This window comes from Typopeltis vanoorti, chromosome 3, assembly GCF_054136105.1.
Source record: "Typopeltis vanoorti isolate ZY-2024b chromosome 3, IOZ_Tvanoo_1.0, whole genome shotgun sequence".
Lineage (NCBI taxonomy): Eukaryota > Metazoa > Arthropoda > Arachnida > Uropygi > Thelyphonidae > Typopeltis > Typopeltis vanoorti.
The window spans coordinates 28,582,258-28,726,436 of record NC_143551.1 but is presented as its reverse complement, the minus strand read 5'-3'; positions in this window follow the sequence as shown (position 1 = coordinate 28,726,436).

The window sequence follows — 144,179 nt, the reverse complement described above, 5'->3', positions numbered from 1 at the left end:
CTGTGATCGACAACATGTGAAAGATTTTAGGTAAAATACTTATTTATCTAAAAAATTTCTTTCTTGAATTGACGTAAATTTAATGCCATTATTCTAATAGCCTTTTACATTTTTTTTTTTACTTTTTAGTGTAAAGGTCTGATTCCAAGTTTGAAAATGAAAAAGATTTCCAATTACTTCTCAACCACCGGTCCCATTAATAAAAAGGCCAGAATAATAACAGACACGACGTCAAAAAAATATGGAAATAATGGTGCCAGTTGATGTTTTCGAATCATCTCAAGCTAATCTTGAGGAGCAAGGCCAAACTGAAAATGACTGGCCGAATTGCTGAACATTAGTTCCAAAAGATGATTTTAGCTGTAAAAATGAATATTTGCTAAAAGGAACTTGGCTGTACACCTTGCAGAAAAGTTAAAACTCTTGGAATCGAAACAAAGAGGGGAATGAAAATTTCCCAAGAATTGGCCAACAATGAGATTACATATTCTGGCAAAGATAAGAAGACTTATGATCTCACTTCAAAAAGAAATGTTCGATCACAGAGAATCTTCTGCACACAAAGGAGCGTTAAAAATTGTTTCTGAAGCAGAAAAAAAGACCCTTCAAAAGGTTTATTTAAAATCATTATCTCGTGAAACAGAAATAACCGCAAACATTTTTCGAACTACATATAAAGTAGCAAAGGAAAACCAATCAATCCATATCGATAGGCAAGAACTAAACGGATATGAATTGGGTCGTATTCTTCATTCAACAAATGCATGTATTAATACTGTGAATAATGTAAGCGATGAAATGAGAAAAAATGTGTTTAAAGAAATTGTTCAATCCAAAAAATGTAATTTAATTGATAATTGATGAATCAACAACAATAATTAGCAATAAAACCACTCTCATAGTGTATTTTCGATGTTGTATCGATGGTGTTGGAATAAATTCACCGATAAATTTATTTTTGGACTTGATCGAACATGAAAACATTACGGCAAAACGTTTATTTGATTTCTTACTCTAATGTCTTAACTATTATGGGATGACAGAAGGTTATTTAAAAAAAATATTTGGGTTCTCTAGCATGCAATGGCGCTTCTGTAATGTTAGGGTATAAAAGTGGAGTGAATAAATTACTGTCAGAAAAATTTCCTTCTATTATAGTTTAGCATTGTGCTAATCACAGACTAGAATTATCAGTAAGTGATGCTGTAAAGGAAATCTCAGGACTCAATAGATTCGAATAATTTATTGATAAACTTCATGTCCTATACCATGCTTCGCCAAAAAATAGTAGAGAGTTGCATTTAGTGCAGAATCACTAGAGGTTGGACTGCTGAAAATTGGAAGAATTTTAAGTACTCGATGGAGGTCATCTAGTTTCCGTTCGGTTTCGGCTGTGCGGAATAATTTTGAATCTCTAGTGCATCATTTTGAAGATGCGATGCACATGATCCGAGGAGAGATAAAAATGATAATTGTACCTTTGATGGCTTAAGAAGAAAAACAACATCTACTGACATTTTATTAGATCTAGGACTGATATGTGACGCCCTCGAAAAATTATCTGATTTAAGTGTGGACCTACAAAACAGTGACATGAACCTTTACAATGCAAATCAAAAATAAATGCACTTGTACAAGTTTTTGAAGAAGGAAGACAGAATTTTGGACCCAATTATAGGTGTGCTGCAGCTGCTCTGCGCGATCTTTGCTTTCGTGTAGATTTACTTCACGAAAAAGCTCCAAAAAATAATTCTCCAATTGACCCAAAAACATTTTATACCATATTGAAACAGTCAATTGAAAAAAGGTTGCTTGGTTGCGAAGATGTTCAGCTAGCACTTTGGGCTCGCGTGCTTGACCAAAAACATTGGTCTGAAGATATTGATGCTCAGCTAACGTTTGGAGAGGCGGAAATTAGAAATTTGTCAATCAGACTGCAACTAAATGAAAAAGAAATGATTCGTGGATTCCGTGAATACATTCCCCATAAGACATACCCAGAAAAACTGTTGCTTTTGATACATGCTCTGAATACCATTCCCATTACATCAAGTGAATATGAAAGCGGATTTTCACAGATGAATTTAATTGTCACCACAAAAAAGAGCTTAGTTAAAGACTAAAACAGTTTCGGCACTTTTATTCATCAAACTCGTTGGACACCTTTAAGACTTTTGGTTCCTTCAAAGTATGTTGATCTGTGGTTACTTAGGGGACGACATTCGGCCTTAGATACTAAGAGCAAAAAAAGGAGTCGAGACGATTTGTTCGACGAGAATTGGACAAAACTTACTATGAACTTATCTTAAATTATATAATGTTTTTGAAAATTTACTTTTGCGTTTATATTTGGTCTTTGGTTGTATATTTTAATTTGTTTGTTTAATATTACAATTGATCATGTTAAAAAAAAAAAAAAACAAACATTGAAGATAAATTAGATTTAGTTCATTTATGTGACTCCGTGAAAGCAAGAGCTGTTTTATATTTCATTTAAATTAAGATTAGAATATGATTTTCTTTAATAAAAAGCTTAATGAAATGTGAATTCCGTCACTTTTTTTCTACAAAAAAAAAAAAAAAAAAAAAAAAAAATATATATATATATATATATATATATATATATATATATATAAAGAATAAATATTTAATGACTTTAAGCCGAGATAAAATATTAAGTTTTAATGAAAATGATACAACTAGTTTCTGCCTTTTGTCAGCCTTCTCCAGGTATCCACTAAAGGTAGAACACATTAATCAAAATTGAAGTTACAAAATTCTGAGAATTACAGGCAAAAAATTCAATACATAATTGATACAGAAAACGTTGTATTTTTCAAGTTGTTCTATCTAACCCGCTTTTCTTTATTGCATGCTTGCTTGCAAGTTCTCGTGAACGCCAGTATTGAACAACTGTAGCATGGCTAGCAGGGATGTTGTAACTCAAATTGCTCTTCAAATGTTGCGGATTAAGTAGGATTTCCCTGGACTCCACGATTTTCCTTTCAAACTCATCACCGCAGTGAAAAATGTTTTCGGATTTATCCATTTCGTTATTCCCAGCAAACTGAGTGACTCTGTAGATCATCATGAGCATTGTTTGAGAAAATAACATAACTGGATAGCGCAGATGCATGTGATCTTTTATAGGAGATGTCGCTCTTATGCTCCTCTATACCTAATTCAATAGATTTGTTAGTCTGTCCAAAATAAAGAATATTACATTCGCGCCATAACTTATATACACCTGGATATTTCAGGTTGTGATGAATAGGCTTCGGATGGCTTATAAGAGAACGGACTTAAGGGAGTGTAGGGAAAAACGTTCTTATGTTGTATTTTTAAGGACTTTAGCCAATTTATTGGAGACTGAACTAATGTAAGGTATTGAGATGCTACCTTTAAAATCAGTAGTTTTCGTAGTACACTGCTTAGGAGGATTTAGAAGAAATTTCTTAATCGTTTTTTCAGAATATCCATTTTATTTAAAGATAAGAGAAAAGTGATAAATTTCTTTGTCGAGCTCATCTGGTTCATTTAAAAGACAGCGGGCTCTGTGTCCTATAGTTCCGACCTTTTGTGGTGGAAAGTGATGAGATTGACAGTGCAGATATCTGTTAGTATAGGACCATCAATTGCTTCCACAATTGGGCGAGGAGAGGTGTTTTCCTTGTGGATCTTCGGAACTCCATAAATGCGTGATATTAGAGGGTGTAGAGAGCGTAACGAAAGGCGAATATTGTGAGGAAGTTCAATTGTATCTTTAACAGATTGTTTCTTCGGTTTTTTAGTTCCCTTGTTGGATCATCCTGAAGAATGGAATATGTAATGTTGTCTTCAAGCAATTGAAGCATTTTATTGTGGTAATCTTCAGATTTGAAGACGACTTTGGCATTGCCTTTATCTGCAGGTAAAATAATGATGTTTTGTTGTTTTTAAGATTCTTTAAGGCCTATCTTTTAGCACGAGAAAAATTATCTCTTGGAGGTTTAGCATTATTGATAATAAATATGGATTCTATACGAAGAAGTTTTGCCAAATGATTAGGAATATGCGAATTGGCTTTTTCTATTTTGGTAAGTAGAGCCTCTCTTGGAATAAACTTAGGCGAGGGAATGAAATTTAGACCTTTTCTTAGAATATCTTTTTCTGCAACTGGTAAAACATGTGACGAATTGTAGACTAGATTTTTGTAGACTAGATGTGTTTTGTATTCTCTTAAGAATCTCAAACTTCTTGATAAGATTAAGCCTATTATTATTTTGCATCCCTGTTGCGTGCACTTCACTGTTAAACATAAAATCATGAAAATTATCATTATCCATAATTTCTCCTAGTTTTTGAGTAAAAGACCTTTGTACGTTGAACAAAAAGGCATGATAGCGTTTTGTATCTGAGATTCTTTCGCTGAGAAGATCTGACTTTGGTTTACGATAAATTCTTTTAGAAGGTTCTGTTGATATTGTTTCTTGAATCGACATGAAATTAGTAAATACTTGATTGAATTTACACTTTTTGAGGAAAACTAACCTGATGATTCTCAGTACTATTTTCTTCAATGTTTTTTTTTAATTTCTTTTCATGTCAGTTAGAGATGCATCGTCATTTAGGCAATAGATGTATTCCTGAGCTTTTACTCGGTTGTTATGGTACATTTTAAAGAATAAATATTTAATGACTTTAAACCGAGGTAAAATATTAAGTTTTTTTTAATCAATTTTTATTATTGTGTTCTACCTTTAGTGTATACTTGAAGAAGGCTGTAAAAGGCTAAAACTAGTTGGATCATTTTCATTAAAACTTAATATTTTATCTCGGTTTAAAGCCATTAAATATTTTTTCTTAAAAAAAATAATATATATATATATATATATATATACACGTTTTCAGAATATTAATTTCTGTGGAATAAAAAAACTTTGCTGTATGTATTAAAAACAAGGTGATAGATGGCGTATATGGGCTGATGTGCCAGAGTGTCACGTGACTAAACGCAAATGCTCATCGGCGCGCCAACGAGGTTCGACCAGTCTTCGAAATGGAAGAGTACTCGGAACAGCGTTATGCGATTAAATTTTGTGTGCGTTTGCAAAAATCGGCATCGGGCACTTTTAACATGTTACGCGAAGCTTTCCACAATGAAGCAATATCGAGAGCAAGGGTTTTTCGCTGGCATAAAACTTTTAAGGAAGGAAGGCAAAATGTGGAAGAGCTTGAACGTGAGGGAAGACCTTCAACGTCCATCATAGAGACAATGATCACCACAGCAGCGATTATCATCAAGCACGTCAAAAGGAAGCGTTCATTCCTGAAGAATGGCTTCTTATTGCACCACGATAATGCAAGGTCACATATTGCTGTTTGTGTAGTGGACGTTTTGCAGAAGAACAACACAGATATCCTACCACACCCTCCATACAGTCCTGATCTGGCACCGTGCGATTTCTCGCTGTTTCCTCAGCACAAGAAACCACTAAGAGGCCTCCATTTAGAAAGAAACAAAGCATGTGTAAAAGCTGAGGAGGCGGTTTTGAAAGAATTGTAAAAAAACGGTCTCTCACATGTGTTTAAAAAGTGGACGCAACGTTGGGACAAATGCATCGCGTCTCACAGTAGTTACTTCGAAAAAGACCATGTAAATGATGACGATTTAAGGTAATCTGTTTTCTGTATAAATATAGTCTTATTACTTTAAACAGCCTACGTATATATATATATATATATATATATATATATATATATATATATATATATATATATATATATATATATATATATATATATATATATATATATATATATATATATATATATATATATATATATATATATATATACATATATTTTTATATCTCATCTTCCTTTTACCCTCTTTTACCTTGCGGTGTCGAGGTTATATTTTATATATTATATTATACATAATAATATATGCTTGTCATATATATAATATATATAATATATGCTTGTCATATATATAATATATATATATATTAAGAGTTTCAATAATCCGAATGCCGAAACGATTTAACGCAAAAGGTTAGCCGTTTCGAGTTATGATGTCAAATATTTTGTTATAGTGGAAAGGAGATATTAACTATTCAAAATTTGATTATTGAATCTGAATTTCAATAAGCTCATTTAATTTTTTCTTTTATGTAATATACATACATGAAAAATAAATTTACTTCATTATCATGCAAAGAAGCTAAACCAAACGAGACTTAAAAATCTTCTTTAACTTTTCAGATCACTCAAGTTGCAACAATCAGGTATAATTATCAGGATAGTAGATGAAGTTCTATTTAAACAAGACCTGAAAGCAAGAAAAAAAAGTGATTATGTCCGTAAAGAAACGAAACAATTCCATGTCCTAAGTTTATATCATCTGCAAATGGCTTTCTCATTACTGATTGTGGGATATGCCATTTCCTTTACAGCGATCTTCTTTGAGAATATCTTTTTTGAGAGTAAATTTTGCTAGACAAAGAAAATCATAAACATGTCATATATTTAACTTTTCTTTTTATGATATTAGTTTTTTATTTAGTATAAAATATATTTATAATATCATTTTTATTATACTAAAGAAGTTCACGAAGACAAGAGAGCCTTCTCCATTAACAGAGTGAAGAGGTTTACCAATGAACATAGCGAAATTAGGTAAACTACTAACTAAATTATTTCACTGAACTTTTTTATTTCACAAATTCCACTGCGGAGTCAAGACAAAAATATTTGAAACCACCCTGAATGAAACGGAAATCAGAAAATTGAATTCACTGGAAAGATCAGTTGACTTTTTTTTTATTTGACAAAATTTCATCATTCTATATTTCAAGTGGACTTTTTTAAGGGGTGCTAAAATATTCCTATACCACACAACGTGCTCATCTTTATATCAACAACATTTCAGGAAAATTTTTTTCTAGCTTCTATTAAATTTGCACCAATTTTTGTTCAGCGTGGTTTACGGTAAACATCGAAAATTTCTTTTCTACTTTAAATACATGCAAGGTCACATAACCACATTTTTTTAATAATTATCAACATTTAAAATATATTTATGAACCTCATCAAAGAATTTTATTACAAAATCATTTTAAATGACGCGATTACTTTCATCATCGTAATTATGAATTTTTCATAAAATCTTTCGTTTTCTCTGATATCCTCTCAGCATGACTGTTTAGCTACCTTTCCTCAACCCATCCCCTTTAAGTGATCATGCTCTTTTAGATTAGCTCTGATTACAGATTATTGATTGAAATGCTATCATCAACATGTACACACTGCTATTAGGTATATCTATTTATATTATGATTTTGCTATTTTTTTATATTTTATTATACTAAATTGGACTTATATTTTATCCCCACACGATTTGTGTGTGGATAAAATATAAGTCCAATAGCAAAATCGCGCCGTGTGTGGGCAAGAGAAATAGAAGAAAAGTAGAATAACTTTCCATTTTGCTTGAAGAGCTGAAGATTAGTATTTTGGTAAACGTAGAGTGAGGAAGACTGTTCCATAGGACAGAAGTAGATGGAATAAAAGAGGAAGTAATGAACGTATTTCGGTGAATTTCAGTGTGGAATGTAAAAGGATGTTAGTTAGCAATGGCTCTTGTTTTAGTGATTTTGGTGGAGAATGGACGAACAGTATTGGCCAATTCAGCAGAGCACTTCTATGAAAGTATCTGAAGAAGGGCTCAAGGCAGTAAGCGACGTCTATGAGAGAGTGATTGAAGTGGATATGTGAAAGATAAATCATTAATTAGCTGATTTGTTCCTTTCTGGATAGAACAGAGCAATCTTAGAGAGGAGTTTGGCACACCACCACAAATATGGGAGCAATATTCCATGGCTAGCAGATTTTGGCTTGCTATACAGTTAGCAATTGTGAATGAAGTAGTGTCTATTGCGGAAACGAACACCGATTTGTGTCGGCTGCAGAAGTTATAGTTGAAATATGGTTGTGTCGGAAATGATCGGCAATACAAGTCAGTTCAAGGAAAGAAATATGATCATGTTTGTATATCTCAGTATTACAGAAGGTAAGAGAGGGATGCAAGCACTTTCTCGAGAGAGATCAGACAGAAATGAGTTTTCTTGGCATTCAAGTAATGAGGTTGTCCTTGCCTCACTCTGATATAACTAGGAGATATCAGTTCAGGTTGATTGCCATGGTAGATCCTCAGGATTATAATGCTTGAGCATCAAGATGTTTGTCGAATAAAAATAAGGAATGCATTTATAATGTCATCGGCTTTGCTACGGATACTATTGGAAGACTCTGAGAGAATGTCATATATATATAAGATAAAGGGAGTTGGTGAAAGAACAGAACCCCGGTGTATTCCTTGAAAGATAGTGAAATCTGAGGAGGCGGAATCGTTCATCATGACACGTTGGAACCGACTATAGAGAAAGTTGACAATCCAGTTACAGAGTGATGAAGACAGATCATAGCATTGCAGTTTTTTAAATAAGATTCTCTAAGAACCCTATCAAATGCCTTTGAAATATCAAGAGCAATCACGTCAGTTTCTTCAATTTTTTTCCACGATTTTAGTTTACAGACGTGTGGTGAAAGCAAGAAGATCAGCGATAGACCACATTTTCCAGCAGTATGCCAGAATCCATACTGTAGTAAATGAAGAATTGATATAGAGAAAAGATATAAATACAGAGAATCCATAATGCTGGTAAGTGATGAATTGATATATTTCTAGGTAGTTCAAAAGTTGGTTGTTAATTACTTCCATAACATTAGAGAAGACAGAAGTGAGAGCAATTGGGCGGTAGTTTTTTGATTGACTTTTATCATTATTCTTTGGGATGGGTTGGATATGGACCTATTTCTAGGTTGTCGGGTAAATGACAGTTCAGTAGAAATTGAAGAGGCGATACAGGACCGGTGTAAGTTCTGGGTCAATTGGTTTGTAATCTCAGCAGGTGAGATACTATCAGGACAAGTTGCCTCGTTTGTATTGTTATTTTGGATATCGTTTTGTCGGAAGACCTTGGGAGACATGAAGGGGATTAATCTTGATGGAATGGAGGGAATGTTTCCCAGATAATCAATGCAGGAATTGGAAGAGAAGCGTGATGACACTAAGTTGGCATTGTCATTAGGTGAGATATTCACAATACCATCCGTAAATGAGTGTGGGGAAAACTAGACTGAGCAGATGTTAGGTCCAGTGTCCTTGGTTTCGAATGGGAAGGAAGGGAGTTTGTAGCATTTGACATTTTCAAAGTCTGAATTGGGATTGGTGATGATTCGTTTCCAAATGTTGCGAGCTGCTTTTGGGGTTCCAAAGGAAACAGCACTGCTGGTTTAGATGACTGTAGGTGGTGGTGCACATAGCTAATATTGCTGTTTAGGCAACGGATGTTGTGAAGTGGATATGAAAAACTTTTTTTGTTGGCAATCAGTGTTTAGTAAGTTGTTTGGTTGCATTTTTGATGTTTTTTATGGTTCTATTGTTTTATTGTTGTTGTTGTTATAGGCTTATTAACTATGTTTCGTTGGAGTATCTTTGAGATCCGAAATAAAATTGCAATTTATTGGTTTGTCTTATTTATGTTTGATGAGGTAGATATAAACAGGAGGTGGGCATGCAGTGAACAGTGACTTGCAAACATAGCGCCACAGAGATGCGTTTGGGTTTCCTGTCCACAAGGGGCCTTGACAATTCCCATTGCAGCCAAAATATTTGTTTTCTTAAAAAAAAAAGAAAATATCAGCTAACGCCTTTTTGTTCCCGTATAGGAAGTAAGCGAGGCCGTTTTTTAGCTATATCTAACTTATGGAGACTGAGTGGGCAGTTCAATCTCCACTGGTAGCCAATCAGAGATAGCTGGCCCAAGGCTATCACTAATTAATCAGCACGCAGTGAAGAAGGCGGCTAGTAAGTGTCGCCATCTAGTGGTCCCTAAACCTAACACAATATATTTAATGTCAGAAAATAGTCTGGGTTGGACGGCCGATTTTTTTGAGTTTACGGGACGAAAAACCGGAGTGTCCAAGAAGAAAAACCCAATAGCCCGTGCCGGAGATCGACTAACGCTGGAACCGTCGAGAAAAGGCTTAGAAAAAGTTCCTCTAGTAGGCGACTAGATTCGAACGACTTTTTCGTCGTGCGGTCAAGCGCAGTGGAGTGAAACGCCACTTCTACTGAGCTACAGCGGCTTCTTTCCATTCACAAACTGGCAAAATATATGGTTACAGAATTTGATGATAGCTAATTGGGAAGCTTCTATATTCGTTACTAATTGGTTCGGTCCCGTGTACTAACTAGGAGACGCCTTGTGGAATCGTTTCACTGCTGTGCACACGAATTGAGGGGCGTATACTCACATACAGTGAGTTTTGGTTAACAGAAAAATAGAAATTGGGTAAGCGAAATACCTGCATCACTTCACTTGTCTAATAAGCAAGGTGCATGTGAAATTTCATGTGCTACCAGGTGATAAATATCTCCCACCTAGAGGTCTTGTTGGAATTTCTTCCAACTAAGGAAAATATACTTTTTTAGGCGGCAATGCTCGCCAGGTTAGCCAGAGCGCCGTATGTGGAAATATGCTATGCCGCTAGATGGTTGGGATGACCTGACAGCGAGAGGCTATATATTGCGCATCGACATCCCTTTAATAGCCCAGTAGACCATCTTTCTACTGGGTATTTCTTTTCCCTGCTATTCTTCCAAGAATTTTTATCTATTTGGACTTTAATATCTAATCAACTATTTCATGTCCAAAATAAAAATAAACCATTCTGAGGTCCATCATTTTATATTGATCTGAAAAATGGCATGCATTCTTATAATTTGGTATTTTTGGTTAATTTCTAATTCTTATTCATATTTCTATAAGTGCACTTAATGCAATTACACACACACACACACACACACACACACACACACACACACACACACACACACACACACACACACACACACACACACACACACACACACACACACACACACACACACCAGGGACGTATATTCCAGGCGCGTGGTCTTATCCTCCGAACACCGATATAAGGGGATAAAAATTTCTCATTGTTTTTCAGCCAGTAAGCGAAACTACGATCGAAAACTACGATCTGAACGTTTCATGCCGACGAACTGTCGGCGGATCCAAGCGTAAGTGACCACTTGGTAGTGCCACACCACGACAACTCGTTGCAAAGGTGGAGCAAGTTCCATCACTCTTCTTGATATTTTCTCATAATGTAAAAACACAGCTCCTAGGAGATGTAGTACTGCTTTACATTATGAGGTGAGGTCACTACCAAGACCGGTTTCAACCTTTTTTGAGGTCTCATCAGTGAGTAGCTAGACCTAGAATATCAGAATTTAAGTGAAAAGAACTTACATACTTTCGCTATACGAATGCCAGAAAGGTGTGCCACTATATATGTTAAAACATATTATAACTAAGATGAAAAGCCAAACGGATATTTTTTTCTGGCGAGGTTGATAAGTTATAAGGGGATAAAAATCCCTCATTGTTTTTCAGCCAGTAAGCGAATCTTACTGGCTGAAAAACAATGAGGGATTTTTATCCCCTTATAACTTATCAACCTTGCCAGAAAAAAATAGCAGTTTGGCTTTTCATCTTAGTTTTCTAACATCCATGTTTGCTATGATGAACTCCAGAGAAAGATTGTAGAATCTAGGGAAATTTCTCTTGATTCCTCTCATATCAGCAACAGCCTGAGTTTCAATCTCTCTGACGCACATGTTGCCTCTCTTCAGTACTGGCGCACTCGCGACAGCGCGCGGTATATGTTTGTTTGGAACTCAAGCTCGCTTTTTGTTTTCAAACACGCTATTGTCTTTTTATACTTGTTCTGTTATTACAATTTTAAGTCTTTGTAATTTTTTATATACTTCTTTGATTGTGATACCTGAAGATGTTGATCAATTCAACGGAACTAGTGTACTAGTAGTATCTTTTCAAATATATCATGTCATCTTTTTATCTCTCGGTATCAGTCATTAAAGCTTTTTCACACACACACACACACACACACACACACACACACACACACACACACACACACACACACACACACACACACACACACACACACACACACACACACACACACACACACACACACACACACATATATATTTTTTACTTTAAAACGTGTGGTTTTATGTAAATATAGGTAATATAATTTGGTAATTATGGAAACAATAAGTAATAAAATAAGTAAAATAAAGGAATTTATGAACTGAGTTGATTAAATAATGATATTAGGATTGGCAAAGTGAAGAGATAATAAGGCTGTCACTGAATAATGCTTATTTTTACATATTACTATTACAACTGTTGCCGTTTGTAACTGTGGGTTCTTTATTTTATATGATATAGATGTCATCTTTTGCTCTATTAATTCTGTTTTGATGAAATTTGCGCAGTTCATGTTTTAATATTCTGTAACTGGTTAAAGAATGTAGTAGACTGTGTAGCAAGTTGTTGATTAATATGGGTATGAAATACTCTCTGGCAATTGAGCGCATATGTTGTACAGCGCCAAACAGGGTTTATTGTTTGGTGAGTGCTGAGCTTCCAGTCCAATGATATAATAATTGCGCAGTATATATATTGTAAAAGCCACAACTTGTTCACAATTCCATGATTCGAACCCGCCTCTTTCAAACAAAAACGATCTTGTCATTTAAATTCTGCTATAGTGATGTCGTACGGCAATGCTTAATGCAACAATTTTCTTAGAAAGGATACTAGAGTATCTTAGATGAAGCAAAAAAAAAAAAAACGGCTGTGTATTCATAAGCTATACACAAACTCCAAAAATATAAAATAATTGAAATCTATTAATTTGAAAAATATTGAAACAATTTTTTACATCAAATGAAACTTGTGATCTGTCATAGTAAAAATAAATTTATTCCACTGTTATACTCTTTCGATCTTTTGTTTCATCAACTAAATCTTGACTTAAAGTATTTCAACTTGATGCTGTATAACCCAGATGCCATTAAACTGTGTTCTCAGCAATGAATATATTTAAATATTCATTTAAATAAAATGTGCGCAATTGAGGACATTTTAGCGTCGGTTAATACAAACTTAGTATTGTATCTGAAGAATGCCATATCAAAGGCATGCTAATTTTCAACAAGAACTGAACGTCTGTCCCATTTTCGATGTGATTAAAGTAATATTATAAACCTGCTTTTATAGAGACTGCTAATTTCATAAATTAAGAAGACAGGCATGATTGAAATATATTTGGGCCAAGAACAGAATAGAGTAGTGTAGTTATGAATATTCTCTCATTCTCAGGAGACGTACAATAGTTCTGTGTTCATTTCGCTTTGACTGGTGTATATTTCTGATTCTCATAGAATGTTCTTGCATATCTTGGATATTAAGGAGAACTTAATGATAATAAGCAAACTAATTAGTAATTTTACTTGTTTGATTGAAAAGAAGGCTTAATAAATTAAAGGTGATTAAAAATGATAATAGTTACTCGATGTAATTAATTTAAATTATTTATTAATTAAAACATTATTTTATTATTTAAAAGTATTTGTTCTTTAAAACTTTATTATTATTATTATTATGGGAAAAACTCACACTTATGGCAGCACGGACACAACACAAAATATTTAAGGTGAAACACTTATGCCACTACACAGTCATGTTAAAACACTACTACAGCCCAACCTATAGAGTAACCAGAAAAACATATCAGATAACAAGACCACAGTCAACAAACTGTATAACATATAAGTACAACAATCACAATAGCAAAGCCACCCAAAACTTCTATGTACCTGACATGATGAACAAACTGCCGTTCGACGACAGAAACCTTTGGACATACAGAGAGCTGAAACAGGCACTATATAAATATTATAGCGAGAAAGAAAATGAGAGACATTCCTTTCTCTCTCTCTCTCTCTCTCTCTCTCTCTCACACACACACACACACACACACAAAACCTATCACAAATCCCTCTCAAAGAACCACCACTACAAGGACACAAACAAACACATGCTGTGTTTGTTTGTGTCCACTTAAACATTTTTTAACATTTAAAATGTTAAAAAAAATATTTATTCACATAACTGATACACAGTCAAAACAAGATTTATACAACATTATTTAACATTAATGTTAAATAATTTATTTTAACATTAATGTTAAATAATTTATTTTAACATTAATGTTAAATAATTTATTTTAACATTAATGTTAAATAAAAACTTTATTTTGTTTGCATAGATAAAATAATTACATTATAAATTAGAGAAATTATAAAATTTAAAGATTATAAAAATTACACTGATTTCTGAAATTTTTTTTCCCATTAAAACAATCGTCTTTAATGACATTCCAGCTTGTAATTTTTACAAAATTCAGCAAAGAGTGCTGCATATGTGACTCCTTTTCTACATTTCATTTCAATTAAAATTTCGACAATAATACTTTATTCCATATATATTTACAACATGTATTCTTCTAATATTAAAATGAAGATTATATGAAAATTTTGAATAATTGTAATAATAATAATAATAGTATTATGATAATATCTCAAATAAATTACATACATATGATTATTACAGATATTTTTGCATGTTTAAAATTATATATAAAAATTCAATTTTTCTGTTTTTATCGACAGGGTATTTACATATTTACATTTAATGAATATTACACTTGATGCTCTGTAAATTATACTGTTTAAGTATAATTTACACAGTATTCTCAGTATTCTTTCTCTGGATTCAAATTCATGTACTTTTTATTTAATATCTTTATCTTCATTATTATTATACACCATACTGACTGTTTGGTAACATAATTTGCAGTCTTTGATTATGAGGATTACGTGTGGTTGAGTAAAGCGAGTTAATCCCACCTACTGCGAAGCTTGGGTTAGCTTTTATGAAGACAGTGGGATTAGCCTTCACTATTTATATTGTTGTTATTTTTTTATTTAACATTTTTTTGAACGCAACAACTGCTTTCTCGTACATAAAGTTTTTTAAATAATAATAATAACAATAACTGTTTATAACGTATATAATTATAATATTTATAATGATGATTATTACAGATGTTTCTTTGCAATTTTACACTCTATATATACAATATCAATGGATATAATCACTCTATATTGCATACTTTTGTTACAGTTATTACAGATATTACATGCATTTGGTTACATATGATACATTACTTACATTTGTTTACATATGATACTTACATTAAATAATTTGTTTACATATAATGCATACATTACATACATTGGTTTACATGTGATACGTACATTACATGCATTTGGTTACATATGATGTTACATACATCTTGGATGAGAACGAATTTCTCTGCTTTTATCCTCGAAGCTTATATTTAGGCTTATCTCAGGATGACACCAGTTGGTTATTATTTATTTTATTTTATTTTTGCTGTGTTGGAAAGCTACGAAATCTAAGATGGAGAAATTCGCGCGCGCGCACGCACGCACGCACGCACGCACGCACGCACACACACACACACACACACACACACACACACACACACACACACACACACACACACACACACACACACACACACACACACACACACACACACACACACACACACACACACACACACACACACACACACACACACACACACAGACACACACACACACACACACACACACAGACACACACACACACACACACACACACACACACACACACACACACACACACACACACACACACACACACACAATAACTTTGAATGTATTGATGCATCGCTGAACTGAATTAAGTTTGTATAGTATTATGGGTGCGTGTTTCTTGTTCATAGTATGTCCTTAGAGCTATTTCCAGGCTATTGTAGTTTGTAAGGTTTCTGTTTTCAAAAGGTAATTTGTTTATCATGTCTCGGATGTGGAAGTTTCGCGTGGCCTTTCCGTAGTGATTATAGTATTTATATGTGATATAATTAGTTGTCTTAGGTCTTGTTATATGGTATGTATTTCTGACTGTCCTCTAGTTGGCATCGAAATAATGTTTCAGCAAAGCTGCATAGTGACATAAATGTTTTGCAGTCAGTATTTTCTGTTCTGACATTGCAATGTATATAAGGTCGTTATTTTCACTTTGTTCCCAAAAGATCAGTTTTATCATTTTGTATTGTAGCGACATTAATCTATTTAATTTTTAGGGTACACAGAAAGCATACGTTGTTATTGCATATCTTAGTATATTTTGGCATAATGCTTTGTATATTAGCGTTTTTAGGCGTATAGGAACTATGTCCTTTAACCTGTAGAGTTTGCCACTGTGTGGCTATTTCAGTTCATATCTACATCGAAGTAAATTCCAAGGTATTGTATCGTTTCAACCTGGGTGATTGTATTGGTTTTGCTGTTCTGTGTGTTGTTTTATGTTGGAAAGTGAATGTTGGATGGTGATATATTTGTTATCAACTTGTCAAGTCAGTGGATTTCTGAATATCATTAATTTTGTCTTTTCTGAGTTTAGGTGTATGGAGATTTTTGTGAGCCAGTCTATGATCATTTTTATGTCATGTTGCATATTTGTTTGGGCTATGCTTGCGTTATTATGGATGGATATTATTCCTGTATCGTCTTTATATTGGAATATCTTACCTTTCAGTGGTAGCTGATTAACCTTCCTACCGGCTGAAGTGGATGAAATATCCAGCCCACCATAGCATTCTGCATGGATCAAAACTTCATCGGCATTGTACCTTTCATCATGCCATCATCTCCCTACGCCGTTAATCCCTTTACGGCTATTTAAAGCCATTCGTGGATTACTGTTAGTGCCTGACTAACAGTTTGTGTCACCTGTCTTTACACACACACACACTGTTTTACTTGGAATTTTCTTTACTGTCCTAAAATATTTGACTTTTTTGCCCCTAAAATTATTTATTGTGTTTCTTCCTAAAAACTGAAACGAATTTCACATATGCGAAAATAATCAATCTTGAAATGACCATCGATCAGCAATGAATCTATTTATTAGTAGCGAATTTGCTGTATTATAAATTTATTCTTCTAATCACTGCAACGGAACAGTTGCACGGGCTGCTCCAATATAGAAACAACTTTTTTCGCGAATTTTCAGATGTTTGCATTGAACATATTATGTCACATATTTATATTTTTGAATAATATTTATTGAAATAAATATGACCTTTTGCTTTGTTTCCTAGCAAAATACCGTTATATGGATTATCACATTTCAGTTTTAGAAACTTTTTATTATTTTTTTTATGAACAACAAACGATGTTATATTGCATAACTCGGTTTCCGATTGTGAATCTTTTTAGTATCGAAAATTTATATCTAATGATGTTTTATCAGGGATTCTTCGCCTTTTCTTTTCTTTCTTTGTAACTTTTCTTTTTTTTTTGTAGGATGCACATTTCTATAATATCCAGTGCGTAACCACCGTAGATATGTTGGAAATATAATATGAAGGCTATCATATACGGAATAATTCAAAATTCATGCTGACTTTGAAGATTTGCAAAGCTAACCCCCCCCATCCTTATCCTCTCCTGGAATTCAATTACATACCACTCTACAACTGTAAATTTCTACAGGTTCGAAAACGTTTCCAGACAGTATTCAAAATCTATTACTTCATTTTACCGTTTTGACAAAAGAAATAAGACAATAATATTGTACCTTGAAGATTCTGATTCTGAACTATTTCTTTGCAATCTAAAACCAGCTGTTCTACTGTCTGCTGAAATGATTTGAAATTTTAGAAATACTATGCTATGTTTTCACCACATAAAATTGTTTATATGCATACCACACAAAAGAAAGTTCAGTAGTATTATTTTATTTTCTTTTTCTTAAAATAATCTAAATATTTTTACTTCTACCTATGCTTCTGGTTGCTATTTCTGAAGTAATATACGTCTTAGAAATACTTGTAGTAATCGTCTTAGCTGGAGGGAAAGGTAAAGGTTAAGATTATTCTCAGCGCTATTAAGGAAGAAAATTGAGAACGTTTAGCTAGAAGGGACACTAAAGTGCCTCAAGCTATAGTGCGAGATACATCAAGAATGTCGTGTTTCGTTTTTAATTGTTGATTACTAGATATCCTAACATAGAAAAAATACAGACATTTCTTTTACAGGCTGATACAGTATTTATGCTGAAATAAGTTCTTAATTTATAATGATCAGTTTCATTTTTTATTATCAAAAAAGTATAAATTATTTCATATAATTATCTTGAAAAAGAGGACTTGAATTATTTTTGAAAGAAAAGGAGCATATACTTCACATAATCTTATTTTTTGGGGAGGGCAGGAAATTTATATTGAAGACTTATTCAATTTGCAGATATTTCAGAGAATTTATTTTATAAATCGTTCACAAGACAACTGCTATGAACGTAAATCACTTGGGGAACATGCCCATTCATTTTAGTGTAAATACTAGCAAAGGTTTAGCTACTTCAATAATGCCACGTATCTAAACTAGAAGAAAATATCGTTATATCTGCTGATGTTAGAACTCTTACATAAATAATTTTTCTGGCATAAATTTTCTCTCAGCTATAATGTAATCAATCTACAGACTTTTGCCCTCTTGTATTTTACCATCTTATGCACAGTGATTTCTTCTTTGTACTAGAGAAAAATCAGATAACACAAGAAAAATATGGAGTATTTTCTTTTTAATTGGGTGACTTTACAATGTTCTCTCTTTTTGTTTTGAAAATAAAGTACAAATGATTTTTTTTCTTACTCTTTTTGCCATTATAACATCTGATACATTTACAAGAGTGGCATTTTACCGTTTTCTTCCACGAGAAAAAGAAATATGACAATAATATTGTTGATTCTGTCGAACTTTTTTAGTGGAAATTTTTAATACAAAACTTTGTAATTTAAATATATAAGCAAAAGTATTTCTTATTATAAAATTGGAGCATAATATCTGAACTAACAGAAAATATATACATATCAATTTAAATCATAACTGTTCATTTTATTTTGTAATGACCAATTATACTGGATAACCAAGAATGTGAAGGTGTAAAGAACAGAAAGTCACTCAAGCATGTCCTTCAGGAAATCTGGGAAGTATTATACGAATCATGATTTTGAACAAAAATATAACATAATCTCGAACGTCGGCAGCTGGTTTTTTTTTAAATAATATTTCAAATAATTATTGTGAATTAATTTCTTCGAGAACAAAGAAAATGGTTTGTGGAGTAAGCGATTAGAAAAAAATTAGCAAAAAAATTAAAAATTAAATTGGTTCTGGAATGTAACGCAATATTTAAGTGAAGAAATTAAGCAAGGATCGTTTTTTGTCGAGCCATTAAAATGGTATTGTACAATAAAAAGAGAAAATAAAAATAATTTCTATATTTTTAGTTTATCCAATATAACTAAAATTCAGTTACCCAGCATAGAACAAGGAACTGCATTTCTTGTTCTGAGTCACAGCTATGAGCCTGAGATAATCTGATTAAATGCTCTCTTCAGCATGAGGAATTATCACACCTTCTAATGGACATGCTGGCTGAATTGTACTTCTTATCCATGTTCTTTCAACAGATAGCATGCAACATATCCAGATTTAGTTGGACATCTATAGACGTCCTAGCGGTTGGGAGGGTAATGTATTGGCAAGAGCTAAGATTCGTTTGTGGTAGTCTGACACACTTTCTTTGTCTTTTTGTACCATCTTCTGGAACTTCCATAAATTTCATCCCACATTCCTTACTTTAGAGACCTGATATATTAGGGCCTCCTTAAATTTACTGTAATCTCTAGTTTCTTTTAAGACAGGCGAGGAATAAATGTATGTCTTTGCCTTCCCAATAGGAGAGGCAAGGGCAGTAGGAAACAGCGTTAGGGAAGGATATAACAAATTTAGAGGGGTGCTTGACAGCAGTAAGACAAAGAGAGCAACTGCTTGGGGACATTTGTCCCGCAGCCTCAGTTGGGTCTGTTAATGTGATTAGAGAAGAGAGAAGCAATATTAGGGATCAGGACACTAAGTTAGGTCATACCGATAGGAAAGAAAAGCAGAGGGCACAGAAAGGATGTGAAGTTAGTAGACTTGAGACAGTCTACCAGGTTGCAAATAGCAGCACAAGTCTTATGAAGTACGTTCATTGATCCAACAAGAAGTAGGGAGATTACAATAGCCCATTCTGGAGCATCTTGATGCTGTACTAGGTCAACTGACAACAGCGTGAAAGGCAAATCACAAGAACTTCTCATTTTCAGAGTAAATAATTAATAACATGATCCAACAGGAAGTTGAGACGATGCAGGCCCAATTTCTTGATAAAATGGACACGATCATGAGTAAGTTATCAGAACTATCAGCTAAATGCAACGGGAATTCTCCTATGTCCTCGGGTGGCGATAATTGTAGAGGTTCCCCCCAAGATGCTATAGCTGCAATAAGTTGGGACATCTAGCCCATAATTGCTTCAGCAAACAAGGGAATTCAAAGAATTATCGTTTTGAGGCAAAGTCACATATGTGTGACAAACAGGAGGGAAGAAAAGGGGAATGAAATCAAAAGGCAAGCACAGAATTAACAGTTGAAAGAAGGATATGTGGGAGAAACTTTAGGGCACTAGTAGATACAGGCTCACAACCTTCTATTATCCCTGATAACTATTTCAGGGAGATTGAGCCATATATGAAGGGAAGAGTAAAACACCTAAGAAGACCCATCAATCTTCTGGGAATATCCTCCACTATTACCCAAGCTACTAAATCTGTGACACTGAGAGTGAACTTGCCAAAATTTGGAATATCCACTTGGCACAATTTTATAGTCCTGCTAAGGAACTCTCTTCTTCACCTAAGAGTAATCCTAGGAAGAGATTTCCTATTTAAGTTCGGATTTTCTTGTGATTTCACTAGAAGGGAAGTTTGTTTTCAGAGAAGAAATAAAGGGAGCACTGGGGCCGAAAGGGGATTGCAGGATAAAGGGGAGGGAGAAACAGAGTTTAAAATCCAAAACTCAAAAATCCAAAACAGGGTGAGGTCGCCACATCAAGGACTGTAAAACAACCTGAGATAATCCAACCAGAGAAAGAAAAGACACAGACTGAAGAAAAGTTTGCAATTCACCAAAAGAATGAGAACAGCAAGGACACTCTAGAAATTAACTATGTAGGAGTTAGGCAGACCATGATTAACCCTTTTAAGGAATTTGGGCCCAGAAAGAATGCAAGGTTTATCCCCAGATGATTGAGAGAGAAGCAAAAATAGTTTTTATAAAAGAATTAAATTTTTTTTTATAAAAAGAGGGGGGATGTCTTTGTTAGATCCCAAATGAGGGAATCTTGGAAAGAAATCATTCATTTAGAACCTAACATATAAAACTTGCTTGCAAAGAGAAATACCTGCACATCAGTTGTAATTAAAAGTGAAACTTCTTCACTTTATGTAAAATTTGTATTCTTTATTTTAAGTACCTTATATTTAAGCTGTGGTGATTATAATAAGATTTCATTTTAAATATGTCTAAAAATAGAGATAATCTGATTTAAATTTAAGCCTCACTTAAGCTATGTAAAATTGACTGTGATCATCTAAAAATTTGCTAAGTAATAATTCCTGGAAGGCAAAAATCTACATGTGTACAGCGTAATGTTAGCGGCTATAGCTACTCGGAAAATTACGTTGCCATGTATTTTGTGAATCCAAGTATAACAGTGTCATAATGGCGAAGCATGAACCCAAAGGGGTGAAAAAATAAGGGCCGTGACCAAAAAGGGGGACTGAGAAAAGAGGGCATTCTATAGAAGAATATAAGGGGGTTTAGCCCGTATCGCAAGAGTCCCTCTGGTTATAACGTTTTTCTGTTTTGGTGGTTCAGAATTTAGCGGGCAGTTTCGTGTAAGGGGAGTGAAGTCTGTGATAAGATGTCCTACTGTAACTGTTCTTAAAATGAAGTAGAATTCTATGCAAAGCTGAAGGTAAAATTTCCAGTCCTAGCAGAATCAAGCCGTGGCTGAAAAGTACCATCGAAATGTTCCTAAAATGCAGAGATTGAGTCCGTTATCGGTAGAAATAATGAAGATAGCATAACCCCTATGTTGGCATATGGACAGCCAATAGATGAGAAGTACCCAGACGTACACGTGATGCAGAACGACGCAGAAAAAGCTCGGTAAGGTGCATTTACTCTAAATTTGTATGAAAGTTCATTAGAAGAGAGAAGATTGTTTACGAATGTGAAATTAAGAACTGTGGTGTAAAGAACTCTGTGGACAGTCTCAAATTTGAAAGCTAACCTCCTTTGAGAGTAAGAAGAAATGTTTGGAAGAGATCTTTTGTAATTTTGTATGTGACAGGATTAATTTGATGCGATAAAAATAGTAGAATTTAGTATCCCAGTAACAATTGAATGTTTGTTAGTTTCTCTTTTGAGTAATACTATTGAAATGTATTTCACTTAACTTCATATGATTTGCTATTTATCCCAATATGCAGATACTTTATAAGATTTAATTAATTTAGAAATTGTTAACCTCTTAATTAGAGTTTTATTTAGTATTGAGCATAACTGAGTGTATGAATTTTGTATTGTGTTTTAGATATTCCAATAAACATGTCATATTTTTCTGAACCTAAGTCATGCCTGATTATGATTTCAAATTTTCACTTATAAAAATAGAACCTATTTTGGCGGATTTAGAAAGAAAGTGTAATTATAGATTTAGGTCACGAGTGCAATAATCTGAATCTATATGGCAGTTTAAATTAGATATTGTGTAAGAAAGCTAAGAATCTAGTATTGTCTCCCTAAGTAAGGATCATTTCTACTATATGATACTGGCTTACACAGAAAAATATAAATTCGCCAGTATCCGAAGAGCAAACAATCCTAGATATAAGAATAAGATTAAAGTAAGAGAAGAAAGTTATATTATATTATATAACTTTCTTAAGAAAGTTATATTAATGTTATATATTTACCATTCTAACGAAAGGTAAATATATAACAATAGAACAGCCAGCAGGATTTTGATTGTATAAGGTTTTAGGTAAGAAAGGATAGATTTCACTCAACAACTAATTAAGCGTAAATCATACAGAAACAACCCTTTAACAGAATTCTTATCCACTAATATATCTTCGTTTTCCATTCAAAACAATAATATTATTTATTTACAACTAACAAATGATGTCACTTATCTTCATCTGATAACAACACGCTTCCATGACATGGACTTCACTTCCCCATACACCCTACACCTATTTGGTTTAAACTGAAACACCAATCACGACATGAATCCTTATCTATAACCACACCCACAATGCCTATGCAAACCAAACAAACAATGTGATGTCACTGACACAAATCTTCCCTAGAAAAATTCCAAACTCATGACGTCACACACACTCAATAATGTCATCATCTGAACAAACAAATCATGTGACGCATCCTTATCTCGAACCATCACCCACAATTTCATGTGAAAACCAAACACAGAACATGATGACATACACACAATGACGTGATCGTCTTATCAACCAATGACATCATGATTCCTTATTTTATCTTAATCTTGTTCTGGTTCAAAGTTCTGGTTCAAAGATAAATATTCAGATAGGAAGATTGGTGTGTGGTCTTTCAATGCATACACGTCCTTGGCAACTGGTTTTTCCTGTCTGCTGGCTTTTATGAAATTGTCTTTTGTGGACTTTCTTCTAAGATTAACTATGACTGGTGCAGGTCGTGGCAAGCCATGTTTTTTGCTCATCCTGTAATACCACTAATTTAATACTATAATGCTTTCATTAATACCACTAATAATTTTTTATTAAATAAATAATATTTTTATTCATTGCTAAAACATTTACACATATATATACAATAGATATCTTTAGTATAATTTTACAAAATTTTTTCTACAATGGATTTCAGTTAATAATTTTAATAACACCATTTGCCTCTGTATTATGCATTTACAACACACACACTAATATTAATGGTGATGATTTTACAAAATTTTTAGTGAATAACTAATATAATAATGATAATTTGGGAGGCATTTCTTTTTTCTTCCTCGAAGCTTTGCAGAGCTTATCTAAGGAAGATAATAGATGACAGTGATTTTGTGGTTACGTTTCTGTACTGGTTGCAAGCTAGGTGTTGATTTTATTGTTTGATGATATATGCTTGGAAGGCTTCAACTATTATTACACAGTTTAACTTTTTTTTTCCAAGTAGGGTTGGATTTGGACATGGTGTGTTTGTTTGGGTCCTTGTAGTGGTGTTTTTGGGAGGAGCTTGTCACACACACACAACACACACACACACTTGTCACACACACACACACAACACACACACACAGTGTGTGTGTGTTGTGTGTGTTGTGTGTGTGTGTGTGTGTGTGAGGGAGAGAAAGAGAGAGGAATTTCTCTAATTTTCATTCTCACTACAATATCTATACAGCACCTGTTTCAGCTCTCTGTATGTCCCAAGGTTTCTGTTGTCAAACGGCAGTTTGTTTATCATGTCAGGTACGTAGACATTTCTGGTGGCTTTGCAGTAGTGAATGCTGTACTTATATGTTATGTACAGTAGTTTGTTAACTGTGGTTTTGTTATCTGGTATTTGTTTTCATTACTCTATATGTTGGACTGTAGTAATGTTTTAACATGACGGCATAGTGGCATAAGTGTTTTATCTTCAATATTTTGTGTTGTGTCTCTGCTGCCTGCATAAGTGTGGGTTGTTCCCAGAATATCAGTTTTACCATTTTATCTTGCAAACATTGTAACCTGAAAGTCTGCAGTCTGTGCAGAATGCATATGATGTGATTGCATATCTTAAAATGTTTTCACATAATGCTTTATTGATTAGCATTCCGATTTGCTTGCTATTATCCTAAGCTTAGTGTGTAAGTAGTTTATATGGCTATTACAACTTTGACCAGCATCGAAGTGAAGCCTGAGATAGCGTGTTGTTTTCACCTGTGTGATGGTTGTGGTTTTAGGTTCAGCGCTTTGTGTATAGGAGGATGAATGTTGAATAGTGAGTTATTAAGTGTCTATGGCAGGGTTTGTGGATTTTTTTTTATCGTTAGCATTGTTTTCCCAGGGTTTATATATATAACGTTTTTGTTTAAACCAGTTAGTGATTTGGATGATGTCGTGTTGCATATCTGGGTAAGCGATATTTACGTTGTTGTGAATGGATACCATGGCCGTTTCTTTTGTGTACTGAGAGATTTTGTTTTTTAAGGAAAGATGGCTTATGTCGTTGGTGTACATGTTAAATAGTATGGGAGATAGGACAGCTCCTTGAAATACTACACAGGTTACTGGTACCTCTTTGCTGCTCCTATATGTATGGTGTGCTTTCTGTTTTTCGTGTATGCTTTAAACCACTAGGGTAAACGTACTCGATTCCGATATGCGTTAGTTTTGTTAACAAGGTTTTGTGTGTTAGTATGCCAAATGCTTTTGTTAGGTTAATGAATACGACTAATGTTATTCTGTTTTTAACCAATGCAACGTTTATTAGGTCTGTGAAATCTTCCAGTAATGTTGCTGTTCCTTAATTTTTTTTTGAAAGCCATATTGCGTTTTGGGTATGATTTGAAATTTTTCAAATGTGGAGTGTTTGCAATGCACATTGCGCTTCATGATTTTGCTGATTACAGACAATATTGCGATGGGTCTGTAATTACTTATAATGTTTATTTTTCCACGTTTGTGTATGGGTGTGATTAATGCAGTATTTAGTGTTTCAGGATTCCGTCTATCCTCGATCATTTGTTAGAGTTAAATTGCTGAATTGCCAGTGACAGTTCTTTTTTTCTGTTACTGTGAGGAACCGCATCGACTGGGTTGATCGTGGAGCTAGTGGAAAATGTTCGTTTTTGTGAGGAAAGGTTGTTTCTTGTAGCTTTTGTACAGAGTTCACGAACTGCTGATTGAAGTTGTTTGCCAACAGTTTGAGGGATTTGGGGTTGCAAGAAAAGCTGTGTTTTATTGTTTCTGAGGCAGTGGCAGTGGCTGTGTGTATATGTGTATATTTATATATTGAAGAGAATATTAACAGAATGGATATCACCAGTATACAGCTGAAACTTTCGGGAAACTTTGAATCATTTATCTAGAAATTGATAATTGCCTGCAGTTGTGTTGTTTAGAAAACACTCCCTTAGCACGTAATAATAATAATAATAATAATAATAATAATAATAATAATAATAATAATAATAATAATAATAATAATAATAATAATAATACCTGAAAGAAGTGGAATACTACTGGATAATTAAATCAATACTTCTTTATTATATATACTTGTAATTTAAAAAAAGACCTTTGTATCTTCCTTTCTTTAGTTAGCACATATGGATAAATAAAAGTGTTGGGTGTAAATGTAAAGTTTGGAGAAATGGTAAGGAGAAACGCGAGCTTTCTGCCTAACATTCCTTCAACGCATTCACTATTTCACAACTGAGCGATAATTTGGACATTTATTTTTGCGAATGTGGATCTATCAATATTAATAAATTATAAAATATTAATATATTTGAAAGTACTCATTGGAGGGAATATTAACAGAATGGATATAACCAGAATATAGCTGAAACTTTTGCTCTGAATCAATTATCTAAAGATTGATAATTGCTTGCAGTTGCATGTTTAGGAAAAAACGCTCTTAGCACGCAAACGTCATATATTAATTCTAAAATGCAAAAACAGGTCACTTTTATTCGATACTATTTTTTCGACGAACCGCAGTTATGATAATCGTCGTTGTTTCATGGAAAATCATGTTTATTGATTTAGTAAACACTGAAATGCGTTTATGCTTCTGTTATGTGTAGCTGAAAACAAGAGGCCGCTATAACTGGAATGGTAAGAACACCGTTCAAATCTAAGCCTAATACCTCCACCAATTTAGAAAACAAAGATAATGAATCTGCGGATGAGAGCTTGGCTGTTGTTGATGGGAAGCACTGCAATAGCAAGGAACCAACTCAATGGTATATCATCTTTTATGATTTTTTAAATCATGCACATATAGATTGTAATATATTTCTTTGTTTATATATTTAAAACATAAAACACAGTAGTAAGTTAGTGTTAGTGTATGTGTCTCTCTCTCTCTGTGTGTGTGTGTGTGTGTGTGTGTGTGTGTGTGTGTGTGTGTGTGTGTGTGTGTGTGAGAGAGAGAGAGAGAGAAAGAGAGAGAGAGAGAGACAGACAGACAGAATGACAGAGGATTGTGACCCGAAGAAAGATTTGTCATCTCCATCATAAAATCAAAACTCAAAGATCATTGAGATAAAACAATCGTTTTGACTATATTATTTGTAATTAAAATAATTTCAGAGGCAGCTGATAAAAATGTGTTCTTTCATACTACATTTGTCTATGTAGTGAAAGTGAAAATCAACATTTTCGAAGAGATGATTTGACTTAATTATCAGAAAAAGACAAAACTCATAGACGCCCTTGTGTGTTGTTCGTACTACTGAATTATACATTGATGATCCCTGCAAACCACTGGCATCAGAAATTGTTTATACACATTACTGAGAATGAAAGTGACCTCCACCCACAATTCCTATTAACATCATATCTCTTAATGACTCGATCAAGATAAAAGAATCTCTCTTCACGAAGAGAGAATATATTCTCTCTTCATAGACAGACACATAGGTGTTATTAAAAGAGTGTAAGGTAAATTTCATTTCGAAAATAACATGCGGTGCAATGGGGTTATTTCAAAAACCTTTTTTTAAACCGAAATAAGTTAATTTTTCTCTCGAAGAATGGTATATTAAAGACATGGATGATGTAAACCTTGAAAAGGAAGATTTCACAGCAGTGAAATAAATGTATAATAGTCCCATAACAAACGATGCAAATATGGATCGGTCTAACCATTGATCTTCACCACCACCTGTAGAGTGGCAGTGAAGATTTTGGAAATGTTGGTAAGAGGGCGCATACAGAATCTGTTTAACAGAGAATACATACACTGCAGTAAACATATGGGATTACTAAGGGAAGGTCTAGTACCAATAACTTGCGCATATATTGTAAAGTTAACTTTACGATATACGCGCTAGCTAGCGACAAGGGGAATGAATACACCACGATGTTTTTGGACTTTACTAAAGCATTTGACGGAATTCAGCATGAAAAGCTATTTCCTAAGTTGAATGATATGAGATTGGACAAGATAATGACTCATGTACAGGTATCGAAAGGGAATGTAAGGATTTAAGGTGTATATCAGATCTCAGGGATCAGTTCTTGAATCATTGTTATTCAATCTTGACACTAATTACATTCAGTAGTATTTAAAAGGAGACATATTGATCTTTGCTGATGATTGAAAGATAGGTAAAGTAATCAGAAATAGAATTAATATCCAGTATTTGCAGAAATATTTAATTAACCTGGAATTGGTAGCGTTTAAAATGTCTAACAGCTAAAATGTCAATTAATGCACTAAAATTATGCCCCTTGGCGTAATCAGTTATTTACTCATTTATTTATTCAGATATTGCGGGATTATTTTAGAAAAAAAACAAGATATTTCTGAGGGTTAGGTTCTAATAGATAAGAAGCTTAAGTTCAGGGGCAATACAGCCAAAGTGAGCAGCATATGAGAATAGGCCCTTTATATTGTATGAAAGCATATTTTAATGAGTATAATAAATAGAACTGGTGCTGCTTTACGCATGCAATAATATAGTTATTTTTGATATATGTTATACGTTGAGGTCTTATTTGACGTGGAATTATTACTATTACTGTTCGGTATTTTCTGGAAAATAGTGTCTTACCAGGATAGTGTGATGTCTAAGATTTCTTGTAGTCAGAAGTCGATTATTGTTATATGTTGATGGACGAAACACAGAGGTATTATTTAGGTACTCCCCAGTTATTGTTGCGATCAGCCTATTTTGTAATGAGTTTAGATTTTTCGTTAAATATTGCAGTGCTGAACCATAGCAATATATATCTTATCTCAGTATAGATTCACCTAGGGATTTATAGATGATATTCCAAGTAGATGAATGTAATGTCTTGTTAATAGTGAATTCTAAAGATTTTATCGTGTATATAATTAGTGCGTGCGTGCGTGCGTGGGTGTATGTGTGTGTATGTGTGTGTGTGGTCTCTTTCATATTGTGGTCAAAGTGTATGCATAATTATCTGAGGTTTGTAACTTCTTATATTGTTGGACAAGGAGGAGAAACTTTGTTTTCTTCGGGCAATATGAAATATGATATATGTGAGGAGTTCGAGGAGTTCTTATTATTTTGTGTGAGATTTGTTGCTACTTATAATAAATTACCTATTCTATATAAACGTAAGACTTCAAGATAATCAGTAGTTATCTTGAAGTCTACTTGTAAATATTTTAAGTCTGTTGAATAGTCCTTGTGTATGGCTACGAGTGATGTATCATATGTATTCTGATATATTGTTAGTTATTGAATGGAGAACTTTTTGACAAGTTATTCATTTAAGATCTAACATGTAAGCTTTACAAAATAATAAAAGAAATTTGCATAATACCTGCTTACCAGCGGAAGATGAGAAATGCCTAAGTTGTTGTATGTGAAAGTGTATATCAGTATGTGTAATGTTTTAGTGTCCGGTAGCAGAGAACGGAACACCTCAGTCACGAGACCTGACCCAGAACCAGCCAAGATGACACGTGACAGGTAATAGACATTAGGGGGGACTTGGTAAATAAAGATCCTTTTTGTTTTATATCTTGAGATTGTTTGAAGGTAGAATTTGGGTCTCTTGATAATGCAAGACTGAGGACATTTTAGAGAACTTTGACAGGATAGAGTATTTAATATAGCCAGTTCTATTAGACTAAGAATTGTGTAGGATAAATCTCTAACTTGCATGTGATTGAAGTAGTGAAGACCCTTTGTTAATTGAGTAAATTTAACTCCGAGAGAAATGAGTTGTGAAATATCTATTTAAAGTAAATGTGAATGAAGGAACTCGACATGAGTGTGACATAGTTTAATTATCCATTTGTATTACATGATTTTGCATGTGAGTTTATATGTAAAAAGTTTAGATTAGTATTCAACAGTTTGTATAGCTTAGCATAAGACATTCACTTAGCTAGCAATTCAGAAGTTTTGATAACTTAATACAAGATTTAATGTACCTGTATTTTAGCATTAATAAACATGTTTTGTTACTTGAACCTGAGTCTTTCCTGAATTCCAGGTGTCAAACTACCACTTGCGAAAATAGAACCAAATAGCTGGAAGAAGTTTAGATAATTATATAATTGAGATTAGGTCTTAGGTCATGACTGCAAGGTACCGCGATCTATATACTCGTGTGTGAATTCTAGATTAACATATATGCCTAAAACCTAGGTATATTTCCCTGAACTTGAATTATATTCTTGTTATAAGAAGCTGGCTGGCGAAGTTAAAATATAAATTTGCCAGTTTCTGAAGGGGAATCATCCATAGGAGCCAAACCTGGTTATATATTAAGGAGAAAGAGATAGAATTAAGGTAGAAGGATATAGAGAGAACTGGATCAAAATTGGATCATACTAAATAAGTATATGTATATGTATATATGTTTTTGTAAACAGTCTATATATAAGTATATATAGACAAACATATAAGTATATATATATACTTATATGTTTGTATATATATAAGTATATATATATACAAAAACATTGGAAAGAAATGGCGATAGTTCTTGAGGAATGCTGCGATTAATATCATTTCTCATGCTGTAAGTACGATTTCGTTTTCTAATGTTGATTATGTTTTCCGGAAGTGTCGAACCAGTTGTGCAGTTTCCCCCTTATCCTAACCGCTTTGATTTTTTTAAGAATAGTGTATCTATGCCGTCAAACGTTAAGAAAACACCGAGTGTTTTTTGTCAGATGATGAGTGGAGTATTGCACAAAGATAATCAATTCAGATACTGGTTCCTTTATTTTTACGAAATATGTATTCACTGTTTAATAATATATCAAATAACTCTAATGGTGGTATATTACATTTCTTATATATTAAGATTAGCAATTTGTGTATGATTTGCAATACGGAGGAGGCGTGCATTTTGATATCCCTTACCCAGGGAATGCGTTAAAGTTGATGTTTGAAGAAACCCTATTCAAACATTTTTGTTTTCTTTGGCAGAACTCATGAGTCTTTTTCTTTTCCCTTTGTCTCTGGATAGTGTTGGTGTTTGTCATTCTAAGAACGGGTATAATTCGACTTAAATTTTTAATTTGTGCCTTGAAGATATTCTTAAATTTGTACGTTAGTTGCTTGTTCATTAAACTGTGTTTGGCAAAGTTCTAGATAAAAGCCACTTTAGCTTAATCTGTTTACATGCGTTTCTTTTTAGTTGCTAACATAAATGGTGTTTTTGTAAGTTTTAGTAATATAGTGTCGTTTAGTCATGGAGATGAATCTCTGCTGGTGTTAATCTTGATTTTCTTGGATATACCACGCGTCGTTTTCACGAAGAGACAACTCTTCTGGATTATCCGATTGCATTATAAGATGACCTGGAGTTTTCCTAATTTCTTCATCACCAATGCTATCATCTATTACGTTTTAAAGTAATTTGATGTCAGTAAAGAGTTGGTGTTTTGTTTTTGCAGTGCTTGGCTGTGTAATGATACAAATGAGTGATCTGTTAGTCTTGTTTTGATAGTTGAGATAAAATTCTGTTTTATCTAACAAGCCCATTGATATGGTCTATACAGGATTGTGCTAATTGTTTAATTATAATTTTCTCTCTAATATAAGATAAAATCGTTGCTGTTAAACCAAAGTTGAAAATAAATCTAAATAAGCTGTAGTTGCGCTTGATTCTGGGTAGACGTTAGTGGTATTCGTGTCGCCTTTTACAATTATAGGTTGATTAAAGTTGTTTATATTTTTATGAGCCAGGGCTCTCATTAATTCGTATTAAAGGTAAAATTATGAGAAAAAATTTATGTCAATAGCAAAATGTCAAAACGGTTTTATATTCGTGACTGTCGATAATAAATGTGGTTATTACACGAACAAACTGCATTTCATGCCATAGAGAAATATGGCAAAACATTCATTTTATATGACTGTCAGTAACAGTTTCCATTGTTACGTTTGTTTCACATATTAAAGCAAATATTGATTTTCAATATTGCTTTGTGCTGACTTACGCGAAGTTTAATTATCAGAGCTTTGTCGATTTGTATTTAGGACAATAATATCATATGAAAATAATTATGTGGATAGCTTCGACATCAGCTGAAGTTTCTCGTGAATGTAAATTCTGTTTGCACTCTACATTGCAGTAAAATTTATTCTAATAGTTTCTCAACAACGTACGTCCGCCTACTATGTCATCATTAGTATTTCGCTATGAAAAACAAAACAGGTTAAATATTTGTAAGCACGCAAATAAAACTCATTACTTAGTTTCAGGAAACGATTGGTCGTACCTGTCACGCCGATTTGGTGCATTGCAGGATAAATTGAAAAAAAAAAAAATCATGCGAAGCCAATGCGTCAACTTTATAATATGACATAAATTTTTATAAATCGTTGATCGACAGCAGTCAAAGGACAAATGCGTCTGCAAATCTCAGTAACGATAATGATTATATTATTAATTCTTAGTTGGATCTTTTATTGCTGAAATCCTAAATGAACAATATTTACCTTGTAAATATTTAAATATTTACAATATTTTCTTACAAAGTACCGCATACATTTATGCGTATCTACTCTCAATATAAAATTTTTACCATTTCAGTAAGATTTTTGTTGTTCTTAGAACAATAGATACTGATATTAGGCATGGATAATTTATTTCTGCGATTTGACCAGGCAAAATGTCTTCAACTTAGTAATTAGTGTAAAGAGATTAAACGTTTATTGGCTTACATAACGCCCTTCATCAAGTTTGGTTACATTCCTTCAGTTTAGAATTCATTTCATATTCTGACGGACAAACAATAACGAATTTGAATTTGAACTAACTTTCATTGAACGTCAATTCAATGAAAATAGAGTCACAGCTGAGTTGGATTAGAGTAATAAATTTACAGTGATACTGCTTGAGTGTGATCAATTGCAGCACGTAGGAATGGATATAACACTGGTAAAGAGTATAAGAGGATGATTGATGGATAGATATATGAGAGTAGTTTATTCAGAGGTAGAGTAGAGTAGAAGGCTTGTAACTAGTGGAGTGTAGCAGGGCTCTCTTCTTCGCCCGATAGTATTTAATTTACACATTAACAATAAAGGAAAGGATCTGAGAGGAACGATTCAGTTGTTTGCCAATGATACAAAATTGGGTAGTGCAATAGATAAAACGCATGATATTAAAATTTTGCATGGATATTTGGATAGACTGACAGTCTGGGCAAAGAAGAAGATATCAGTTTAATATAGAAAAGTGTAAGTTATTCATTTCGGATGAAATGAATAACTTACATTTAAGGACGAAATTGAACATTCTCAGACTTGACCTCTTAAACTTTGAAATAAATTGCGCCTTTTAAGGTTACATAAATTAGCTATTTTTCGCATATTACAAACATGCACAATTTTCGTATGATGATGGTATCGTGAGAAGACATTTGAATAAAGTACATGGATGAAGAGGGTAATCATCGAAATGGAAGATTAAATACCAGCATACAAGATAGAAATGTTGAGTACTAAAGAGTAATTCATCGTGGAAAAGAAACCATATGCTGCAGACTTCTTAAGAAAACCAAACATATAAAAACAAATAGCACTAAAGGATTAAAAATAATGAAAATATTCGAAGATAACGGCGCAATTCGTATTCACAGGTATGCGTGTTGAGCTAATCTTAAAAACATATGGGTTAAGGATTAATAAACCAAGTGTGTTTGGAAAAAAACTTGGTAATTAAAAACAAGCTTCGAGAGCTACCGCTATAGGTGGTTTGCACAGTATTTTTAACATAATTATTTTTAAAAAATCATCCATCTATGATAGCAGCCCTGAGTACTTTCAGTATGTTAAGAAACCCATGTGTTTGTTCCTCCTATCCTAATGTAACCAAATTATCACAACGTCTCTAAAGGCTTTCCTTCTCTTCCGACCTGGCTACGAAGGATATTCAAGAGAAAGTGAATATCAAGCAACAGATATAATCTCAACTTCGAATAATTTAGGGGTGAATTATTTATATATTTGATATTTGCGAATGAAATTATGATAGGAAGCTATATCAATGCCTTTGGATGACAAATTACTTTCAGCTTATTGTGAAAGACATTACACTGAATGGCTTGATGATAGTGTCATATTTGACACGTTCATGTAATGTTTTTCAATCTGTCTCACCATCGCGCATCCCACGGAGCTAATGCGAATATGTTATATTCATCCTGGCCACTAAATTAGAAAGATTCATGCAGTTATACGTAAATATCATATGAACAGGGTATGTGCAAAATACTTCATGCCTTGCCTCACCATTTGTTCTAGTAACTCTTTAAGAACGCTGTTGATCTCTAATCGTCAACAGTGTTTATCGCAACGGGAAAAGCAATGGATATTTCAGAGTTTGTTAAAAGCATTTTTTTGGTTGCCAGCCCGTCTGGAGACACGATTTTAGAAAGAGCAGGATTGACTGGTTTTCCAAATTGGAAGATATAACATGTGTTAAATCAGTGGAAATATCACCCACATTCCTTGTCTAAGACACTTAACCGTGCTGCAAACAGAACTTATCCGGAAAGAAAAGGTCTGAGAAGGCTTGTAAGGACATTCAAAACCTCCTTTGTTCAGCAATTGCCCGAAGCATTTAATGATGACTTCTCCCGACCAATACCTCACTGAACTATGCGCAGTGAATTGAATAGAACATGCAACTTTGCAGTTGCACACCTATACGGAAACCAATAATTTCTGCAAAAAATCAGAAGGTTCGTCTACAGTGGTGCCAGGAATAAAGTGACTGGACACTGGTAGAATGGAAAGAAGTCATGTAGTGCGGTGAATGATAGTACAACTTATTTATTCCCGATGGTAAGCAAAGAGTTTTGCGGGAGCCGACATTAAGCAATGACTCCAGCTAGCTTTGTACACAGTTTCTGGAAGTGATATCATGAATGTTCTCTTGGGACGGAGCCCGTCACCTGATAATGTTGCATGGCTGGCACTCCTTGAAGAAGTTTCTGAATATTTTTGCCGATAAGTCCGTCTTGCATTGTAGACTTTTTGTCCAGCAGGTGATGGTTATTTCATGGACTACAATACTGATTTCAATCACGCAAAATTATCCAGTATTGGTTCAACGGGCATCAGAGGAACTCCCATCACCTTCTCTGGCCACCGCAAACCAGGGATCTCAACCCCCATTGAGAATGTATTGGAAATGTTTGGAAAACAGATCCTGGAGTAGTCCTCTTTCTTCAAATCTGAGTCAGTTAAAGAGCTGTCTGGTGAAGAGGTGTCCGCCTAGTATGTTGTCGACATAGATGCAATCCAACACCTTGTGAAATCTATAGCAAACATCATATATACTGTTGTTGATGTTTTTGTCGTCGTCGTGTGACGTTCACTCCAATTTTCCTCATCCATCCTTTTAGGATCAGTTGAGGTTGTACACTCCAACAACAGTCTTCTAAGTATATATTTTTGATTGTAGATCAGTGTGTGTCCACGAGCTGGTTTGCTGTTCTGAGAGGAAAAAACCGAGTTTCCTGAAGAAAAAAATACCCTCGGTATGAGACCACCTAAATCGCCTTTAGTCGAAAGATACCAAATAAAAGTTCCTCATTTCATGGACTGAATCGAATCCAGTTCTTTATAACCAAATAATCTACATAAACTCATGTAATAAACGTTATGCGTAGAAGAGGCAACTCCTGGTTGGATCGGATAACTATCCTGAGGATCCAATTATATTCAACAGTAACACCTGCATCAGATACCCTCCTCCAGCAGGAGTTGAAATGTCCAGAATTTGATTCTGAAAAGAAACCTCTACAGTGACCACGTAGTTCATGAGATCCTCATTATAGATGTATTTTAGTTCCAATATTCGACATTATGAGTGATGGGAGTGAGGACTGATGATACAGTAAACTCCGCTTTACAACATGCATTCTGTATTATGACTTCGTGATATGCCTGTGTAAAGAACTGAAGAAATCGAGATTATTATCCTTTTACATCAGTCAGCCGAATTAGACCTTAAAATAAAGCATTTTAAGTATTTAATTTCTAATAAATTAAATGAACTGGGTTTATTTTTTTTTCTTATCCCATAACTACGTTTTTCACCTGAAATATTGTAGAGTACCATGTAGTATATAAAGGGTGGACTGTGGAGAGATAAGACTTTCAGTTCCTTGAAGGTGTCAAGTAAAAATAATAAAAGGAAAAAATAATTATATTTCAATAATAATAATAATAATTTTTTTCCAATTAAAATTTTTTAATAATACTTTTTTGCTTCTATATTATGTATTTACAACACATGTTCTTCTAATATTAACAATAAAGACTATACAGAATTTTTGAATACAGAGTATACAGAATAATACTAATAATAATGATAATAATAATAATTGAGAAAGAGTGATAACACATACAAATTTCTGAATTTACTTATAATAATTACTTGTAGATGAGTGAGGCAAATTAATCCCACCTACTCCGAAGCTTGGGTTAGCTTTTATGAAGAGAGTGGGATTTAGCATTCACTATTTGTGTTTTTGCTACTGTTTATGTATGGGATGTAGGCATTGGATGCTAGTGATTTGCGATATGTATATTAGTTTTAATGGTTTCTTAACTTTGTTGGTATATTTTCCAGAGTTCGTTTTTTAATGTTCTGTAGTTATCTATGTGTTTTAATTTTCTTGGTAGGTTGTTGAGTTGCGTGGGTATCTGGATGTGATCTCACAAAAGAACCGTATGAGTTGTTGAAGGGTGTGGGGATGTAGCGAGTTGTTAGAGGTCGTGTTATACGATATGTGTCTGTTGTTTCGATAGGTGATGTTGAAGTAATTCCTTGTTAATGTCATGTAGTGTTTCAGGTTTTTAATGCTCAGATTTCTGTGTATCGCCATGTGCTTGTCGGATATTGGTTGTTGCGTGTAAGGTGTCCAGATCACTCTTGACACGATTTTCTTGTGTAATGTTTCTAAGTTTGTTAGGTGGCTGTTTGATGTATTTGCATAGACTGTTATTCCGTATCTGAGTAGGGATTCGCAGATACCGTGATATAGGAAGTATTTTATGTTGGGTGGAATAATGTCTTTAACTTGGAAGAGTTTTGCTGCGATGATCCGGAGTTTGGTGTGTAGGTATTCTATATGTTTTGTCCATTTAAGGTGGGAATCTATATAGTGACCGGGGTATTTTGCGTGTGTTACAGGTTTGATTTCGGAACATTGGTAGGCATTTTTGTTGGTAATGCAGCGGTATGTGTGACAATGTATCGATAGTGATGCGGGACGTATGATTCTTGCGTTGTGTATTATCAACATCTGTGTGTTGGTGACGCTGATTAGAATTGCGTTTTGGTGAAAGTATGTTTTGATTTCATTTAGGACTTGTTGTGCTTTGCAGAGAGCAGTGTTAATGTCTGTCTGGATTACTAGTAGTGCAGTGTCATCTGCGTATTGAAATATTTGACTTCTTATGGATATGTTATGAACATCGTTACTGTATATGTTGAATAGGGTGGGTGATAATATGGCACCATGAGGTACATGTTTGTTTTACTTGTATACTCCGACTGTGACATGTACCTATTTTTGTTACCTGTGTTCTATTTGAGGTATATATTTTTGAGGTAGTTCTTGAACCATGTATGCAGTGTTCCTCTTTTACCTATTGAGTATAGTTTGGTGAGTAGTATGTCATGTTCAAGTGTGTCAAATGTTTTGGTTAGGTCCAGCTGTATAAGGACGGCGTACTTGTTTTTGTCGAGAGCTTTGTTTATTGTGTGGGCGATGTCTTCTAATAAAGTAATGGTGCGTTTTGTGTTCTATTGGTATTGGTTTTGTGAGATGATGTTGTACATCTGTAAAGATTTTTGTAGTCTGGTGTGTGTTATTTTTTCTAGAATTTTTGAGATGACTGGTAATGTAGCTATTGGTCTGCATTTCTGGGTATCTGGGATTATTATGTTCACGAGTTTTAAAAGTATAGGATTTATTTCTTCAAAGTGTGTTATAAGGTCTGTGATTCTTATTTTGTCTATTCCTGGAGTGGTCTTTGGTTTTAGTTGTAGGATTGCTTCTTTCAGATTCTGTTTTGTTATGGGTGGAAAATACATCGTTTGTTGTTGACTTTGTGTCGGTAGTTTTTGTTGATCGTTGGTAGTTTGTCTTTTTTTGAGTTGTGTGATGTTGTGTGTGAAAACATGGTTGAATGAGTCCACTAGTTCCTCTTGGTTTGTGTCCTGAGCGAAGCTTTTTGCATTAAAATCGTGTGCTGAACGATTTTAATGCAAAAAGTTTCATTTTTTCGGGTTACTAATTCGGTCAGTGTAGCCCATGTTTGCTTACTGTTGTCGTTATATTCCATGAATTTTTGGAAATAGTAGCGTCATTTTGCCGTACGAATATTTGTTGTTAGTTTATTTCTTGTGATTTTGTATAAGGTTTGTAAATTTACTGGGTGACTTTTTCAGGTTTTTCCATTGATTTTCTTTTACAGTAATAGTATTTAGTATGTCGTCATTTATCCATGGATTGTTGTCTGTTTGTCGCCTCGTTTGTGTAGGTTTTGTTGTGTAGGTGTTGTTGCTTTTTTTGTATATTTCTGTGAAATTTATTTGAAAATTCTCGTATGATGTTACAGGATCGTTTATTTTAAGTAGGGAATTCCAGTCTGTAATTTTTACATGTTTATCGACAATGCTCTTTAGTATGATCGAGTTTTGTCGACTTTTGTGGTGATGGGGGGGGGGGGGTAGGTAACGTAATAAAACGAAGTTAAGACAAAGTAGTGATCAGCAATTTTTAAATTAATTACTGATGATGTATATGTATGTATGGGAGCCCGTATGTTAATATGATCAATGCATGATTGTTAGTGAGTTATTGAGTATTTCTTCTCTTGTTGGGGAGTTAATGGTAGGTTTTATGTTGTACTGACTTACTATATCAAGATATGTGTTAGTGGTTGAGGAAGCGTGGTCAAGATTATTTATGTTAATGTCTCCTATTAGAATGAGCCTGTGTGTTGTACGCGGTTCGATGTCGCTTAGCCATGTTTCTAACTCATGAAGAAAACTGAGTGGATTATTATCTGGGGTATCTGTATATTGTGTTTATTGTGTATTTGATACTATTGTGGATATTTGTGAGTTTCAAAATTAGTGTTTCCCCATGTTCGAAGTGACTTTGTTTTTCTGTCACATTGTATTTTTCTTTGATAAATGACACAATGCCACCTCCTCTTTTGTCTGGTCTATATAAGTTGTAGGTTTGATAACTATTTATGTTGTATGCGTAAATTTCTGTGTCGTTTATTGCAACTTCGGTCAGTATTAGCGCATCTATATTTATCATGGTATAATTGAGTTGTGTTATCAATGTAAGCCAATTTTTTATTATACTTCTTATGTTTGTGTGTATGATAGTGAAGTCGGTATTGGTGGAAATGTTGTCTGACCATTTCTTAAAAGAGTCAAAGACCTTGAAGTTTATGTTGTCTGACTGGATATGTTCGCCTATGTTTGAGATCTCCATTATATTGTTTTTAAATGAGTTCTAATCTTATTCTTAAGGATGTAAAGAGCTAGTGTTTTATATTGGTAGGCTGTGTAAGTCGGATTACTTTGTAATTATGTATACTCGAGTGTTTTCATTCTTTCTCAAAAATATCTGGGAATTCTATTTCCACAGGAACTTGTAGTTTTTCTCTTTTTATGTATTCCTTGCTTGGTATAGAAGATTTTGGTAGTATGGGGTACAGTGTTCTATTATATAGATTGGTGTTGGGAGTTTCGTATCAGTTAGGATCGTTGTTTTCGGCCTTGTTTTCTTGCTTGCTGTAAGAATGGAGTCTCTCAGATTTCTGTTGGTAAAAGGAGCGATGATTGGTGGCGGTGTCTCTTTATTTTTTTGTGGGCCTCGGTTGATATAGGTGATATCTGTGGTTGCGATTTGAATTCCAATTTTGCTGCCCATCAGTTGCATTATGTTGCTAAGTCTTCTGTATTTTCTTTCGTTATTCCCTCAATTTGAAGTTCTTTTTTTCTTTCTTTTTATAGCATGTGTTCCATTTGACACTTGAGTAGGTTTACTTTCTTTCCGCAATTCTTGATTTTCGCGTTGGAGTGTTTCTTGCGTTTCTATCGCTATCGTTAATTTCGTCTTTATTTCTCGCACGGTTCCTAATTTCTTCAGAGGTCTCGTTATTGAACTGCATGTAATGTTCATACTCCTCGAATTTCCGGTTAATTTGTTCTATGTGTGCATTTAATAAGTCTTTCACCATGAGTTTAAATGATTCAAAGTTATCTGTAATTTGAGGATCTGGAAGCGGCTAACCTTGAGGTGCGTCGTTACTTTTCTTTGGTGTCTGGTATTGGTTCTTCGTTTTCTTACGGCGCTGTTGACATCACCTTTCGGCTGATGCCAACAGTGCCGTGCCAACATCACTTTTGCTTTCCACGTGCTTTTTGAGATTCCTGAACAGTGGAAGTGTTGTTTTTTGTTACATCCTTAACAATGCGGCCCGTCCCCCTTCATCGCTTAGTGGCTTATTGCATTTGTTACAGCTCATTTTGGTTGAACTTCGCTGTCTCGGTGACCTTTAGCCTTTCTTCCCGTTAGCGACTTTTAAAATGGCGACGTCCTTTGTTCTTCGTTGGGTGGTGACTGCAGTACATTCTATGAACTTCCAACACTGAAAATTTGAATCTTACTTATCCGCGTTTGGTAATTTGAACATCCCTGTCTTCAGAGTGACTAGTAGAATTAAATAGTAGCACTTTCAAGTTGGAAACATGAATTAAATAACACTTTAAACCTATAAAACCAGGAGCAGCGATACAGCGTACGTGCATCCGTCTGCATACACAGCGCCCTCTGTAATAATAATAATAATAATAATAATAATAATAATAATAATAATAATAATAATAATAATAATAATAATAATAATATTTTCTCAATAAATCAATATTATTATTCACAACATCCCTTAACAGTGTTTGTATATTTTCCAGAATAATAATAAATAATAATAGCAATATCCAGAAAAAATAACAATACTTTAAACAAGTGGAGTAATACTGGATAATTAAATCAATACCGCTTTTCCTTATGTATTTTTTAAAAATCCTTATGTATATCTTCCTTTCTTTTGTAATCTCATATGCATAAATAAAGTATTGCATGTAAATATAGAGTTTATTGAAATGGTAAGAAGAAACACGAGCTTTCTGCCTACCATTCCATCAAAGCATTCACCATTTCACAACTGAGCGATAATTTAGACATTGTTTTTTGCGAATGTGTATTTCTCAATACTAATGAATTATAAAATATTAATATATTTGAAAGTACTCCTTGAAGGGAATATTAACAGAATAGATATAACCAGAATATAGCTGAAGCTTTCGAGAAATCGCGAGTCATCTAAATAAAGATTGATAATTGCCTGCAGTTGCATTGTTTAGAAAAAACTCTCTTAGCACGCAAATTGGACATCAATTCTAAAATGCAAAGACAGGTCGCGTTTTATCAATACTACTTTTGCGACGAACCGCAGTTATGATAATCGAAGCTGTTTCATGAAAAACTATGTTTATTGATTTACCAATATACAGAGGAAATGGATAAACATTCACATGCGTTTATACTTCTGTTGTGTGTGTTACTGAAAACAAGAGGCCGCTATAACACGAATGATAAGAAATCCGTTCCAATTTAAGCCTAATACCTCCAGTTCTTTAGAAAAGAAAGACAATGAGTCTGCGTATGAGAGCTTGGCTGTTCTTGGTGGGAAGCATTGCAATAGCAAGGAACCAACTAAATGGTAAATCATCTTTAATGTCTTTTTATAAAATCATACACATATCGAATGGAATATAATATTTCTTTTTTTATATATTTAAAATATAAAACACAGTATCAAAGTTGTCAAATAGCAGTCTTTGTTCTTTGTTAGTGTTCGTGTGTGTGTGTGTGTGTGTGCGTGCGAGAGAGAGAAAGAGAGAGGGAGGGATTGTGACCAGAAGAAAAAATTCTTCATCTGCATCATAAGCGCAAAACTCTAAGATTATTGAGAAAAACAATCGTTTTGATTACACTGTTATGTAATTAAAATAATTTCACAGACAACTGATAAAAATGTATGCTTTCATACTACATTTGTATATCTAGCGAAAGGGAAGATCAGCATTTTTGAAGAGATGATTTGAATTATATATATCAGAGAAAGACAAAACTAAGAGACAACCTTGTGTATAGTTCTACTGAATTCTGCGTTGATGATCACTGCAAACTGTTCGCATCATGAACGGTTTCTGCACATTACACAGAATGAAAGAGACCACCACCACTCGCAATTCCTATTAACATCATATCTCTTAATGACTCAGTAAGATTAAAGAATCTCTCTCCACGAAGAGGGAATATATTCTCTCTTCGAGAATAGACACATAGTTGTTATTAAACTGTGTATGTAGTAAATTTCTTTTCGAAAATAACATGCAATGCAATGGAGGTTATTTCTAAAACCTTCAGTTTAAAACACAAATAAGTTGAATTTTTTCCCTAAGAACGTTATATTAAAGACATGAATGATTTAAGCCTCGATGAAAGGAGGATTTCACAGCAGTGAAATAAATGTATGACTGTCCATAGCAAAGGATGCAAATTGATGTGTCTGATTATTGACCTTCTCCACCACCTTTAGAGTGGTTATAAATATTTTGGAAATGTTGTTAAGAGGGCGCATACAGAAATTGGTTAACATAGAACTCATACTTTGTAGTTATCAGATAGATTTACTGTGGGAAGGTCTGATTCCAATAACTTGAGCATAAATTGCACCGTTAGCTTACACAAGGGGGAATGAATGCACCAGGATGTTTTTCGACTTTACGAGATTCAGTTGTATATTACTATTATGGACAATTGAATGACTCAGTTACATATCTAAAATGGTTGTAAAGATTTAAGGTGATCAGTGGTACATCTCACAAATCAGTTCTTGATTCATTGTTATTCAATCTTCACATTAATTACATTGGGAAGTATTTAAGAGGAGACATAGGAATAACTTTGATAACGATTCAAAGATTGCTAAGGTAATTAGGAATAGAACTAATATTCAATACTTGCAGAATTATTTAATTATGCTGGAAATAGTAACGTGCCAAAGGCCAATCAGTTAAGTGTTAGTAAATGGCAATTACTGCACTAAAATTATGCCTCTTGGCTTAATGTTATATTAATTTTCTTATTAGATTGGCGAGATTTTGCTAGGAAAAAAAACTACCGATTTGGGGACAGTTAGGTTTTAATAGATACGAAGCTGAAGTTCAGGGACAATATAACGAAACTGAGCAGCATATGAAGTTAGGTCCTTTATATTGTATACAAACATTTTTAGTAGGTCTACTAAATAGAACTGATGAGCTGCTTTACGATATGCATTGATATATGTTATATGCTGAGGTCTTATTTGATGTGGAATTATTACTATTACTGTTCTTTATTTTAAGGAAAATTATTTTCTTAGCAGGAGAGTGTGATGTCTGAGATTTCTTGTAATCAGAAGTCGATTATTGTTATATCTTGATTAGTGAAACAGAGAGGTATTATTAGGTACTCCTCAGCTATTGTTGCTATCAGTCTGTTTTTTAATGTGTTTAGTATTTTTCATAAAGTATTGCAGTGCAGAATTTATGTTGTGCTGCAAGATATATCGTATCAGAGTATATGAAAGTAATGTCTTGTTAATAGTGCATTTTAGAGATTTTATAGTGTATAATGGTAATATGTATGTGTGGTCTTGCGTATTGTGATCAAAGTGCAGGCATAAATATTTGAGGTTTATAACTTCCTAGATTGTTGGACAAGGTTATAGATTTTGCTTTCTTTGGGCAATGTGAAATATAATATATCTGAGATATTTGTAGCCATTGTATCATGTGTATGCTGATATATGCGACTATGCAGCTGCAGGTGGATAGAAAATTTTCCATTTACAAAAATATTTGAAGGTAATGGCAATAGTCATTGAGGAATGCTGCGATTAATCTCATTTCTTTGCTGTAAGGACGGTTTCATTTTCTAATGTTGATTCTGTTTCAGGCAGTGTCGAACCAGTTGTGAAGTTCCCTTTGATTTTTTTAAGAATAGTGTATCTATGGCACCAAACCTTAAGATAAGTCAACACCAAATACCACTACAAAGTGATTTTTGTCCGAAGATGAGTGGCGTATTTCACAAATCTCATCCACTTAGATACTGGTTCCTTCGTTTTTAGGAAATACGTATTCGTTGTTTGATAATATACAAAATAACTCAAGTTGTGGTATTTTACATTTCTTAAATATTCAGATTAAGAATTTCCGTATTATTTGTGATAAGATGGAGGTGTGCATTTTAATATCGCTTATCCAAGGGATGTTTTGAAGTTTATTTTTGAAGTAACCCTATCCAAACGTTTTGTTTTCTCTGAGAGAACCAAAAAGTATTTTTTTTTCTCTGTCTCTGGATAGTGTTGGTGCTTTACGTTCTAAGATTGGATATAGTTCGCTTTAAATGTGTAATTTGTTTCTTATAGGTAATATCATATTCGTACGCTAGTTGATTATTAATTAAAATATTTTTGGAAAATTTCTAGATAAAAGTCACTCCTGTAGGAGAAAGTAGTATTTTTTTGAGAGCTTCGTTTATTGTTGTCCAAGTTTCTTTCATTTTTACTTAGTTCGTTGATGTAATAATTAAGTTCAAGTCGGAGTATTTCTGATTGGAGTTTGTTTCAGAATTGTGTAAATTCTCTTCCAAATCTGATTACATGCATTTCTTCTTAGTTGTTAACATAAATGGTGTTTTTGTATATTTTGTAATATATTGTCGTTTAGCCATGGAGATGAATCTCTGCTGTGCTAATCTTGATTTCTTGGATATACTATGCGTCGTTTTGAAGAAAAAGTCACAACTCTTCCGGATTATCGGATTGCATTATAATATGACATGGAGTTTTCCTAATTTCTTCGTCACAATGCTATCATCTATTACTTCGTTAAAATACTTTGATTTTTTTAGTAAAGAGTTGGAGTTTTGTTTCTTCAGTGCTTGGCTGTGTAATGATATATATTATTCATTTGTTAGTTGTGTTTTCATAGTTGCGATAACATTTCTGTTTTATGTAACAAGCCCATTGATATGGTCTATAGTGTTATTATTTTCTCTCTAGTATAAGAGAAAATGGTTGCTGTTAAACAAGCTGGAAAATAAATCTAAATAAGCTGTAGTTGCGCCTGATTCTGGGTTGAAGTTAGTGGTGCTCGTGTCTCCTTTTACAATTATAGGCTGATTAAAGTTGTTTATTTTTATTAGCTAGGTTTCTATTTCCTCTAGGAATAATTTAGGATTTTCGACTGGTGGCCTATAAATTGAGTTTAGTATTTAACTGTGTCCGTTGATGCAGTTCTTTCGGTTTAGGTACATTTTTTCGGCTGTCTGAAATTTCGTTTTTATCAGCTTATGGGTATTTTGTTTGATGTAAATATTAATCCATCTGATTGAATCAAGAGTCATTGCTGAAGTTAGTTGTCTCTTAATCCTTATGTGCACAATAAGGCTATTGTTCACTTTAGAAGGGAACATCGAATCCGAGGTCAGGTTGTAGGTGACTAACAAGGTCACTTTGGAAGTAACTTATGGAGAATAAGTCAAATCAAGGTTTGAAGTCGTCAGAAAAGCACAATTTTTTTTTGTTGTTGGGGGGGGGGGATTTTATGATCTCAAAAAAAAAAAAAACCTTTTTAAGGTGGCGTATTTTAAACGTATTACCAAAATTAATACTATAAGCAAAGCTAATAAAAATATTGATTATCCATGTCATATAATATTGGATTTATTGGACCATGGTTTGGATAAACATCTTTCGGATTTCTAGGCTTCTTGAAGATTGCCCCATGTAAGTCAATCCATATGTACATGGTATGCTGTAAACACCTGCATATTTGTAGAAAGCGACGCTATCCATAGGGGATCCTATGAACTGTCGTGTAGTTATGGAAGGTTTAAAGACAACTCTAATGTTAAAAGGCTTCATCTTTCTTGCTATTTTCGTGGAGACGAAGCCTGCATAGGGTATTACGATGGACGATAAGTACTGTGTCGCCAGAGGTTGTTGTTGGAGGTTGTTTCTATAGAGAATATTATTAATTCGATTTTGAGAATAACCATTAAGTGATAGAGTTTTTGATATAAGGGATAACTCAGCACGGACGTCTAGATGTACCTGCCCAGTTTTCCGAAATCCGAAATCCGAAAGAAGGAACATGTCGGAGACGTTAATAATAATAGAACAGACACCTCAGGGTTAGCACATCATTCCTCAACTTCAAACCATTGTATAGATCGGGACAACAGCTCTATGCCATATATTGAAGAGGATTACAGATGTAGAACCTTTAAGGAAGCTGCAGTAGTCCTACGGACAGGAAATAACCTCAACAGAAACTAGGGAATAATGTTAAAAGCCATTTAGAAAACATTAAAATCATCGAGTTTAGCAGAATTAAATTACTCGAAAAATTATAAAACGCGACTCAATAACAATGACTATGTCTTCACGCTTTATGCGTTTGATCCGTGTGCTCTCCAATTTGTTTGACTGCTTTTCAAATCGTTACTGCATTATTTTGTTTTTGCATTTAATGTTAGTATAACCTTTCTCGTCTTGATAAAACCAGACAGACACAGTTGGCGAAAGTAGTCGACGATTACATATACAAATGTTTATCAAACATTTGTATATGTAATCGTCGACTACTTTCGCCAACTGTAAATGTTTATCAAAACCATGGTCCATTAAATCCAATATTATATATAAATTTCAGTGAAAAGGACCAAATAATTACTATTATAATTGATTATCCAAGTTAGATTTGTAAATTAACGAGGAGCACAAAATTCACACGTCTGTTCACTGTGGAGCGAAGTCGATGTCGAAAAGAAACAACAGGTTTTGCTTCGCTGAACTGTGAACAGGCCTGTGAATTTTGTGAATAAAACCATAATAATTTTCCGAATATCTGCTAATTCTCTTGACAACTAGACACAAGTTTCTAGTTGTCAAGGAACTTGTTCTCCTGGCAACTAGATACTTTTGTCTAGTTGCCAAGAGAATTAGCGGATATTAGGTTTATGAGAATTTATTATTCTTTTAAAGGAATTATTTTGTTATATTTTATTTTATATTCTGCAATTTTAAAACAACAGATTTTATAGAAGCTAGTTTTCTTATTTTAGCAAAATTTTAAACATTTGCTAAAATTTAAGCAAATAGTTAAATTTGTGAGTCATTATCTGAGAACCGAATGAAAGTTAAGCTAGCAAATTTCTTCACTTGCGAAGAGAACATGGTTTCAGATATAATTTGGATAACTCTCATTTTTATAGATGGTAGATATTGACACCATCACTTTCAAGGATATCAAGGAATATCCTATCAAACAATCAATTATTTATTTATTTATTTATTTATGAAGATAATTCATTAGGTAAGAGTAATGTATTGTCTCAGGTGATGTATAAATACATTTTTTCTGGCATATTTTCTACGACACTAATTTTTTGATGTCCTCTATATACAGTATATATAAAAAACTGTATATACAGTTTTAATGTTAAAATATCTCTATGCATACAGCGCATTTAATGGACATAGAAGGAACTTATGCAAATTTAGGCCAATAAGAAACAAAGAATACCTCAAAAGGTTATATATCATATCATATCACCATAGTTCATATAAAATAACGGAAATATATAACAATAAGTCATGGAACGAATAGTTCCATGTGTTATTGTTCTTATCCGGAGAACATAGTATCTGGGTTAATAAGATTAGGAAATTCAAGATAATAAATGTACAATGATAAACAACCATTTTTTATTATAAGTTGTTTTTGTACCAATCTTAATTTCCTACGACTGAACAGATGACTGTTTATAATTCGTTTTTGATCGATGAAATAATAATAGCTGTCACTACATGGCTTTATGCAGTTTCATAATATACAGTTCTGATCGCCATTAAAATTTTTCATGTCGCTCAGTTGAACTACTTTAATAGTAAAATCATGAGGAACAAAAGTTTGTCAACGGCAAAATGTCAAAAGCGATTTTAGAATCTTGACTGTGAATAACAAATGGGGTTACTACACAAACAAACTGCATTTCATGCCGTTGTGAAATATGACAAAACACGACTTTCCTATGATTGTCAATAACCGTTTCCATTATTATATTTATTTCTCTTATTTAAACAAATATAGATTTTCAATATTTCTTCGATATGAGTCACGCGAAGTTTAATATCAGAGCTTTGGAGTCTCTTTCGATTTATTCTTTAGGACAAGAACACTATATTAATATGATTATGATGGTTATCTTCGACATCGGCTGAAGTTTCGCCTACATGTACAGGGTGTTCGGGATAAATTAGACATATTTATAATTAATTATATTTTTCCGTAAGTTACATGTATTAACACACACTTCTCTTCATTTAAAAGTTTGGACCCTTCTTCATTCATATACAAGATGTCAGAAAGGATGGATAGCTGGAACCCACCTGAATCATGGAAGAGAATAACTTGTATCATGATGATTCGTGCCCGCCATCAAAATAAGGATATTACGACTGCTGCCCAATTCTCCCTGAATACAGTAAAAACAATCAGGCATGAACTAGAGACTTGCAATGGTGACTACGAGGATGTAGCAAGAAGAAAGATCCCTAGCAGACGATCTGATTGCGTTCGTACAGCAGAATTCCTCGCAAATCTGCAGGAACAGGTGTTGAAGAACCCTGGCATTGGAATTCGGGCTTTGTTCGTGGAGTTGCTAACTGTAGTCAAGCCCTGGATAACAAGGGTAGCCAATGGTAGGCCGTATGTATGGCAGCAGGATTCGGCCCCTTGCCACACCTCTGGGAAAAGTCAAAAATGGTTGTCTGAAAATTTCTACGACTTCACCAGTCCAAATGTTTGGCCTCCAAACTCCCCAGACCTTAACCCCATGGATTATTTTGTATGGGGCGCAGTTGAAAAAGACACCAATCGCACTTCCAGTAATACAAAAGCCCAGTTAATGGATAAAATTAAAACAGTTTTTGCGGCCCTTCCCAGGGAGACTGTAGCATCAGCTTGTTCGAGGTTCCGAAGCAGAATTGAAGCTGTGATCGATGCTAATGGTGGTTATTTTGAGTAAATCTTGTTGATAGTATTGTAATTAACTCTGCCTGTAATGTTTTTTTGTCAATTCATTAAATTTAATAGATACAAAGAAGATTTTCTTTTTCCTTACGAAACTGTCAAATTTATCCCGAACACCCTGTAAATGCTGTTTGCACTTGACACTGCAGTAAAGTTTATTCTAATTGTTTCTCAACAACCTACCTACTCCTGCTAAGTATTCATTACTATTCTCTTATGAAAAACAAAAGAGGTTAAATGTTTGTAAGCAAATAAATATAGTCGTCATGAAATTTCAGGAAACGATTGGTCATACAGGCCACGCCCATTTGGTGAATTTCAGAGTAAATTGAAAAAAAAAAATGACGTGAGGCCTATGCATCAAGTTTATAATATGAAATAAATTTTTATAAATTGTTGATCGATAGCAGTCAAAAGACAAATGCATCTGCAAATCTCAGTAATGATAATGATTAAATTGTTATTCTTAGTTGGATCTCTTATCGCTGAAAGCCTAAATGAACAAGATTTACAAAGTAGAGTGTTGTATAAATTTATGCGTATATACTCCCAATTTAAAATTTCTGCCACTTCAGTAAGATTTTTGTTGTTCTTAGAACACTAGATCCTAATATTAGAGAAGTATAATTTATTTCTGCAATTTTTCCCGTCACAATTTCCTGAACTTAGTAACTAGTGTAAAGTGATTAAACGTTTATTAGCTTACGTAACGCCATTCATCAAGTTTTACATTCTTTCAGTTTAGAATTCATTTCATATTCTGACGGACAAACAATAACTAATTTGAATTTGAACTAACTTTCATTGAACGTCAATTCAATGAATATGTAATATGTAATAGTAACTGTAAACGATGTAGTTCGAATATACACCATGTAGAAATAATTGAAGTCAGTTCAACGATAGTCAGTGGAAATTTTCAATAACTTCACAAACGATCAGTAAGATGAGCTAAAATGTGATTATCGCACCCGACTTTTAATTATCTTTATCATTTCGGAATTCATATAGCTCTACTATAATGGATAAATGAGGTTATGTCTGAAGAATATATAATATTCATATTTAAATGAAACATTTCCTTACATATATAAGATGTTAACAGAACACAAAAGGGTAAAATGAAATAGTTGATTGTTTTGAGTAGAACGAATCAGTTGAAAGGAGAAGAAAGGAGGGAGGGACATGAAAGTTACTGGAGATGGCAAAAGAAAGAGTGGACGTTAAGATTGTGAGTCTGTTGCCGAGGTGTGAGATAGCGATGAGCTAAAACCCAAATCAATGGTAACCAATGAGTCAATTCATAGGTTAAACAAACGGAATGGTGTGAAATTTGAGAATATGTGAAGTGAGTATGACGAATATAAGGACTTGTACAAGAAGTATGGTTAGCTTATAAAAGGATCTGGTGTATAGAATCTGGAAACAGTGTTGTTCAATTAATGGGCATTGGGCATGTGCAAAATCAGGGAAACTAGAGCTTTTATTGGAGAGCTGTTCAGTAGGGACACATATATTAGTGGATCAGTTCAGTATAAGAATTTGTATAAATTGCACTTAATATCTCTGTTAACAGACCAGAATAGATAGATAACATAAAGTCTCAGGAGTGCAGTGAGACTAAGGATTTTTGAACTTTATATACTTAGGGGAAAATAATAGACAATAATTGCAGGTTCAACTGCAGGCCAGTGAAAATAGCATATTTGAGGCCACCTGGTTCGTGACAGTGCCCAGCAGAACAAGTTATGCAGTGGGATGTTTCTTTGGACTGGAGGTTGTAAAGGATATTTGGGGATAGTGTGCATCGGATAATAAGCAAAATGAGGAGTGACCAGCGAATTTTTGTTATGGGGAAGGAAATAAAATGTATTCATTTCTCGGTGAATATTTATCTCTGGCAGCATGTAGTCGAATATAGTACTGGTTTGATAATACTATACCTAATAACTGCCACAGAATATTTTTCCACATCCAATATTACCACATTGCCAGCAGCTGGTTAGAATGATTTAGCCACCTCCCAGGTGCTAAATCATTCTATCCTGAGAGGTGGATGTGTGGAATTTTCATTTAAGAGGGGGTTTGTGTAGAATTAAATGGCTGGTAGATAAGACAAGCTTAGAAGATTTCTAGGGTCGGTGCCATGCCATATGAAACTGGAAAGGTAGTGAATGGGAAGTGGTTAAGATGTATTTGAGGGAATTAATAGCAGAGAGTGCATACCTATAATCAGGAAAATAAACCAAGTGGGATTTTAATTGGTGAATACCATAATTCAGCTGGAGCTACCAAAAATGTGGAGAAAATTCAAGGAAAAAGGTGAGCAGCAAGCACATGAGCAGTACAAAAAAGAAAGCAGAGAGTAACATATGTGGTAAGAAGTCAAAAGCAGAGTGTGAAAGGAATTTAACAGTGCAGTTCAAAGATAAACGAAAATAGTTCAGTATACATCGTAGGGTTAAATGGTATACCAACTCGTGTTTTACGAGAAGACGCTAGCGAAATTACAGTACCTGTGACCACATTAGTTAAGGTAAGTCTCAGCTCTAGGTTAGCATTCAGGTGATGGAAAGAGGAGAAAATCGTTCACTGCATAAAGGATGCTCCACGTCTGATATAGAAAATAATTAACCGATCAGATTATCAGGAAACTTTGTTCAAAGTATTGATCAGATTGGTCAGGAGCAAATTAGAGGAATGGGTAAACAGAAATCGGATACGTATAATGACAGCATGGTTTCATGAGGGCTCGGTCTTGCTTCAGCAAATTATTCACTTTTTTTAATACAGTGACAGCTGAGTTGGATTATGGTAATGAGGTTACAGTGATACTGTTGAGTGTGATAAATTGCAGCATGACAGTGAAAAATTGCAGCACGTAGGAATGAATATAACACTGGTGAAGAGTATAAGAGGATGTTTGATGGACAGAGATGTAAGAGAGTAGTTTATTCAGGTGTAGAGTATAGTAGAAGGCTTGTAACTAGTGGAGTGTTGCAGGGCTCTCTTCTTCGCTCGATACTATTTAATTTACACATTAACTATACAGGAAAGGATTTGAGAGGAACGATTCAGTTGTTTTCCAATGATGCAAAATTTTGTAGTGCAATAGATAAAACGTATGATATTAAAATTTGGCATGGTTATTTGCAGATAACCATAAATTTTCATTTCGGATGAAATAAATAACTTACAGTTATGGACGAAATTTAACATTATCAGAATATACCTCTTCACTTTAGAAATTAATTGCACCTTTTAAGGTAACACAAATTAGCTATTTTTCGCATATAGCAAACAAACACAATTTTCGTATGGTGATGAAATCGTAAGAAGACCTTTGAATAAAGTATATGGAAGAAGAGGGTAATCATCCAAATGGAAGATTAAATACCAGCATACAAGATAGAAATGTTGACCTGGCTACGAAGATTATTTAAGAGAAAGTGAATATTAAGAACACAGATATAATCTCAACTTCGAATAATTTAGTGGTGAATTATTTACCTATTTGATATTTACGAATGAAATTATGATAGGAAGCTATATCAATGTTTTTGGATGGCAAATTACTTTTATCTTATTGTTAAGGACCACTACACTGAATGGCGTGATGAAAGTGTCATATTTGACACTTTCATATAATGTTTTTTAGTCTGTTTCGCCATCGCACATCCCACGGAGCTAATGCGAATATGTTATATTCATCCTGACCACTAAATTAGAAGGATTCATGCAGTTTTACATAAAAATCACTTAATCAGCATATGTGCAAAATACTTCATGCCTTGCGTCACCACTTGTTCTAGTAACTATTTAAGAACGCTGCTGATCTCTAATGGTTAACAGTTTTTATCGAAACCAGAAAAGCAACGGATATTTCAGAGTTTGTTAAAAACATTTTTGTGGTTGTCCGCCCGTCTCGAGACAAGAGTTTAAAAAAGAGCAGGATTGACTGGTTTTTCAAAAGGGAAGATATAATGGTGTTAAATCAGTGGAAACATCACCTACATTCCTTGTCTAATACACTTAACTGTGCTTGAAAGAGAGCTTACCCGGAACGTAAAGGTCCGAGGAGGCTTGTACGGACATTCAGAACCTCCTTTCTTCGGCAATTACCCGAAGATTTTAATGATAACTGCTCCCGACCAATATGTCACTGAACTATGCAAAGGGAATTGAATAGGACATGCAACTTGCAGTAGCACCCCTATAGGGAAACCAATAATTTCTGCAAAAAATCGGAAGGATTGTCTGCAGTGGTGCCAGGAATACAGTGACTGAACACTGGTAGAATGGAAAGAAGTCATGCAGTGCGGTGAATGACAGTACACATTGTTTAGTCCCGATGGTAAGCAAAGAGTTTGGCGGGAGCCAACATTAAGCAATGAATCCAGCTAGCTTTGTACACAGTTTCTGGAAATGATATCTTGGTGCATGTCCTCTTAGTACGGAGCCCATAACGTGATAATGTGGGATGACTGGCAGTCCTTAAAGAAGTTTCTGAATATTTTTGCCGATGAGTCTGTCTTGCATTGTAGACTTTTTGTCCATTAGGTGATGGTTATTTCATGGACTACAATACTGATTTCCATCAAGCAAAATTAATGGATTGGTTCAACGAGCATCAGAGGAACTCTCATCACCTTCCCTGCCCACCGCAAACTAGGAATCTCAATCCCCATTGAGAATGTATTGGAAATGTTTGGAAAACAGATCCATAAATACAGTCCTCTTTCTTCAAATATGAGTCAGATAAAGAGCTATCTGGTGAAGAGGTGTCCGCCTAGTATGTTGTCGACATCGATGCAATCCAACACCTTGTTAAATCTATAGCAAACAGCATATATACTGTTGTTGTAGTTTTTGTCGTCGTCGTGTGATGTTCCCTCCAATTTTCCTCATCCATCCTTTTAGGATCGGTTGAGGTTGTACCCTCCAACAAGAGCCTTCTAAATATATATTTTTGATTGTAGATCAGTGTGTGCCCACGAGCTGGTTTGCTGTTCTGATAGGAAAAAACCGAGTTTCTGGGAAAAACAAACTGTCTACATCCGTATGAGATCACCTAAATCGCCTTTAGGCGAAAGAGACCAGATAAAAGTTCCTCTTGTCATGGACAGAATCGAATCCAGGTCTTTCCGACCAAATAAGCTACATAAACTCATATAATAAGCATTATCCGTAGATGAGGCAACTCCTGGTTGGATCCGATAACTATCCTGAGGATCTACTTATATTCAGCAGTAACACCTGCATCAGTTCCTCACCTCCAGCAGGAGTTGAAATGTCCAGCATTTCATTATGAAAAGAAACCTCTACAATGACCACGTAGTTCATGAGATCCTCATTATAGATGCATTTGAGTTCCGATATTAGATATTATGAGTGATGGGAGTGAGGACTGATGGTACAGTAAACTCTGCTTTACAACAGGCATTTTGTATTATGACTTCGTGAAATACCAGCGTAAAGAACGGAAGCAATTAGGATTATTATCTTTTTAAATCAGGCAGCCGAATTAGACCTTAAAATAAAGCATTTTAAACAGTTAGTTTCTAATAAATTAAATCAACTTGGTTTCTTTTTTTTTTTCTTATCCAATAACTAGGTTTTTCAGCTGAAACATTGTATAGTACCGTGTAGTGAATAAATGGGGGACTGTAGAGAGCTCTCCCCAATAAATCCTTCAGTTCCTTGAAGGTGTCAAGTAAAAATAATAAAAAGAAAAAAAATAATGAAAAATTATATTTTAATAATAATAATAAAAAAATAATAATATCAGTAATATTTTATCAGTCCCAACATTATTATTTACAACATTATCATAGTGTATTAATTCCCTTTATCCATCAAGGACGAAATTGTTATAAAAAAGGAGAAAATTGCTAAAACATTAACTTCTTTATTAAACCCATTCTGTTCCTTACAGATTATAGCATGATTTTCTATCCATTTCTGTATCGATTTCTTACCAACTTCTCTAAAATCTTCACTACCACACCAGGCATATTGATAGATCGGTAGTTAGACTCATCAGCCTTTACAACACCCTTGTACAAGAACTGTCATACATTCCTTCCGTTACTGTGGTATCATTCTTCAGCTGACACTCCAGTTATACAAACATGTAAAAAGCATAGCCAATTCGGTTGAACATTCCTTGAGCAAACGGAGTGATGTTCCATCTGACCCAGTAGGCAAATTCTTATACAGGTTATGCAACAGTTCTTCAACCTCATTTTACGAACATCTAACTCTTCGTCCAGTGCAGCAGTAGCACTCTGCAGCACATTACATACACCTGATGGATGTATTTTAGCAAAGTGAGCACTCAATAACTGACCAATCTCATCAGCTACAGACACTCAAGAACGATCAACATTCAATAAAATTATTCTTCCACATTCGTTCTTTCTTATAATTCTTCTGCCATGGACAATTTATTTGCCTTCTCCGATGTAGCTTTGCTCAAAATTCTCGTTACTTTTCTAGCCTGAGTTTGTATATTTCATAAGTTCCCTCAGTCTTATTTTGACGATATTCTTTCCACATTATCTTCTACTTGTGGATCTCTTTCTTAATATTTCTGCACATCCATTTCACTCCCTACCTATTTATTCTTCAGACACAAGGGATAAATTCCGATACCGCCTCATATAAGCACTTTTCCAAAGATTCCCATGCACTGTTGACATTTTTCACATTCAGCAACTGACACCATGGGACCAATGATAGTATTCTTCCAAGTTGATCATAATTTCCTGCTTTGTAGTTAAGCATGTAACCTGTTTTAATCGGAACCCCAATACAAGTAGTAATTTCCCAAGAAAGAACCGCATGACCAGTGTCACCAGTTGGTCCTAAAATATCCATATTCTTGACAGAGATCCCTTCTGAAGCTATGAGCAAATCCAAAACTCTTTGACGTCTAGTTCCTTCATTCTCATGTTGTTTGAGAAAGTTGTCTCGCAACAATTCAATAAATTCCTAATCTTTCTTATCATGAGATTTCTCTTCTATCCAATCAATGTTTTTTTGGAAATTAAAGTTGCCCATAGTGATCATTCGCTTGTTACACATAAGGCTAAATTGGCGATTCATTTTTTCGTCCCCTGTAACTCAGTCGTCAGGTCTGTAGCAACACTCCGCTATATATTTCGTTCTGTTATCCTCCCCCTTCACACCAGATCATATAGATTCAAACTCACCGCTACATGAGACATTGTTATTATCAGTGTTTTCTTGTGTTTCTACCCTAATTGGACTTAATTTATCTCATATCATTAGTAGAACTCCATTTCCTACTCTTCTATCTCTTCTGTCATTCCTAAAAATGGTACACCCATTACACTCGATCCCACATACTAAAATGTGTCCCAAAATTCAAGAAAGAATTAAATTTTGATAGAAAACACACGTTTGTAATTAAAAATTGTAATTTCTTATTGATTCATAAAGTATACAGCATAAGGTTATGCATTGAATAGCATATCGGGTAAATGGCCTCCACGGCTTTGTTGGCACATACGCACTCTTTTGTCGAAATTTTCCATGACCGTTTTGCATAAATGTGGCTGAAGTTCGTTGATACCGCGCTCATTGTCCTCCTTCAAGAGGTGGGTGGTTGTGGGCTTGTTGGCACAAACGTTAGACTTCAAAAAACTCCAAAGAAAAACTCCAACGGCGTTAAGTACAATGATCTGGCCGGCCAATTCTGATCACCAAAACGGGAAATTACACGATCAGGAAATGACTCATGCAGTAATTGAATTGTTTCTCGGGCTGTATTGCATGTGGCACCGTCTTGTTGAAACCACATGTCGTCCACATCGATATCTTGCAATTTAGGCACAAAAAACTGGATTATCATCCGCACCAATCAGTGACCCGTTGTGGATGCATTTCTTTCTCAATAATCACTCATGGATTTTCTGAAACCTTAATGCGATAATTTTGTCGATTAACGAAGCCATCAAGATGAAAATGAGTCTCATCGCTGATGATGATTTTGTTCGAAAAAGAAGCATCCACTTGTTGTTGTTCCATAATCCATTCAACGAAGTCTCTTCACTGTGTGTGGTCAGTAGGCTTCAGTTCTTGAATCAGTTGAACTTTGTAAGCATAAAGATGCAAATCTTTCGTGAGAATACGCTGTAGAGAGCTTCTCGAAATGCCCATTTCAAGACCACGGTGCCGATTTGATGTTCCTGGACTCTCAGCAACACTCTCACGAACTACTTCGATGTTTTCTGTTGAACGACTTGTTGAATGACGGCCAGAGTGTATAAGATCACTAATTTATCCAGTTTCCTTGAATTGTTTTATTAATATTTTCACAATTAATTAAGTTAAATCACTATTCCGACCATATTTTGTACGAAAATTATGAACTGTAGCTGCCAAACTTTCATTATTTTTAAAATATTGCTCAACAATGAAAATGCGTTGTTATTTCGTGTAGCGCTCCGTTTTTAATAATCCTGAACTGTCAGCTGTCACGCTGTCTTTTTTTCTCGTTGGCAACACTTTACCGCACAAATGGCGCTAAATTTAAATCTTTCGTGAATTTTGGGACACCCTGTATATCTAATTTCGATAGCCAGGTCACTAATGGCAACAATCATACGGCACATCGTGTTCAATAAAGCAGCCAACTTAACCCCTTTGTTTCTAATGCTCTTGGCATTTGTGTATATACATAATAAGTTAACTGCTAGGCCAATTCTTGTACTTAGATATGCAATCTATTTGGTCTTGTTCTAGAATTTTCTCTTTACCCTTCCCAGACATACTTAAAAGGTCCGAATCCAAGACATATCTTTTACACTCCTTCCCCACATATATAAACATGTTCGAAGACATTCATATCCTTATCACGTTTGAATACCATAGCTGAACTTTCACACAAATTTTCCCATTCAGCCCTTGATGATCTAATTTCTCTGACTCTCTGCATTAGGTTTCTTAATAATTTCTCCAGGCTTCTGATGCCAAATTAATTCAAGTGCAGGCCATGATTCTTATACAATCCTATTTTGCCATCAAATACACACCCCAGACATCTAAAACCTCGCATCCATATCTTCTACACAGCCTGCGCCTGAAATCATTGTCTATCATCTTCCCCCTTCTTAACTCATTAGAGTCATAACTGGGTAGTAATCCTACAATTATTATTGTCTCATATATCTTTTTCGCTTCTTCCAACAGATATATATATATATATATATATATATATATATATATATATATATATATATATACAGGGTGTTCGGGATAAATTTGACATATTTATAATTAATTATATTTTTCCGTAAGTTACATGTATTAACACACACTTCTCTTCATTTAAAAGTTTGGACCCTTCTTCATTCATATACAAGATGTCAGAAAGGATGGATAGCTGGAACCCACTTGAATCATGGAAGAGAATAACTTGTATCATGATGATTCGTGCCCGCCATCAAAATAAGGATATTACGACTGCTGCCCAATGCTCCCTGAATACAGTAAAAACAATCAGGCATGAACTAGAGACTTTCAATGGTGACTACGAGGATGTAGCAAGAAGAAAGATCCCTAGCAGACGATCTGATTGCGTTCGTACAGCAGAATTCCTCGCAAATCTGCAGGAACAGGTGTTGAAGAACCCTGGCATTGGAATTCGGGCTTTGTTCGTGGAGTTGCTAACTGTAGTCAAGCCCTGGATAACAAGGGTAGCCAATGGTAGGCCGTATGTATGGCAGCAGGATTCGGCCCCTTGCCACACCTCTGGGAAAAGTCAAAAATGGTTGTCTGAAAATTTCTACGACTTCACCAGTCCAAATGTTTGGCCTCCAAACTCCCCAGACCTTAACCCCATGGATTATTTTGTATGGGGCGCAGTTGAAAAAGACACCAATCGCACTTCCAGTAATACAAAAGCCCAGTTAATGGATAAAATTAAAACAGTTTTTGCGGCCCTTCCCAGGGAGACTGTAGCATCAGCTTGTTCGAGGTTCCGAAGCAGAATTGAAGCTGTGATCGATGCTAATGGTGGTTATTTTGAGTAAATCTTGTTGATAGTATTGTATATTGTATATATATATATATATATATATATATATATATATATATATATATATATATATATATATATATATATATATATATATAATATTTAGGTCGTTTTAATGTACGACCCTCAGAACTATGAGAGATATCTATTATGCTCAATGAATTTTTAATTATAATATTAAAACTGAACAGTTTTGAAATGATTGCTTATATAATGATAATTGTAATGAGAGTTCATATTGTTCTTTTGTTAGTAATCACAGAAATATTCTACTACTTAATTGATTTTCGGAAATTTTAATTGTTTTATATAGCTTTATGCATTGGTGTATCCGACGAAAACTGGAAATGCACAGCTATACAACATATGCTGAAAGATGTCTATAAAGGAAAGACAGCTATAGAAAATCATCTCTTCATATTGCATTCTGAAAATGCAGGTAATGTTGAAGTTGTAATATGTTTATAATTAAAATATTAAATTAAAATATTTCCGTTTTATTTTGTAATGTATACGAGTTGTAAAATGGCTTTTTTCTTACTCAACATAAATTTTTTTAAGGGAATCCAACCAATGCCGGACTGGTTGACTGAGTGGGTAGCGTATCCACCGAACAACCAACCAACAAGCAGCTGTTAAGAATTCAGCAGTGGGCTTGGAAATTTGTAATTTTCATTCTTCAATGAGACCAAGTTCAATATCCGGTGAAAGACAACATTCCTGCTTATTCAAGATGATTGAATCGACTTGAAAATGTTTTTTTTTTGATCTATAAAGTATGGTTTCCGTAACTGGAGAAATATAGATAAATACAAAAAATATTAAAAAGAAATTAAAAAAAATTGAAACAAAAGACATAGCTCATTCACGATAGTAATGAACTATAATTACGGTGTTTTATAACACCAGGTATAATTATAAATTCGTGGGGTTCTTTGAGTTATTCTCCTATATTAACCTAAATCTTCTGATGGAACCTGATAATAAGACGACTTGTCTAAATATATAATCACAACAATTTTCCAAATACAGTATAATTCTTTAGTCATTAATGAGTTTTACATACCAAAGGAATGTTTTGAGCCCTTAACCCTCGCTTAATGCAAATCAAAATTTTAATGCGAATCACATGCGTCATAGATTTTAAACGTATAATATGTTATTATTATTACTGTTCAGTAGATAAATATTCTGCTTACTCCTTAAGTGATAGAAGTGTTATAAGATATATTGCTATAAGAAATTTTCTATACAATTTAAGTCTCAAGATTTAATAAAGTAGTGAATAACTCTTGTTCTTTTAATGAAAAATCGTTGCACTGGCTAGAACAAATGAATCAACATTCACTTTTAAAAAAATCTAAATTATTCATTCCAAATTTCATACCACAGTAAAAATTTTGATTAATCATATGTGTAATCTATGAGAAACAGCGCGTCCTGGTTAATTGTCTGGTTTTTCCCTTTCAGTCGTTTCCGACCATAGATCACTTTGTATTCATTGCCCACAAGGTATTCCTGGTGAGCCTGTTTTATAGGGTAGTTCACCATTGCTTTTCTGAACCTCCCAATTTTATTCGGGCTCGGGACCGGCATATGGCCGGGAAGTATTTATGAGTGTTCATGCGTGTTCATTTGACGTAAAACCCGAGTTTTCGAGTGAAAAACACCTCTACCCGCGTAGGAGACCTTTATCTGAAAGAATGGCCAAATAAAGATTCCTCACGTCACTTACGGGTCTTTTCGACCAGAGGGCGTCATCTATACTGACAGAGCTACAAAAGCTCTAGTCCTGATTAGGATATGCATATATTTCCCGACTGCTATGTCATGCATCATCATTATATATACACAGAAAAATTTATATATATATATATACACACACACACACAATTACATCGAAAAAAAGTAGCATACAATGATAGTAGTATGGCATGCACTCTGAACAAGATCAAGATCAAGATAAGATAAGGAATCTTAATGTGATTGGTTGATCATCGGAGGACATCATTCTATGTGACGTCATTAGATTGAAATGTTTGGAATTTCCCTGGGGAAGATGTGTCAGTGACGTCAGTTCTTGTGTTTTGGTTCGTGAATGGCATTGTGGGTGATGTTAAAGATAAGGATTTGTGTCGTGATTGGTGAGACAGTTTAAACAAGATCAAGATCAAGATAAGATACGGAATCGAGTCTTGAATGTGTGTTGGAATCAGATGAAGATAAGTAATATCATTTGGTAGTTGTAAATAAGTCACGTTATTGTTTTGAATAGAAAAGGAAGATATATTAGTGGATAAAGATTCGTGGTGTGACTGGTGGGATACTATGAACAAAATAGGGGTAGGGTGAATGGGGAAACAACGTCCGTGACGTGGATGTGTGTTGTTATGAGTTGTAGATAAGTAAATGGTTTGTGTATGGCATTATGTGTGATGGATAGTGATAAGATAGAGTTTGGAATGTTTGGAATTTCGTTGGGGGCCTCCGTTCAGTCAGTGACATTACCTGGAGTGTCTAGTTCGTGTCGACATTGTGGGTGTTTTAGAGAGAAGGAATCGTTACGTTGTGTGTGTGGATATTTCTGGGGAACATATGTTTCTGTAATATCACATGTTGTTTTGGTTTGCCTATGGAATTGTGAGCGATTTTTTTGACATACGTTATCTTGGAATTTCCCACGGTGACAAACATAGATGGCATTACTAATTGCCATTTGAATAATTAATTATATGTGTGTCAAAAAAAAACAGTGTGTGTTTGAGGGTGTCCCCTCAAACACACACTGTTTTTTCATAATTCATCCATATTTTATTCTATATTCATATTATGATGCATATTTTATTCATAACTCAGCAGAATATTTTGATTTGTCGAAAATTTAAGACCTTAAAGTTCAATAAATAAATAAACTGTGTGTGAATTCACTGTGATTTCAAAAGTTATCTTACTTAAATATGCATAACACATCAACGACAGCATTTTTTCATTTAAGTTTACACATTTTATTTCACAGATATCACCACTGTCTGTGGTGTTTTGTTGTAACGTTTCTCTGATGAGACATGTGCGATTGACTGATATTGACACTACTTTCCATACTAATATATAAATTTCAGGTCATAAACAAAAATAGCAGTAGTATAAATACAATCAGTTGGCATTTTTGCGATGGTTGTTGATTTTCACCTGCAAAAAAAAATCTTATTTCTAGTGATGGAAACGTTTTAGTAACCCTAAATAATATTATAGTAAAAATATTATAGTAATCGTAACTACTCTATTAGGATTACTATAATCCTAATAGAGTAGATAGTTTTGGAAGTATCAAAGCTTTACAGAAACATACAAATTTGCCACATGAAACCGTGAAAAGTTGGTTAGCAACACAGCCTACTTATGTCAGACATAAACCCATTAGAAGAAAGTTTAAACGCAATTTAATCAAAGTCCCGACACTTTTACACACTTTTCAATGTGATTTGGCAGATATATCATCCCATGCTAAAGAGAATTGGGTCATTTGTTTCCTTCTTGTGTGCACTTAGTGTTTTTTCCGATTTGCGTGGGTTCGAACACTGAATAAGTAATCAGCAGACGCTGTTGTTAATGCTTTCGAGTCTATTTTTAAAGAAGTGCCATGTTACATAAATGCCATGTTTCTCAGATCAAAGAAAAGAGTTTTGCAACAAAAAAGTTCGTGCATTGTTTAAGAATCATAATATTCATTTCTACACGACCATGAGCGAAATGAAAGCACCCATTGTAGAAAGATTTATCAGAAGATTGAAAGCAAAGATCTACAAATGGATGACGTATAATAAAAGTAAACGTTATACGAAAGGTTTGCCGACCCTTGTACATACTTATAACCTTACACCACACTATCGGTATCGCTCCTTCGGAAGTTAGACATAACAACGAGGATCGTGTTTGGAAATATTTGTACGGAACCCAAGAGGAGACTACCAAACCAAAATTTCGCAATGGTGATAGCGTTGTTTTAAGTAATGATACCCACAAATTTAGAAAAGAGTTTGGGGATAACTGGACACGAGAATTGTTCATTATTGCTCAGTTTATTAATAGAAACTCTGTAGTATATAGAGTTCGTGGTCAGGACGATGAGATAGTGGACGGAACATTCTATAAACCTCAACTCAAAAGGCTGATATACCCAATGAACTTCTGGAAGACGGTTATCTAATCGAACAACTACTTAAACAGCGCATATTGTTAATTGGCTCGGATACTCCTTATCGTATAATTCTTTGGTTCGTAGTGAAGATGTTTTACTTAACCCTTCACAGTAACGCCAGTATGAAAATGTTAAAAAGTGTAATTTAACAATAGTTAAATTACACTTCCGACTTTCCTACTAACACGCAAACGAAATTTCAAGTGTAATTACCACACGCGGTCAAACTTAAAGGTAAATCAGAAGTTGCTCTTGCCAAAATTCTTCTTACGGAAGAATTTAAACATCGATTCCGATTACAATGCGTTTCAAATGATACGTGGGGTTGGAAGAGGAGGAGGAGAATGAGGAGTCAACACTATCGACAACAACAACATCACAGGAAATAAAGTTTTCAAAAAGTCTAAAGAAGGATTTTACAAAGTGTACAAGATTCCCCATGGCAGTTAAAATTCACTCTCTGAACCTCTTCGAGCAGAGTTTGATGCGAGTTCTGTGATTACTAGAAAAAAGAACCCAAACAACACCATTTTTTCTCTGACAGTCCCAAAAGATTACAATCTATTGTTTCCCAAGCTTTTAATCAGATTGGTGTTAAACTAAATGGCACAGTTTACTGGCAAATATCCAGTTGATATAAAAAGGGGTGTAGCCGCATATTTTTTTTTATTCAGATTTAATCGAAGAACCGATAGTTGGAGATACATGTGCACCATTGTTAGGAGTTATTCAGTGCACCACCAAGCGTTACTTCATTTTTGCTCACCCTGATTATTATCCGTTACGAAAATAGTATTTACAAATTACTATCGTAATTTAACAATAGTTAAATTACACTTCCGACAAGTGAAGGATGATTGATTATCTCAGATATTACACACTGCAGGAAGGTGGGGGCTCAAGTATTTACGGGACCCCCAATGCTGCGCGGGTACGGATTAGGAAGCATTTTCAGAAGTGCCTTCTCCTTTCTAAGTCCACTTTTAAAACCTGCAGCTCAATTTGTCGGTCGTCAATTCCTAAAAGCCGGTCAGCATATGATAGGAGATGTACTGGAGGAGTTACCTGTGCACCGAGCCTTGATAAAGAGAGCACCAGAAGTTGGGAAAACCATTGCTGAGAAAGCTCAGAGCAGATTACAGAGTGGTCAAGGAAGTAAGCAGAAGAAGAAAACGAATATTAAAATATTCGAATATTAAAATATATTAAAAATCGCAAGCGAGATGATTTCTTTTGCTGAGGTTATGATGTTAGAGTTAGATCTTTTTTCCCACCCTCGTGTCAATTTGTGTGTGGAATGGACTTGTTATGTCACCTACCAACTAATATCCAGTACTGACAGTGGAGGTCCAGTGGAATTTTGCATACCAGGTACATCTGTATAATACTTGGATTTGGGAAAATCATACCTACGCATTCGTGTGTGCATCACTGATAATGATAGTAAACCTATTGCAGATTCTTTAGTTGGTGTCGAGAAAAATTGTTTCCATTTCCAGTTCAGTCAAATTGCCTTTTTTCTCCAAGATAAATTAGTGAATTTGGCATCAGACATGTATGCTTATAGCGATCATATTGAAAACCTGCTATTTTTTTGACAGAGATGCTAAAATCAGTCAACTGACAAATGAACTATTTGTTAAAGATGACGTGGCTAATGTTATTGATATGTTTACCAAAAGTGAATGTGGGATGCGTAGACGACAAGCTCGAATTAACCAATCGATAACTGTCGAGATTCTGGGGCAAATTCACGCTGATATCATGCATCAAGACCGGTACTTGATCAACAAAATGTCTCTTCTTGTTCCTATGGTTCGCAGTTCTCCGGAATTTTGTTTACTGACTGCAAATCCTGATGCTAAAGCTAAAGTACAAATTGAGACTACGCTTTTTGTTCGAAAAGTCAAAATAAACCCAAAGATTCAACTGGCTTACCTGTCTATGTGAGACAACTCAAACATGGTATATCGAATCAATGGAGTGCAAGTGTTTTATTTTTCGATTCCCAAGGGTATGTCAGATGCCACACGAGACAGTCTGTAGCTAGGTGAAATACCATCTAGAGTAATTATTGACTGGTCGCTACGGATGGGTTTAATGGCACTTTCAACAGAAATCCATTTAAATTTCATTATTTCAATCTGAATTTTTTTCTGGTGACAGCTGACGGTATTCAGCATCCCTCGAAACCTTTGACTCCGAACTTCAAAGAACGTTATTACAGCAGATGTTACATGTTACTGTTCACATCGCCAGGCAAATGGAACATGGACTGTGGTAATGACATTTCTTATGGGAATACGTTAAGGGAAGCTTTGTCTATGGGTTTGACTTATTACAAGATCAAAATACCGTTGCCCTCCACATTTCAACCTGTTAAGAAGAGGAAGTGTACGCCTAGAAGTTAAATTTGCTCAACCTCTTCCTGAAAACATCACAGTGGTTCTTTATGCACGATTTGAGTGTACGTTATCCGTAACAAGGGATCGTTCTGTGTTACTGGACTATGAACACTGAACAATTAGTAAGCATACTATAGTTAGAACCCACCACAAGAAAAGCAGATTTAGGAGTTTTTGTTCATGATGAATTGCCACAACATCTGATAAGACAACGACATTTGATGATCGTAATGAACACAGATCCGACCTGGTTGCCAGGACAACATTGGCAATGTATCTATATCAAAGACAAATATGGTGATTTTTTCGATAGCTTCGGTCGTCCACTCGAAAACGATATTGTTAACTTTCTGAATATCAATACTAATATATGATATTATAATAGTGTACCTGTACAAGCTCATGATTCTGTCACATGTGGTTTGCACTGTGTATATTTTTTAATATTGAGATGTCGTGGTACTTCTATGGAAAATATTATTAGCAAATGTTATTCTAAAGATTTGTGGTTAAATGATATTGTAGTCACTTATGCTGCTAGATCATTTACTGAAAATAACAAATAATTTAAAACAAAATGTTTTTTTCACTTACTATTTTTTACACACCAGTTTCTTATTTTCACGCAGTTTTCGAGGAGATAAAAAGACGAAGTTGCTATTGGCTCTTCGAGCTCTCCTGCTGGCGGGGAGTGGACTGGAAGCAATTTCTTCACTGAGACTGGCTGATGTTGATGGTTGACGGGAATGGTTCTGGGTATTCGGTTTGTGCAGTGTAGGTTCAGGATGTGACAGACTATGTTCCTGTTGCTCTCCTTATGTATGAGCCAATTGGTTTTTCAAACCAAAATACTTTTGCAGAACATTTAAAGATGCTTTTACTTTCTCATCTGCATGTTTATTTCTTATTTTTAAAATGGCACCGATTTCATCATCTAGTGTGTACAGTTCACGTTCCTCTGGTGATTGGAGGAGTATAAATTTTTAAACACATGATTCATTTGATAATAAGTGAACTCAATAAAGGAACAATGATACTGCCTAATAATGGGAGCAGTGCTCCCCTGTGTTGTAAAACCAGTTTTCTTCTAGTAATGAAGGGAAGCGAATTGTTGCTTAGTGCGCTTATAACAATTTGTTTCCTTCGTAGGAATGACGTCTGTTGATTTTGTTTAGTGGAATATTTCTAGATAAAACATTTTTGCAGATTTCACAGAGTGTGGTGATTTGACTGGAGGTGCAGTGTTTTTAAGCATCATTTGCTTGTTTGGGAGAGGAATGAAATAAGTACTTGTTGAGATATTGATAGCAGTCTATCAGCTGTTCAGTGATAAACACTGTGTTGGTTCTTCTCCTGGCAAAATCCGTTACCTTAAGTGTAAAATATCAGGTGATTCCTGTCTAAAGTCTAAAATTAAATATAAGAGGGGTTACCTTGTTACATCTTTATAAATCTGAACTAATACGTTCGTTTGTCCTGAAAACACTCGGGAACCTAAATGAGAAAATTGTAAAGAGTCTCGGGGATTTTAAAAAAGCAATAACATAATAGCTATTGAGAGAAATTTTCCAAAAATGTGTTCCTCTACAGAATAAATTTTGTCTCATAAGAATGACACTGAGGTTATGGTGATGTGAACCTTTTATGAAAACATCAGCTATTTCCGTGCTGTCCTTAGCCTGGTGAACCAAATCATCGATTATGAGCAAATTTCTCACATTAGAATCAAATTCAGGTTTCTTCAAACCATTTACCATGGTTTTTAATTATGTGTTCACTATTTAGCATAATAACTTCCCTTAGCAAAAACTCATCCAGATAGGACTGTCAGTTTTTACCATCATGCCATCCTGATGCTTCCTATTTCATCTTGAGAAAGGTATCAATGTAGAGAGCAAAGACGTTTTCTCCATCTTCAAATTTTTGAGAAAAATACCTCGTAAAATTCTATAACTTTATAACTAAGAACACGAGCTAAATCTAATTCTGGAGTGTAACAAAAGCGTGTAAAAGATTGATCCGTATCAGAACAAAATGGCGCCATTTCGGAAGCACATATCCCACAAAGGGGGAAGATTAATTGTTCGTTTATTGTGATGGGCAAAACCGTTAAAAAAAGATCGGCAGGTGCTTCCACTTTTGAATGGCAAATATTAAAGTATACCCCAGGAGAATAGTCGAAATTATCGGGAATAACTTCGGGATGCCCATTAGGAAATATCTAGTATTTCATTATCCATGGATAAAGGCTGTTGAAGTCCAAATAATGAATAACTACCCCTTCTGACTGATTTTTGTGATACATTTTGTAGCAGTCAGTTCTACCACCATGCTGAGCATACATGGTAAAATGGAATCTGGAATTTTAAGAGCAGCAATAAAGTTTTTCATGGCTGTGTTTTCTGAAATTTCTCTATTAAATTGATATTCCCAATTGAGATCACGTCGAATCCTTTGCTACGAAAATAGTTTTCGCGATCCTTCATTTGCTCCAAAAGGGTGATAATGGTTGTGTTTCTGTATAGCTGGTAAGTGTTTGATCTATAACCTTTGTATTTGATCTATAACCTTATGTTTTGCTACTTTATCTGTAGAGAAAGTAGCAAAACACTGTCTGCAACGATGGTGTTTTGAACAAATATTATTTTGTATGTGCAAATTCAGGCAATAGTTGCCATAGAAAAATCTATTGCTTGACTCACACAAAAGAAGGTTCTGTACACTATGATTGTCGTTTGGGTGACAACGGATACATATGTTTGTACATCTATGCATTTGGAATTTGGTAGAGTTCGTGAATGTTTTCAAACAATTGGGGCAATAAGAGGCACCCCCTAACATAGCTGGGTGTTTTGAACAAATATTATTTTGTTTGTGCAAATTCAGGCAATCGTTGCCATAGAAAAATCTATTGCTTGACTCACACAAAAGAAGGTTCTGTAGACTATGATTGGCGTTTGAGTGACAATGGATGCATATGTTTGAACATCTATGCATTTGGAATTTGGTAGAGTTCGTGAATGTTTTGAAACAACTGGCGCAATAAGAGGCACCATCTAACAGAGCTGGGAGACTGCACAAAATCATAATGAGAATTGCTGTACAAAAGACAGATCTATTTATTTGCATTTGATCCCTGAAACACCACAGAAAAATTAACAACAGCGAAAAAAATTACTGTTTGGTATTCAGGAGTCAAATGCTTTTGGAAAAGACCTGCCACTTGAATACCACAAGAAATGAGTGGAACCCCTGCAATTTTTGGAGAGTTAAAGCCCTCTTTGTTTGTAACTTTTTATAATCTAATCGCACTTGTCTATATGTTTGGGCATCATCAGTGTGTGCAGAAACACCAAGAACTAGCGCTGGGGCCTTGCAGATTGTCTTTGTTAGAAATTTCCACAATTTTTTTTCAGACAGTCATCCAGTCTAAGGAGCATTCTGCTTTTTACAATGGTTCTTCCACTATCATTGTTACTTATATTGAATTATTTTGTTACTTATTTGGGAATGTTATTTCAGAAAGCAACATGAATGGTAAGTTAATATTGCTTTCTAAACTGGATGCACTAATGCCCATCCGAACTTGAGAAAAAGTTCTTAAACTCGATAAATGCTAAATGATCTCATTAAGCATACCTTGAAACATTCAAAAAATGACTCTGGTGGGAGAAGTTCAAGATAACCAAATTTAATTAGTACCATTTGACAAGTTTGATATTTGATAGAAAAACGTGATTGCACCACTGAAACAGTATAAAAATCCCTGTAGAGCGAGGGGTCAGTAGTAGAAGTAGTAGAGAATTTGGTTTCACATACAGTTGAATGTAAATTTTGGGAGGGGGTCACTACCCCCCCCCTCTCCTAGGCATACCAACCACAGTAACATGAGGAATAACCCTATAACCTGTGAGTTGCTGTTCATTTTCACCTACAGATGAATATGTCAAATCCAACTCTACAATAACTAGTGCATGATTATACTCAATGCCGCCACTAACAAACCCAAATTTAACCCAACGACTGATGATAGCTATTAAAAAAATTAAATTTCTAGATTCAGAAATCTCTTTTATAAATAATTAAATAAATGTTCATCATCATAAAGTGATTTTGTAATTGTGACACTATGTGATAATTTCACCAGCACAATTTTACTAAATAACCACCGTCAATATCTTTTCCCAAGTTGACAGTTCGTGATACTTTAATTAGCACAATTTTACTAAATAACTACCCTCAATATCTTTTCCCAATCACTAACAAGCAAATATATTTATGTTAAAGATACCAAGCTATTTTAAACCTGGTTTTACTCCATTTTCCATGTAAGCAAACAGACAAAAAAGTCAAGTTTGCCACTGCAAGTGTTGCAAGTTTATCCTGGCTCCCACTGATGAGACCTCAATAAAGGTCAAAACTGGTTTGTGTAGTGGCCCCTTTGCCTTTAATACTAAAAATCAAAAATCATGAATATGCTTTTTAATTTTCCATTGCAAAAACCACCTTATAACCTTATAGACAAAATTTGCTAATGTAGTCACTAAAAATTACTTTCTAGATTTCAGAAGGCTATTTTAGAAAATAAATAAATGTTGAAAGTTTATTTTTTACTTGGATAGAATATAATAAATTTAGTTTAATCCTTTATCCAAGTGTGAACAAACAACGTTTTCACCTGAAAGTTTCTTCAGGACTGGGGTAAGGTGGTACAACACCAGGATGATTCCTTACAAAGGTGGAGCAAGCTACCAACACTCCTATCTCAGTCTCTCTCATAATGTAAAACACATCTCCTTGCAGATATGTCTAATGTTATGCATTAAGGGAAGGGCCACTACCCAGACTACCCTTCCCTTAATGCATAACATTAGACATATCTGCAAGGAGATGTGTTTTACATTATGAGAGAGACTGAGATAGGAGTGTTGGTAGCTTGCTCCACCTTTGTAAGGAATCATCCTGGTGTTGTATCACCTTACCCCAGTCCTGAAGATAATTTCAGGTGCAAACTTTGTTTGCTCATACTTGGATAAAGGATTAAACTAAATTTTATATAAAATAAATAAATGTTACTCATCTTAAAGTGTTTTTGCAATTTCGAAACTTCCCGATGCTTTCACTAACACAATTTTACTAAATAACCACCCTCAGTATATTTTCCCAATCACTAAGCAAAATGAAAACAAAAATATATATATATATATATAATGACTTATGGTATTTCACTTAATGCAAAACAGATTGAAAATCATGAAAATGATGTTTAATTTTCCATTGCAAAACTACCTGATAACCTTATATTAAAATGTAGACAAAATTAGCTTATTAAAACTTAAACAAATTCGCTAATCTAATCATTAAAAAAACTCAACTAATATTAATATTTTCAATGACATTGACATGATCAAAACATTAACTTACATTTCCTCCAGAATAACTCATCTTAGAACTATGAAATTCTGACTGCATATAGATATTCTAGATATTTGAAAAATCCCTGAACCCATTACTGTCTATTTATAAAAAGTCAGACCCAATGGAAAACCAATAACGAGAACACATGACATCGAAAAACTTAACTCTCAGCGATCACATGAGGTTAAATTCAAAACCTTTGGTGCCAAAAACTAGTGTAAACAATTCATGTATCACCTCGAAAACATTTAGTCACATCAAAAATAGTGAGAAACACAAAACCCTCGGAAAATTTTACCTTTGAAGAATAACGCGATACATCTGTGAAAGGAAGTGATTAATGATTTACAAATGTCTAAACTAATGTTCCCATAATATCTGAAAGAGAACGAAAACCAAATGACCAGAAATGAGTCAGGCATCTTCAAGATAAATGAACAGCAGTGCAAATGCCCTGAAAATTTCACAAGTAGGGTCTACAAAAAGCGAAGGAAATAACATGGTTTAACATAATTCATATCGAAATCTACACTATAGGGAAAAATAAATTCACATAATTTATTTATTGATTAGAATTATATCTATTGTTTTTTTTAAAGAAAAGTTCGTGTGTTGTAGAGTTTTGGGAATCCCATTAAGTTAAAAATTATTTCACTTGTCAAAATTCCATACTCTAACAATACCCTGAATTCCAAAGATGAAGTAATATATACCCTCATCTCAATGGCGTTTAGACTTAAACTTTTTGATGTCATTTGGATAGAACCCTTGGAAAAACATAGTATGAGACAAGGTGCGAAAGATATGAACGATATGTACAGTAACTAGTAGGAAAAAAGAGTCAACTGCATTTTAAGACCTTATGTTTGTGTTTTGTGCTGTGCATATATGTTAAAAATCAACAATTAGAATATTCAGAAAACTTAGATAGCGAGAAGTTGTCTCATTCTTTTTTTTTAACTTAAACATAACAAGTGATATTTGTAATTTCAATAACACTAATCGTATGTTTTGGTAAGCACAATCCTAACACTGAATAGGTGTTTTCAGAAGAATAATCATAGGGTACATATTAGAGTATCACCATGGATACATTAGTGTCTTTTCATGTCTGATTTGTGTTTGTGGGGACACCACCATATAATTAAGTTATTGAAAGAAGCCTAAACAATGCTGACATCTTGACTCTACTCTGAGAATTCCCAAAGTCTTTAGAATATGAAAATAGAATACATATGAGCTATGGGAAAAAATCTGTGTGTTTGAGTGACACCAGCATATAATTAAATTATTCAGAAAAGTCTAAACGCTGCTGCCACTAGACTATTATACTCTAAGAAATCCCATAGCCTTTTAACAGGAAAGAAATACCACAAACTGTATTGAAAATTTGTAATGCCATCTATAGCCAACCAAACAAAAAACTTGATGACAATGATAGATGTTTGACACCCTGGGATATTCCAAGATATCATATCTCAAAAACATTGTCCACAATTCCATAGGCAAATCAAAACAACACATGAGAGCATAGACACATATGTTCCCCAGAAATTTCGAAACACATAACGTCACGATTCCTTATGTTTAAATCACCCACAATGTATTTGTGAACCAAACACACCACATGATGTCCCTGACTAAAGCGATGTCCCAAACGAAATTCCAAACATTCCATACTTTATCTTATACTATCTATCACCCATAAAGCCATACGAAAACAATTTACTTATCTACAACGCATAACAAAACATATCCATGACACAGATGTTGTTTTGCCATTCACCCTACCCCTACTTTGTTCATAGTATCCCACCAATCACGCCACGAATCCTTATCCACTAATATCTTCCTTTTCCATTCAAAACAATAAAGCCACTTATATACAACTAACAATATCACTCATTTACAACTAACAAATAACTTCACTTATCTTCATCTAATAACACACATCCATGACACGATTTCTTATCTTATCTTGATCTTGTTCAAACTTCCCCATCAATCACGACAAGAATCCTTATCTCCAAAAACATCCACAATGTCTTACGCGAACCAAAATACAAGAACTGACGTCACTGACACATATACCCCAGGGAAATTCCAAATATTCCAATCTCGTGATGTCACATAGAATGACGTCATCAGATGAATAATCAATCACGTCACGATTCCTTATCTTATCTTGATCTTGATCTTGTTCAAAGGGCATCCCATACTGCTAATGATACATTTTTTGAAAAAGAAATAAAAGATTTGAATAAAAATATACCAGAAACCTTTATCTAAAATCAATAATATATGAGATTATCTTGAACAGATAATCATCATATCCGTAGAGAATTAAATATTATTAGATTAGAGTTTTTTTAATTGAGTTGATTTCACTTCTTACTCTTAAAAGTATTATACTGAATATTTCTGGACATAAATAAGTATAATATTTGAATTGCTTCTTTATTTGATTTAGAACTATCTCTTTTATGCTCTTATGTATACTAAAGAAACTATCTTTGTTGAAATTGATATATTCGTTATATTGCTTTTTAGTTTTTTTACCAAGAGCAATAATCTAGATGCATATAATGAGCTAAGAAATAAAATATGTAATATGGTTTATTTATTGCATATATATATATATATATATATATATATATATATATTGGTATTTATCTGCAAAAAATACCAATAAATATGGTATATATTGCAGATAACGTTATAATTTTTTATGTAGTTCCTTTCGAAGAAGGGATATTAGTAAATCTATAATACACTTGTACGGGAGGTCGGATAAAGATTTTGATTTTCAATTTATATCAATTTTATATATTTTTACATAACGCAGAAAGTTGCTATAGAGACCAAACATGAAACATTTTTGATTTTTTTAAACATGTTTAAATTTATGAATCTCTTTAAATAGTAAAGCTTATTTAATATAATCCTCGATTTTATTACGATATCAATGAAATACCGATTTTAGTTTAAATTAGTATCAATTTTCATTCCACTTAAGTTATTAAATTGACATTTTCTATTTCCTTATCGCTGCAATTTGAATTTCCATTAATGCACTTATTTGACTGGAACGAGTTTGTTACTTTTTAAAATAAGAATTCACCATAGTTTGTATTCATTCGTCTCTGTCGAAATGGAAGATTAGTACCGGATCACATGCGAATGCGTTTATTTTACTACTTAGTTAAGAAAGCAGAAGTCCTAAGACACATACTTTTGGTACACCACAATCAAGAGTTTTGGAACTGCTATAATTGTTATTTATTTTTTTAATTTCGGATTTAGCATTTGCACTGTTGGATCAGTTTATTGCAGGACCTCGTATTTTTAGGTCCTGCAATAAACTGTGTCAAAATTTTGTATAGATCTAAAGACACTGCTAATATTAGATTTCTATCATCTAGAGAGGCCAAAATTGTACTTTTAAAATTCAGAAAACATCTTCTATGCTAAACTTTTGTCTGTACCCAAACTGACTCTTTGTAAAGAGCTTACTTTTGTCCAAAAATTTTATGAGTAATTTTTACCAATTCTCGAATATATTCGAAAACACCGGTAGACGTGAGATCGGTCTGTAATTTTACAAGTCATATTTGTTTCCCACTTTGTAAATTTCATAAACCTTTGGCCTTCTTACAATACGATGAAAACCTGCCTGACATTAGTCATAAATTAAAAATCTACATTATGGGTTCTGTAATGTATATTTCACATTCTTTCACTTGTCCTATTGTCTGAAACTTTGAACTTACTTATACAAGATACTCTGCAGTCGTTATAATGTTAATATAACTCATGGTTGTACCCGATCATTTAGTGACCATTATTCACGGAGCTTACTATTTTTCTAAGAATTTTCCATTCAAAATCTGAAATTATATTCTCTATTCTTGCAGTAAATATCCAAGTATCATAGAAATAGGTAACATTGTTTATGGGGAAAACCTATCCACTAAGGATTGGTAAACCGATAGCACACTCCTAAAGTGGATGGAAATAAGGACATGTTCACATTTGACTTGTTAACATGAACAAATTTAGATTGTGGAACACAATCTACATTTTTTTTCATGTCAAGAGGACAACTTAGTTAAGAGAAAAAACAATATCAATTTCCGCAGGGTATTGATATCCATAACTGGTGGTTGGAGAGTGGATACGCTATTCATTTTCTAACCAAACGGTTCCAATTACTCTCTCCTAGAATTTATAAGATTTCTATACAATTGCATCATCGTCATTTCTGTTATTGGAACGTAGAATTGGCAAATAAATATATTTGTATTACTTGCTCTTTAGAATTGTTGGAATATATTATTTCTCGGGTTTGTAAATTTTGCTTATTCTCAAGTATATATATATATATATATATATATATATCACCAAAATCTTGAGAAAATTCAATAGAAATCTCAGTTATATTAATCTTATTTTTCAGAAACGTTTTTTTTTTAAATAATTCTAACTGCATTCAAATGAGCAATCTATACAGTATTCACTTGAAAATAACCATTCCCTTGCTGCAATATTTGAAATCTTAATCGAAAAGAAAGCTATTTGAATGTCGGTTGACTTTAAAGTTAGGTAAATAATGGAAGTATATCGCATTTCAACTTGAATTATTTCAATTCATCTTTCGTTAAAAATATCCACACTCCCAATAATCTCCATAAACTGCAAATCATAAAAAGCGGCATACTTTCTCAGGAATCTTTTCCACCATATTTCCTTCGAATATAGGAAAGTTATCGATGTGTATGCCAATCATAAAATACAAAATCAAAAACTCTCTTTGATCCCTATGCGGAGTACATAACCTCTTACTGAGGTGAACTGTATAGTTACATTGTTAGAAGTTCAGTATTTCGGTCAATTTTATTTCATGACAAAGCATGAAATATATGCAGTATATTCACTCACTCGTGATCCAGTTATACAATATTATATATCCGTCAAAGGAATGAAAAGAGCGCTCACTAATTTGAAAATGAATCAAATTTGGTTCAATGACATTTCTGAGAACATCAGAAATAAAATTATAAAACACTCGTATAGAGATTAAGGAAACTGAATGCAAAAACTTTGACACAATTATATGTAATATTGACATTTTGGATTAATAAAACACTTCTATCCGATGATGATAAATTTTACGTTTAATCAATAGGCTGGAAAAGGCTTATGGTGGATTTATTTTTAATTCTAATTTTACTGTATAATTTAAGCCTAAATAATTAATAAAGCAGTGAATAACTATTTTCCTTTTAATTAAGAAAATTAATTGCTAGACGCAATGATCAACAAGTGACAATTTGCTCAAGAAAGATAATAACGGATTCTATTTTCTTTCATTAAAACAGTATAACTTTGAACATAACTGGCGTGGTTTGTTTCATTGAAATATCCTTTATATATTTACAGACTCTGGAATGCTTTCCTGTATAACAACTTAGTTATCCATGCAGAGATATTCCTTTATGATGTTTGACCTTCGACACGGACTCAACATGCTTAATGCCATCTATAATCCGTTCACTCAGAAGCGATACTCTTTAAATATTCAGAAGCTGTTAGTCATATATCTCTCGGAGAGTGAAGAAAACACATTAGAATACTTAGACATGGTATTTATATATGTATTTTTGTTACCACAACTTTTCAAGGAGAGAGAGAGAGAGAGAGAGAGAGAGAGAGATTGGGCTCTTGTAAAGCAGCAAACGTAACACAAGGAAGAAATTTTGGAATTAAATTGTAAAACAGTGTACATTATCTTTAAAAAAAATTCAGCTAAGGCATTTTATTCCGTTACAGGAAACGCAAGATCTTTTAATCCTATCTCATTTTGGAGATTGAGTTGGCAGTTCAATCTTCACCCTGATCAAAGATACTTGGCCCTAGACTACCACTTATCATAGAGGCAAACGAGTGCAATGGGCAAACAAGTGCCGCCATCCCTTTGCACCGAACACTAAAATAATATGTTTTTGGCTGAAATAATGAGGCTTTTGCGGTTGATTTTTTTGAGTTCACGGGATGAAAATTCCCGCTTGCCCATCCCAGAGATCGACTTCGGAACCGGTGAAAAGCATAGAATAAAATTCTTCTATTCTGCAACTAGACTTGAACTTAGATGTATCTTTAAGTGGCCTCGGGCAAAGGATTTATGTACCACTTCGACTAATCGGCACAGCTCAGTTTGTTAAAGAGTATTGGATAGGAATTCCTGATGTCAGGTATAATGAGTAGTAACCACAGAAAATATGTAAAGTAGAAATTGAATCAGTGCGTGAAAAATAATTTTCACGCACTGACTGCTCGCCAAACAAATATCACCAGTCCTATATCAATAACTTCGAAGTCTTAATACTCTTGATGATATTTTATAAATTCAATAATTAAGAGATTAATTGTTTTACATTTTTTTATTTTAAAACCAAAAAAGAGGCTTATGGTTTTCTTTCTACTTTTCCTTGTGCAATTTTTAAATAACCTAATTACATGTAGTTTTCTTTATCGCAGGTGCCTATTTCTATAAAATACTACATGAGATGGTTCATTTTTGTGGATTCAATGCTACCAACCAGGATATTGTCAAGCCGTTTCCGAAAGAATATGGCTGGAATTTATTATGTTACTTTTATCTCATCTAGGTTAATTGAAGGTCTAAAGGTAAGAAACTACTCAGTAAAAGGATATGCTATTTCAAATTAGTTAATACACATGTTCCCTAACTGTTATGCACTGTTAAACAGTACTTTCTGTGAATTTGTTATCCTTGCATATAAGCACATAATCCCAATGAGATTTCTCTAAAATGGACTTATTCATGATAGGATTTCCTTGTTGTATTAGGAAGAATTAGAATGTTTAAAAATACTATCATCTGTGTTTGAGTAACAGCTAGTTTATAGTCTTTCTTAAACAAAAATAAATAAATAAAAGTAAAATAAAAATAGTCTCTCCCTTAAAAGAGCCTTAGAATAAATACCTAAATAAATGTTCCTTTCTCTAACAGTAAATAATGAATTTATGGAAATTCATTTCTATTATAAAACTGTGTGTTTTCCATTTTGCTACAGGTATGGGCGGAGAAGAACAGTCTATCCTGTTCTGAGAACAGCATGTTTTACTCCATTCTCTTAATAAGAAGACCATGTCTCCCTTCCAATTCAAAGAAAGTAATTGCTGACTTTACAGTTGCAAACGACTTTCATTTGGTTAAGTCATCCATGTTAAAAGAATGTAGTAATTTAAGAGGAGCAGTATTGAATGTGGGTTTGGGTTATGTAAGTATATTATATTGCCACTCCATTACTTTATCACAAAGTGCTTTTCCAGTTAAATGTTCACTATGTGAGAGATAAACATGTCTTCTTAATATAAACGTATATGTAAAAGATCCATAAGACTTTTTAACATTCATACGTTTCATATCTTGAGCAGGGATTTCATTTAATTTCAAAACCTCTTCGTCGTGTAAATATTTGATAATTCTTTACTGAAATTATTTTAGGAAGTTTCATTCTATAAAAATATAAATTCCAAATGAAAAAAAAAAAAAATTGTAGGACAAATAAGAGTTACCAGCTTTAACTGGCAGAAACATTCTGATCTACGCCTTATCTCTTCTTAATAACAAATTAAAGAATACAGACATATCATAAGACATTTCCTGAAAGATTACAGCATGATAGAACTATAGAGATATTTGTATTAAGGAATGTTGAATTATTTACTTAAAAATATATGCTTTTCTCTTGGCAGTCCCATCTATTGCTCGAAGTGGGAATTAAGGAGAATGGAGAAAATGTTATAAAAGGAGGGCGAGATGGCTTCATTTTCCTTGCATATGCGAATCACTACAACATAAAGTAAATATATCCATTTATTCATGTTTTCTTTTGGGGTTAGAAACTAATCATTTTAGTTGTAACGTGCGCAACCTGTCATGTAGTTTTATGCAAATAATGTACGAAGTAGCAGAGGTAACCCTCGTATAACGCGGTACTTATACAACGAGGTTTCTATATAACATGGTCTACAAACTGTAGTAACCCTTTATTTTTTCATATGTTTTTCAATGTATTTTAACATAATACATAAAATATATTATATTTTCAATATAATATATTTCATATATTTTATCGAATTTATATTAGTGGAAATACCCTTTAGCACGCATGTACGTTAGTTGTTTTCCTTATAAAGTGGTTATTATTGAACTTTTCGTCTTCGAAACGAAGAGATTTCTGCAAAGAAAGGGAATTAAAAATCATAAGTGTTTTAATCTCAAGCTGAGCACTTTATTTTCTGGTGAGTTGCATAATTAATATGTAATGCTTTATGTAAAAAATTATTTTTAAAGTAATAGCCATTAAAACTGCAACAAAAGGGGAAAAAAAGCCAACGTTGAAAAGAAAATTAATTTCTCTCGAAGATAAAATTAAAACCTTGGATCGCTTAGAAAAATGGAGAAAAACCAAAAGTTGTTACAAGGACTTTGAATTTAAATGAATCAACAATTCGAACAATCAAACAAAATGAACATGAAATCCGAGAAAGTGTTATTGCTGGGTCAACAGTAAGTGCAAAGCGCGCTGCTCGTGTACGCGATATTCTAATAGAAAAAATGAAGAAATCTCTAATGATTTAGATTGAAGATTGCACTCAAAAGAACATTCCTTTGGAAGGAAATCATATTAAACAAAAAACTCTCAAATTTTATACATTTAAAATAACTTGATCAAGATTCTTCATAAGATAGCTCTCAGCATGGATTTTGTGCCAGTAAGGGTTGGTTCGAAAACTTTAAAAAGCGGTTTTCTTTGCATAATTTTAAACTCCAGGGAGAATCAGCATCAGCAGACATAGAAGCTGCCCAGAAATACCGAGGAGAACGTTTACAAATCATTGAAGAATGTGGTTACGAGGCAGACTAGTTTTTCAATGCGGATGAATCCGGGTTATATTGAAAAAAATGCCAAAACGCACCTATATTTCGAAAAATGAAAGATCAACTCCTGGATTCAAAGTTTCTTAAGATGGGATTACTTTACTGTTTTATAGTAATGCATCAGGTGATTACATGACAAAACCGATGTTTATTAACAGATACTCAAATCCTCTTGTTATGAAAGGACTCGAAAAGTCTACCCTACCCTACCCTGTTTATTGGCGGGCCAACAAAAAGGCATGGGCTACAGCTAGCATGTTTGAAAATTGTTTTTCAAGTGTGTTTTTACCCCATGTAGAAAGTTATACAAAGAAAGAGAATATCGAGTTCAAGATTCTACAAATTTTAGATAACGCACCAGGCAACCCAACAAATTTAAGCCGTTCGAATATTAAAATAATTATTATATTTACGGCTATTTTGCCTGCTTCTGTTTAGGAGGAGTGCCCCTGTTTAAATTATTATTATTATTATTATTATTATTATTATTATTATTATTATTATTATTCCTGACACCTACAAGGAGTCCGAAGACTCATCGCCGGAGGACACCTACAACTGTCTCAACTGATACAACTGTCTGAACCACTACACCGAACCTCTATTACGAATCGTCTCCATCAACACCATCTATCGCCACCTCCACCACCACCACACCTGGTATTCTATGTCTGTAAATTGCCTGAGTTCTGAAGGGCCTATTTGTCTGTATGCGGGATGAAAAACCCGAGTTTCCGGGAGAAAATCCCTACTACCTCCTTATGAGATCGGCTACCTAACCTTCGATTGAAAATCGTCGAGATAAAGATTTTTCCAGTCGCGAAGAGAATCGAATTAAACCTATTCCAATCGAAGGGCACAATGTACCGTCGTTCCTCCACTTGCGCCAGGAAGGCGCTTATGTCATTGGCTTTTTAACTCACGGATTCTTAGGGAATTGTAGATGTATATTTACCTTTAAATATATGTAGAATAAAGGAAGAGAAATTTACATATACCTTTTTCCTGGGTGTTGTGGCTTGTCTTCTTTCTGCAATCTGCAAACTACTGCAATTATGATGTTTTGGTGTGTGTATTGGAGGGGGATCTTAGGCAATGTGGGAGAATTAAAATAGAAAATAGAAAAAACACGTTTTTTTGTATAATATATATATATATATATATATATATATATACATATATATCATATTATTTGGGATGGGCGGAGCGTTTTTTATATAGGGTGATAAAGGGTGAAAGGGGTTGAAAACAGCAACTGATTCTTGAAGGGGGTTGTGGGAAAACGGGTTGACGGGGGGGGGGGGTGCGGTCCGTTTCGACTATGCTTGATCGTCGTCTGAGATCATGGAGGAAGTAGATGGTATGTCAGGTCAACTAGGTGTTTCTGCCTTTGAAGTGTTTATGTTATCGCCTATTGGTCTGGGTTGTGACGTCAATTTTACGTTTTGAAGCTTCCAAACCTCGGAGATTATGTAGGGCCGGTGGATTGACAGAGTTCTCATCATATTTTATGGCTATTGTTTGAGATATTCTAAGCATTGTTTCATTGTCTTGTCTGTCTATTATGATGGCCTTTTCGATTTGCAGGGTATGTTTTTGGTTCAAGGGCGGGAATAGCTATTTCTGTTTTCTTTGTGCTTTGCATTCGATTTTTCTTTTTGATGTTGCGTTTTTTAGTGTTTAAATGTTCTGTAATAGGGATGATACAATCACAGAAGTGTTTTTGTAGTCTTACCCATATAGACCTGATGATGGAACCTGTGTAGATGATATCACAGTCGTTTTGACAGGGAAATTTATAGACTACTTTGTGGTGTTCAAATCTTTCTTTTTGTGTGTGAGATTTTGTGGATTTTAGATTTGCCAATTTTTGGTTTATGGTGAATACCAGTTTGTAGTCAGTATGTTAAGATGTATTTGTAGGCTTTGTATGTGTTCTGGGTGTATGGTAGTTTGATAATTTTTTTGCGTTGGGAAGTCTATTTTGGTACTTTGGTTGTTTTGGCGGGTTTTGGCCGTCCTGTTTGTAATTTATTGTGTGGGATAGTTGCGATTTTTGAAGATCTATGTTTTTTTTATTTTCGGTGTTTTTTCTGTGTTCGGATTATTATGATTGGTTGAAAATTTGTAAGCATTTATGAATTTTGATAAGATGACCGATTTTTTAACGGAATATGGATGGTACGAATGGAAATGGAGGGAGTTTCACATATTTGAGAGTTTCTGTTATATTTTCGTGGCTATTTTGTTGTTTGTTCTGATTAATGTCAAGTTTAAGAAATTGATGAATTTGTTATGTTCGGTTTCTATGGTGAATTTTAGTCTGTTGCTGTAACTGTTTAGGGACGCTTTGAAGGTGATGATGTGTGTAGGATTTCCAATGCACAGAATATCGTCCACGTGTCTGCCATAAAAGGTGATGCCTGGGGGGAGGGAGGGAAGGAGGGAGTAGGAGTGATTCTGTGTGCTAGGAATAATTCCGCTAGATTTCTGCTGATGTTTTGGCCCATAGGGAGTCCGAAGATTTGAATATACATGTTTTTGTTGAACTAGAAGAAGTTTGTTGAGATTATTTGTTTCATTAAGTTTATAATGTCATTAGGCGTTAGTTGAGTACCAGAGTGTAGGGTGTGGTCTTTTGTGAGTAGTGTGTGTGCGATGTCTAATGTTTTCTGGGGACGTCCACGTTAGTGCATAAAGAGGCCACATCCAATGAAGTTAGGATGTCTTCCTGGGATAGGGTAAGGTTATTTATTTTTTTGAAAAGGTCGTCCGTGTTTTTCATCATGAAGTTAAAGGTTGGAATTAATGATTTGAGAAGTTTCACTACAAATTTTGATAAAGGTGCTGTGGTAGTGTTTTTGTAGGACACCATCGGCCTCATCGGGACCCGTCTTTATGGGTTTTTATTTGTCCGAACATACAAGGGGTGTGTGTGGTGCGGGGGGTGTTGTGTTTTTCATTGTGGTTATGTCTATTTTGTTTTCGTTTTTTAGGGTGTGTAGGGTACTGTTAATTTGTTTTATAAGGTCGGGGTAGGGTCACTTTAGATTTTTTGGTAGGTGTGTTGGTCGTTTAAGATAGCTGTTATTTTGTTGTGGTAATTGGTTTGGTTTGTGATGAGTACTGCATCCCCTGTGTAAGCTTAATATCTATCAACGTCCACCGGCCCTACATAATCTCCGAGGTTTGGAAGCTTCACAACGTAAAATTGAGGTCACAACCACGACCAATAGGCGGTAACACAAATACTTCAAAGGCAGAAACACCTAACCGACCCGACATAGTATCCACTTCCTTCATGAGTTCAGACAACGACCAAGCATAGTCGAAACGGACCGCACCCCCCCCCGTCAACCGGTTTTCCGACAACCCCCTTCAAGAATCAGTTGCTGTTTTCAACCCCTTTCACCCTTTATCACCTTTATCACCCTTTATCACCATATATATATATATTATACAAAAAGACCCGACTTTTTTCTATTTTGTATTTTAATTCTCCCACATTTCCTAAGACCTCCCCCTACACACAGACACTTCCTTCCAAAACACTCTAATTGCAGTAGTTTGCACATCGCAGAAAGAAGACAAGCCACAACACCCAAGAAAAAGGTATGTGTAAATTTCTCTTCCTTTATGCTACATATATTTAATGGCAAATATACATCTTACAATGCCCTAAGAATCCATGAATTAAAAAGCCAATGATATTTAGACAGGGGCACTCCTTAACAGAAGCAGGCAAAATAGTCGTATATATAATAGTTTGCTAAGAGGAGTAACATGGAAGTTTTCCCAGAAATAATATCCATATTGCGATAACCTTTTTTGCCGACTAATAATAATTAATTTATTCAACCACTCGACGAAGGAATAATATCAACATTTAAGTCATATTATATTCGTCAATCATTCCAGTTAATTTTCTAAAAAATGGAATCTAATCCAATCATGACTCTGGCTCAATCGTGGAAAGAGTTTTCAATATTGAATTGTGTGAAAATTATTTCTCTGTACATTCAGCGTACAGGATTGTAATTCCTTAGAATTACAACCTTCTACGCTGAATGCTTGCCGAAAAATAATATCGCCTGAAGCCATTCTTCAACAAAATTTCGTACCTCCAGTGGATGTCGAGCTAACTCATATAATAAACGTGTAACAAATTTTTGGTGGAGAGGGCTTTTGCGATAGGGTTGAAAACGAAATTGGTGAATTAAATCAGGAGAAACAGATTTAAATGAGGAGAAACTGGCACAATTAATAAATGACGTTGAAACAAATGGCGGAGAAAGGTCTGCCAAAGATTCTGATTGTGATAAATCCGTTAAAGAATTCAATTTAAAGAAAATGGCAGAAGGATTGGATTTGGCAAGAAAGTTAGGAAGTTATTTTACGGATAATGATTCCTCCCTGGAGCGCTCCGGAAAATTCCCGAGACAATTGGATATTTGTTTAGCTTCATGTTATAAATTTAATAAAAATTTGCAGCATATCGGTAAGTAAACTCTAATTACTGACTTCTTGATAATTAAACCGAAGTATGCAATGAAAATAATACAAATGATGTCCAAGAGATTTCAAGTGATGACGAGGTCCTGTAACTTGAAAATAAAGAACATCTTCGAAATGTTCGTTTTGAAGACAGTGATGACGTTAAGATATGCACTTTATTGTATTTTGCCTAAAACATTTATGCATTATGTCCAAGAAGTTTACGCACAATTTGTAATTTTTATAATTTTATACTATGTATTTGTTACCTAAATTAAATAAAAATTTTTTTGTTGGATATGTCACTGTTATTTATATAATTAAAAAAAATACTATTTCGGAACATTACCCTACTTTTTCTATGTGAATTGAGTCTTGCATAAGGGGATTTATATAACGCGACAATTCTTATACAACCTAACATCCGCTTTATACGAGGGTCACCTCTATTTACAAAAGAAGACAACCTATGTTATTTAAGAAGAATAACAACTTACGGTACTTTGTTCTTAACCCCATCTCAAAACGACATTTATTCTTTGTAAGCTTTACAGCCTATCCTGTGTGTGTGTGTGTGTGTGTGTGTGTGTGTGTGTGTGTGTGTGTGTGCGTGCGAGCCAGTGTACACACACAAACACATACACAAGTCACATTTTTAAAAGTGATCATCAAATGAAAATCGCCTCAAAGGCATTCTTCGTGTCTAGGCGGGATTCAAATCCAGAATCCAAATCAGCTAATTAGCTACATGTAGAATATAATAATATTTTTATCGACACGAAGAATTTCTATGAGGTTATTTTCATTTGATGATGATGATGGGCATGCTAATGATGTCGTCTATTAATTGCATATGGAAACAGCATTAAGTAAGAATTACAATGGTAAGCTATATCTTATTTTTTTTGTCTGTCCCAAGCTAGTACCTATCATTGTTAGGATGAATAAATAATTAGCTCGTAAATAGGGATCAGCTGATATATATTTTCTTTAAATGCCTTCAAAATTTATTAAACTATGCATAACAGTAAAATTAGGAAAAATACCACTGATTAATTTTTGTATAATATTATTTTAATAAGATTTTTGTTTTTATAGATACAAGATTAAAAAATCACCGTACGGGAAGTTCGGAAGTATAAAAAATAAAAGTTTTATTGGCCTGGCTGGTATGGTGCATAATCATGTACGCATTGCTTTTTTTTTTCGAAACAAATCATTTTACATGAACATGATATATACAGCCAAATTTCCTGCAAATAGCATGCCATTCTTCTTATTTTTCAGGAGGTAGATCTTAATGGTGGTTTGTCAACACTGAACTATGAGAGAAGTTTAGGTGCCGATATTGTTCCAGTGATCAATAGCAGGCTTGTTTTTATGACTAGACGACCTGACGAGATACTTTCCCCAAAGGCAATATTAAAGCCATTTTCATTGCTAGTAAGTCACTTTGTTGTTATGTGAATATTGTTTCTCAAGTAAATTCCAAATATCTATAAAAAAATAACGAAAAAGTAGATGATTGTTATAATACGATAATCAGTATTTTCCGGCTCCTTTTCTTGACATTCTTCTTTGAATATATATTGCGTTGCGTGGTGTGGTTAGAAATGGGCTATCATTGATTACTGCTGTTTAGACTAATAATTGTACGGGCTAAAGAATATCACGGAGATTGTACACACTTCCTGGATTCATGCTGTCAACAATGCATAGAATATTATAAAGTAATGAGCCGAAACATAGTGACAGAAATAATATAATAAAGTGTGCTATTAGAAATGTAGAAACACTCCAAGCTTTCAGGAATTTATTCAGTTTGTGAAGGCAAAATTAAGAAAAAGGGAATTCGATATGATGTTTTAATTTTTTAATCAGTGCCATTTTTTTTAAGAACGACGAAATTGCCGAAATAAGATCTTGTTTGCTACCATATTATGTAAGAATAGTGACATTTATATAATCCACAGTTGTGTATTTTATTTCTAAAATATAATTTTGTTTACTATACTTATAAGGGTGTTATGATATCATGTACTACAAGTAAAACTAAGGTTCACTATATTCAGACTGCAAAATATCAGCATAATATACAGAGAGAGAGAGGGAGAGATTAGAAATCAAAGGAAGAGAATTCATCTGAAGCAGTGAAGAAATTCTTTTCAGCAGGCCATTTGTACTACAAATAAATGCCTTTTCTCAGTTAAGTAAATGCTGTTCTTGCTATTAATTGAAAACAGCATTATAAACAGAATTGCTTAAAATGCACTATACATTATCTTCATAATTAATTTAAGTAGATTGCATAATCTGTCGAAAAAGTGCAGATTCATTCATACGGTTAAAGAGAGACAGAGAGAGAAAAATTTCAAATTCATATTATTTCTTGCCGAAATATGTTTTTGATCTCTATAAATAATAAATAAGTTCATTATTGTATTTTATTTTAAAAGGAGGAAGGAAGAGTTGTACTGATTTTTGAAGATCAGCAGGTAGATGGTTCTACCCTTCAATCGTTTGTATTAGAGCTCGATGCTTCGAATGAATCAAGGGACTTTCAAGGTACAGAATGTGAGCGACAGAGAAACAGAGAGAATATACAGCAAGCAAATTACTATCTTGTGGTACTAAACACTGACACATACAATATATTATATCTGACATACAGTTAGATGTACGAAAGAATTTTCCTCTAGTGTTAAAAGCAAGAGTTTTCAGAATGGAAACCATGCTTATCTCTGCCACATAGTGATTACGAATAGAATAGATAGAAGAAAGAGTAGATAAATTCCATCATTTAGAATTTATCTTAATGAATATTGATTAACATAATATATTTTTCTTATAATATTGAAATGAAAATATATCTTATTAATGTATATAGTGAAAAATATATTTTTCTTAGTTGATATCAGATTCCTATACAAACGTATCCTTTCATAATTTCAAACATTTTTCATTTTCAGGTGTGGCTAATATTCATAATGTCACTTCAGTTATTTAGTTTTGCATCATATTTGATCTTGAAATTGTCGCACAGGATAACTAGTAGTTCCGTAGTTCCATTAAGAGAAGTAGTCTGGTTGTTATTCAGTACAATAACTTCAAAAGGTAAGCTGTTTAAATCATTTTCTTCCGTTTTACTCTCGGTAATGGGAGTGATAATATACCCTTCTAAACATTGTTATTAACTTAATCTTTCTTCTCTATTATGTTGATAATTCAGAAATGGGCCTAGCATATTTAAGTGTATATTTAAGTGTCAAATGTGAGTATACATGTTTTAGGGATTTTCAGACATTATAATGAACTATAGTGGCGAAACCAAAAGTTTTCGTTACCCAGTGATATGATCTAACAGTTTGTCGGTGAAATAATGCTTCATTTGAAACAAAGAAACGAACAGCAGTAAGGATTTTAGTTCTTATTAGTTACTGTACCATTTCCTTTGTTTAAAAGTACTATTAATCTTTCTTCTGACACGTACTACATTACTTAACATTTCATTTTGTATTGAGACGCAACAGAAAACAGAATTCCTTCTAGTAATAAAAATTATTGAACTCCACCATCAAGTTAATCTTGTTTACCTTAATTACACTTTTTTTCACTACATTTGATTCCAGAAATTCAATGATTTTGTATCTGAGAGGTGAATGTGTTTTGTGAATTGATTAGCTTACAATTTCAGTAAGTATCATTATTTTAAGAGATGTTATACTAAATTAAAAATAGATTGACAAATAAACTCCCTTTGCATTTAATAAATATAATATTCCTATTCATACAGAAATTAATAGGAATTCATATATGTTTTTTCGTCTATTTAGGGATCAGATCCTTCTTTAATTCCAGAAGTTTCCAGATTTTTGCTTTGTTTTGGCTGTTTTTTGTCTTGATCATGGTGGCCTCCTATAATGGCTGTATTCTGTCCCACCTGACAATCTTACAAAAAGTAAAATTGATTGAGACAACTGAGCAGCTCTCCAGAGCATTGCAGAAGAAGGAAATAGAATGTGGACCACGAGCCAAGTCTGCTTCAGCAGCAGAAATCATGGTATGCTCTTAATTACCTCTTCAGATAATTAATAAAGAAATAGCGCTTTGTGTTTCAAAATGTATTACCAATAAAAAGCAGTATACTTTTTGTTGAAAAATCGGGAACAACCTTATTATACACTAACCTCTCGCCATATGCAGGTTTTTTCAGATATTTTTGCACGATCTATAAGGAATATGCATGTGATTAATTCTGCCCTGTATTGGTTGATCGAAAATTCAACTAACCAGCGACATTTAATAAAAACTACGTGTATGTAGTCTAAAAACTCGGATTTTTAGGTTTGGATCATGGAGGACACAGAGTTTAATTGAAATATATCAGGAAATCTTAAAATAGTTTATAATCGAAATTTAGATTTCGGAGTTCTTCAGAAAAAATAAACAGAAAAAATGGATGATTATACTCAGTTATGCTCACTGTATTACGACACAGTTGGAAATTCGTGATAAAGTGAGTAGATCGAAGTGGTGTCTCTATGCGGATAAGAAAGAAGCAAAAGAACTCTACAGAAAGCTGAGAGTTATATAGTGCTCGGTTATTAAAACGTTGCTCATTATTTCTGGAATAAATATTGTCATTAGAAGAACATATTATCCAACAAAGGACACACGCTTACAGATATAAATACCAGTAATTTGAGCAGTTGAGTGAATTGATGAATACAACTAACAGCCAAGAGCTTTTTCTTCTTGAATTATTAAAACAACACAATCAGACAAAAGATTACTGACCAGATAATTCGACATTATTGTAGCGATATAGGAAATAAAAATGATAAAACAGTGATCATGTTCTGTGAATTCATACTTCGAGCATAAAGCATTCGAAAAATGTACGTAGAGAGCAGCATACAAGAGCTCTACCATCTATTAACGGAATTGTGATTATAAAACGACAGAGATGCTGTATAGTTAGGAATATGCGCGTATTGAGAGATTCAGAATATGGCACAGACCACCCCAAACTATCTGTTGCTTGCACAGATAACTGTTCCCCGAAAGAGAAAAATGAGAAACAAGCAGGATGGTCAGTCTTAGTTGATTACATAGAAATATGATCGATCAACGATTGAATTAGTGTTAGAAATACAGCGGGACCATAAAATAACTTTCTCTCTGTGGAGGTATCTGTAGCTAAAACTAATACACAAACTAATACATTTTATATTGAGACTTTCGAAGGCTTGGGGAGATGAATTCTGCGAAAAAAGGATTTAGTACCAAAAGTCGCTGAAAGGAGTCAAATATTTGCAGTAAACGCAGGTAAAATGGATTATGCAAATTTTACTGTGCCAACGTGACAGCAGCGCCACCAATTCCACTTAAAAATGGATTGCGAACATTCAGGCAGTTATTCGAATGACTGACGAATTGTGCTGAATATGAGCCCTACCTTGCCTCAGCATGTTTTACTTGTTAAGTTATTTTACCTTAAACAGTGCAATGCCGTAGTGGCCCTTCGGGAATTTAGAACGCTTCATTGCCTGTGTACAGGTCCTATGTCAGCTGTAGCACTGAGAGCTATGATTAAGAAGTTTGAAGAGACTGCGTCAGTATGAGTTAAACCTGACAGAGGACGGAAAGCAGTGCAAGAAGAGACAGTAACAGACGTTGCTACGGCGGTGCTCGACGACACAGGCACCAGTACTGGTCCAAGCGCTCGTGCCATAGCTCGCATACGTGATATGACTTATGCTACAGTCTGGAAAACCTTATGGAAAATGCTTCACTTCTATACGTATAAGTTCAGTCGTGTTCAAGCACTTACTACCACAGATTATGATAAGCCCATGACCTCGCGCTAACGTTTCTTGCCTTAATGGAGGTCGACAATGACTGGCTTTGGAGAATATTTTGGAGTGCTGAGCCTCACGTTTATCAGAATGGGTCGGTCAACACTCACAACTGCAGAATTTGGGCATCTGAACATCCCGAAGAGATCCAACAAGTGTCATTGCATTCTCCAAAAGTAACCATGTGGTGTGGCTTCACAGCCGATTTCATAATAGATCATACTTCTTTGAGCGTATTACCCCTACAGGTCCTGTAACTTGCTCCATTACTGGAGATTTATCGAAGAATGCTGGAAACGTTTGTCATTTTTGCATGGCAGCAAAGACAATGTTTGGACTCCATAATTTTTATGCAGGGCTAATGGTCCAGGTTGAGTTAGCCAACAGCATGGCTAACTCAACCTGGACATCACTCCATTTGGCTTTTGGCTGTGGCGTATTTAAAATCCGTTGTGTATGTTCGTGGCGTTCCCAAAGTGCATGTCTTGAAAGATAACTTAAAACGGGCTGTTATGAACATCGAATCCGGCTGCTCTTATACTGAGCTGTAGAGCATGTCGCACGCAAGATGCAACTTGTTGTAAACAAGATAGGTCAGCACATTGAAAATCCTGAATGTGGATCAGGGTACCCTGATTCTGATGAATAAAGCATTATTTCGTGTGATTTCAATCACTACATCAATTTCTGTGTGTCTCGCATGTTGTTCTTTTAGTTTAATTTTTGTTATTCTTATTGCCATAGTAACGCGCATATATCAAGCTGAATTGAGTGATGTGGATGTCCCTTACACCATTGAAATGCTATTATTCCATTTCATCTGCCTTTAATGTAATTATGCGCTTGTTTCAGGCTCTGCCAGCGCAAATTTTCCTCTAACGGCGACTTCTGGTACTATATCTTTTTTTTTTGCAGAAATCATCTGCCCATGTCTTCAAAAGTCTCAATATAAAATTTGGTCTTCCATTTATTCGTTTTCGCTACATATGCCTACATAGAGGGAAAGTTATTTTATGGCCACCCTTTACAATAATAATGTAATTTATAATAATATGAAACATTGTTCATGAGACAACTAATGAAGAAAGTAAAATAGTAGAATTGTAGGCATTATGAACCATATTAAGATCAAGATAAGATAAGATAAGAAATCGTGACTTCATTGGGTGTTAAGATCATTGACATCATTGTGTGTGATGCTGTGTGTAACGTAATGAGATGAGGATGTTTGGAATTTCCTTAGGGTCACAAGTGTCATTGACGTCACGTCTTGTGTTTTGGTTCGCATAAAGAATTGTGGGTGATATTAGAGAAAATGATTCGTGTCGTGATTGGTGGGACACTATGAACCAAATTGGGATAGGGTAAATTGGGAAAGCGACATCAGTGTCATGGGTGTGTGTTGTTATCAGCTGTAGATAAGTGACATAATTTTATAGTTGTAAATAAGTGACGTCATGGATTTCAAGTGGAAAAGGAAGTTCCAGTAGTTGATCAGGATTCGTTCCATGATTAGTGGGACACTTTAAACCAAATCGGGGTAGCGTAAATGGGAGAACCAAAGTCAGTTTCATGTGTGTGTGTTGTGTATTGTAATGAGACGTAGATAATTGAATGGTCTGTGTATGGAATTGTAGGTGATGGTTAGAGATAAGATACAGTATGGAATGTTTGGAATTTTGCTGGAACTCCAATCTCTCATTTACGTTGTCTTTTCGGTTGTCTATAGTTGGCAGTACCAATTTTCCAATATTGGTTTGTGTTGTTTCATTCCTGTTATTGAATATGGGAATTTTTAGTTTAGAGTCAAGAGATGGCTGCCGCATTTAGACATTTTCTAAATAATTAATTACAGGATATCAGTGCTGTCCCCTGAAAAACGCACTGACGCATACGCACGCGCGCGCGCGCGCACACACACACACACACACACACACACACACACACACACACACACACACACACACACACACACACACACACACACACACACACACACACACACACACACACACACACACACACACACACACACACACACACACACACACACACACACACAAATTTTTTTCTTTCATATTCACATTTCTAAAATAATTAATTACTGGCTATCACTTGTGTCCCCCTTACCCCCTCAAGCGCACACACTTTTTCTTCATGTACATAATTCATCCGAATATTTTGATTTGTCTAAAATTTCAAGAAGTTCATTACATTTTTGTAATTAATGTTTCCTTTATTACAAAAGTTTTTGGCTATTTGAATTTTTAGTTTAGAGTCAAGAGATGCCATCAGTCTTTAGAAATAAAAATGTTTTTTTTTTTAATGAAAAACCAAATGGCATTTTTGTAAAATGTAAATAGAGGTTTAAATGGATCACAAAAACTTTTGTATGTTGTTTAGAAATATCCTTATGATAATTTAGATTAACTTTAGAGACAAAAATGAGTTCTTTTTTGAATGAAAAACCAAATGGCATATTTTTAAAAAATAAACGGAGATTTTAATGGAATACAGGAACTTTTGTATGTAGTCTAGAAATTTTCTAATGATAATTTAGATTAACTTACTTTCTCTCCAGAATGGCTCTCTGAATGCAAATAGATATTTCAAAAATACTTGAATCATAACCATATATTCACAGCACAACACATGCAAAAACAGGGACTGAAAGACTGAAATTGCTGTAAATACCCTGAAAATGTAGTAGTTGACTCTTGTTCCTTTAGGTTTCTGTCATTTCGTTAATTTCATTCGCACTGTGAATCATGGCTATATTTTTCCCACAGTTTCTCTCCAAAGTGACATCATACAGTTAAATTGGAAATTCGTATTTCTTGTGAGTAACAGTGACTTCCTCTGTTTGGGTTTGGAACTCTCCGTTAGCGATTTCTTATTAGAAAATTCTTTTGAAAGCACAAATAAATAGTTATTTCTTATTGTTTCAAATGAATATCAGTTCTGTAGTATACTGTGTTAATTTCTACGTTTCAAATTTCAAAACATTTAAAACTGTATGTTAGAGTGATATGTTAAGGTGAGCTTTAAACTTAACGTGTCTTTTGATGACTCATATCCTCATTCTGGCAAACCGAATATTTGCATCTCTCAATGCAGACTTTTGAAAAAAAAAAAAAAAAAAAATCAGCTAACGCCTATTTGTTACCGTATAGGGAGTAGGCGGGTCTGTTTACCCTATCTAGTTCTATTTTTTTTTTCAATCTGATTGGTTGTTTTTCTCTATTTCACTTTAAAGTTTGTGTTTTTTTTTTCATTTTCAGCATTAATCTAATATATATCTAATCTATATATTAAAAGATAAACCGAAATTTTAAACGTTTTTATTTCATGCTTTTTGTCTCCTTTAAGTTGGTTGACTTTTAAGACCGGTTTGAAGGCCCCCCGAGTTCCAGGCTGGTAAGGCCAGAACTTGGTTGGGCGGGGCACCATAGGTGCCAGGGGGGAAGAGCCCCCTAGTATATATATATATATATATTTTTTTTTTTTCTACATATTGACACTCATTTGGGAAGGTTTATTCATTGTCTGATCATAGGAAATTGTTACTGTAGTAGAATTAACGCTTTCATTTTTATTTCTTATTATTATTTTCTATTAATTTGTATTCTTTTTGATGGTTCTTTTTGCCTTAAAGAAAGCATAACAACTGAACGTGCGAGGAGAATCTATCATAAAGCTAAATTAGACCTACTGTCTGAAAAAAATCTCGGATAATAAACGAACTTTCGCTTTTCTTTTCAATAAAAAACGAACTATACTGGAGAAACTGGAAGAATCTCTAGATAATGAAAGTTGGTATACCTTTAATACATACTATGAATCTCAAGCAGCCACAATTCAATATAATAACAAAGTAAATCTTATAAGTAAATTTCAAACATTAAAAAGAATACAAAATAATAGGAAGTTCTCAAAACCATACATCAATATTGACAAAGTCGTTATCAACAAATCTTCTTATACACTTTCAGATGTAGAAAAAAGCATCCTTAGTAAAGATCAAAACTTTATTCCTACCCCAAAATTAATACCAAAGGAGACACTACTTACAAAAATAGAAAACACTACCTACTTATTTTATCCCTCCACAAGATTCAAAACTTCCACCTATTGAATCAATCTTTATTATCAATAACGCAAACCCACTTGCAGATAACATTATTTGAACAGAACGCAAAGCTATTAAAAGTTAAAAAAAAACAACAGAGATATAATTATCCTTCCTGCGGATAAAGGCAATGCAACAGTCATCCTCAACTCTGAAGATTACCAGCATAAAATGTTTGAATTACTACATAATGATACCTACTCAATACTCGAGAGAAATCCATCTCGTGAACTTCAAAATCGTACAAACAACTTAATAAAAACAACAACTGAATTATCCCGAAACGTTCCCTTATCTGTACGCTCTCTCCATCCGTTAATTCCTCGCATATATGGTGTTCCTAAAATCCATAAAGAGAATATACCCATTACGCCCAATTGTAGAAGGTATCAATTCTCCGGCGTACAATCTTTCAAAATATCTTGCCAAATACCTAAAACGTTTTTCAGGCAAGTCACCATCCTTTATCAAGAACACTATAGAATTTGTTACATACATCAAAGATATTACAGTTAATGAAGATGACATCATGGCTAGTTTGGACATAACTTCTTAGTTCACTAATGTCCCACCAGATGAAGTCCTAACATTACTCAAGGAAAAGTTATCCAAAAAATTATGATAGCCTTGCTTACACATTGCATCAGGACTGGTTACTTCAAATTTCAAGATAATATATACAAACAAAATCATGAACTTGCTATGAGTAATCCTTTAACCCTGTACTCGCAAATATTTACTTAGAGGATTTTGAAACCAAGGCTATCTCTTCCTTTATTTTAACACCTAAAGTTTGTAAGCGCTATGCATATGATGTCTTCATTATTTGGAGCCATGGAAATGAATCCCTTATGGTTTTCCTAGCACATCTCAATAGCCGACATCAAAGTACTGAGTTTACTGCCGAGCTTGAAACGAAAAATTCCTTGCTTTTCTTGATGTCAAACTGACTCGCTCTTCTGGTAAACTAAAAATTTCGATATATAGAAAGCCCACACATACCAACAGATATCTGCATAGTCAGTCCCATCACTTTCCTCCTCATAATCTTGGAATAATTTCCACCTTGGGACATAGAGCCCGTTCTCGTCTGGATGACCCAAATGAACTTCTTACAGAAATAAACCATCTGAACACTTTCGAAGTTAGAGGAGGATTAAGAAGAAAAAGACAGCTAGGAGGATTAAGAAGAAACATTCCTTCTTAATCCTCCTAGATATCAGTCAGAAGAAACGAATAGATTCAAAGGCAATATATCTATTCCTTACATAAGTACAGTTTCATATAAATTAGCAAATACAATATCAGAACCTTGTTCACTTCACTTCCAAAGATCTGTTTCTTAATAAGCCACCCAAAATCTTGTCATCATCAACTTATATACCCTGGTGTATATAAAAAATTATGTGATTGTGATATTCCTTATTTTGGACATACAGACAAATCTGTCGAATTGTATATGGAAGAACACATGAGGGACATTACTTACAAGAGACAGCGAGTCCGTGCATTATCAAGTCATATCCTTTTCTCGGCTAATCCTAATGATGAAAACCAAAGTCAATAAGTCTGCAGGGAAAAATCTACTAACATCTTCCATTGCAATTATGAACTAGAGAGAAAAATCATGGAATCTAGAGAAATCATCTTCAATCCTGTTCATCTAAATAATAACTTGAGCTACAACCTCCCAGATAATTATTCGGCTGTAAACATGTACTGGCGTTCACGTGATGCTGCAAACACGCATTCTCCTAACAGTGCAACAAACGAAAGAACAGACCTTTAAATACATGTACAACGTTTTCATGTTAATTATGTATAGTGAATCTCTATGATGTTCATGGCCTTTTAACCTTCAGTGTTTGGTGTTTTTCTTTTTTCTTTCTTTTATAATGTCACCTGATGAAGGCTGTTGCAGGCCGAAACTCGAAGTGTTTTTATACTAAAACAATTTTTAATTAAATCTCGGTTCTAGTCATTCCATTCTTCATTAAAATATAGATTTTAATGCTGCGATACTACTAGTTTCTTTGAACAAAATTCAACTTCTCAAGGTATCAAAGACAAAGAATTATGTAAAATAACAGTAACAATAAAATTAATTCAACAGAACTAATATAAAAGACCGAAGTACTGTTTAAAACAGGAATGCTTGCTGAAATTCCAATTAAAGTTGAATACATGCGAGAGTTGTCACGAGAGCGGCAGTATTGGACAATGGCAATGTGTGCGTACAACTATCCAAGAACCTTTTTTCTTTACTCTCTCACTGTGTAAATTCAGGATTATTCAAATTCGAATATAAGATTTACAAATAGAACTCAGGGTTGGTTATGGGCAGGCCGCTCCCTCTGATTCTTTCTGATATATTCCTTAGAAACTTAGAAGAAAAGGCGATTAATTCCTCTACACTGAAACTCAAAATCTGGTACCATAATATAGATAATGTAGTTATCATTTGGGAACATGGTTTAACTAACCTCAATATTTTTCTATGCCAGCTCATCAAGTTTCATGAGAATATCAGTTTCACCTACGAACTGGAATCCAACAACTGTCTTTCCTTTTTGGAAGATGCATTGATAACATCAAAATCTCTATTTTTAGAAAACTCACACACACACACACACACACACACACACACACACACACACACACACACACACACACACACACACACACACACACACACACACACACACACACACACACACACACACACACACACACACACACACCTTCATGCTTCTTCCCATCACTAACCTCTGCAGAAATTTGGAATTATTTCAACCTCCACAGCGTTACTTATCTTCAGGACTGGTGTAAAGTGGTACAACACCGGGCAACTCCTTGCAAAGGTGGAAGCAAAGGAGAGATACTAAGATAGGAGTGAGTTCCTCGGTGTTGTACCACTTTACACCAGTCCTGAAGATACTTTCAGGTGCAAACTTTGTTCGCACACATTTGGATAAAGGATTAAACTAAATTCATTATAGTCTGACCAAGTGAAAAATAAAATTTCAACATCTTTCTCTAAATCCAGAGTAATTTAATAAAAAGGTGGCACACCGTTTCCAGCTCTTATAGGAGGAGATTACCTTGCTAATAATTCTGTCTGGTATCTCCACTTGAGCCTGGCTACCACTGAAGAGATCTCAATAAAGGTCGAAACTAGTCTGGGTAGTGGTCCTTCCCTTAATGCATAATATTTGCATATCTGCAAGGAGATGTGTTTTGCATTATGGGAGATACTGAGATAGGAGTTTTGGTAGCTTGCTCCACCTTTGCAAGGAGTTGCCAGGTGTTGTACCACTGTACCCCAGTCCTGAAGATAATTTCAGGCGCAAACTATGTTTGCACACACTTGGATAAAGGATTAAACTAAATTTATTAAAGTATTTTCACGACAAAAACACGTTTCGAATTAAACTCTATGATGTCACTTTGGCCAGAAACCATGCTAAAAACATATCCATGAGCCACCGTGCGAATGAAATTAACAAACGGACAGATACCGAAAGGAACAAGAGTCAACTACATTTTCAGGTTATTTTCAGCAATTTCTTTCTTTCAGTCCCTGTTTTTGTATGTGTTGTGCTGTGAATATATCGTTATAATTTAGTTATTTTGGAATAATGAATTAAAATATTTGAATTCAGAGGAGCCGTTCTAGAGAGAAAGTAAGTAAATCTAAATTATCACCAGAATGTTTCTAGAGTACATGCAAAAGTTCTAGTAAACCATTAAAATCTCTGTTTGTATTTTTAAAAAATACCATTTAATTTTTAATTCAAACAAGAACACATTTTATGAATAAAGTTAATCTAAATTACCATTAGAATTTTTCTAGACTACATACAAAAGTTCTTGTAATCCATTTAAATCTCCGTTTACCTTTTTAGAAAATATCATTTCGGTTTTCAGTTAAAAAATTCCTTTTTATCTCTGAAAGCTGACGTCATCTGTTGACACTAAACTACAAATTCCAATAGATAAAGAAATTTGTAATAAAGATAACATTAATTAGAAAAAAGTAATGAACTTTAAGATCTTAAAATTTTAGGCAAATCAAAATATTCGGATGTATAAGGAGAAAAAAGTGTGTGTGCTTGAAGGGGGGGCCAGGGGACACCAGTGATATTCAGTATTTAATTATTTTAGAAATATGAACATGAAAGAAAAAATTGTGTCTGTTTCGATGTGTTTGGGTGGACAGCAATGATAGCCTATAATTAATTATTCAGAAAATGTCTAAATGCTGCCAACATCGCTTGACTCTAAACTAGAAACTACCATACTCAATATCAGGAATGGAATATCACAAACCTATATCGGAAAATTCGTACTGCCAACTATAGACAACCGAAAATCCAAATTAATGTCAATGACAGATGGGGCCCCCAGCGAAAACATTCCAAACATTCCATACTCTATTTTTTCTCTAATCATCACCTACAATTCCATACACAGACCAGTCACACTTATCTACATCTCATAACAACACACACACACACACACACACACACACACACACACACACACACACACACACACACACACACACACACACACACACACACACACACACACACACACACACACACACATGGCACTGACATCGCTCCCCATTTACCCTAACCTTCTTTGGTTTAAAGTGTCCCACCAATCATGGCACGAATCGTCTTCCACTACTGTAACTTCCTTTTCCAGTTGGGATGAATCAGGTCACTTATTTACAACTAACAAATTATGTCCCTTATCTACAGCTGATTACAACTAACAAATTATGTCCCTTATCTACAGCTGATAACAACACACACCCATTACACTGTCGTTGTTTTCCTCATTTACCCTAACACTCTTTGGTTCATAGTGTCCCATCAATCACTACACGAATCTTTATCTCTATTATCACCCACAATTTCATATGCGAACAAATACATAAAGACGTGTATTGGTTCGGGTTTGGAATTTCCCTGGGGGAACATGTGACGATGTACAATTAAGAATATACGATATAGGACTTCCTACGTGAATATCAATTCATAAATTAAATACCAATATAAATTTTACTAAAATTCCGAAAATGAAATATTTTAAATATAAAATTTAATACATAACAATAATACTTATCTATATTTGCAGACATCTACAGTTGGCGTTCTTAAAGATGTACGAAAAGGACTTCTGCAAAATCCTTCACTTGCGGCAAAAACGTATCAAGATGGTATTTCTAAAACTCTAAAAGACAATTTCTGTTTCATTGCTCACGAAAATGCAGTTCAATTTTGTGCTTCTACATATGGGCCTCATAACTTTTTTATATCAAAGGACAGTTTGGTGTCTACAACATGGGCTATTATCTCCCCAGAGCTCATCCACATAAAAGAACCTTTGAAACCATATAAGCATAAAAGAAAGTGCATGCTTACTATATAGATTTATTTATAATTAAATAACAGTTTGTTTTGTAAGTCAAATAGCATAGCAGTACTGAATCCCTCTTAGTAGATAATGGGTATTATTTTAAGTAGGTAGAATGCACCTACTTATCCTATGCAGAAGAATAACATTACAAGCTCCTTTCAGTAGCAAATGACCCAATTTCTTCACTGCCTTTCGAAATTGATGGTGAAAAATATTTCCCACAGAAATGAACCAGAGAGTGCGCAATCTAGATGTTAATAATATCGGAATGAACAAATAATCCGCAACCCGTTAGTTATGGGTAGTCTGAAGATGCAAGACCACCGTATAATACCTTAAAAGCTGGTCACAGTTCATGGCTGTATTATCGTCCGTTAGCCCATTCATAATACTAATATATTATAGCTTTGTGGCAGGCCTGGTTGGACGAGTGTTAGCATATCTCTTGTCCAGTCAAAATGACGTGAAAGGTGTGAATCTCGCTTTGTATTTGGATGTTTGTGATGTTCTATATTAATGTCATACACATTCATACATGAAAATACAACTCATTGAAGTTTAAGTTTGGCAGAATGGGAGAAGAGTAGAACCATCCTCCACTAAGAGGGAAGATACCTTTCCCAGAATCAGAGAGAGAGAGAGAGAGAGAGGGGGGGGAGAGAGAGAGAGAGGAGATCAGAGGTTTATTTCTCCACGTTGAAAGTTTCAGAGTCGAAATATAGTCCTTCACGGTATAAACCTTTCTGTTATATTTGCTTCATGTGTAAGCAAAGCAATACCAGAAGTGAAGTCTTTAAAATTCCAGTTAGTCATTGTAACAATGGCAAAGTTTAACATTCCGATAACCACAGCAGTAGAATTTTGTGGTATCCTTGTTTTCTCAGAAATTAATGATATTTTATATATTTAATTTTCGAGATAATTCAAAACACTGTTTTTTATCAATGAGAAGCTCTTTAATATGTTTCTGTAAATAAAGTCATTCATATAGATGGAAATATATTGGTTAATCCTGTGGATAGACTCAAAAGAAAGACTATTAGAAGGGAAATCTTCATTGTGGGAGAAAGAGGAATGAGTATTTCTGTTACTGAAATTAAGAAAGTTATCAAATTGCAGAGTAACTCCATCCGTATCGACGTGAAATTTTAGATGCATGAATAGTATGGTAGCCACTTCTGACCAAATGAAGATCAAGATAAGATAAGGAATCGTTACGTGATTGGTTGTTCATTTGATGATGTCATGGTGTGTAACATCATCAGTTTGTAATGTTTGGAATTTCCCTGGGGGCATATGCGTGAGTGACCTCAGTTCTTGTGTTTTGGTTCGCGCATGCATGATGGTAGAGATAAGAAATCGTGTCGTGATTGGTGAGACACTTTCAACCAGTTCAAGATAAAAACAAAATAAGTAATCGAGAATAGAATATTTGTTGTTGTTATCAGATGAAGATAAGTGACGTCATTTGTTAGTTGTAAATAAGTAACCCAATTTGTTAGATGTAAATAAGTGGCATTATTGTTTTAAATGGAAAGGAAGATATGTTAGTGGATAAGTAATCATGTTGTGATTGGTAGGACAATTTTAACCAGATCAAGATCAAGATAAGATAAGGAATCGTGACATGGATATGTGTTATTATAGAGTTTGGAATGTTTGGAATTTCGCTGGGGCACTCGTCTGTCATTGACATCAAGTGGCGTGTTTGGTTCGCTTAAAGCATTGTGAGTGATATTTAGAGATAAGAGTCGTGATGACATTATGTGTTTGGAAATTTCTGGGGAACATATGTCTGTCTGTGGTGTTTTGGTTTGCATATGGAATTGTGGGGGATGTTTTTGATATAGGATATCTTGGAAATTTACCAGGGTGACACACATCCATCATTGTTGTCATGTGTTGTCTTTGGTTGTCTATAGATGGCTGTACTAATTTTCCAATACATTTTGGGATATTTCTTTCCTATTAAAGGGTTGGAACTCTCAGTGTAGAGTCTAGTGGCGGCAGTGTTTTTCGAGCATCACTGAATGATTTAATTATATGCTAATGTCACTCAAACATACACTTTTTTAATCTTCTATAGATGGCTGTACTAATTTTCCAATACATTTTGGGGTATTTCTCTCCTGTTTGAGGGTAGGAATTCTTAAAGTAGTGTAGAGTTCAGTGGCGGCAGAGTTTCGAGCTTTTCTGAATAATTTAATTATAAGTTGGTGTCCCTACAGCAGTTAAAAAATAAATTAAAATAGACGGACAACTGTATGGATTGCAAGGCGCTTTGTATATATTCTCGAAATTCTAATGATAAATTAAATTACTTACAGTCTTTCCAGAATGACTATTTTAATGCAACTGGATATTCCAAAATAGTTGAATTTTTAGCCACAGTAGAACACACACACACACACACACACACACACACACACACACACACACACACACACACACACACACACACACACACACACACACACACACACACACACACACACACACACACACACACACACACACACACACACACACACACACACACACACACACACACACACACACACACACACACACACACACACACACACACACACACACACACACACACACACACACACACATATAACGTGAAAAGCTATTTGACTTTTGTTCCTAAGATTTTCTATCCATTTGGTACACTGTTAATTCCATCGCATTGGGTCATACTATAATTTTATTCCCAAGGTGGTGATTGTAATCTCAAACTGCCTTTTGCTGACTAATATATCCACCAGCGATCGGTAATTGTTGTGTCTACTTGTGAAGTTTTCTGACTGGGGGTTTGGAATTCTCCTGGTCTCACTTGAGGGTTTGATAATACTTCCCACACAACAATCCTGATCATCACCTTTTTCCTGACTCATATTCTCCCTATGATATTTTGCGCAGTATTATCTGTTCGGGGAAGTACGACTGTTTCTCTAGTGTAAACTTCTTATGACATCCATCCTAAAATTATTCATTCCTGATTAAGGATTTAATACACTTATTATTTTAAGTAGATGACTTGTTTGTTTGTTTACATTTTGTGTAGCTAGGAAATTGGAAATTATTTCAAATGAATATTAGCTCCGTAATATATATACTTTGTTAAGTTCTATGTTACTTTTATTTGACTGTAATATTATGAACAAATTGTATTTACTGAATCTAACATACAGAAATTTAATAAAGTGAAAAAGACAGTATTTTTTTCTTATTCGTCTGATTTCACATTTACGCTCATGTTCATAGTGTGTGATTTCCCACTGGTGCTTACGTATAATTCATGTGATATTTCAAAACAAGTTGAAGTATAGTTTTTACATAGTTTAATTATGTAAAACGCATTTCCGTTAGTCCCAATTGAATGTTGTCCTCACAGCCCAACATTTAATTCCTAGTAGGGATATTTATATATACATATATTTTAACACAATTATTATATTAGATATTCTTTCCAATACAAATAAATATTTTTTTATTCTTATTTCAAATGAAAATTAGCTCAGAAAGAAAGAAAGAAAAAATTGTTTACTGTCAAATAAATATTTATGATCACAGCACACAAGAAATTCCTCAGCTTTTTTCAAAGTTTGAAATTCATGTAAATATTGTTTTCATAATTTGGTATCATTTAAATGCAGAACGGGTCTGGCTATTAAGTTTGCTAATATTTTATTTTTTTTATTTTCTCTTCCAGTGACGAGTATTATTTAATATATGCATGTTGATTCACTTAATTTTATATGCACACTACGAGACATTTTTTACAGCAATCTTTTTAAGAGTTTTAGTAAGTGTTGGTTTAAAATATCTAATGCCTCAGTAAAATAACCAAATTCTAACACGATTTGTTAGAATTTGGACTCTACTCTTTGTAAGTATTTCTACCCTTTAACAGTAAAGAAATACCCCAAAATGTATTGGAAAATTAGTACAGCCATCTATAGAAGAAAAACGAAGTGTATGTTTCAGTAACATTAGCATATAATTAAATTATTCAGAAAATCTCGAAACAATCTCGTCAATTGGTACTAACGGAAATGAGTTTTACGTAATTGAACTTGTAAAAACTATAGTTCAACTTGTTTTGAAATGTCACATGATGAAAAATCACGTGAATTATATGTAAGCACCAGTGAGAAATCATACACTGTGAAAATCAGCGCAAATGTGAAATTAGAAGAATAAGAAAAAGGAAAATACTGTCTTTTTCACTTTATTAAATTTCTGTATGTTAGATTCAGTAAATACATTTTGTTAATAATATTGCAGTCAAATAAAAGTAACATAGAACTTAACAAAGTATATATATTACGGAGCTAATATTCATTTGAAATAATTTCCAGTTTCCTTGCTACACAAAATGTAAACAAAAAACAAGTCATCTACTTTAAAGTAATAAGTGTATAAAATCCTTAATCAGGAATGAATGATTTTAGGATATGTGTCATAAGCATTTCATACTAGAAAAACTGTCGTTCTTCCCCGAACAGATAATACCGCACAAAACATCAAAGGGAGAATATGAATCATGAAAAAGCTGATGATCAGGATTGTTGTGTGGGTATTATCAAATCCTGAAGTAAGACCAGGAGAATTCCAATCCCCCCAGTGAGAAAAGTTCTCAAGTATACACAACAATTACTGATCGCTGGCAGATATATTAGTCAGCAAAAGACAGTTTCAGGTTACACTCACCATCTTAGGAATAAAAGTATAGTATGATCCAATGCAATGGAATTAACAGTGTACCAAACAAACAGAAAATCTAAGGAACAAAAATCAAATAGCTTTTCAGGTTATTATATATATTTCGTTCTTTCAAGATTGCGTTTTTTTGTGTGTGTGTTCTGCTGTGGACAAAAATTCAACTATTTTTGAATATATATTTGCATTAATAAGTGTCATTCTGGAAAGACTGTAAGTAAATTTAAATTAGCGTTTGAATTTCTAGACTACATACAAAAACATTGTTGCAATCATTTAAGTCTCGTTTATTTTTAATTTATTTTTTTAAAATACCGTGCGTGTAAGTAATTTAAATTATCATTAGAATTTCTAGAATACATACAAAAGGCTTTGTAATCATTTATCTGTCCGTTTATTTTAATTTATTGTTTAAATACTGTATGGACACCAGCATATAATTAAATTATTCCGAAAAGCTCGAAACACTGCCGCCACTAGACTCTACTCTTTGTAAGTATTTCCACCCTTTAACAGTAAAGAAATACCCCAAAATGTATTGGAAAATTAGTACAGCCATCTATAGAAGAAAAACGAAGTGTATGTTTCAGTGACATTAGCATATAATTAAATTATTCAGAAAATCTCGAAACACTGCCGCCACTACTCTACTCTACTCTAAGAATTCCCACCCTTTAACAGCAAAGAAATATCCCAAAATGTATTGGAAAATGAGTGCACCCATCTTTAGGCAAACAAAGACAAAACATGATGACACTGATGGATGTTTGTCATCCTGGGAAAATTCCAAGATATCTTATCTCAAAAACATAGCACAGAATTCGAATGGCAAACCAAAACACCATGTGATATCACAGAGAGACATATGTTCCCCAGAAATTTCCAAACACATAACGTCACGATTCTTATCTCTAATTACACACATAAAGCGAACCAAACACACTATGTGAGGTCCCTGACAGACCAGTGCCCCAGCGAAATTCCAAACATTCCAAACTCTATAATAACACACATCCACGTCACGATTCCTTATCTTATCTTAATCTTGATCTGGATCTGGTTAAAAGTGTCACACCAATCACGACACGATTCCTTATCCACTGATATATCTTCCTTTCCATTCAAAACAATAATGTCACTTATTTACAACTAACAAATGACATCACTTATCTTCATCTGATAACAGCAACAAACATTCAAGTCACAATTCCTTATCTTATCTTGATCTGGTTGAAAGTATCCCACCAATCACGACTCGATTCCTTATCTCTACCATCAGCCATAATTCCATACGCGAACCAAAACACAAGAACTGACGTCACTGACACATATGCCCCCGGGGAAATCGAAAACATTAGAAACTAATGACATCACACACATGACGCCATCGAATGAACAACCAATCACATCACGATTCCTTATCTTATCTTGATCTTGATTTGGTCAGAAGTGGCTACTATACTACTTGGATGTGCACGTCTTTTGCATCTATTTGTGGCTGTATGGACGTGTGATTGACAACATGCGAAAGATTTTGGGTAAGAGACTTATCTATCTAAAAAATATCTTCATTGAATCGACATACATTTAACGTCATTATTTTAATAGCCTTTTATCATTTTTTATACTTTTTAGTGAAAAAGTCTGATCTCAAGTTTGAAAATGAAAAAGATTTCCAATAACTTCTCAACCACTGGTCCCATTAATAAAAAGCCCAGAATAATAACATACACGACTTCAAAAAATATGGAAATAAAGGTGCCAGTTGATGTTTTCGAATCACCTCAAGCTAATCTTGAGGAGCAAGGCCAAACTGAAAATGACTGGCTGAATTGCTGGGCATTAGATCAAAAAGATGATTTTGGTTCGAAAAATGAATATCTGCTAAAAGAAACTTGGCTATACGCTTTGCAGAAAAGTTACAACTCTTAGAATTGAAACAAACAAACATGGCAATGAAAATTTCCAAAGATGAGCCAACAATGAGATTACATATTCTGGCAAAGATAAGAAGCTACAGATGATCTCACTTCGAAAAGAAATGTTCGATCACAGAGAATCTGCTGCACACAAAGCAGCATTAAAATTGTTTCTGAAGCCGAAATAAAGACTCATGAAAAGGTTTATTTAAAATCATTATCTTGTGAAAAAGAAATAACCGCAAATATTTTTCGAACTGCATATAAAGTAGCAAAGGAAAACCAATCATTCCATAATTTTCAAAGTGAAATTGGTCTGCAAGAACTGTACAGAAATGAATTGGGTCGTATTCTTCAATGAACAAACGCATGTATTAATATTGTGAATAATGTAACTGATGAAATTAGAAAAAATGTGTTTAAAGAAATTGTTCAATCCAAAAAATATAATTTTATTGATAATTGATGAATCAACAATAGTAATTAGCAATAAAACCACTCTCATAGTGTATATTTGATGCTGTATCGAAGGTGTTGGAATTAATTCACTGATGAATTTATTTTTGGACTTGATCGAACATGAAAACATTACGGAAAAAAGTGTATTTGATTCCTTACTACAATGTCTTAACTACAATGGAATGACAGAACATTATTTAAAAAAATGATGTAATGTAATGTTAGGGTGTAAATGTGGAGTGAAAATATTGCTGTCAGAAAAATTTCCTTCTATTATAGTTTAGCATTGTGCTAATCACAGATTAGAATTATCTGTAAGTGATGCTGTAAAGGAAATTTCAGGAATCAATAGATTCAAATCATTTGTTGATAAACTTTATGTCCTATACCATGCTTTGCCAAAAAACAAAACAGTAGAGAGTTGTATTGATGTGCAGAATCACTACAGGTTGGACTACTGAAAATTGGAAGAATTTTAAGTACTTGATGGGTGTCATCTAGTTTCCATTTAATTTTGGCTGTGTCGAATAATTTTGAATCTCTAGTGCATCATTTGTAGATGCGATGCATGATCCTAGAAGAGATAAAAACGATAAATATAATTTTGATGGCTTAAGAAGAAAAACAATATCTACAGACATTTTTATGGATCTAAGATTGATGTGTGACGCTCAACAAGAATTGACTGAAAGAAGTTTGGACCTACAAGACAGTGACATGAACCTTTGCAAGGCAAATCAAAAATTAATGTACTTCTACAAGTTTTTGAAGAAAGAAGACAGAATTTTGGACTCTATTATAGATGTGCTGCAACTGCTGTACGCGATCTGCGCTCTCGTGTAGTTTTACTTCACGAAAAAGCTCCAAAAAATAAACCTTCTATTGACTCAAAAACATTTTATACCATATTGAAAGAGTCAATTGAAAAAAGGTTGCTTGGTAGCGAAGATGTTGAGCTAGCACTTTGGGCTCGCGTGCTTGTCCAAAAACATTGGTCTGAAGATATTGATGCTCAGCTAACATTCGGAGAAGCGGAAATTAGAAATTTTTCAATCAGACTGCAACTCAATGATAGAGAAATGATTCGTGGATTCCGTGAATGCATTCTCGATAAGACATACCCAGAAAAACGGTTGCATTTGGTGCACGCTCTGAATACCATTCCCATTTCATCAAGTGAATGTGAACGTGGATTTTCACAGATGAATTTAATTATCACCCTAACAAGAGCTTATCTGAAGACTAAAACAGTTTCGGCACTTTTATTCATCAAACTCGTTGGACACATTTCAGACTTTTCGATCCTTCAAACTATGTTGATTTGTGGTTACTTAGAGGACGACATTCGGCATTAGATTCTAAGAGCAAAGAAAGGAATCGAGACGATTTGTTCGACGAGAATTGGACAAAACATTGGAAAACACTATGAACTTCTCTTAAATTATGTAATGTTTTTGCATATTTACTTTTGCTTTTATATTTGGTCTTTGGTTGTATATTTTAATTTGTTTGTTTAATTTTACAATTGATCATGTAAAAAATAAAAAAATACTGAAGATAGATTGTATTTAATTCATTTATGCGCCTCCGTGACAGCAAGAGTTGCTTAATATTTCATTTAAATAAAGATTTGAATATCATTTTCTTTAATGAAAAGCTTAACAAGTTGTGAATTCCGACACCTTTTAATCTTTTTTCTAGAAAAAATAAAGAATATATATATATATATATATATATATATATATAGAGAGAGAGAGAGAGAGAGAGAGAGAATAAAAATTTAATGACTTTAAACCGAGATGAAATATAAAGGTTTCATGAAAATTATACAACTAGTTTCCGCCTTTTACAGCCTTCTTCAGGTATCCACTAAAGGTAGAACACAATAATGAAAACTGAAGTTACAAAAATCTGAGAATTACAGGCAAAACATGCAATAGATAATTGATACAGAAAACGTTGTATTTTTCAAGTTGTTCTATCTAACGACGCGCTATTCTTTGTTGCATGCGTGCTTGCAAGTTCTCGTGAACGTCAGTATTGAACAACTGCAGCATGACTATCAGGGATGTTGTAACTCAAATTGCTGTTCAAATATTCAGGATTAAGGAGGATTTCCCTGGACTCCACGATTTTCCTTTCAAACTCATCACTGCAGCGAAAAATGTTTTCGGATTTATCCCAGCAAACTGAGTGACTCTGTAGATCATCATGAGCATTGTTTGAGAAATGAATATGACTGGATAGCGCAGATGCATGTGATCTTTTATAGGAGATGTCTCTCTTATGCTCCTGTATACGTAGTTCAATAGATTTGTTAGTCTGTCCAAAATAAAGAATATTACAATTGCACCATAACTTACATACACCTGGATATTTCAGGTTGCGATGAATAGGCTTCGGATGGCTTATAAGAGAACGAATGATTTTGGGAATGTAATGAAAAACGTCCTGAATGTTGTTCTGATTTATTTTTCAAGGATTTTTGCCAATTTATTGGAGACTAAACTAATGTAAGGTATTGAGATGCTACCTTTAAAATCAGTAGTTTCCGTTGTACACTGCCTAAGAGGATCCAGAAGAAATTTCGTAAGCGTTTTTTCATAATATCCATTTTGTTTAAAAATAAGAGAATGGTGAATAATTTCTTTTTGGAGCTCATCTGGTTCATTTAAAAGAGAACGTGTCTGTATCCTAAGAAAGAAATAGTTCCGAGCTTTTGTGGTGGAAAGTGGTGGAAATGACAGTGCAGATATCTGTTAGTATGAGTAGGTTTCTCTATATACAGATTTTAAATCTATTAGAGCATCTTGTTAGAATTACATCCAGGAATGATAATCAGTGATTTCGTTCTAGTTCGGCAGTGAATTTTATATTAGAATGCTGGTTGTTAAGATGATGAAGAAAATCCAAAAGAGATGTGTATCCGTGACTCCTTATAATGAAAATGTCGTCAACATAACGTCTCCAAAGTTTCGGCTTAAGTGAGAAGGACAATATGACTTTCGTTTCAAAATCTTCCAGAAAAATGTTAGCTACAACGGGGGATAAAGGGTTGCCCATTGCTAGGCCTTGGTTTTGTTTGTAAATGAAGTTTATTTATCTGAAGCAGCCAGATTGAATACAATGCTTTAATAAAGCAAATATCTTTTTAGACAATTTGCCCATTAGTAGTGTTAATTCCTTCTTAGTAGGAATGTTAGTAAATAATGAGTTAATGTCAAAGCTTGCTATAATATCATTTTCGATTGAAATATTTTTGATATGAGAAACGGAGTCTGTGGTGTTTTTGATGAACAATGAAGATGATCATCCAGAAGAATTGAATATTTAATGTTGTCTTCAAGCAATTGAAACATTTTATTGTAGTAATCTTCAGAGTTGAGGACGACTACGGCATTGCCTTTATCTGCAGGTAAAATAATGATGTTTTTGTTCTTTTTAAGATTCTTTAAAGCCTGTCTTTCGGCAGGAGAAATATTATCTCTTGAAGGTTTATCATTATTGATAATGGAGATGGAATCAATACGGAGAAGTTTTGACAAATGATTAGGAATAAATGAACTGGCTTTTTCTATTATAGTAAGTAGAGATTCCTTTGGAATAAACTTAGGTGAGGTAATGAAATTTAGTGTCCGTGAATATCTTTTTATGCAACTATTAAAACATGTGACGAATTGTTTACTACCACTTTGTCAGGATTAATATGGGCTTTAGTAGGAACAGATGTGTTTTGTACTCTCTTAAGAATCTCAAACTCCTTGATAAGATTAAGCCTATGATTATTTTGTATCCGTGTTGCTAGCGGTTCGCTGTTAAAGATAAAATCATGAAAATTATCATTATCCATAACCTCTCCAAGTTTTTGAGTTAAAGATTCACATTGAACAAAAAAAGGCAAGACAACGTTCTTCATCTGAGATTCTTTCGCTGAGAAGATTTGCTGAGTTGCGTTACGATAAATTCTTGTAGCGCGTTCTGTTGTTATTTTTTCTTGAAACGACATGAAATTAGGAAAAACTTGATTTAATTTGCACCATTTGAGGAATATGTTGATTCTCAGTCCTATTTTCTTCTAATCTTTAGATGTGCCAGTTAGAAATGCCTCGTCATTTAGGCTAGAAATGTATTCCTGAGCTTCTACTGGTTGTTACGGTACATTTTAAAGAATAAATATTAATGACTTTAAACCGAGATAAAATTTTGATTTTTTTAATCAATTTTTATTATTGTGTTCTACCTTTTGTGGATACCTGAAGAAAGTAATATATATATATATTAAGAGTTTCCATATACGAATGCCGAAACGGCTAACATTTAATACAAACGGTTAGCCGTTTCGAGTTTTGATGTCAAATATTTTGTTGTAGTGGAATTGAGATATTAACTATTCACAATTGGATTACTGAATCTCAATTTCAATAAGCTAGTTTATTTTTTTCTTTTATCCAATATACATACATTAAAAATAAATTCACTTCATTATATTCTTATAATGAAGTGAATTTATATTCTTCTTTATCTTTTCAGATCACTTAAGTTGCAACAATCAGGAATAATTATCAGGATAGTAGATGAAGTTCTATTTAATCAAGACCTAAGAGCAAGAAAAAAAGTGATTATGTCCATAAAGAAACGGAAGCAATCCAAGTCCTAAGTTTTTATCATCTGCAAATGGCTTTCTTATTACTGATTGTGGGATATGCCATTTCCTTTATAGCGATCTTCTTTGAGAATATATTTTTCAAAGTAAATTTCGCTAGACAAAGAAAATCATAAACATATATTTTTAACTTTTCTTTTTATGATATTAAATTTTTATTTAGTGTAAAAATATATTTATTATATCATTTTTATTATACTAAAGAAGCTCACAAACACAAGAGAGCCTTCTCCATTAACAGAGTGAGGAGGTTTACCAATGAACATAGCGAAATTAGGTTAATTACGAACTTAATAATTTCACTGAACATTTTTTTTTCACAAATCCCACTACAGAGTCAAGAGAAAAAGATTTGAAACCACCGTGAATGAAACAGAAATCAAAAAATTTAATTGAATAGAAAGATAACTTTATTTTTTTTTTATTTGCGGAAATTTCATCATTCATTCTATATTTCAAGTGGACTTTTTTAAGTGGTGCTAAAATACTCCTACACCACACACCGTGCTCATCTTTACATCAACAAAATTTGAGGAATATTTTATTCTAGCTTCTATAAAATTTGCAGCAATTGTTGTTCAGCGTGCTTTACGGTAAACATTGATTTTTTTTTTACTTTAAGTACATGCAAGGTCACATGACCACATTTTTTAAATAATTATCGCTATTAAAGATATATTTATGAACCTCATCAAAGAATTTTATTACAAAATCAGTTTAAATGAGCTGATTACTTTCATCATCCTCATTATGAATATTGTCATAAAAGCCTTCGTTTTCTCTGATATCCTCTGAGCAAGACTCTTTAGCTAACCATCCTCCACCATTATCTTTAAGTGATCATGCTGTTTTATATCAGCTCTGATTACAGATTCTTGATTAAAATGCTATCATCAACATGTACACACTGCTACTAGGTATATTTATTTATATTATAATTTTCCTTTTTTTTTTATGTTATCCACTCGCGATTTGTGTGTGGATAAAATATAAGACCTATATCAAAATTGCGCCGTGTGTGGGCAAGAGAAATAGAAGAAAAGTAGAAACTCGTTCCATTTTGCTTGAAGAGCTGAAGGTTGGGATTTTGGTTAACGTAGAGTGAGGAAGACTATTCCATAGGACAGAAGTAGATGGAATAAAAGAGGAAGTAGTGAACGTATTTCGGTGAATTTCAGTGTGGAATGTAAAAGGATGTTAGGTAGCAATTGCTCTTGTTTTAATGATTTTGGAGAAGATTTGAGGAATAGTATTGGCCAATTCAGGAAGAGGCAGTAAACGACGTCTGTGAGAGAGTGATTGACGTGGATATGTGAGAGATGAATCGTTAATTAGCTGAAATGCTCTCTTCTGGATAGAATATAGCAATCTTAGAGAGGGGTTTGGCACACCACCACAAATATGGGAGCAATATTCTGTGGCTGGCAGATTTGGGCTTGCTATACAGTTAGCTGTCCTTAATGATGTAGCGTCTTGTGCGAATACGAACACCAATTTTTTATCGGCTGTGGAAGTTATAGTTGAAATATGGTTGTGTCGGAAATGATCGGAGATACAAGTCAGTCCAAGAAAAGAAATATGATCATGTTTGTATATCTCAGTATTATAGAACGTAAGGGAAGGATGCTAGAGAGATCTTTCTTGTGAGAGATCAGACAGAACTGAGTTTTCTTGGCATTGAAGTTCATGAGGTTGTCCTTGCGCCACTGTGATATAACTAGGAGATCTCAGTTCAGGTTGCTTTGCGTGGTAGATATTCATGATTCTAATGCTTGAGCAATAAGAGGTTTGTCGAATGAAAATAAGGAATGCACTTATAATATCATCGGGATTGCTTTGGATACTACTGGAAGACTGTGAGAGAATGTCATTTATATATAAGATAAAGGGAGTTGGTGAAAGAACAGAACCCCCGGTATATTCCTTCAAATGAAATCTGAGGAGGCTAAATCGATCATCATGACACGTATGGAGCGATCATTGAGAAAGTTGATATTCCAGTTACAGAGTGATGAAGACAGACCATAGGATAGTAGTTTATTAAATAAGCTGCTCTGGTAAACCCTATCAAATGCCTTTGAAATATATCAAGAGCAATCACGTCAGTTTTTTCAAATTTCTCCACACTTTTAGTTTACAGACGTGTGATGAAAGCAAGAAGATCAGCTATAGATCACAAATGGCAGAATCCATACTGCTGGAAAAGGAAGAATTGATATATTTCTAGGTAGTTCAAGAGTTGGTTGTTGATTACTTCCATAACATTAGAGAAAACAGAAGTGAGACAATTGGACGGTAGTTTGTTGATTGATTTTATCACCATTCTTTGGTATGGGTTGGATATGGACCTCTTTCTAGGTTGTCGGATTAATGACGTTCAGTAGAAATTTAAGAGGTGATTCAGGACCGGTGTATGTTTTGAAACAATTGGTTTTTAATCTCAGCAGGTGAGATACTATGAGGACAAGTTGCCTCGTTTGTATTCAGGTTATTATGTATTTCGTTTGTCGTAAGACCTTGGGAGACATGTAGGGGATTAATCTTGATGGACCGGAGGGAACATTTCCCAGATCATCAATGCAGGAATTGGAAGAGAAGCGTGATGACACTAAGTTGGCCTTGTGATTACGTGAGGTATTCACAATACCATCCGAATGTGAGTATGGGGAAAACTAGACTGGGCAGATATTAGGCCCAGTGTCCTTGGTTTTCGAATGGGAAAAAGGGGCATTTGACATTTGCAAAGTCTGAATTGGGATTGGTGATGATTCTTTTGCAATTGTTGCGAACTGCTGTTGGTGTTACAAAGGAAACAGTAGTTCTGGTTTAGATGACTGTAGGTGGTAGTGCACATAGTTAATATTGCTGTTTAGGCAACGGATGTTGTGAAGTGTATATGGAAACTTTTTTGTTAGCAATCATTGATTGGTGAGTTGTTTGATTGCATTTTTGATGTTTTTTTATGGTTAAATTTTTTTTTGTTGTTGTTATGGGCTTTTTAACTATGTTTCGTTGGAGAATTTTTGAGATCCGAAGAAAAATCCCAATTCAATGGGTTGTCTTATTTGCAAACATACCGCCACAGAGATGCGCCTCAGTGTCCTGTCCACAAGTGGCCTTGACAATTACCGTTGCAGCCAAAATCTTTGTTTTCTTAAAAAAAAAAAAGAAAAGAAAAGCTGACGCCTTTTTGTTCCCGTATAGGGAGTAGGCGAGGCCGTTTATAGCCCTGTGTAACTTAAGGAGATTGAGTGGGCAGTTCAATCTCCACTGGTAGCCAATCAGAGATAGCTATAACTAATTAATCAGCACGCAGTGATAAAGGCGGCTAGTAAGTGTCGCCATCTGGTCGTCTCTAACCCTATCACAATATATTTAATCTCTGAAAATAGTGTGGGTTCGACGGCTGATTTTCTTGAGTTTACGGGAAGAAAAACCCGAATTTCCGGCAAGAAAAACCCGCTAGCCCTTGCCAGATATAGACTAGCCTTTCCAGAGAACCAGGAAAAATCCAGAAAAGGCTTAGAAAAAATTCCTCGAGTCGGCGACTAGCCTCGAACGACTTTCGTCGTGCGGTCAAGCGCTCTAGAGTGCAAAGGCCACTTCTGCTGACCTACACAGACTTCTTTTCATTCACAAACTGGGGAAATAAATGGTTACAGGATTTGATTATAGCTGATTGGGAAGCCTCCATATTCGTTACTAATTGGTTCTGTCTCGAGTATTAACTAGCAGACACCTTGTGGAATCGTTTCACTGCTGTGCACTCGAATTAAGAGGTGTATACAGTAATACCCTCAATGACATACCCTCAATGAGAGTAATACCCTCAATGACATACCAAAACTCACATGCAGTGAGTTTTGGTATGTCACTGAGAGTATTACTCTCACTGCATGCTGGAAGATTGGGAACACAAACATAGCTGCATCGCTACTGGTGTCTAAAAAGCAAGGTGCATGTGAAATTTCATGTGCTACCAGGTGATAAATATCTCCCACCTAGAGGTCTTGTTGGAATTTCTTCCAACTAAGGAAGATATACTTTTTTAGGCGGCAATACTCGCCAGGTTAGCCAGAGCGCCGTTTCTGGAAATATGCTATGCCGCTAGAAGGTTGGGATGACCTGACTGGGAGAGGCTATATATTACGCATCGACAGCCCTTTAATACCCCTGTAGACCATATTTCTACTAGGGTCTTTCTTTTCACTGCTATTCTTCCAAGAATTTTTTATCTTTCTGGCGTTTAATATCAAATCAACTATTTCATTTCAGGAATAAATATAAACTATTCTGAGTTCCATCATTTTATACTGATTTGAAAAATGGCATGCATGCAATTGAGTATTTATTTTTGGGTAATTTCTAATCCTTATTTATATTTCTATAAGTGCCCGAAATAATGCGTATAACACACACACACACACACACACACACACACACACACACACACACACACACACACACACACACACACACACACACACACACACACACACACACACACACACACACACACACACACACACACACACACACACACACACACACACACACACACACACACACACACACACACACACACACACACACACACACACACACACACACACACACACACACACACACACACACACACACACACACACACACACACGCACACACGCACACACGCACACACGCACACACGCACACACGCACACGCACACGCACACGCACACACACACACCACACACACACACCACACACACACACACACACACACATGACAAACCACCTCTCAAAAATCATCACACTAGAAGAACATAAAGAAACAAAAACCCCATGTCTTGCAATAAAAAAAGAAGAAAAAAATTAAACTGTAATAACAATTGAAGTCTTACAAGCACGTACCAACGAACAGTAAAATCAACACTTATCTTGCGACCAGTATAGAAACATCACCACGAAACCACCGCCATCAATAATCTTCCTCAGATAAGTTCTGCAAAGCTTCGAGGAAGAAATCAGAAATGCCTCCCAAAAAATATTATTATTATATTAGTTATTCATTCAATAAAATCTGTATAATGATCACTGTTAATATTAGAACATGCGTTGTAAATGCACAGTACAGAGGCAAAGAGTGTTATTAAAATTTTTAACTGAAATTCAATATAGAAATTTTTTTAAATTATATTCAAGATAACTATTGTATATATATATATGTGTGTGTAAATATTTTAGGAATGAACAGAAATATTATTTATTATTAATATTAATATTATAAAAAATACTATTATTATTTTAAAATATTATTAACTGCAAGTATCTGTTATTCACAATTGTAAGGTATTATAAATGTTATACTTATATATATATATATATATATATACATACACACACGTGTATATATAATTATTACTATATCTATGTATGTAATTTATCTGAGACATAAAAACAAAATTACTATATCCAGATAATTGATATACAGTTAATACAAGATATCTTTCAAACAATAATTTGTCTGAAAATTGTTGTTTGATTCATATTCTACAAGAATCGAACAGTAATCTGTCAGGTGGTTTTGGAAAATATGGACTGTTCAAAATATTGCCTTTTTTTTTTGATCATATGGAGTCACTTCACTGATGTTTAATTCGTGTAAGCTGGGGATAGCTTTTTTGAAATTGCACCAAGTGTACCGATAACTATTAGAACGATGTTTGCATATTTAAGCGACAGCCGACTTACTCTGACCTGATCAAGATATTTAGTCACTATTTCCAGTTTTCTGTTGTTTAATGTTGTGAATGTTGTTATCACTGGGTACAGCGATATCAATAATCTAAACATGTCGATGTTCGACATGTTTAGATTATTGTGATGATCGGTATATGGAACACAATAGAACACAGATCTATTGAGTTCCATATACCGATCAGATTGTATTCTAACGTCCCAACGAATTTTTGATGTTTTATTTTTCAATGCTGTCCATATTTTATGCTTTCCCCAGTTATTAGATGTAAGAAAGTCACAGTTTTTTGCACACATCTCAATGAATTATTTTGGCCACTTGATCATTCCGGTATTTATAATCAGTTTGAGCTATCTTTCTGCGTGCACTGATTAGATATTCTACTTCACATTCTTCATCTTTTCCTCATTATTTTGAAATTGTTGAAATTTGAAATTAATATTATTAAAATGTAATCCAAACAAGATTATAGAACTACTCACTGAAATACAGCATCATCTCACAAAAACAGTACAGTTTCCAGAAAACGAAGAGCACTTTTGATACAGTTCACCATCAAATACTACTACTACACTAATTAGGAATAAGAGGGACATTGTATAACATGGTTTAGTAATGATCTCACGGAGAGAACACAAATAACATAAATAGGCACACATCAAAGCCGGGGAATACAAGTACAGGAAGGAGTCCCTCAAGGAACAATATTTTTACCGATACTGTTCAACATACACATAAATTACATTCAAACCTTGGCCCTGCAAAGTCAAATATAGCAATACGCAGATGATCTGTCACTACTAACAGTTCACACAAAAGTAACATTTCACTCTGCAAAGCATAAAATAGCCTAAACAAAAGAACTGCCTTTTATCACATTTCAATTAGTAAACAACACCAAACGCAAATGCTAATAATAAATAACCTTTGATTTATGCACCCTGTACCAGTAATAATATATAGTCACCCATACAGTTGCCTTAACCGTGGAATCAGCCACTGTTCCGAAATACACCAGGTAACACACGCTGAAAATACCTGGGTTTATACATTAGAAACAACCTTAAATGGACTCAACACACAGAATAATTCATAACATACTATGCTATTGCTGCAAAACTATTCGAAGCAAAAGATATGATGTCGACCAAATTTTTTTAAAAAAACAAAACTCACATATATCATGGAATTTGTGAAACAATACTAAAGTGTGGTATAACTATCGATGCAAACAGTCACTTATCTAATTTAGAAAAAACTTTTCCAAACAATCGTTTTAACGGTGCTTTTGAAACCTATTTCTCACTAGTAAATATACAAACTCCTAATGATAAAACACAAAATCCTGAATGTAAAGAATCTACGATACTGCGTACTGTCACTTAGACACTTTCAAAAACGATTACTGCAATAACAGAGAAACGTACCGTATAACCAGATCAAACAAATCCCTCTTTACAACCAGACATTATAGAAATTTGAATGTAACAGCCATGAAGGTATATCTTTGCTCAACCACATTGCTCAATAACTTGCCCTATAATGTAAAACATCTGAATTGCTACAGAGCAGCATTACAAGTCAACCTGTAAAAATTTTATCAGCACACTTAGAACTGCAACAGTTACAACTGAAACTGCAAGAAAAAGGGAAAAAAGTTAATTATTATTCCTAGTGGATTCAGAAAAGCTAACTCAAGCTTCGATCTCAATTGGATTATATGGATTACGCCTCTGCTTCATCCATTTACTGCGAATATTAGTATAGAACTCTTTTTCATAAATATATCATTGCCGTTTCATAAATTACATTAGCTTAGTATGCATTTAATAAATCAAAAATCATTATTGTTGGAGAAAAGTGGATCTATTAAGATATATATATATATAGAGCCTGTGTAGCTCAGTGGATGTGGCGTTTGCCAACCACCGCGCTTGGCCGCACGAAGGAAGACTTGGTTTCGAGTCTAGTCGGCGACTAGAGGAAATTTTTCTAAGCCTTTTTTCGACCGGTTCCCGAGTTAGTCGATCTCTGGCACGGGCAAGCAGGTTTTTCCTCCCGGAAACTCGTGTTTTTCGTCCTGTAAACTCAAGAAAATCGACCGTAGAACCCACATTATTTCAGACATTAAATATATTGTGTTAGGGTTAGGGACCACGAGATGGCGGCACATTTGAGCCGTCTCTCTTCACTGAGTACCGCTTAATTAGTGATAGCCTTGGGCCATCTATCTCTGATTGGTACCAGTGGAGATTGAACTGCCCACTCAGTCTCCAAAAGTTAGATAGGGCTAAATGGCCTCGCCTACTCCCCGTATACGGGGAATAAAAAGGCGTTAGCTGATTTATATATATATATATATATATATATATATATATATATATATAATTATATCTTCATATATGTTTCCAAGCACATACATATAAACAGTAAAATCAAAACTGGCTTGCAAAGGGTTCAGGAACAAATCCAGGAAACTACACCATCTATAATCTTCCTCAGATAACCTCTGCACATGCTTCGAGAAAGAAAGCAGAAATTCCACACAAACAACCCAAAATATTATTATTATTATTATTGATTAAAAAATTAGCAATGTTAAGTGAAATGAATCCATTCGGCGTTTTCTACTCATAACAAATAATAAACTGCAAATATAATTTATAAATTAAAATGAACTGCAGATTTAAACATAAATGTAAATGACAAAATGCAGAAAGGAATGATGAACATGTTGATATAAAATTATACCACATCAAATATCGTTATTCTGAAATAAATCTCTATCTTAACACATTAAACGAATCATTTAAATATTCATGGGGAAAATGTAAAATGCATTGTTAGTAATATTATTTATGCACATTTAAATACGTTATTCGCTTAACATTAAGTACTGAATATTTGTAGTAGTGAACAGAAATGGACAAAAATGTTAATAGTAATACTTCAAATGTATATTTGTAAATAATCTGTATATGTGAAGATAATAATAAACTTTCTCCAAAAAGAAATGTAGTAAATGTGAACTACACTTAATGTATTAATAGTGGGAAAAAAGCAAATATTAGCATAAGCGTTTGTCACAAAATAAATTAAAATTAAAAAGTATTACCGATTTATAATATCTCTGTGAAAAATATGAACACATTAAACATTTCTTACTGCTAACAGTAAATGAAGTTCCAATGGTGAATTTTTATTTAAAGTAAACTGAAATTTAAAATCATAAATTGAAATTTAAGAAAAATATTTACCTTATGTTTGAACTAAACATAATACCAGATGTTTTAGTTGTACGAGCGTGATCTGAAAATTTCTCGACCTCGACTATAGATGGCAATAGAATTATTTTGAAATGACTATACGAATTTCAAAAGAAAGTGTAGGATATATGCACGATATTAAACAGCTTCCTCTCGAAGGCAAGATCGTCCAATACTCAGACGATACAGCTACAATAATGATCAATAATAATGCAAGCATCGCCCAAACTAATATGCAACAATTCTTCATGCAAAATATTGCGTTTTAAATCTGCTGTGAGCAAGCTTTGCGCAAGATAGGTGCTGCACTTGCTCACAGCAGACACACCAGAATTCAAACAGCTGTCAAAACAGTGGACAGAAATCGGATGTTCAGGTCCAAAGAAGATTACGTCAGCTCCATCGGCAGGAAAGGTCATGGTGATTTGGGATTTTGGGACGAAGGGCATTTTGTTTATTAATTACAGTATCTTGAAAAGGGTAACATAATAATCGGGGAATATTATTCCGATCTTTTAACCAGACTAGACGAAAAAATTCTTTGGCGCTGAACAACCTGCTTCTGTTCGCTGTTTTGACTGCTGTTTGGATTCTGGTGTCTAATGGTGAATCGAAGTCTCATTAATAGTAACAAATCGACCAACGCAATCAGTTTTCTTCTTGTTAAAATGTTCCAAGCACTGTTCAGAGAATGCGTTTTGGATCTGCTGTGAGCAAGGGCGACACAAATCTTGCGCAAACCTTGCTCACAGCTGATCAAAAACGCACGCAATATTTTTCACGAAGAATTTCATGAAGAATGCAATACATCGTACGTGTTCTTTTGAAATGCTTATAGTCATTTCAAAGGAATTTCATTGCTCTCTATGGGCGAGGTCGAGAAGTTTTCAGATCCTAGTAATATACAATTAAGACACAGGTTACACAACAACAACTTAGCAAGATAAAAACTGGTAATAAATTCCTAACTAGAAAAAATTTATTTAGGAAAGATTTCCTAAAAATTAATCATAAAATATTAGCGAGCGAATTGCATAATTCTTGTTACCCGTAAGAGACCCATCATAATCAACAGGACTCTGTTATTAATTGAAATTGACGTTTCAACATTTACAGGACGTTCATATTCGTGACAAGCTAATAATAATGGCAAATACCTGTTGGATGTCTGCTCAGGACATGGACTGGTTATTACTAACACCATGTTCCAACATAAAAATATGCACAAATTCACATGGAGAGAAGAGGCAAGGAATACGAAAAGTCTCATTAACTATGTTATTGTTGATAGTGATGTTTCTTCCCTGGTGCAGGACACCAGAGTGTACAAAGGATTTGACATTGCAAGCGATCACTATTTAGTCTTGAGGTGGATAAAATTGAATTTCATATAGAAAAGAATAACATATAACAAAGTTTTAAAACGAATAGAAGTTGAGCGGCTCTCAGATGTGAACTGTAGACTAACATACACAAAGATTACTGAATAAAAAATGAAAGAGTTTGAGAACAGGAACCAAACCTTGGAGATTCAGTGGCAAGCCTTGAATAAAATCCTAATTGATTCAGCCAGAGAGGCATGTGGTGAGGTTGTCTGCAAGGATTGAAACATATCAACTCTATAATGGACACAGGAAGTTAAAGAGTGAGTGAAGGATAAGAAGAAATCATATGAAAAGTTCATGGCAAAAGTCAGCTTTATTGCTCTTAGAGAGTACAGAAACAAATGTAAGAAAGCGAAACATTGTGTAAAACTAGCTAAACAAAAGTCATGGGAGTACTTTATCAAGAACATTGAAAATAATTATCGAGAAGATGGTAAGATATTTTGTAGGTTGATGAAGAAGCTTAGAAATGAAGAAGGAGTTCCGTTATAGCAGTTAAAAATGATAAAGGTGACATGAAAACAGGAGTAAAATATATCCTTGAAGTATGCTCTAATTACTTCGAAAAATTGCTAAATGAATCAAGCAGTGATAGCACAGTGGTAAAAAACACTCAACAGGCATTCAGTCAGGAATACATATCCATACTTGAAGTAGAAAAAGCCATCAAAGGCTTGAAATGTGGAAAGGCAGCAGGAGTAGGTGATATTTGACCAGAAATTCTGAAGTATGGGTATAAAAGTCTTACAGTGACTGCACGGCATAGTTCAGAAAGCCTGGACAGACGACGAATTCCCGATGATTGAAGTAGAGCTATAACAGTGCCCATATATAAAAAGGGAAATAAAACAAAATGAATGTGAGAATTACAGAAGTATTTCCCTACTGAGTGTTCCTTGCGAGATCTATGCAAGTATTCTCGAGAAACGGTTGAGAAGAAATGTGGAAGAAAAGCTTGGTGAAGAACAAGCTGAATTCAGGCCAAATAGAGGCTGTCAGGATCAGATCTTCACTTTACGACAAGTAATTTTGAAAGCATGCGAATATAACAAAGATCTGAATTTCAGTTTTGTCAATCTGGAAAACGCATATGACAAGGTGCTAAGAGAGAAGCTATTCAATGCGCTACAATGAAATGGTGTCAATGGGGCGTTATATCAAGCAATTCTTAGTCTGTATTTGAGTTGAAAGTCGGAAGTTAGAATTGAAGAATGTACAGGAAGATGGTTTAATGTTAAATCTGGTGTACGACAAGGATGTACATTATAACCTCTGTTATTGGTTATCTATATGGATCACATTATGAAGGAAAAAGATATTAAACATGATATCAGAATTGGAGATGTTAATGTCAGCCCTTTGCTTTATGCGGACGAAATTATACTTCTGAATAAATCCGCTACAAGTTTGCAAGATTCCCTGACTAAATTGAATAACTGTTGTAATAGATATGGTATGAAGGTCAGCATTAAAGAGACAAAGACAATGAAAGTAGGTAGAATTGGTGAAAATGTCAACTGTGTTGTGAACGGGGAACCTGTAGAACAATAAAACATTTGCAACTTAGGCACGATTTTTAGAGAAGATGGTAAATTAAATATGGAAATAGACAACAGAATCAACAAATCTGGTATGGTAGGAAGTCAATTGAATAAATTCATGAAATAAGAGCGAAATTAGTCGGGACACTAAATTAGCTATATAAAAGACAGTGTTCAAACCAGTTTTAACGTATGGATCTGAGAGCTGGATCAGAAGTAAAACACTTGACCTAAGACTAGAGACCGCAGACATGAGAGTCCTGAGAAAGATTAGAGGGGTGAACAGATGGTCAATGGCGATATCATATTAAAAACGAGGATATTAGGAAAGAACTTGACATTGTCGGCATCCAGGAGTGCGTTAGCAGAGATAATCTCAGGTGGTATGGTCACTTAAACAGAAAGAGGGAGGAAAGATTAGCAAAACAAGAGTTCTCTGACAGGTTGGCAGGGAAATGACCCAGAGGAAGACCAAGATGTAGGTGGATTGATACGGTACAATGTGCCTGAGACGATAGACACATACGATCTGATAATGATAATATTGGAGTCTTGACAAGGAATTGACTGATTTGGAGGAAAATTGTACATAGAAAGTTAGTAATGATGTAAATTTTTCATGTAGTACTATCATATCCTGTACACTCTTTGTGGGTACATGTCAGGAATTTGATGATGATGATGATGTTGATGATATTTTTAATCTAGTTATATGTTTATCTGAGCCGCGGCAGCTCGGTCGGTATAGACGAAGTACTTGGTCAGAAAGACTGGGTTCAATTCCGGTCAGTCACCTGAGGAAACTTTCTCTAGTCTCTTTCGACTAAAGGTCAGATAACCGGTCTAATACGCAGTTGGGCGGTTTCCCGGTAAATCGGGTTTACAACCCTCAAAACAGGGAAACCACTCCCGTGAACACACACGGCTGCATTCATAAATATATACTTCCGGCAACGCAGGCAACGGGAAACCACCTGCCCCATAATCATCTCCCTGGTTTGACTATTGATTAACTGCAACCTGCGGAAAAGAGGAGGCTTAAGATATATTTATCCATGGTACTTACATATAGATTGCCACGAATATGAATGCATTTATCTATACAACGCATACAACACACATTTCAAGAGTAGTAATAATAATGGAATAATTTTATATAAACTCACGTATTTTGTCTGCATTTTGTGGTTTCTATTTTTCTTCAGTATTTTTATACATTCTTCATTCAATACTGATAATTTACAAAAGATACTTCATCCTCCTCATCATCATCATCAAATTCCTGACATGTACCATAAAGGGATGTAGAGGCTATGCTAGTACTACATGAAAAATAAACATAATTACTAACTTCCTATCTACAATTTTCCTCCGAATCAATCTGTTACTTGTCAAGACTGCAATATTGCTGTTTCTTTTAAATGTTTAGTAGCAAATTCTGGGAAACTCTCTATGAGGAGATCATTTTTATGCTCTTCTTTGTTAAGGAGTTCGTAATGTTATTTTAGAGAATTTAATTATTGCCGTAGTTCCGTTGTCTCTTTCATTAAGTTATTCTGTTTTTCCGTTATTTTAATGCTGTTCTTAATTTCTCCACCTGTCTGCAATACTTGTTCTACAGAATTGTTATGAAATTTAATAAATTGAGTAATTTGTTCAGTATGTTTTTCAAATATTTTTCAAAATGAAAATGATTCTGCTGTATTTTAAGTTTTGTAATCTATTTTCTAGTACTACTTTCAAAGTGGTACTAGAAAATAGTTTCTCTGAGAGAACCAAAAAGTCTATTTGTTTTCCCTCTGTCTCTGGATAGTGTTGGTGCTTGACGTTCTAAGGTTTCGGAATAGCATACTGGCTATCACTCGATACTAAAATGCTAATAATAATAATAATAATAATAATAATTATTATTATTATTATTTTAATAATAAAAGTTCTTTATTGATTGATAAAATATTTAGACATACAATAAACAGCTTGTTTAACATTGCACCTTATAATTTTACAGTGTTCAGCACTAAGTGCTGCAATTCCTACAGTGGATTTCAATTAAAAATTTTAATCATACTTTGTTTTGCCTTTATATTATGTATTTACAACACATATTCTTCTAATATTAACAAGGAAGGTTATACAGAAATTTTTATTTTTTATTTTTTATTTTTATTTATTTTTTTATTTTTATTTATTTTTTTATTTTTTTTAAACTTGAGAAAGAGTGATTATCCATACAAATTTCTGCATTTGCTTATAAGGATTATAAGCAAATAATAATTTATTTATTTTTTATTTATTATATTTCTCAGATAAATTACATACATTATATGAAGACAATTATGCTTAAAAAATACTTTCTCGTATCAGGAATTTCTGCATTTGTTTATAAGGTTTACTTGTAGAGGCAAATAATAATAATATTAATAATATATTTTTTTTAAACATTTTATTATGTCTCAGTATAAATTACATACAATAATAATATTTACAATATTTACAATAAGGTTTATACAGAATTTTTGAATTTGGAATATAATAATTATAATAATAATAATAATTTTTTTTTTTTTTTTTTATAAACGACTTATTTATTTTTACAATGAAAATGATAAGGTTTACTATCACACAGAGTATCTGCACACACACAATGAAAAACATATTATCTTTTCTGTACAGTACGAAAATTCGATATACAAAATGCAGAGTACATTTTATAAATATGAATATACATTTTTTTAAACTAGCTAAATATGGATTGGCACCAATGTGCACACTATTCACGAGACAATGCAGTAATGCAACATACACACACAATTCAATAATAATAATAATAATAATTTTTTTTTTTTACATTTTATTATGTCTCAGTATAAGTTACATACAATAGTAATATTTACAGTATTTACAATAAGGATTATACAGAATTTTTATTTTTTTATTTTTTTATGTCTCAGATGAATTGCATACATAGTTGCTGTAGTAATTATATGTATATAATATTTATAACGCATTACAAGTGTGTATAACAGATACTTGCAAGTTAGTAATTTTCTTCCTCGAAGCTTAGCAGAGCTTATCTGAGGAAGATAATAGATGACAGAGGGTGGTGGTTTCATGGTTCTGTTCCTATAGTGATCATAAGCCAGGTGTTGATTTTACTGTTTGTTGGTACGTCCTTGAAAGACTTCGACTGCTATTACAGTTTAACTTTTTGAATAATACATGTAATGTATGTATTATATGTAAACAAATGTAAAAAAAAAAAAAATTATTACATAATAATAATAATAATAATTTTTTTAAATAATAATAATTGTCTTTTTATTTATTATTATTATTAAATTTTATTAATTTATTATTAAGTATTAATAATAAATAATGATAATATAATAATTATTATTATAATAGACTAATAATATTATTATAATAATATTAGTATAATAATAATAATAATAATAATAATAATAATAATAATAATAATAATAATAATAATAATAATAATAATAATAATAATATATGTTTACAACATATATTATTATAATATTCATAATGTTGATTATTAAAGATGTTTCTTTGCAATTTTACACTCTATGTATACAATATCAATACCAAAATAATCGCTCTATATTGCATACTTTTGTTACAGTTATTACATACATTACTTACATTTGTTTACATATCATACTTACATTATATACATTTGTTTACATATAATACATACATTACATGCGATACATATTGGATGAGAACTCTAATTACAGTGCTTTCATCCTCGAAGTTTATATATAAGCTTATCTGAGGATGACACCGTTGGTAATTATTTATTAGTTTTTTCTTCTTTTTTTTTGCTGTGTTGGGAAGCTACGAAATGTATGATTGAGATATTCGCGCTCGCGTGCACCCCCCCCCACAAACTTGGAATGTATTGATGTCTCGCTTAACTGGAAGCCTGAACGAACATATTGTGTTTCGTTAAGTTTGTATGGTATTTTGTGTGCGTGTTTCTTGTTCATAGTACGTCCTTAGAGCTATTTTCAGGCTACTGTAGTTTGTAAGGATTCTGTATTAAAAAGGTAATTTGTTTATCATGTCTGGGATGTAGAAGTTTCGCGTGGCCTTTCCGTAGTGATTATTATATTTATATGTGATATAATTAGTAGTCTGAGGTCTTGTTATATGGTATGTATTTCTAACTGTCCTGTAGTTGGCATCGAAATCATGTTTTAGCAAAGCTGCATAGTGAAATAAATGCTTTGCTCTCAGTATTTTGTGTTCTGACATTGCAATGTTTATAAGATCGTGATTTTCTCTTTGTTCCTAAAAGATCAGTTTTGTCATTTTGTACTGTAGCGACATTAATCTATTTAATTTGTAGGGTTCACAGAAAGCATACGTTGTTATAGCGTATCTTACTATATTTTGGCATAGTGCTTTGTATATTAGTGTTTTTAGGCGTATGGGAACTATGTCTTTTAACCTGTAGAGTTTTCTACTTATTGTACGGAGTTTGTTGTATAGATGGTTTATGTGGCTATTCCAGTTCATATCTGCATCGAAGTAAATTCCAAGCGATCGTATTGTTTCAACCTGAGTGACTGTAGCGGTTTTGCTGTTTTGTGTGTTTTTTATGTTAGAAAGTGGATGTTGGATGGTAATATATTTGTTATCAACTGCTCGACTCAGTGGATTTCTGAATATCATTAATTTTGTGTTTTCTGAGTTTAGGTGTATGGAGTTTTTCGTGAGCCAATCTATGATCAGATTTATGTCATGTTGCATATTTGTTTGGGCTATGCTTGCGTTATTATGGATGGATATTATTTCTGTATCGTCTGCGTATTGGAATATCTTATCTTTGAGTGGTAACTGATTAACATCGTGCGTGTAAATGTTGAGTAGAGTTCGGGAGAGTACATTTCCCTGTGGCACTCCACAGGTTACTGGTAGCTCTCTGCTTCGGTTTGATCCGATGCGTCTGATATGTTTTCTATTTTGGAAGTAGTTTGTAAACCACCTGTGAAGAGGCCCGTCTATTCCAACATGCCTCAGCTTTTCTAACAAGGTTTGATGTGTAAGTGTATCGAATGCTTTAGTTAGATCTATAAAGACTACCATGGCAATTTTGTTTTTATCTAAGGCGGTATTAATTACGTCTGTAAAGTCTTCCAAGAGAGATGTTGTTCCCTTATTTTTCTGAAAACCATATTGTGTTTTGGGGATAATATGACACATCTCAGTACATGCTTTGAGTTTTTTCAGCATGATCCGCTCCATAATTTCATTGATAATTGGTAATGTTGCTATGGGTTTGTAATTACTGATTAAATTTCTTTTTCCTTGTTTGTATATGGGTGTGATTATGGCGGTCTTAATATACTTGGTATGTGTCTTGTTTTAAATATTGTATTTACTAGTTTTAGTATGATAGGACTTAAACTACTTGCATGTCGATTTATATCTTTAGGTCTAATACCATCTATTCCTGGGCCTTTGTTTGGTTTGATTTCATGTATTGCTGATTTTGTGTGGAGGTTATTTTGTCTCTGTAGTAGCTTCTTTTTGCATTTCTGATTTGTGTTGTAAGGCGATTCCTTGTTAACTTATATTGGTTTGATTTGATGTATTGCCGAGAGAAGTTCTGCTTCTTTTATGGTTGGGAACCATAATGTCTGTTTTAATTGTGGTCGAAGTGCAGGGTCTAGTTTTGTGATTGGGGGAATATTTCTGTGCAGTTCTTGGATGGAGTCTGCAAAGTATTGGTTAAAGTCATTTGCTAGTTGTTGGATAGGTTTTGCGTCTTTCATGAAGCTGTGTTTTATGGTTTCGGAGGCACCGGTGTTGGGAACAAAATCTAGCATCTCATTGATCAGATGCCAAGTTTGTTTCATGTTCTTTTCTGCGGACGTTAGTTTGTCTCTGTAGTAGCTTATTTTTGCATTTCTGATTTGTGTTGTAAGGCGATTCCTTGTTATCTTATATTCAGTTTTTAGAGATGTGTTATTTGGATATCCCTTTAATTCTTTCCATAAAGCGTCCTTTCTGTGTATTTCTAGGATTAAATTTTGTGATATCCAAGGATTTTGTGTTGTTTTTGAACGAATTCGGATTTTCTTTGTAGCTTTCTTATATATTTCCTCCAGTGTGAGTTTAATGTTGTTGTATAAGATATCTGCTGAATCTGAGGCCAGCTGTTCCCAGTCTGTTTTTCTTATTACGTAGGTAACTATATCTTCGTCTATTATTGTTTTCTGTCGCTTTTCTTCTGTGGGACATGGCATGGATATTGTCCTGGTGTGCAGGTTTAGAGCGGTGAAGTAATGGTCTGCTACTTTGCAATATTTGCATTTGCAATATTTATGTTTACGTCGCCAATTATCATTAGGTGTTCAGTTGAGCATATTTCTTGGCTTGAAAGCCAGCAATTGAGTTCGTGCAAGAATTTTATCATGTTTAGGTTTGGTGACCTGTAAATAGCATTTGGTATTATGAGATGCTGTGTATTAATAGTATTAATGATTTCGAAGTAGAGGGTTTCAGCATGCTCAAACTGATAGGCCGTTTCTTTTGCTATTAATTTTTGTTTGATAAATATTAATATTCCACCCCCTCTTTTTGTTGGCGGCATGATCTATGTTATTGGAAGCCTGGAATTTGGAATGCAGTCGCTTCGTCATTAGTTATGGATACTTCTTTAAGAGTCAATATGTCAATAATATCGTGTAATTCCTCAGATAAGCCTGTAATAATAACCACTGTTTTCGGATGCTTCTGATATTAATATGCAAGATTGAGAGACCTCTCGCTTTTACTGTGTTTTGTTTCCATGCATCAAGCGAATCGAAAGTACAATAACTGATGTATTCTGGTGTAATTACATCTGATGGTTCATATTCATTATTGTTGTGTTGAGATCTTCTTATTGAGCTCAGTTGGAGTTTTTTGTTTCACGCTGGCAATCTGTCTATATCTTCCGAGCTTTTTCTTTGTATAGACTTTGAAGTCTGTGACTTTCTCAAGAATATTTTGCCGTCTTTGATCCATAAAAATGGATACTTTTTTCTGTTTTTTTCTTTTCTTGCTTGGTACAAAAGTTTCTCATTGAATGGTGTTAAATACTCAGATAGAAAGACTGGCTTATTTTCTTGCGATGCATTTAAGTCTTTGACTACTGGTTTTTTCAGTCTGCTGGCTTTTATGAGATCGTCTCTTGTAGCCTTGCTTGTTAGACGAACTATGACTGGTGCAGGTCGTTGCGAGCCTTGTTTTCTGTCTTTCTTGGTGAAGCGATTTATGGTCTGAATATCATTATGCTGTAGGGGGATTGCCTGGCGTAACTTTAAAATTACGTCTATGAGATTTTCTGTGGATTCGGTTTCTGGAAGACCGTTTATGACAAGGTCTTCTTTATGTTGTTGTTGGTTTGAAACTTCGTGTTGTAGTTTCAGGGAATTAAATTCTTGACGGAGTTCCGATATGTCTTTTATCAATTTGTGCTGCCTGTCAGTTAATGCGTTAATGCGCTGGTTTTCATGTCTTTTACCGTATGTAAGATTTAGTCGACTTTTGAATTATTAAATTGAACAAAAACTCTTCATATTCGCCAATTTTTTTGTTATTTCTTTATTCTGTTTATGAAATAGATCTTGGACAAGTTCTACCAAGCTGGCTTTATATTTTCTATACCGTTTTCTAGTAATAAATTTACGGAACTCAAATTATTAGACTCACCGGTATTTTGTTGTCTGTTCAGTTGATCGTCCGATTGTGTCTCCGGCGTAATAAGTTGCGTCGTGGGTGGTGGCGATTCTTTGTTCTCTCTACAGTATAGGCACTTCCATTCTTCTCACTTGGCATTGGATTTGCGTTACCAGGTTGTTTCTGAAACTCCGGAACATGTAAAGTGAAGTTTCCTATGGCATTTCCTGCAGGTTATATAACATCCGTGGAACTGTAGAAATAATGGAGTAATACTAGATAATTAAATCAATACCGCTTTTCCTTATGTATTTTTTTAAAATACTTATTTATATCTTCTTTCTTATATATATATATATATATATATATATATATATATATATATATATATATATATATATATATATATATATATGTATATATATATATATATATATATATATATATATGTATATATATATATATATATATATATAAGAAAGAAAAGAAAAAATATATATATAAGATTTATAATACATAACACGAACACAATTGTGCATAACAGATATTTGCACGTACATAATAATTTTTAAATAATAATAATATGAATAATAATATATGTTTACAACGTGTATTATTATACTATTAACAATAATGATAATTACAAATTTTTTGCATATTTATACTCTATATATACAATAACAATAGATATACTGTCTCTATATAATAATTTTTAATAATAATAATTTTGTCTATTATCACATTACACAGTATTTACATATGTACAATTAAGACATATTACATTTTCTGCTGTGTACATAATTTTGAACGGTTTTTTAAGTATCTGTTTTTTTTTAATTTTTTTTGCTTTGAATATAAATACACATTTTTTTTTTCATATCAGTTTCATCATTTATTATCATACAACGTACTGACATATACATTACGATCATTTGCAGTCTATGATTATGAGGATTAGTTGAAATGAGGCGTGGGATTATCCTTCGAAGTAGGATAATCCCACCTACTTCGAAGGCTAGAGTTAGCTTTTATGAAGAGAGCAAGATTAGCCTTCCCTATTTATTTTGTTTGGTATATTGTTTATGGATGGAATGTAGGCGTTCGATTCTTCTTAAGTTCTTAAAAGAACTGGGCGATGGACTGAGTCCGTGACTCTTTATCCCGTCATCTGAATGAAGATAATCTGTGTGGATGGAGTGTTATTGAGCTAAAAAGCTCTAGTCATGGCTGGGTAACGGCAATAGCCGAGCCTCAGTTAAAACTTCATTGGCTACAGCATTGCCATTTGTTACCCTGGAAGTCCTGAAAAGGACCTTTCTCACATCGCGTTCGATTCTTGTGATTTGTCATGTGTATATAAGTGTTAATGCTATATTAACAGTGTTGGTGTATTTTCCAGAAAAATAATAAATAATAATAGTAATATCCAGAAAAATAACAATACTTTAAACAAGTGGAGTAATACTGGATAATTAAATCAATACCGCTTTTCTTTATGTATTTTTTTAAAATCCTCTTTATATCTTCCCTTCTTTTGTAATCTCATATGCATAAATAAAGTATTGCATGTAAATATAGAGTTTAGTGAAATGGTAAGAAGAAACACGAGCTTTCTGCCTACCATTCCATCAAAGCATTCACCGTTTCACAACTGAGCGATAATTTGGATTTTTTTTTGCGAATGTGGATTTCTCAATATTAATGAATTATAAAATATTAATATATTTGAATGTACTCTTTGGTGGGAATATTAACAAAAGAGACATAACCAGAATATAGCTGAAGCTTTTGGGAAGTTACGAGTCATCTATCTAAAGATTGATAATTGCATGCAATTGCATTGTATAGAAAAAAATTCTCTTAGCACGCAAATGGGACATCAATTCTAAAATGCAAAAACAGTTTGAGTTTTATCGATACTATTTCTGCGACGAACCGCAGTTATGATAATCGAAGCTGTTTCATGAAAAATTATGTTTATTGATTTACCAATATACAAAGGATATGGACAAATATTCACAGCGTTTATACTTCTGTTGTGTGTGTTACTGAAAATAAGAGGCCGCTATAACACGAATGATAAGAAATACGTTCAAATTTAAGCCTAATACCTCCAGTTATTTAGAAAAGAAAGACAATGAGTCTGCGTATGAGAGCTTGGCTATTCTTGGTGGGAAGCATTGCAATTGCAAGGAACCAACTAAATGGTAAATAATCTTTAATGGTTTTTTATAAAATTCATACACATATCGATTTTATTTATAATAATTCTTTGTTTATATATTTAAAATATAAAACTCAGTATCAAACTTGTCAAATAGCAATCTTTGTTCTTTGTTAGTGTTAGTGTTAGTGTTAGTGTGTGTGTGTGTGTGTGTGTGTGTGTGTGTGTGTGTGTGTGTGTGTGTGTGTGTGTGTGTGTGTGTGTGTGTGTGTGTGTGTGCGTGCGAGAGAGAGAGAGAGAGAGAGAGAAAGAGAGTAGGATTGTGACCAGAAGAAAAAAATTTTTATCTGCATCATAAACACAAAACTCTAAGATTATTGAGAAAAATCAATCGTTTTGATTACACTGTTATGTAATTAAAATAATTTCACAGACAACTGATAAAAATGTATGCTTTCATACTACATTTGTATATCAAGGGAAAGGGAAGATCAGCATTTTTGAAGAGATGATTTGAATTATATATATGAGAGAAAGACAAAACTAAGAGAAAACCTTGTGTATAGATCTACTGAATTCTGTGTTGATGATCACTGCAAATTGTTCGCATCATAAACGGTTTCTGCACATTACAGAGAATGAAAGTGATCCTCCCCCCAATTCCTATTAACATCATATCTCTTAACGACTCAGTAAGATTAAAGAATCTCTCTCCGCATTCTCGAAGAGAGAATATATTCACTCTTCGAGAATAGACATATAGTTGTTATTAAACTGTGTAAGTAGTAAATTTCGTTTCGAAAATAATATGCAATGCAATGGAGGTTATTTCTAAAACCTTCAGTTTAAAACACAAATAAGTTGAATTTTTTCCCTAAGAATGTTATATTAAAGACATGAACGATTTAAGCCTCGATTAAAGGAAGATTTTACAACAGTGAAATAAATGTATGAATGTCCATAGCAAACGATGCAAAGATTGATGCGTCTGATTATTGACCTTCACCACCACCTGTAGAGTGGTTATAAATATTTTGGAAATGTTGTTAAGAGGGCGTATACAGAAATTGGTTAACAGAGAACCCATACTTTTTAGTTAACAGATAGGTTTACTGTGGGAAGGTCTGGTTCCAATAACTTGAGCATAAATTGCACCGTTAGCTTACACAAGGGGGATTGAATGCACCAGGATGTTTTTCGACTTTACTAAAGTATTTCACGGAATTCAGCGTGGAAACCCATTTAATAAGCTGAATGAAAAGAGATTCAGTTGTCTATTACTATTATAGACAAGAGAATGACTCAGTTACATATCTAAAATGGTTGTAAAGATTTAAGGTGATCAGTGGTACATCTCACACATCAGTTCTTGTTTCATTGTTATTCAATCTTCACATTAATTACATTGGGAAGTATTTAAGAGGAGACATAGGATAACTTTGATAACGATTCAAAGATTGCTAAGATAATTAGGAATAGAACTAATATCCAATGCTTGCAGAATTATTTAATTATGCTGGTAATGGTAACGTGCCAAATGTCAATCAGTTAATTGTTAGTAAATGGCAATTACTGCACTAAAATTATGGCCCTTCGCGTAATGAGATACTCATTTTCTTATTAGATTGGCGAGATTATGCTAGAAAAAAAAAAACTACCGAATTGGGGACAGTTAGGTTTTAATAGATACGAAGCTGAAGTTCAGGGACAATATAACGAAACTGAGCAGCATATGAAGTTAGACACTATAAAATCTCTAAAATGCACTATTAACAAGACATTAGTTTCATATACTGCGATACGATATATCTTGCTGCACAATATAAATTCTGCACTGCAATACTTTATGAAAAATTCTAAACACATTAAAAAACAGGCTGATAGCAACAATAGCTGAACTAATAATACCTCTCTGTTTCAGTCATCAACATATAACTATAATCGACTTCTGACGACAAGAAATGTCACACATCACACTCACCTGCTAAGGAAATAATTTTCCTGAAAATAAAGAACAGTAATAGTAATAATTTCACATCAAATAAGACCTCAGCATATAACATGTATCAGTGCATATACTAAAGCAGCACGTCAGTTCTATTTAGTAGACCTATTAAAAATGTTTAACATTTTAATAGGTCTACTAAATAGTCATATAATATTGGATTTATTGGACCATTGTTTGGATAAACATCTTTCGGATTTCTAGGCTTCTTGAAGTTTGGCCCATATAAGTCAGTCCATATGTACATGGTATGCTGTAAACACCTGCATATTTGAAGAAAGCGACTCTATCCATAGGGGATCCTAATAACTGTCGTGTAGTTATGGTAGGTTTAAAAACAACTCTGATATTAAAAGGCTTCATCATTCTTGCTATTTTCGTGGAGACGAAGCCTGCATAGGGTATTACCATGGACGATAAGTACTGTGTCGCCAGAGGTTGTTGTTGGAGGTTGTTTCTATAGAGAATATTATTAATTCCATTTTGAGGATAACCATTACGTGATAGAGTTTTGATATAAGGGAAAGCTCAGCACGTACGTCTACATGTACCTGCCGAGTTTTCCGAAATCCGAAATCCGAAAGAAGTAACATGTCGGAGATGTTAATAATAATACAACAGACACCTCAGGGTTAGCACATCATTCCTCAACTTCAAACCATTCAATAGATTGGGACAACAGCTCCATGCCATATATCGAAGAGGATTACAGATATAGAACCTTTAGGGAAGCTGCAGTAGTCCTACGGACAGGAAATAACCTCAACAGAAACTAGGGAATAAAATTAAAAGCCATTTAGAAAACCTATTAAATTCATTAAGTTTAGCAGAATTAAATTACTAGAAAAATTATAAAACGCGACTTAATAACAATGACTAAGTCTTCACGCTTTATGGGTTTGATGTCATGCGTGCTCTCCAATTTGTTTGACTGCTTTTTAAATCGTTACTGCATTATTTTGTTTTTGCTTTTAATATTAGTATAACCGTTCTCGTCTTGATAAAACCAGACAGACGCAGTTGGCGAAAGTAGTCGACGATTACGTATAAATGTTTATCAAAACCAAGGTCCAATAAATCCAATATTATATATCATTTTCTGTGAAAAAGACCAAATAATTACTATTATAATTGATTATCCGTGTTAGGTTTGCAAATTAACGAGGAGCATAAACTTCACACGTCTGTTCACTGTGGAGCGAAGTCGGTGTAGGAAAGAAACAACAGGTTTTGCTTCGCTGCACTGTGAACAGGCGTGTGAATTTTGTGAATAAAACCATAATCATTTTCCTGCTAATTCTGCTAATTCTCTTCACAGCTAGACACAAGTGTCTAGTTGTCAAGGCACTTGTTCTCTTGCAACTAGACACTTTTGTCTAGTCGCTAAGGGAATTAGCGGATATTAGGTTTATGAGAATTTATTATTCTTTTAAAGGAATTATTTTGTTATATTTTATTTTATATTCTGCTATTTTAAAACAACAAAGTTTATAGAAGCTAGTTTTCCTATTTTAGCAAAATTTTAAACATTTGCTAAAATTTAAGCAAATAGTTAAATTTGTGAATCATTATTTGAGAACAGAATGAAAGTTAAGCTAGCAAATTTCTTCACTTACGAAGAGAACATGGTTTCAAATATAATTGGGATAACTCTCATTTTTATAGGTGGCAGATATTGACACCATCACTGTCAAGGATATCAAAGAATATCTCTATCAAACAATCAATTATTTATTCATTTATTATATTTATTTATGAAGATAGTTCATTAGGTAAGAGTACTGTATTGTCTCAGGTGATGTATAAAAACATTTTTTCTGGCATATTTTCTACGATACTAATTTTTTGATGTCCTCTATATACAGTATATATAAAAAACTCTATATACAGTTTTAATGTTAAAATATCTCTATGCATACAGCGCATTTAATGGACATAGAATGAACTTATGCAAATTTAGGCCAATAAGAAACAAAGAATACCTCAAAAGGTTATATATCATATCATATCACCATAGTTCATATAAAATAACGGAAATATATAAAAATAAGTCATGGAACGAATAGTTCCATGTGTTATTGTTCTTATCCGGAGAACAAACACAGTATCTGACGAAATAAGATTAGGAAATTCAAGATAATAAATGTACAATGATTAACAACCATATTTTATATAAAATAAAGCTGTATTTAATGCAAAAAACTAAAGGACGTTTACTATACTGATGTACGTAATACTAATGCTGGACGATTGCTGTGACACTACATTTCATTAGAAGTTGTCTTTGTACCAATCTTAATTTCCAACTACTGAACAAATGATTGTTAATAATTCGTTTTTGATCACTGAAACAATCTGAAATAATAATAACTGTCACTATATGGCGTTATGCAGTTTCATAATATACAGTTCTGATCGCCATTAAAATTTTTCATGTCGCTCAGTTGGACTACTTTACTAGTAAAATCATGAGAAACAAAACTATGTCAACGGCAAAATGTCAAAAGCGATTTTAGAATCATGACTGTGAATAATAAATGGAGTCACTACACAAACAAACTGCATTTCATGCCGTTGTGAAATATGACAAAACACGACTTTCCTATGATTGTCAATAACCGTTTCCATTATTATATTTATTTCTCTTATTTAAACAAATATTGATTTTCAATATTGCTTCGAGATGAGTCACGCAAAGTTTAATTATCAGAGTTTTGGAGTCTCTTTCGATTTGTTCTTTATGACAAGAACACTATATGAATATAATTATGATGGGTATCTTCGACATCGGCTGAAGTTTCGCCTACATGGAAATGCTGTTTGCACTCGACACTGCAGTAAAGTTTATTCTAATAGTTTCTCAACAACCTACGCAGTCCTGCTATGTCATCATTACTATTCGCTTATGAAAAACAAAACAGGTTAAATATTTGTAAGCAAACAAATATGGTCGTCATTAAGTTTCAGGAAACGATTGGTCGTACAACCCACGTCCATTTGGTGAACTGCAGAGTAATTTGAAAAAAAAAAAAATGACGTGAGGCCTATGATTCAACATTATAATATGAAATAAATTTTTATAAATCGTTGATCGTTAGTAGAAAAGACCAATGCATCTGCAAATCTCAGTAATGATAATGATTAAATTGTTATTCTTAGTTCTTAGTTGGATCTCTTATTGCTGAAAGCCTAAATGAACAAAATTTACAAAGTAGAGTGTTGTATAAATTTATGCGTATATACTCCCAATTTAAAATTTCTGCCACTTCAGTAAGATTTTTGTTGTTCTTAGAACACTAGATCCTAATATTAGCCAAGTATAATTTATTTCTGGGATTTTTCCCGGCACAATTTCCTGAACTTAGTAACTAGTGTAAAGAGATTAAACGTTTATTAGCATACCTAACGCCATTCATCAAGTTTTACATTCTTTCAGTTTAGAATTCCTTTCATATTCTGATGGACAAACAATAACGAATTTGAATTTGAACTAACTTTCATGGAACGTAAAATTCAATGAAAATGTAATATGTAATAGCAGCTGTAAACGATGTTATTGGAATATACACCATGTAGAAATAATCGAAGTCAGTTCAACGAAAGTGAGTGCAAATTTTCAATAACTTCTCATACGATCAGTGAGATGAGCTAAAATGATGATTATCGCACCCGACTTTTAATTATCTTTATCATTTCGGAATTCATATAGCTCTACTATAATGGATAAATGAGGTTATGTCTGAAGAATATATAATATTCATATTTAAATGAAACATTTCTTTACATATATAAGATGTTACCGATGCTGTTAGAACACAAAATGGTAAAATGAAATAGTTGATTGTTTTGAGCAGAACGAATCAGTTGAAAGGAGAAGAACGGAGGGAGGGACATGAAAGTTACTGGAGATGGCAAAAGAAAGAGTGGACGTTAAGATTGTGAGTCTGTTGCCGAGGTATGAGATAGCGATGAGCTGAAACCCAATTCAATGGTAACCAATGAGTCAATTCATAGGTTAAACAAACGGAATGGTGTGAAATTTGAGAATATGTGAAGTGAGTATGACGAATATAAGGACTTGTACAAGAAGTATGGTTAGCTTATAAAAGGATCTGATGTTTAGAATCTGGAAATAGTGTTGTTCAATTAATGGGCATTGGGCATGTGCAAAATCAGGTTAACTAGACCTTTTATTGGAGAGCTGTTGAGTAGGGACACAGATATTAGTGGATCAGTTCAGTATAAGAATTTGTATAAAATGCACTTAATATCTCTGTTAACAGACCAGAATAGATAGATAACATAAAGTCTCAGGAGTGCAGTGAGACTAGGGATTTTTGAACTTTATATACTTAGGGGGAAAACATTCGGAACAAGAGGAAGGAGTTTTTGGCATTGGTTAGTTCATCGTGGCAAAAGGTTATTGTCTTTAGTGAGATGTGGCAGACGGAAAAATGAAAGATTTCTTTTGTTCTGTTAGCAACTGTCTCGCACCAGGTGGCCTAAAATATGCTATTTTCAATGAACTGGAGTATTATTGATAATAGCCAATAATTTCAGGTTCAACTGCAGGCCAGTGAAAATAGCATTTGAGGCCACCTGGTTCGTGACAGTGCCCAGTAGAACAAGATATGCAGTGGGATGTTTCTTTGGACTAGAAGTTGTAAAGCATTTTGGGGGATAGTGTGCATCGGATAATAAGCACAATGTGGAGTGACCAGCGAACGTTTGTTATAGGGAATGAAATGGAATGTATTCAGTTCTCGGAGAATATTTACTTCTGGCAGCATGTGGTCGAATATAGTAATGGTTTGATAATACTATACCTAATAACTGCAACAGAATATTTGTCCATATCCAATATGACCATATTGCCAGCAGCTGGTTAGAATGATTTAGCCACCTCTTAGGTGCTAAATCATTCTAGCCTGGGAGGTGGCTAAATGTGTGGAATTTTCATTTAAGAGGGGGTTTGTGTAGAATTAAATGGCTGGTAGATAAGACAAGCTTAGAAGATTTCTAGGGTCGGTGCCATGCCATGTGAAACTGGAAAGGTAGTGAACGGAAAGTGGTTATGATGATTTCAGGGAATTAATAGCAGAGAGTGCATACCTATAATCAGGAAAATAAACCAAGTGGGATTTTAATTGGTGAATACCATCATTTAGCTGGAGGTACCAAAAATGTGGAGAAAATTCAAGGAAAAAGGTGAGCAGCAAGCAGATGAGTAGTACAAAAAAGAAAGCAGAGAATAACATATGTGGTAAGAAGTAAAAAGCAGAGTGTGAAAGGAATTTAACAGTGCAGTTCAAAGATAAACGAAAATAGTTCAGTATACACCGTAGGGTTAAATGGTATACCAACTCGAGTTTTACGAGAAGACGCTAGCGAAATTACAGTACCTGTGACCACATTAGTTAATGTTAATCTCAGCTCTGGGTTAGCACTCAGGTGATGTAAAGAGGAAAAAATCGTTCATTGCATAAAGGATGCACGAGGTCTGATACAGAGAATAATTAACCGATCCGATTATCAGGAAACTTTGTTCGGAGTATTGATCAGGTTGGTCAGGAACAAAGTACAGGAATGGATAAAAAGAAATCAGATACGTATAATGACAGCATGGTTTCATGAAGGCTCGGTCTTGCTTCAGCAAATTATTCACTTTTTTTTAATACAGTCACAGCTGAGTTTTATTATGGTAATGCGTTTACAGTGATACTCCTTGAATGTGATAAATTGCAGCACGTAGGAATGGATATAACACTGGTGAAGAGTATAAGAGGATGTTTGATGGAGAGATGTAAGAGAGTACTTTATTCAGGGGTAGAGCAGAGAAGAAGGCTTGTAACTAGTGGAGTGTTGCAGGGCTCTCTTCTTCGCCCGATAATATTTAATTTACACATTAACGATACAGAAAAGGATCTGAGAGGAACGATTCAGTTGTTTGCCAATGATGCAACATTTTGTAGTGCAATAGATAAAACGTATGATATTAAAATTTAGCATGGTTAGTTGCAGAGACCGACAGTCTGGGAAAAGAAGAAGATATCAGTTTAATGTAGCAAAGTGTAAGTTATTCATTTCGAATGAAATGAATAACTTACAGTTAAGGACGAAATTTAACATTCTCAGAATAGACCTCTTCACTTTTGAAATAAATTGCACCTTTTAAGGTAACACAAATTAGCTGTTTTTCGCAAACAACAAACAAGAACAATTTTTGTATGGTGATGAAATCGTAAGAAGACGTTTGAATAAAGTACACGAAAGAAGAGGGTAACCATCGAAATGGAAGATTAAATACCAGCATACAAGATAGAAATGTTGAGTTCTAAAGAGTAATTCTTCGAGGAATAGAAACCATATGCTGCAGACTTATTAAGTAAACCAAACATAAAAACAAATAGCACTAAATCATTAAAAATAATGAAAATATGCGAAGGTAACCGCGCAATTCGTATTCACAGGTATGCCTTTAGCGCTAATCTTAAATAAATATGGGTTAAGGATTAATAAACCAAGTGTGTTTGAAAAAAACTTGGTAATTAAAAACAAAGTTCGAGAGCTACCGTTATAGGTGGTTTTCACAGTATTTTTAACATTATTATTTTTAAAAAAATCATCAATCTATGACAGCAGCCATCCGTACTTTTATTACGTTAAGAAACCCATATACTGTATGTGTTCCTCCTATCCTAAAGTTACCAAATTATCACAACGTCTCTAAAAACTTTCCTTCTCTTGCGACTTGGCTACGAAGGATATTTAAGAGAAAGTGAATATTAAGCACACAGATATAATCTCAACTTCGAATAATTTAGAGGTGAATTATTTACCTATATGATATTTACGAATGAAATTATGATAGGAAGCTATATCAATTTTTTGGATGGCAAATCACTTTCATCTTATTCTGAAAGACCAGAACACTGAATGCGTGATGAAAGTGTCATATTTCACACTTTCATATAATGGTTTTCAGTCTGTTTCACCATCGCGCATCCCACGGAGCTAATGCGAATATGTTATATTCGTCCTGGCCACTAAATTAGAAAGATTCATGCAGTTTTACGCAGACATCATTAAACAATATGTGCAAAATACTTCATGCCTTGCTTTAAGAACACTGATAATCTCTATTGGTCAACAGTGTTTATCGAAACCGGAAAAGCAACGGATATTTTAGAGTTTGTTAAAAACATTTTTGTGGTTTCCTGCCCGTCTGGAGAGGCGAGTTTAAAAAGAGCAGGATTGACTGGTTATTCAAAAGGGAAGACATAACAGGTGTTAAATCAGTAGAAACATCACCCACATTCCTTGTCTAAGACAATTGACTGTGATTCAAAGAGAGCTTACCCGGAACGTAAAGGTCTGAGGAGGCTTCTACGGACATTCAGAATCTCCTTTGTTCAGCAATTGCTCGAAGCATATAATGATAACTGCTCCCGACCAATATCTCACTGAACTATGCACAGGGAATTGAATACTGCATGCAAATTGCAGTTGCACGCCTATCCGGAAACCAATAATTTCTGCAAAAAATCGGAAGGATCGTCTACAGTGGTGCCAGGAATACAGTGACTAGACACTGGTAGAATGGAAAGAAGTCATGAAGTGCGGTGAATGACAGTACACCTTGTTTAGTCCCGATGGTAAGCAAAGAGTTTGGCGGGAGCCGACATTAAGCAATGAATCCAGCTAGCTTTGTACACAGTTTCTGGAAGTGATATCATGGTGCATGTTCTCTTGTTACGGAGCCCGTCACCTGATAAACTTGGATGCCTGGCAGTCCTTAAAGAAGTTTCTGAATATTTTTGCCGATAAGTCCTTCTTGCATTGTAGACTTTTTGTCTAGCAGGTGATGGTTATTTCATGGACTACAATATTGATTTCCATCAAGCAAAATTATCCAGTATTGGTTCATCGAGCATCAGAGGAACTCTCATCACCTTCCCTGCCCACCGAAAACCAGGGATCTTAACCACCATTGACAATGTATTGGAAATGTTTGAAAAACAGATCCAGTAATACAGTCCTCTTTCTTCAAATAGGAGTCAGTTAAAGAGCTCTCTAGTGAACAGGTGTCCGCTAGTATATTGTCGGCATAAATGCATCCAACACCTTGTGAAATCTATTGCAAAC